This window comes from Rosa rugosa, chromosome 5 (genome assembly GCF_958449725.1).
Source record: "Rosa rugosa chromosome 5, drRosRugo1.1, whole genome shotgun sequence".
Lineage (NCBI taxonomy): Eukaryota > Viridiplantae > Streptophyta > Magnoliopsida > Rosales > Rosaceae > Rosa > Rosa rugosa.
Window position 1 is genome coordinate 28,076,600 of NC_084824.1, and position 121,896 is coordinate 28,198,495.

A 121,896-nucleotide genomic window follows, 5' to 3' on the forward strand; every position below is an offset into this window, starting at 1 on the left:
ACAGAAATGGTGGATACCTATTGCAATATGGTTTATGTGCTCCCTGCTAAGTATGCCTTACCAGTTGCTGCACAGGAATGCGTAGAAGCTGACGCGATTGGAGAACAACAGTTGCAGATCACTTCAGCCGCAACAACGCAGTTGAAAGAAGCAGTGTTCCTTGAGACTGAAGATGCTAACAGCAAGGGTTTCTTCATGAGCTTCACAAGACCCACGCCCGCCATGGTGCAACACATGCGACCTTTGTATATTACAGTGGAAATTAATGGGACTAAGGTCAGCAAGATAATGGTTGATACCGGCGCGGCTGTGAATGTCATTACTACAAGGACCATGCAGCTTTTGGGAATCAAGAAGGAGAAGATCCAGTCTACCTCTCTCACATTGAAGAACTTCGCGGGCACAGTAACCAAGACGTTAGGTTTACTGTTCCTAAAAATCAAGGTGGGTCCCGCGGAAGGCGTTTATGCGTTCTTCGTTACGGATTGTTACGCGGCCTACAGTGCCATCCTGGGAAGAGATTGGATTCATCGGAGCTATTGTGTTCCGTCAACACTCCACCAAGAGTTGATCATGTGGAACAGGGTGACAGATAAGGCTGAGATAATTAAAGCAGACCCTCGCCCTTTCCCTGTTTCCGCGAATTACGTAGATGCCAGGTACTATTTTGAGCCAATTACTCCATTGCAAGTCAGTAACATCGACAACAAGGGCCGCCCCACAGGGGTGACGGCTTCTGAGTTGGCACAGTGGGGGCTCACGCTTGCAAAAGAAGACCTAGCGAGGCCCGGCCATGCTGTGCCCCACGCAATGGATAATTAATGGATTACGACCTTCCAGAGGAAGGGGTAGAGGCCTTCCACTCCTTGTACGATAGGTTATCTTCGTACTTAGTGGAGAAAGAGGCCTATGATCGAGTCGCAACATTAGAAGTGGTTAGCGAAGAAATATCTGGAGCTTTTCATTTATAAAATCTTAGAGAAATGAGCTTTTCATCTCAAGGACCTGGATGGAGTTGTCCATCATAACCCTATCAATGGCAGATACTTGAAGAAATACTTTCCCAATGTCTGGGACTCGGAGGAATCGTAGACAGTTTCTTCGCATAAGACATGGGGGACAATTCTAGTGTTCCTACACTCGTAAAGCCCATTCATGAAGGCCTGTTTTTTAGGCCCATAATCATTTCTTCACTATGCCTAGCAACACTAGGGGGGCAACACTATACAATACTAAGCCCATTTAGCCTAAAAAAAAAAAAAAAAAGATACATATTTTCAACGAGTGATTAGTGCCTTAAATCTCGGAAAAGAAGGAATTATTGGCGCTAAGAGTTTTGAGTTGGGAGCCAGCAAGTGGATCCAAAAGATACATATTTTCTCAAAACCCTCACCGCGAGTCTCTTTTTGACGCGGAGCATATTTTAAAAAAAAAAGTTCATATTATTTTCAATATACAACTATAGGGGCCTATATTTAGGGCCTTGCGAGACACAATTATTGGCTTCTCACGAATATTTGGATATCAGGATAAGAAAATATTATTGTATTCATAAAGTGGCTTTGCGGCCAAAAGCAGTACATTCATTACAAAGCCAAAAGTGGCTAGAATACAAAACAGGAATCTTCGGATTATCTTCTGAATCTTTTCTCAAGTGGAAGCAGCTATGGAATCCAATGTCGGGTTGAGCCGCGCCCCTTTACATGGAAGCGGCAAAGGAATACAACATAGGCTTGGCCAACGCCATTATTCATGAGAAAGGGAGACTCCAGTGAAAGAAAATGGAGCCTCCAAGCCCCCTCAAATGGAAGCAGCTATGGAATCCAACGCCGGGTTGAGCCGCGCCATTATCTCCTGGAGGGGCAGAGAGTGAAGGAACTGAATATCAGCTTGAGTCTCTGCACCCCCTCTAGCCTTGGTAACCACCATTAGTTGGACGTGAAGTATAGGAACAGCCATTCTGTGGCTTGAACCCATTCCTTTAAAGAGTCCAGCCCTTCTCATCCCTCCAAGATTCTATCAAGAAGAGAAAGGGGGAGAAGGAGGTGAGAACCAAAGCCCCTTCCATCTGGAGGGCACAACACGGGCCGGGTCCAGAAGGAAGGAAACAGAGGAGGAAAGACGAACCTCAGAGTGGCCGTCCTCCCTTTCTCCGTTTCGCTCCGTGTGTAGGATTATGATAAAGATGATCTCGCATGATCGTGGATCCCACACTCGGAGCCCCCTCGCGTTTCTAAACCAATCTGAAGCTTGGCATTGTTGTTACAGACTCCAGAAAGGACGAAACAAGGGGTTGCCTAAGATTACGCCATAAGGCCTAACCCAGGCTTAAGATTACGCCATAAAGCCTAAAATTTAGAGGCTAAAGGTCATTTCATGAGGGGAAGATTTGTGAAGAAGGAGAAAAAGAAGCAAGGACTGAAAGGCCATTTCTTGAATATTCCAGAAAAGTTGTTGTGAGTATTCCCTTCCCTAAATACAACTATTTATAGGGACTTCAGGCAAATCCCTACCCTTGGATGAAGCTCAATTTCAAAACCGATGTCGGTAAATCGAGAACGGTTTCCAAGAAGGTAACTATTCTATTCATGAGATTATTTTTTCACGACTGTTGTTTTTCAACGAGTGATTAATGCCTTAAATCTCGGAAAAGAGAGGTAGCATGTGGGGAAACCGAACGGTTTTCGAGGAGGAAAAGAAGGGATTAACAGCATGTGAGGAGACCGAACGGTTTTCGAGGGGGCCTACAGAGATTGGCTCACAAAGCTCAAATTCAAGCCAAATTCCTCCACGCGGAAATTCGCCGCAATGACACCAGATTCGGCCTAAGAGGCCCATTCTCTGACACGGGCCAGGTTGCGGCCCATTTCTTCAGAAGCAGCCAAAGGTTCATCGAGTTGGGCTCCTTCTGCAGCAGTCGCATTCCCAACAGAGAGTTACTATGGCGAAGTTACCACCAAGGAAGAGAAGGATCCTCATTCACAATCAAAAGCAGTCTCCTTCGCATGGGGGGCACGCTAAAGTTCTGATCTTCTACAACCCGCCCAAGTTTCGCAAATTCACTGCATACCAGACATCAGATACATGGGGGGCAATAAAGTTGGCGAAGGAAGCGTCAGTTCATGACAAAGGCAATTCAATAGTGGCATTCAAGCTTTATGGCCTATTTAGAGGCCTATATGGAATCAGTCAAGTATTATCAGTCAAGCCAATACAAGTGGCTTTGGAGCAACAACATTATAAGAGCAGTGCTGATTCAAGACCTCTTCAGTCAAGACGAAGACCTTTGACTTCGAGGTCTGGGGGGCAATGTTTGGACCCAAAATGAGCATTTTGGTTTGACAAAGCGTGTCTTGGAGAAATTGAGCCAATATCAGTGGCTCACATATATATTTTCGATAAGTTCAAAAATATATTATTAAGAGGCTAAATAAGGCCTACCAAACATGGAAATGAAAAATCAACTTTAGCACATTTTCCTACTTCGGCTAGGAGAAAGCGAGCTAGACAAGAAATGAGGGATGGCGGACTAACCATCCAAACTCCAAATTACTTGAAACATTCCAGATTAATTCTAGACATCCCATTGATCATTTCTTATGAAGAGTGCCAAATCTCGTTCGGAGTGGAAAACCTTCAAACAAACAGTCCAATTTTCTGCAGAAGCAAAACTTGGAAACTGGACCTGTAAGAGGTCCAGCAGCATTTCTGGCCCAACCACATGGAAATAAATTCTGAAATTTTACCACAATAATCTACATTCATGGTGGATCATTTCATATGAAGAAATCGAAGGTTGAATCTGAGTTCTTAGTGGAGATAAAAATTGAGGGATAAGGGAGCAGAAAATGACTTAAACCTAACATTCCATTAGTGTTTAAGTGCTTGAACCTAACAATTCCATAAACTCATAAGTGCTCCATTATGATTTGTTTAAATGCCAAATAGTGTTGCTTGGTAGCCTATAAATAGAGGCTACAACATAGAACAATTCACTCATTCACACATCAAAACATCTCTAAGATGATCTAAGTTCTCTCTAGAGCAAACCTCTCTAAGAGCAACTCCTCTCCTTCTCTTTCTCTTACCGGTGATCTCACTCCTAGTCCTAGTCTTCTCAGAAGCCGACTTTCAGTGCCACCAAACCCTCTGTCAACGTGCTTCGGTCCTAGTCTCCTTGGGAGCCGATTGTAGTACCACGACCAAAAACACCACAAAACACTCATTCATACATCAAAACATCTCTAAGATGATCTAAGTTCTCTCTAGAGCAAACCTCTCTAAGAGCAACTCCTTTCCTTCTCTTTCTCTTATAGGTGATCACACTCTAAGTCCTAGTCTCCTCAGGAGCCGACTATCAGTGCCACCAAACCCTCTGTCAAAATGCTTCGGTCCTAGTCTCCTCGGGAGCCGACTGTAGTACCGCGACCACAACGGTTACGGAACCAGCCAAGCAAGGGTAACGCCCTAGCAACCCAGCCAAGCTAAAGTCACGCTTTAGCAAGTTCTCCCCACTTCCCGGTGATTTTCGCTCTGCTCGATCTACGACGTCGAGTATCGATTGTGTGAACAAGAAGAAACTCAACAAAAGTCCTCACCACGAGGCACAAAGAATCCCACGACGAGGTTAGTGCTCTCCTCGTCTACAATCGCTTGATAGAAGTCAGGTCAAGGGACACCCCCGACGACCGCACCCGAACGGTGCTGGCACGCCCGCGCATAAAAGAGACTGTTGACCAGCTGCAACAAAACTGGAGCCAAACAATGTAGGCGACGCCACTGTCTGTTCCGAGCAAGTCGTCCAACATAGACGATGTCCACGACGATGAGTTATCCAATAACGACCACGAATAAGTGAGTGAAGACTGCGAAGATGGCGATGGTGGCGCGAGCTTGTAGTTCTTGTGAACGATGTGGCGATGATTATGGGATTTAGGGTTGAAAATTAGGGTTTTGAGACCCAACTTGAGGTTTTGATGCGTCGAATCTTTTGGGGTTTGCATGGGGCATGTTGACCTCGAACCCCGCAACATAAAGAGAGAGGATATTATGGATTTATAAGCAGTGCAGATAAATAACCTTCCAATCGTGAAATCCATGGTGTGATTTGACCTGCAAGTAATTCATGATCGAAGGAAGATTAGTATGATTTAATTTATAGTGGATCAAAGAGATGTAATTACTGATTGGGTTAGGTTTTATCCAGTGTTCGTAAAAAGGACAAGATCTCTATTCAACTAAAAAAAAAAAAAAGGACAAGATCTAATCTCTGTAGTTGAGAGCTAGCTGGTGGTTTATAGCGGACTATACGTGTGGAGTTATGGTGGAAGAAATAAACAGCTATATTTTGTCTGCTTTCACTGCAACGTTTCATCTATCTGCTTGGATCTTACTTCCTGCTATTAATGATTCAAAATTCTATATTAGATTCTTAGAATGAGGATTAGGTTGCAATATTCTAGCAAGAAACAAAACCTAGAGAAAAAAAAAAAATACACAATCATAGATGTTCTGCAAGAGCATAAATTAAGAGTTAGTGCCATTCATTTCCATAAAGATTTACTTGCCAAAAAAAATCCTTGTTTTCAGAGCATAAATCAAGGTGTCATTCATTTTTCCATACCAAAAAAAAGTATCTCATTATAAATTTGAAACTGAAAAGAGGAAAAAGAATTGTGAGGTGGATGTAATCCCTTGATAATCCCTTGATTATAATGAAGGATAAACAAGACTGTATCGGATCTCTGAAAAAATTTGGATAACAAACTATTCAAGAATTTGACCCCGAGTGGAAAATCTAGGAAACAACTGTTTAACGAAAAACTATTTTCGTTAAAATTAATTTACTTTGTTGACTTTTTGAAAAATTAAACGGTTCGACAAAATGATCAAATCCGTGTTATACTCTTCAAGCTTTCAATCCTAAACTACTTTTGAATAAAATTTTTATGACATTCAAATGTTTGGACAATATATGTCATAAGATTATCAATATGAACCATCGGTCAGGACGGTAAATCCATCTTAATTCAAAATCTAGCAATCAACATATTCTCTTATCATTTTTAGTGAAAAGATAATGTTTTCAATACATATGGTAACAACATCAAAACAAATCAAAGATTAAATTAAAAAAAAAAAAAAAGATGTTGAGTTTTTTTTTTTTTTGGTCCAAAAAGAAAAGGTTGTTTGTGATTTGATAGAAAAGAAGTATTAACACACACCTTCATAATTGTCTTTTTCAGTTTGAATGATGATATATCTCACACGAGATATATGATCACCAAAAATCACAAGAACAAACACATTCAAGATTGGTGAAGAGAAGCATATAATTAACCAAAAATTCAACCACAATTATATGCAAGAAAGGGAAATGAGGAAGAAGGAATGGTTTACTTACTCTAGCTATGTGCATTATATGATCAGTAATGCAACTTCTCTCTCTCGCAGAGAGAGAGAGAGAGCTGACAGAGATTAAGAGAAAAGCATTGCCCAGCTTGCAACCACCTCTGAGTGCTCTGTAAGCCTTAATAGGAGAGAAGCTTAGCACTTAACTGAGTTGAATTACCTAGATTGCCCGTGGTTTCGACCTAAACGACAACTCTGGACGCACACACTTCCCAAGGGCACAGAAGTCATTTCTCGCTCACCCTGAAACGGCTGCTTCTATTCTGGAATCGGCGGAGGGCTGTGTTCATCTGCATTTGGCTTTGGCATCTGATTGTTGTAACCGGCAATAAACGGGGTATCAGAGTCTGACTCCGCTGGGGTTTTATCATGTGATTGGTAGGCCTGATGAAACAGGAGGGGTGAGTTGCACAGGACATCACAGTGATATACAACTACGAACTGAATTTGTCTGGTTTTGTATCTCTGGCTTCCATGTTTGATGCCAGGTCTGTTCTTCACTTCTCCACCAACCACCATATGAGACACGTAGAACCCTTCTTTGGATGTTTATATAGACACACATTTTACTTGCGCATGCATCTCGTCGTGTTCAATGAGATTTGCTTGCACATGACAGGCACACGTACGCTAGTAAAATAGTGTAAAAAGTAAAATTTCTGTGTCTGAAAAGGATTTACGCCTATGGGCGCCGCGGCTGGGATTTATTTTCATGAGTTTAGATTTGGGATTTTGTGTTGGGTTTTGATTTCTGTTTCTTATAGAAATTTGCTTCAGCTTAGGATAGAAACAAGAAGTAGTGATTCCGCCTGTTAAAGTAACCGTTAGGTGAAAAACGTAGGCATGCTGAAGGCTAGTTTTGTTTTTCTTAGAAGTTTGAACAGGTTTTTCTAAGAAAAAAGTGAATTTTGGACCCAAAAGTCAGCATAGGATATATTTGGCACTACCTTAGAAAGGACTACCCTTATGTGTCTTTTCTCCTAGGAATTGTGTAATTGGGCAAAATACCAACTTGGTTGATTGATTGGGCAAAATACCTCATGATTTTGGGTAAACGGGCTTAGGCCTGGCAATTCAGCCCATGACCCGTTAACCGCCTGTTAACCGCCCGCTAAAAACTCATTTATTTCCGCCTGATAACTTAACGTGTTAATGGGCTGCCAACCCGTTAACAACCCGTTAATTAACGGGCGGAAACGGGCAGCCCGACGGAACCCATATAATCCGACTAAAAAGTGAAAAAATCCATTCTCTCTCATTCACACAATCACACAACGTCACACTACTTTCGCATCGCTCAGTCCCGATCTCATCGCTGCACTCTCTGGCGCCTTCACCGGCCGACTGCTCCGGCCTTTTCATCTTTCCGATCTCCGCCTCTCTCATATCTCTCAGGTACCTTTCTTCTGCTACTGCATGACTTCGATTTCTTTTTCAGCTATTCTTAATCAGTTTAGGGATTTTGATGTAAAATTTGGGGTTGATCCTTTGATTTGATGTAAAATTTGGGGTTTTGATGATAAAATTTATATTTGGATTCATGGTAAACCCGATGTTAGCTTGGGGTAAAATGAGGTGTTGTTTCTCTTTGTTTTCGGATTCTTGGGTGAGTTTTCTGAATTGGGTTATGTTTGCCACTGCATTTTATTGCCTCAAAAATTTCAGCTTTTGTGTTATAGGTTGCTGAGCAATTCAAAATGGGTTTTCTTGGATGAGTTTCTGAATTGGGTTCTGTTTGCCTCTACATTTTATTCAGATATAGGCCATATGGAATGGTTTGAATGGTTTAGATCGTGAGGAACTAATTGTAGATGCTCAAGACCCATGTAGAGATATATTGCACCTTTCAAGATACATTGCAGAGCTTTAGAAATATATGTTCATAATCAAGTTGGAGATAAAAACGTTTCGTTCATGTAGAGGAGAAGATGTAATTGCTTTCTGATTTTCTATATTATAGGTATGTCCTTGTTTGGCTCCAATTTTGCTGCAGCTGGTCAACAGTCTCTTTTCTTGCGCGGGCGTGCCAGCACCGTTCGGGTGCGGTCGTCGGGGGTGTCCCTTGACCTGACTTCTATCAAGCGATTGTAGACGAGGAGAGCACCAACCTCGTCGTGGGATTCTTTCTGCCTCGTGGTGAGGACTTTGCTGAAGTTTCTTCTTGTTAACACGATCGATACTCAATATTGTAGATCGAGCAGAGCGACATCACCGGGAAATGTTGAGATCTTGCTAAAGCGTGACTTTAGCTTGGCTGGGTTGCTAGGGCGTTACCCTTGCTTGGCTGGTTCTGTAACCGTTGTGGTCGCGGCACTACCGTCGGCTCCCGAGGAGACTAGGACCGAAGCACGTTGACAGAGGGTTTGGTGGCACTGAAAGTCGGCTTCTGAGAAGACTAGGACTAGGAGTGTGATCACCGCTAAGAGAAAGAGAAGGAGAGGAGTTGCTCTTAGAGAGGTTTGCTCTAGAGAGAACTTAGATCATCTTAGAGATGTTGTTGTTGTATGTGAATGTGTGTCTTAGAATGAGAGGAGAAGGTGTTTATATAGGGAAGAAAAAGAAGAGTGAAATGATGAGTGGAAGAAAAATAATGAAAGTAGATCTAAGTTCACTTGTAAAATATGGAAAAGATAGAGAAAAGATGAAATGAAAGCAAAGCATGAAGGTGCAGCAACATGGAAGTGGTGATGATCTATTAAAGAGATTGTAGAAGAAAAATATATCCAAGGAAAAAGAGAAAAGCATCTAGCTTTCTTCATGTGGATAGGAAACATGAACATGTGAATATTGAGCTGGTTTTAGGTCAGTTTCTGCCCCTTTATTACTTCAATTATTTCTCCAACAAGACTTCATTATATGCCTTCGACTTCTTCATATGAAATGTTCCACTATGAGTATAGATCATCCTGACAAATTTTCAGATTTTTATTCCATGTGGTTGGGCCGAAAATGCTGCTGGACCTCTTACAGGTCCAGTTTTCCAGTTTTGCTTCTGTAGAAAATTGGGCTGATTGTTTGAAGGCCTTCCACTCAAAAAAAGCTCTTGCACTCTTCATAAGAAATGATCCTTGGGCTGTCTAGAATGGATCTGGAAATTTTCAGCACATTTCGATTTCATTTGGTTAGTCTGCCACCCCTCCTTCCTTGTCTAGCTCGGTTTTTCCTAGCCGAAGTAGGAAAATATGCTAAAGTTGACTTGTCATACTTCCATAGTAGGCTTTATTTAGCCTCTAAATATATATTTCGAGCTTGTCGACAATATATAGCTTGAGCCACTGATATTGGCTCAATTTCTCCAAGACGTGCCTTGTCAGGCCAAAATACTTATTTTGGGTCCAAACAGTCCTTTCATGACTGATGAAGATCCTAATTTAGTCAGAGTTCAACAACTTAATGGGGGCTGCTCATAGTTTTGCGCCTCTCTTATCAAGCATTCTAATTCTCAAATAACATGTTACTGTAAACTTCTTTATGCCATTGCCTGTTGTAACTGTTATATATTTTAATCTGCCTCTCTTTCTTTTTGTGTAATTTAGACCAAGACCGAACTGATTTAGAGCAACTCACTGAAGACGTGTTGGATTTGACATTGGACGGACAAAGCCACACCAACTAAAGACCTTTTTAGTTTCATGTAATGATTTGCTTTGAATTTGTAATATTTTAGTTTTACATAACATTGGATTTAACCTATTATGAGAATTGTGAGCCTAATATGTATTAACTTTTGATAGTTCGATTTAATGATTTTCTTTGAATTTGTTGATTTTCAAAGCAACAATGAAAAAGAGTTTTAATGGGTAATGGGTTGGAAGAGGGTTTAAAAAAAATAAAATAAAATTTATTATTTTTTAGAAGAGTTTAATAGATAATGGGTGCGAAAAAGAGTTTTAAAAAAATGCAAACAAAAATAATTTCATTTTTATGTTAGCAGGTCTTAACGGGTTTCAATGGCCAATTTATTGTTAACGGGTATTTAACGGGTTTTAGTGGGTAATTGATTAGAAAAGAATTTTAAAATTTAAAAAAAAAAACATTTGCGGTCTTAACGGGTTCCAACGGGTAACCCGCGAACCCATCGGGCTCAACCCGTTATCTTAACGGGTTATAACGGGTTGAGCCTGTTAAGACCGCCAACCCGTTAAGTCCGCCCGCAACCCGCCCGTGACCGCCCAGTTGCCAGGCCTAGCCGATAGGACTCGTCTAAAACAAGGTTTTATATGGGCTAGGGGACACTACAAATTACCAAATTTCTTAAGTCATGGTCATGATGTTGAAGACAATATCTGAGCTTCTTTTTTGTAAAAATAAAAAAGGAATGGAGGCGTATTCTTTTCCTTTCTTCCAACTTTACAGGCTTATGGAAAATGAAGACTTACGATAAGAGAGAGAGTCATATCTTCAAGTAACTAAATACTAACTTCATTTGAAATTATGGCTGCTATTTGTCAACACAATACTCAAGTCTCAGCCAAAAGGCCGAGAAAGGTAACAGAACAAATATTACAATGCAACAATAGAAAAGGTTTATTTTGAAAATACAAAACTGGGGGATAAATTTGTCCATCCGGAACATCAACACAGAGTTTGTCCATCTGCGGCAAATTACATACGGAACATCAAGCCTGCCTGATTATTATATCAATATGAGTTACATGATGCGTCAGAAATTGCTCTTCTGCAGCCTGAATCTATTTGCAAGCCTGATTATTATATCCATATCATAAAAAAATACAGGGAGCATCCACAGATTCCATGCAAAAAACTCCTCTACCTTCCAAAAGTTTACTGTATCATCCTCGAACCAACAGACCAAAATTTCTTCCCTGAATTTACCCCAACCTATCTTTGCTGTTAATAAAATCTTTGATATGCAAAATTTCACGATGCAGCTTTGGCTTTCGACTTTTGTTTCTTGCCATCAAGTGCTGCTAAGCCTCTGCCCAACCCAACTGGAGGTTGACCTTCCGGCTCCAATGATGGTTGGTTAGTTTTCGCATCTGCTGGGCCATGTGAAGGATGGTTGTTGGCTTCCTTCGCTCCATTGGTTTCTCCATTTTCCACTGAATCTGGGGCCCCACCTGCGGCACTCATGATATTGAGGAGATGAGTCAGTGGAGGCAAAGCTTGGACCGGAACACCGTGTTGACGTATTAAGAGGCCCCTTGCTGCTGCCTTCTTCCTGATTTCGGCTGTTGCTCGTGCAGCCCTCTCATCAACTCCCCTCCCTCGGGGAAGAGTTTCACCCATTATTGCAGCAGCATTAAGAGATTTGTTGACAGAAGTGTTGGAACTCCCAGACCCGCCGGCTATAGCAGCAGATTGGAATGCCTGCATCAAGTCAGGATTGGCCTGACATGCAAAATCAAATATTAACCAGAAGTTCTGATAGGTGTGATGAAAACAACAAAAACATGAAATTCGGGAAGAGCAGAACCGAAAACAATCCACCAAACATCCTTCAATATCAATAAAATGTTCAATCACCATTAAAAAGAAGCTTCCAAAATACCTTTAACATGTCGATTGCCTTTTGAGCTGAAGCGGCATTCAAAGCTTGACCTTTTTGCTTTTGTGCATTCATCTTTCAAAAGAAAAAAGATAAAGTTTAGTAATCAGAAACAACTAGTATTTTGAGAATATGGAACCACCTTCCAGTCTATTCACTTTGCAAGCTGCTCAAGGATACTAAACATGTACCTGTTGCTCGCGCAACTTAAATGTCTTCATCCAGTTTTGAGAGTCACGTGTCCTCGAATCCTCCTCACCCAGTTGTTTGACAAGTATATCATAAGTTTTCTTCTCATGCTGCCATTCCAAGTTCCAAAATCAGTCCATTATATTTTAAAGTTGCCTACAACTAAACAGCAGTGAAATCATCTTTCAATAGTTCAAGAGGGACAAATCTCGGTATGACATCTGAATTTCTGTTCAAGATATCTATTTACTCAAAACTTTTTATTAACCATGACTCCACAGAGCGAAGATGAAACCCATCCCAAACTCCCACAAGTCCAATTGGTTTCAACAGTTGCCATTAACAGGTGATGGCAACTGAATGTTGCTATCAAAACTCACATTTAGAATATACATAATTATGAGGATCGTAATAACAATAAAAGGGTCTCCTATTGCATCTATTAGTGTGATTGTGCAAATTATGATTACTTTCAACATGGACCACTGTCTTAAATTTCAAATCAGGGGTCACTTGAAACTTGTGGAACATGGAACTGTCACTAATTTAATCTTTCCATTAAGAAGCATACCTGGTGGGAGAGCTTGAAGGCGCCCATACAATTAAATGCAATAGCAAGTGCATGATAGCATACAGCAGTTTGGATATGTTCCTCGCCCAGAAGCCTTTCATTCTTTTTCAAAGCCTCTTGCAAATATCGAAGAGCAGTGTCCATCTTCCCAAGATCCTGGTACATCATAGCAACATTAATGAATGTTGCTGCGACATCAGGATGATCTGGGCCAGATGACAAACTTAACAGGAGCAACGCCCGGGACATATGTCGTAAGGCGAGTTCTGTTTGGTTAAGTCCATGATAGAAAAGAGCCATATTCCCATAGCTGCAGTTTCAAAGATGTAGATGAAGGGAGCCAACAATTAGATCCAGAAATAGAGTGGAGATAGAAAGAGTCAGAAAGAACAATGATAGGATGGAGTTGACACTGATCATACTCAATTGGGGGGGGGGGGGACCAAAAGCAAGTAAAAATAGAGCAAAGATAATACACACACACACACAAGTTTGTGACATTACATCCACATTCTGTTTAAATATATTCACTTATGACAACTTTTCTTAGTTACATTCCCACTTTTCGTTTACTGAGACGGAAATAAATAGCAGAAGTTTACCTGTGAGCAGTGTCAGGGTGGTCCAAACCCAGGCAACGCTCATTTATAATTAGCTCCTTGTGCTGTTGCATTATGGCTCCCGCCATGTCTCCAGCATGATATAGAACCATTGCAAGATACCTGAAATTTTGTACAAGGACACTTTAGCTCAATTTCAATCAGAAATAACCTTTAGACAAGGGTTTAAGTGGCGAAATGTACCGACAGCAGTTAGCAACCTCCCGATGCATTGGGCCTGTAACCTGAAATTCAGAAAGAATGAAATAATAGTTTTTTAGTCATTAATACCACAGAAAGTTTATCATAACAACCCAACTGAAGTTGCATACCTGCTGAAGTATGGAAAAGGCCTCGGAAAATAAAGTGTAGGCTTCACTCAACATTCCCTAGCAAAAAATAATTGGAACAAATGATCAATAACAATCCCTGGCAAGAGAATATTTCCATCTGTTTTTATTGTGAATAATTAAACTCCAGAATATTTCTGCATGTTAAAATTAATTGTGAGTGAGATGCAAAGTTGCAGATTTTGAGTGAGATTTTGCCAAACCTAGAGATTCGTGCATGAACAGTTCCACATTATAAAATGATAGAAAGACCTTGATAGTTGAACAGTTCTTTACAATCCAAATAATTCATAACTAAGTACATGTGTTTTTTTTCTTGGTCCTAACCAATTGAATACTGCTCCAAAGTAAATTTTTGGCTATCATTGGAATAGCATTGACATAATGGCACTAACATATTTCTGGTTGAGACCATTTTCTTTACATCCTGACATTACCACATTTCACGACACCACATGTATTCTTGGAAGACTCATTAATAAACCACAAGTTGGGTTAATACCTCAGCCAATTGGATTTTCCCTGTTTCCACAAGATCCTTAGCTTCTGAACAAACAGGAACAGAGTGTTTCACTACAGGTTGAAGATTCAAGATATCTGATATTTCAAAAGGTGCTGCAGATTTCAGATCATATCTGCGAGCTGCAATTGTAATGCCCACCTACAAGTGAAATAAAGCAAGTTGTTGACTACTAAGAAGCCGAGGTGATTTTGGAATCAAACTGCGATGAATTCATAATTACCTTTTGGCAAAGATTACGGATAACCGAATCTTTCTTTACATGCATCCTAGCATCCTTTGGCAACTCAAACTACAGAAAAAGAAAGATTAGGTTAACAAATATTTTAACTCACACCACTCAAACATGTTATATGTGGACTACAAGTCAAGTTTAGGCGACCCAATACAATAAAACATGGAAATGACCCATAAATTATATGTAATTAACATTGCAAAAGCACCCAAGAAATCATGTTTTTAATTAAGCAGGATGGGAGAGGGGGTGAACAGAAGCAAATGAAAACAACAATTTTCCTCATGTCAAAAGGTTGTTTTTCTCAACAAGTTAAAAAGGTTATTCAGGAATTTCCAACTATATCGGAAGAGTGGAATATACCTCATATTTGAGTTTGGCAAATTCTTGAATGTCAGACCATAGAGTCTCTGAGCTAACATGCATATATGAAGATACACTCTTCTTTGTAGAAGCTCCAGCCTTCCATCTTCCTTGTCCCTTTGACCGTTTTCCCGGAGATTGATGACCTGCTTGTTCCTGAAATTAAAAGAATGTAAATGACAAAACCTTCCTCAAACTTTAAATTAGCTCAACCTATTGGTAATAATAAATTATTGATTCACCAATAGAAGTTAAAATTAATAGTCAACTCTACTTGGTTGCATTTTTGATTACTAACAGTACTTGGATAAAGGATCAAAACAATAAAAAACTAGCTGGCAATGGGTTGACTATAAAGATGCACATATAACTAAGAAATACTGCTACTATTAATGTTTTATAGGTCAACATTGAATATAAAACATACTTTTTTGGGGGTTCTAGACTGAGAACTATTAGCAGCGACTTTTGAGCCAACAGCTTGATAGCTTCCGAAAAAACAGTTGAAGAAATGGCAGATTGCAGGCCCAATTTCATGATCCTCCGTATCTCTTAAGACATCCTGCAGAACATAAACGATAGCCAATATATGAACCAATTCACACCAGCAACATAAAACTGTGTTCTTAGACAATCATAACCTATTGAGTGCATGAGCATAACAAGAATCTGATTGATTTTACAGTTACTAGAAAATGTTTGCAGAAGTCAGAAGATGACAATCTTGAGATAATCAATCCAAGGCCACTTATTTCAATCAGGTCCTCTGATCAAAATAATAGGATCAACAGTACAAATTAGCGACATTAACAGAAGGCAACAAACAAATTGATTATTTTTTATGGCCTTTGGTGTTAAAATGAATCCAAATAAAGCATATGTCCTACACTACAACCTGATACAATACTTCAGATACAAACTGCCGGTATCAATCAGTTGAAAGTGGCAGTTCAAGTTCAAAAAGTAGAGAATGGACGGACAATGAACCAAGAGCTAGGGCACAAGTGCCATATTTACTTGGCATCAAAGTTTATTTACATACATTGCAAGGAACTTCTTTATTCCATCTCGTCGTATTGGGGACGATACAGATGATGTAAAAAGAAAACAGTTTGTGTATACATAGGAGGAAAAAGATGATGTAGAAGGCATGTATAACCACTACACTAAATCAAATTCTTGGCCACAAAATAGCATATGACAATGATTAACTGTTGGATATGTTTGCTGGTCCCCACCAACACTACACTTAGCAAGGAATTTCATAACAAGAGGTCAAGCAGAAAGAAAAGCATATCACCTTAAGAATGTGCTTGGCTGATCTAACCACAATCTCATTAGAACAAAGATCCCAAAGATGAGGTAAATGCCTGGTCCCATCAGCCACCTGTTAAAATTTTCCAAGATATGTCAGAAGCAAATTTGACTCAGACATAGCCCTGGCATATTACAAATAAAATAAAGTACCACTTAGAAACCAGAATTCTTACTTTTCCAATATAACGAACATTAATTCCATGAGCATGGAGTGCTTCAGTTAGTGTCTGCCCATCCATGGGTGATACTTCAAGTGTGCAAAGATCTTGTATGAACTTTGGAAGAACAACCTCAGTAAGATACAAACTGGCTTTCCTCACATTTTCTTCATCTGTTGCTATCTCCTGGAAATGCAATGGATAACATATCATATGATATACCTTTGAACTCAGGAGAAAAGTAAAACGGACAATCATATAGTCCGAGATTTACCTCCGCATTTCCAGCCAACTTAAACTCAGTGAAGACATTAGGGTTGAAAAGAGTTTCCTCACGTGATTCAGAGCTTTCAGCTGGTGGTGAGACAATTTCTTGTGCATCAATGGTCTTCTCTTTTTCTGTGATGTCCTGTGAAGAGCACAAAATATTCAACCTCTTAGAGACATTGTCGACCCCATGTAAGATTTAAAGAAACATGCAAAACTGTAGACAAGACTACAGAGATAACAAAACGGCAAACTAGATTTAACAAAATACTCTCATCATAAGCTCACTGCTGCTAATAAAAATAAAGTTAAACAAAATACTGCCATCATCCTCACCTGGTTATCGTTTGGCCCATCAGCGGTGACCTGAGCCTCTCCTTCACATTTAGACTTAGATTTTGATTTCTCTGCATCAAGGACCTTCTCCCCAATAGACAAAAGGCTCATATTAGATATCAATGAAATAACCAAGACATACTACTTGTGTATATATCAGATATCATGAATTCATGATTTACCTGGCAATAGGAAGTAATTAGTTCTGGTCTCAAGATACAAAATCGAGACCCAGATCCAGTGAAGTTTGCATCACGAGGAGTTACTCTCATCAAGTCAAGAAGATAATGCCTGAAAAAGCAGAATTTAGTATTGTTTCAGATTTTCTAAGTGAGTGCTATATGAGCGTACACATCTGCTATTGGGGTGCCCCAACTACATACTTGATAAGAGCAGCACTTTTTGTGTGTAAATCAATTAATAAATCAATAAATTCATAAAATTTTGTGAACAACAAAAGATTTTCTGAACGGAAATTGTCAACAAAGAAGCTATGAGAAGTCAAATATCATATACGAAGAAAAAAGAAAAAGAAAAACTACCTGTCATCACTACCAACAATACCCTTGCATTCCACTGGTGCAGCTAACTTGAAAACATTTCCAGATCCATCAAGGACTGTGTGTTCTTTCAAATGAAGGCGTTTAGCAGCCTCCACCACCTAACACAGTAAACATTAGCATTTGCACGAGAAATTTTAGTATTAAGGAGAGTGTAATAAGGGTTTTCACTTAAAAGGATAAAATAAAACTGGCAGTGGAGAAATAAGCCATGCTTCAGATGCATCCTCACCTTGGAATGAAAATCCTCATTCCAGCATATCTTTTTCCCATTATCAACAGAACCATATAAAAGAGAGTCTGATTTATCCCCTTGAAGAATGCCTGGCAAAACACTCTGCAACAGAATGCATGAAAGATTGGTCAAGAGAAAAAAATCAGACAACAAAATAGTTCTTTTTCAAACATAAAAAATTTAAAAATACAAAGGAGTGGGGCAAAATGGATCCTTTATGTTGCGTACAAAAGACCAGATCTCCAGCTGAGCAATTAAAACCATTACTCAAAGGTAACTTTCCAAAAATCGTGATTTTTGTCACACTGGTGACGACCCCATAAAATAATATACCTCAGACTTACAAGGGGAAAAGGCATATATTGCGATGGAAAGAAGGATAGGAGACACAAACTCGGGCTCTTATGTCATCAAACCATGACCTCTTTTTTTTTTTTTTTTTTTTGGGGGGAGGGGGGGGAGGGCAGCGTTTGTATCAAAACATGACTTTCGTACATAGTTCTGCCACAGGAATATAGAAAATAGAATGAATGATATCAGATTCGTGACACACCTGAGCTACTACTCTATGGCCTCTGTAATCAATTATGGCCATAGCAAGATTATAAAGTCCAGGGACATCAGCTTCCTGGTATGCCTTGGTGCCTTTCAAATCATTATTTGCAGAAGCATACGTAGCCTGCTCAGTCTCACCCAATTGTGTCTCAGCAGTTGATTCCATGGCATCGTGGCATTCCCCTGCGCATGACGCGTCACATTTTTCCCCATTGGGGATTTCACTCTCTCTATGCAACAAACTGCCAGTAGACTTTTCAGAAGAACTGCCTAAAGAGCCGGTGCTCCCCATTTTCGAATTGGAAACTGACATATGGTTCTTGGACAGCTGCTCAAGATCCGCATCAACAGCGAAACTGAAGAAGATGTTATTGTGAACATACCTAGAGCCAAAAAAACAAAAAAAACAAAAATTTAGCTTTAACTCCATCTTTATTGAGTATACTAACATGATTGTACGAAACATTTAACCAGATTTCTTACTAAAAACTGCTTCACCATAAGAATTTAATCTAGAACCAGAAGCATAAGAGTATATTGCATAAAACCTACCAAAATAAAGCAATGCCATACTATGTTAAAGATGGAACAATACTTGGGGTCCATGATAATCACAATATTTAGCATAATTACCTATGAAGAAAAAATAAGGTAAAGGATATTGGCAAATGTCATGAAAAATAGTGTCCCTGTTTCTGATTGACCTACATTGATGACTAAATGATTTCCGTACAGGAGTGCCCAATGATATACTTTATGCAAATAATAAAAGGTAGCAATAATTAGCATATCGAGGAGCTGAGCATTGTCTTAAAATCATCAAATACCAAGATAAATTCAACACCATCAACGCAGGTCAAAATAAAAAAATATATATATTGTTTGCTCTGTTACTAACGGAATTTCTTCATGGGTGCCCAATGATATACTTTATGCAAATAATAAAAGGTAGCAATAATTAGCATATCGAGGAGCTGAGCATTGTCCTAAAATCATCAAATACCAAGATAAATTCAACACCATCAACGCAGGTCAAAATAAAAAAATATATATATTGTTTGCTCTGTTACTAACGGAATTTCTTCATGGAAAACTTGTAGTTAAAAAACAAAGGCCATGTCAGACTAACATGTGGAAGCACTCGGGATCAGTTGGATTTATAGGTGGTATGCATCTGCTGATAACTCCAACAGCACCACTGATTGCTGCATCCACGAAGTCTGATGTCACTTTGTAGAGAGCCCTATCCCGCAAAATTCTGCAAAATATGATATTAAGAAGAGTTAAATATACAAGATACCAAATACCATATTTAAGTGACAGAGTTACTAACAGATGGAAAAATGCTAGGACATTGCATACCTTTCCTGAGGAGTTGTATGTGGAAATTCCCTACAAGATTGCAACTCCTCATTCCAATCCCTTTGCATGCCAATTAGCTCACTACCATAAGAGAGGGTCAGTGCATCCTCTGCTCTGGCTGCATCACGTTTGTGATCTGAAAATAGAAGATCCCTTTAATTGTATTCATGTGTGTAGATAACACAAATCAGAGTTACAGTAACACCCAAAGAACCAAACTGAACTTGTTTGAAGACATGGAGACCATGACATGCGCAACCAGCCAAAAAAAAAGTACTAGGCAGGTGTAATATGAAAGACATTGTCAAACTTGCTCAAGGGAATAAAGTACATGAGAAAAACCTTCTACAGCTCCAAAATCATAATTTTTAAAGTCAAATGAGGTTGAGCTCACCTGGAACTGGATGTAACCCTAACCATGAATTTGGTGGTAACAGAGATTGCACGTTTTCAAAAGGATGTGCAGACGCTCTCCGCTCCAAAATTTCACGAAAAGCTGCAAAATAAGAAAATAGTAGAAGGTAATTGATTAACTGATGTAACTTTGAAAATTAAAGATAAAGACCAGTGCAAATACCTTTTTGGAACTTAGGGCTGATCTTTTGCAAAATCCCGACAAGTGTGGTCGCTTCTGCATAACTTTTGCTTGGCCTGGGATTAAGGGTATTATTTATGGCGCTTGAATTGACATAAAACATTTTTGTAGTCCCCGTAATACAAAGCTTATTACCCTCCAACGTTACGACATCCAGATAAATCAAATCTCCGACCAGCCTAGCAACAAAACACCAACCGGCTGTTTAAAAATTTTAAATAGAAACAAAAAAAATGTATCAAAATATGTGTGGATTTATGCAAGGAAATACAAGCAACTTTCTCGGTTTACCTTCTATAGCTTGGTGGAGGATTGAAGGATGAAAACACAATACTCTCTACGCATTTGATCTCTTTTGAGGGTGATGAGAGCAAATTACTCAATGCACCGGCAACATCCTCCATAAAACCCAAACCATCAAGCTCAGGGACCTCAGTTTTGATGGTATCTACATTGCAGTAAAATAAAAATTTGTCTAGTTACAAGGACTTCGGAGTGTCGATATAAGGTATGATTTTTAATAATAATGATAATAATAAACAAATAAAACGACTGAATTCATATTAAATGATGATGAATCAAATACAGTATCACAAACCTCCAGGAGTTGCTACTTTGTTCTGAGCTGTCTCATATTGTAATGCAAGCGATGTTGATAGTGACGCATGAAGTGTGGAAAGTGAAAGTAATTCTCTGGTACGATGAACATGAGCCCTTATAGATCTATCATCATATAAAGCTGCCAGACCAAGTTTCAAATTAAAATATGCTATAAAATCCTCAATAGAAACACAAAGTTAGCCTCCCAAGAACCATGATCTTATTATACCTGGAACCATTTCCAAGGAGCATCCACCAATAGTAATGTCAGCAACTTCAGAGATTTCATTAAAATCTTCCAAATGATAGGTTGAGCCATCTTTGGTGAGTAGCAACAAGTCATAGCATGTAAAGAAGCATGTCTCAGGAGCATCAAGCAGAAACTGTCTAATATCCATAACAGAATCTCCTGGGTTCAACTGCAAATCACATAAATAAATCAGTAATCTCCATACTATATTGGCAGTATAAAAAGAAAGAGTGGGATTCTGCATTTTGTATCCAACAAAATAACCTACAAGCAAATATATCATCAAAACTAACTCACTTGTAGTTCTAGCTTCTCGCCACTTTGTGTCTTGACAGAGACAGGGTAAAGATGAAGGTCACCTGCACTCTCAGAACAAACCACAATGAGAAGGCAACTTTTCTTTGATCAATGAGACAGACAACTAAAAAGCATTGATAAGTTGGGAGGTTCTGTCGACTTTAGTAGGAAAACAAATCCAAAGATAACAATAGATTCACAGCAAGCATATATATCCATATGTAATCATTTGCTGATATGTTCATGCAGTATTTGTGTCTACTACTATACTCAACGAGGATTTGAAGTGTGGAGCATATGTTAATTTGCATATAGTGCTTGGATCAAATCTTAACTACGTATGGATGTTTACTATTTTGTACCTATCTCAATATATCTACGCAAACATAACTATAGTAAACAACTACATGAAGATTTACAAACACGTGCATATCTATGTAAATGTCAAAAGGTTTATTCATATGGCGGCGTGTACATTGGTTCTCATTGCCGTTACCATCGCCTTAATGTAGTTGGCGTTATGTTTGATTGAAACGGACAAAAGGCATTAATTATACATTAATACTGCGTCAACTAGCAGTAACGGTTTGATATAGTGGAAGACGGCGTATTAATTAGAAGATCTTTACTATGGAACAAATATTATAAAACCCAAGTTAGCAAATTCACCTTGCTTAGGTTGGCCAGCTGAATTTTCTGTTTCTGTTTCAGATTCACCTTGCTTTGGTTCGACGACTGCAACATTAGTTTCAGAATCCTTTACCTCCAGCTTGTCACTAGTTGACTCTTGCACAGTTGGAACACCATTAGCATTGGCCTTGACGGACTCTGAAGCACTCGACTCATCTTTTGAGTTGTCTTTCACAGGAGCATCAGACTGGACCACCGTATCAGACGAACTTGCAGCATTATGTGACCCTCTCCGGTTCCTCCCTTTGTTTGATTTTCCAGCCATTTCCACCTCCTATTCTGCAAACAATTACCGACAATCAACACTCAACTCATTCGCACCAAACATTGGGGGTAAAAAAAAAAAAAAAAACAATGTAGCCATTGCACTTGGTAAGAAATTAACTTCCATAAACACAGCTATTTCATACACAATCAAAGCTAACCCTCGAATCGCTCCTACTGATTTCAAAAAGCATGTTACACTATGAGAGAGAAACATACACCAATTTCTGAAGATAACTATCCAATCACACATAAAAATATCACTTTCAGACTAAAGTTGTGAACAGAAAATTTTGGATAGACAAGAGCTCAGTCTGGCTATCGGAGATGAAACAAAAACAATCCAGGCTGTGTTAAATATTCTTCTTAATTCATTCTGCAAATGATTACAAACCAAAGCTCTTCAATCAATCAATCAAGAGCCCGCTACTGTAACCCTAACCGTTCATGTTCATAATCTTCAACAATCAATTGCAAAACCAAATGAGGAAGAGAGAGAGAGAGAGAGGATAAAATACCTAGAAGAAGGCTGGAAGAAGCTACTGAGGGTTTTAGCGAGGTTAGAAAATGGAGGAGAGTGACGATAAAAAAAAAAACCTAGCAGCACATGTAAAACCAGAGAGAGAGGCGGAAGCGATAAATACCTAGAAGGTAGGAAGGAAGCTGCGGAGTGAGTGAGGTTTTAGAGAAGGAGGGGGGAGCACAGAGAGAGAGAGAGAGAGAGAGAGAGAGACTGGCGGCTTCTTCCCCTTTATTAGAGAGAAGAAACAGTATCTCTCGGCCCCGTTTTGGTATTTTTGAGTTTCCGGGCTAAACCCTGCTGCTTCCTTTTTATCCCTTTGGTTGGGCTCTCAACCCGTAGATCCGGCCTGAAACCCGCCAAAGATAAAACTGTAGCCTTCCCAGAATACCCCCGTCTGATTTCCTAACCGACGCCATCATGTCTTCATTTGTGTGGTTAGTTTGGGGATTGCAAGTTACCTTACACGAAGTCCCAAGCAAAGCTTGTTGAAATGAAGTGGCTTCTTTGTTGAGTTGTGTTCTTGGGTAATGTGGTGTCATCTTATATTTTAATATTTAATCGGTGGAGGAGTCAGATTATTAGGGCATAAAACGCCTGCATAAAATTTCTATCTATTACAATAGTAATTATTCTCGACGATATCTCATATTTTGAGATCGTTTCATGATAGTCACAGCATTTATACTAGGGAAAAATAAAATAGTGGCGGTAGCAATACTAAATTGTGTAATGAGGCTGCGGCAATATTAAATTGTTTAATGATTGGTTGCGACACTAATCTTCACAAAAAAAAAAATGGCCGAGTCATGGAGGATGCGCATAAGCTTGACTATCTAAGTAATCGATGATGGGAAAGCATTGAAAACCTGTATTCTTGTTTACAACCACTAGCGGCGTTAGGGCTTTGAGAGGAACTCTCGCTCATCTCTCCTATACAACCTTTCTTTCAACTTTTTTCTCCTCATCATGTACACAAATTTAATGTCCATATATATAGGGAAAATGTCACAAACAGTACCCCAACTTAAAGTCATTCTACACTTTGGTACCTCATCTTCTAAATATATCACTTTGATACCTCAACTTATTATTTATGCATAAGATTCATACACATCGTTAATAACACCGTTAATTCAAGTGTCATGTAGCTTTCTGTCATGGGTATTTTCATCAATTTATATTTTCTCACCAAAAATCTCAATGTTATTTGCCATTTAATAAAAACTCACTCCGTTAATTCATATTTATTTTTATTAAAAAACAAAAACACAACAAAAACACTTGCTACATCTTTCTTCATTGCCGATGAAACCAAATAACCATGGATCTATATTTAAAGAGTAAGCAAATAACTACAACAACCATAAATACTAAAAGTTTCAAGCAATTTCTACAACTCTACTAGAGACAATATGCTATGACTGGTATTGAAATTGATTATGCATAATGAATTGAACAAGCATTTTTCCTTCTTTGTCTGAAGAGTTTTTCAATTAAAAGGGAAAAGACTCAAACCCTTGACTTGAAAGAAAACTAGTATCTACCCAACAAATTACATTTGAAGAGCTAAAATAAGATGATATAGAATCAACAATTAATAAAGCTAGCAGACAATCTGATCTTATCCAAATCACTCTCTATTTGTGAATTAGCAGGCTGAAAACGATAAATCTCTCACCTCTTCTCATTTTAATTATTATGTTTCCTGGGATCATAACAATAAGTCAAAATTTCCAGTACAATAACTTAAATTGATCTTCCATAAACCCAAATATAATATTTTCCTTGATGACAGATTTATTTTCAGCAAAAAGAAAGGAATTTTAGATCATCTCCCATGGAATTTTTGGTGGGAAAACATAAATTGATGAAAATACCCATAACAAAAAGCTACATAACACTTGAGTTAACGGTGTTATTAACGTCGTGTATGAATCTTATGCATAAATAATAAGTTGAGGTATCAAAGTGATATATTTAGAAGATGAGGTACCAGTGTAGAATGACTTTAAATTTGGGTACTGTTTGTGACTTTTTCCCATATATATATATATATATATATAGTACTATTTAAGGAAAACTGAATTGGGAGAGAATTGAGTTGTACTTTCATTGATAATAGGGGCCTCTTTATATAGAGGATTACAAGCATAGAGATAGAGTTGTACATGGAAACATAATCGTACATTGATTGGATATCTCCTAAGATTCTCCGAAAATATCTCTAATATAAACTCTATTTCAACTAGAGCAAGTAACCTCGAGTTTGGGCCAGACACATATTCTGGATTTACTTGAACACTCCCCCTTGTGTCGCCCAAACGTGGTGCTCCTCTCGTTGCCTCATTAAAAACCTTGCCGAGTAACAAAAACTCAGTGGGACAAAAATAACCTCGGTCGAAGGGGAAAAAGAGCACAACACACCCTTCACGTTTCGAGACCATACATGTAGACACCTCCCCCTGATGTCTGCATCTCCCCCTGACGACTACGGTCATTGGAGTTCGGATAACTTCCGCAAACGATGCTACCAACATGTTTCTCGAAAGTGGAATTTAGGCAATGACTTAGTGAGCAAGCCTGCCGCACTGTCCTCAGATTGAACCTAGTTCACTTTGATCTTGAGGAGAGTTTGTTGTTGCTGATTATACTTGGTGTGGTCGCTTTTGATGTAGCCTTGCTTCAAAACAAGCAGCATTATCCTATATGCCCGTAGGCTCATCTGTGGTAGACTTCAAACCACAATTGTTTCGAACATGCGTAATTATGGATCCAATCCATATACATTCACGAACCACTTTGTGAAGAGCAATAATCTCTACATTGTTCGAAGATATAGCGACTAGGGTCTGTTCTGTAGACCTCCAAGATATCACGGTCTTTACCCATGGTGAACACTTAACCAATTTGGGAATGACCTTTGTATGGGTCAGAGAGATACCCAACATCAGCAAAACCTTCCAAAACACATGTCGTTTTGGGATGGGGATAGTGGACACAGGCCAGTGTTGGCGGCGTTCCTGGTGTGTGATGGGTCTGAACCCATCATCTCTTTGTAGGGATAGAACAAGCCCATATCAATCATACATCTCAAGTATCGAAATATATCTTTTATACCAATCCTAATGGCGTCGCGTTGGCGCAGAGCTATATCTTAGCTAACAAGCTCATGGCAAATGAGATGTCCGGTCTTATGCATTGAGCTAAGTACAATAATGCGCCTATTGTACTCAAGTAAGGCACTCCTGCCTCTAGCACATCTTCATTATCATCCTTCGAACGAAGAGGATCCTTTTCAGGATCAAGACTACGAACGATCATGGGGGTGCTTGAAGGTTTGACCTTGTCAAAATGCGTAAGCATCTATCAACACGATGCTCAAGTTCCAAACCGAGACATAATTGTGTTCTCCAAAAATCCTTCATCTCAAACTCAGATTTCAAGTGTTCAGCGGTTTCCCTTAACTCTTTAAGGGCTTCCAATGAAGATCCCGTGATAGAATCCGAAACTTGTTATGGAAACGCGTGGGCATATCCCTTCCCAATCAAGTAGTCACTTTAGTGAGTGTTTCAATCTTATTGTAAACACGCTCCGTGGTCTAGAGCCACTTGACTTGGGTAGATGAAGTTCACCATGAACCTTCATGTATATTCCGTATCTAGATCCCCATAGAGATACGTAGTGACCACATTTGTAAGCTGCGTGTTCAGTTATTCGAAAACTACCAAACTGACAAGGTAGTGAAGTGCAATGACATCCATTACGAGAGAATATGTCTCATCGTAGTCGATTCCAGGGCGTTTTGTGAGAAGCCTTGCGCCATAAGGCGAGATTGCCATCTTTTTTTCTCATCACGCTTTCTAACGAAGACCCATTAATCAATAGGTTTTATGTTAGGAGGTGTTGGCATCACTGGCTCAAAAACCTCCCTCTTCGTTAGAGAATCCAACTTAACCTGGATCGCATCTTTCCATTTAGGCCAAATCTCTCTACGTTGGCATTCATTCATCAACAGAGTGTGGTTCGATATCATCTGACTCAACAAACTCATACACAACGAAATGCGCAACTACATCATCAGTTATGATGGAATTTCTATCCCACGTCTCATGTACACTAGTGTAAGTTTCATAGAGCTCTATATTCTCAGGAATAGGTTCTGACGTTGAGGCGTCCCCCAACGATAACCATAACCCGGAAGATTCTCATGAGACGGATTTTGAGTGTCGATGATCAAAGGATTGGAGTGTGCCAAAGTGTCCTTCGAACCCACGGGCCTCCCACGCATCCTAGCTGGGGCCATGGCCTGTAACGCAAGAGTGCCACTCTCTTTGGCGTTGGCACCATGCCTACCTCCGTGTAGGGTGGCGCTACGTCCTCTCGTAGGGACGTACTTCCTTGCAGGCATGTTTGCAGCATATTTGTGTGATCTCGTCACTTTAACAGGGATCGAGATGAGACATAGAGGGGACAGGCCACGACAATTCCTGTCGTTCCTGCTGAACATCCGTGTTCTTATCTCCCCCTAACGACGGGAAGACTGTCTCATCAAAGTGACAACCCGCAAATCTAGCGGTAAGGAGATCGCCTTACAAGGGCATTAAGTGCCGGACGATTGTTGGAGTCTCAAATCCAACGTAGTTGCCCATTCGTCTGTACGGACCCATCATAGAGCGCTGTGGCGGCGCAATTGGAACATAAATGGCACACTCAAAGATGCGTAAGTACGATACTTGTACCCAGTCACTAGCTGTAACGCAGAGGTAGATTGAGTGGCGGTGGGTCGTAGACGAATTAGCATAGCTGCATGCGATATTGCATCACCCCAAGCGGATATAAGGAGATTGATGCACATTACCAATGTCTGGACTACCATCGTAGACATTTCCGCGAGACCATTTGGGTGTGTTCATGGGAATGTGATGTCCAACATCAGTCCCAATGCAATAACCATCGAAAGTCTTCGATGTAAACTCTCTAGCATTGTCAAGTCCAACTGACGGAAGAGGATGATCCGGGGAGTGAGCCTGTTGTCATATGATATTTGCTAGGAGTGTAGCATAAGCAGCATTTACAAATGGACAATGGCACAACACGTGACCAGCGTGTTTGCGTGTCAACCAACATCATGAGATATTTAAACGTCCGCAAGTTGGTTGAACTAGTCCACAGAATCCCTACGGATTCTATGTAAGATGTCACGCCCCGAATTTTGAATAATAAATTCAAATCCGAAACATGAATAATTACAATTACAAAATCCAAATCTCGAAACTTCGAGTTCATTATTACAATTCACTCTCACAAGCAATATTGTAAAGCTCAAATGAGCATAACACACCTCACAACGTACAATTGCTGTAAAACTCTAACAATTGCTCTAACCGCACGATCACCGTCCTGGTTCTCCTGTCCTGTAGGATTACCCGCTACACAATTTGAATAGTGTACCGGGAGTTGCAACAACACAAAACCCGGTAAGCTTTTTACAGCCAGTATGAGTAAACAAGAAAGAACTGTTGATTTAATAAAATACATTTCCTTTAACTCAAGTATAGAAATGTAGAAACATCACAATTACAATGATCACCACAAAACCACTTCACTTTCTCACTCTCTTATATATATAAATATATATATATATATAAATATTATACACTTATGAGTCACTCCCCGTTACCCTCATAAGGTCACTCAACATTTGGCAGACAGACTAGAGCTCTAACTGATCGTTTCCACCTACCCGGCGCGAGGGCGTGGTTCACGATTTAATGCTATTAGTTTCCACCTACCCGGTACAAGGGCGTGGTTCACTAATAGATGCCATGGTCACCCCCGTGACCTATTGATCTCCACAGATCAATATATCTCAACAAATCAACAATTTATTGTTTCTCAACAATAAATTTAATACCTCTCACAATATTGTTGCTTTTCAACAATAAACTCAACACAACCATAACAGTACATAATATCTCACAATTTCAACAATACATATTATTTCACATAAATAATATATATATAGATAGACATTCACACAGGAATGCCCATTAATACCAACTATAGTTCACACAATGACGACAAAAAATAAATTAATTAAAAGTACTCGGTTCGTAATATGAACCACGTGAGGTTTACTCACCTCGATAATCCCGCTGCGTCTTCAATTCCGCTCAAAATACGATCCATAATCGTCCACTAACTCAAACCGTCAATCACCTAGTCAGATACGATCTTAACTTAGCAATCATTCATAAACCACACATATACGGAAATCCAACGGTCGGATTCTAATTTAATGATGATCCAACGGCCAGATCGAATTTATATGATGATCCAACGGTCGGATCCTCACGGATCGCCCTTAGGATCATCCTCCAAAATTATCACGAAGATCCAACGGTCAGATCTTCTTGAATCACTCTAACAAACATCTCCTCAAAATTATACGAAAATCCGACGGTTAGATTCTCACGAATCGCCTTCCGAATCACTATTTCACAATTATACGAAGATCCAACGGTCGGATCTTCGCCCATGACCACACAAAGCCACTGGGACAGTCATAAGATCAACATAACAAAACTACAAGTCCATCGGACGGTCCGATCTTCACAGATCACAAATCGAACGATCGAAATCGATCGAAATCGTAAAATTCATAACTTAATCATACGATATCCAAAAATTGCGTATAATATATCGAAATGATCGTATTGAAATATAGAATCTGAAAATGTACAGAAACCATATTTTTGATCCCCGGAGGTGGCCGGAAAGGGCCGCCGGAGTTAGTGGCAGAGCCGCCGCCAACCACCACCAATGGTGTCGGGGCCGGGCTGCTCTTCTTCCTCTCATCATGCTTAACAACTTTCATAACTAGCACGAAGTCTGAAAATGACCGGAAGGGGTCGAAAATTACCTTGAACAGTATGAAGGTGGCCGGAATTTTCCAGAAACCGGCGAGAAACTGCAGAAAACGGCGAGCTCCAATTCGACGTAAAAACGTCAATTTAAGGCTTCGATTCCTTCTGAAGAGTTGTTAAGAAACTCAAGAAGAACTCACTGGTTCAAGAATCACAGAAAAATATGGTCTGTAGCTCGAGATATACCGATCGAAAGCTTCTGTGGTCGGAAAAATTCCAAAATTTTGCAGAATCCGGCAAGGCTCGATTTCGACGTCAAAGCTTCAATTTCAGGCCTCGATGCCTTCTAGAGAGTTGTTAATAACATCAAGGGGAACCCACGAGCTCCGACGAACGTGAAACCGGTCACTCTAGGTGCAATCCTCCTAGTATGATGATCAGCAGGTTGAGGGGAGTTCATGGAGCCAAGGATCGGAAGTTTTGGTGGCCGGAGCTAGGAGAAAACCGGCGTTGACCAAAATCGAGCTTAAATCGGACCGGGCTTGCCGCCGCCGCTACAGGCCGCGCCACCGTGAAAGGCTGCCACAGACAGGTGCGCAAGGACCATACGAAGCCAATGGAAGAAGTTTGGTGAGGATCGGTGGCCGGAGGAGGAAGAAATCGTCGATCGAAGTTTTGGAGGCGATTTCCGGCGGGGAACTAAAATCGCAGCCGATTTTCCAATTTTGGAAAAATCTGTTTTTATTTTTGGAAATTTCCAAAAATAGAAGCTTTATACTAAATTGGAAACTTTTTCAAAAAATCATAACTAATTCATACGAACTCCGATTTTTGCGTTCCGCATATGCACGCGATCGTATCGACGAGCTCTACAACTTTCATGAAGAAAGTTTTCCCAAATTTTGAACGTATAAAAAGTCAACTTTCGCGAGCCCCTAAATAACGTTCGTTTTTTCGAAAATTAATCGTTCGAACTAATTCCACAACTTCTCCGAGCCTCGTACTCGCTCCCACTATCGTGAAATCATTTCTAAAAATCCACGGAATTTAATTTGGATTTTTTTTCGGGGTATTACATAAGAACATAATGAGTATTTTCATATCCTTTGCATAGGACGGTCTCAGTCCTAATTTCCCTAAGGAACGGGCTTTGTAAAACGAGCGAGAGGCTTTAGAAGCAACTAATGAGAATTTTGGTTAGGCCTGAGCGTCTGAAATGCTATTTGAAGCAAGTTGGTGATTGCAGCATCACCTAGGGCGCCATCACCATGATGGATGCCATCCATGGCGTCATGGATAGGGACTGCGCCAGCCCTAGGCTGGTGGTGGACGGAGGCGGTGCCCTAGGCAGCTGCGTCGGTCACACTTAGTCCAGAAATCAACTTTTGATTCATGCTTCGTTTCGCTTGAAAGAAATGATGTCCATGTGAAGTCTTTAGTAGACGGATCATCATATCATGACTAGGATGATCTATCTTGTCGTGACAAAGCCAATATGTGTCTAAATCCAAGAGATCTTCTCTCATAACTTTATTGGATTAATAGCTCGAATAGTGACATAGAATCCACTAGAGAGACACATAAACTTCTCTAAGATGCATGCGCCTTTGTTCGCAATCATTAGAGGTATTGCAAAGGAACTCATTTCCGTTCTCTACATGCGTTTTCGCATGGAATCCGTTGGCTATACATAGGTGCGATTGGCCCTAGGAGCGTAGAGAGTTTTTGTGACAGTAATTAAGGTGCCATTTGGCAAGTGGAACTTGGGCTATTCCATGTCCTTGAATTAATACTGATGGCCCAGCCATCGTAGTCACAAAAGTCATATGCTCAGAATCAAAATGGAGTCATAAAGAACTCGAAATTTTATTCATAAGTCAACGGAGTTACATCATTGTCTCTTTGACTAAACAAAATCTAATCCAAAATGATAGCTAATGCAAAACAATGGTAGTCGTCTAACTTCTTTCGGTAATTCCAAAATAAATGTGACCAGGTGAGTAGAGACATGTCGGTGGAGCAAGGCTCGCTTAAGTACCACTAATCTCAGAACTTTCCTAGACATCACACTTACTTTGAGTGAGCCTACTTTGAAGAAAAACTAAACCATTGGCATTTACTACAAAAATATATGGCAATTGCCTATTACATCTCTTGGAAAAATAAAGACTTAAACAGAATTGGCGATCTATTGATCCCAGCCAGATTTGTAGTCTTCAACCCTTCACTCTCGATCATCTTCTTGATCTTCTTGTTCCATATAGTGAGCTTCTCTTGCTTCACAATATGCTTTGTAGGCGGTGACGATTTCTTCACGAGCTCTACAAATGTGTGCCCAATGATCAGACACTCCACATCGAGAACATACATCTCTTTGCTCAAACTCCATTGATTGAGGCGCTTTGAAAGCGTCATTTAGATGGCTCTTAGTGTTGGTGGCGCCACCAACATGGCCAGAGGCGTTGCCTCCCTCTCTCTTTCCACGTTTACCTCTTCGGTTCCGTGTTCGCCTATTTTGGCGGTTACCTTCCCAAGTAGAGCGATTATATGGACCAGAACGTCCAGAAGTATCCCTAAGATTAGGGTTTCGCTCTTGGCACCTTCTCTTAGGGGCGCGATTATAATTGGATTCCGGAATATGCTCTATTTCCATGGATCTCGAATTATAGTTCTTCACAAGGATGTTGTCATGCTTTTCAGCGACATTCATAGCTCCAATGAGCTCATGAAACCTTGTGATCCGTCCTGCAATAACATCGATTTGATAGTTCTTAGCAACCATCAATGCTGAGACGGGGAAGGTAGAGAGAGTCTTCTCAATCAACATCGCATCTGTGATCTCTTTACCACAGAATTCCATTAAGGATTTAATGCGAAGTGCTTCTGAGTTGTAGTCAAGAACTGACTTGAAATCACAGAAGCGGAGGCTATGCCATCTCACTTCTAGGTCAGGAAGCAGGGAGTCATGGACGTTGCCAAATCTTTCTTCGAGTGAGACCCACAGCCTTCTGGGGTCTTCTTCATTCATACACTCGTACTGGAGCAAATCATCCATATGACGAGTCATTAGGATGATGGTTTTCGCCTTATTTGCCTCTAAGGCTGCTCTATTTGCTTCCAAAGCTTGAGCTTGCTCAACAGTTAGCACGTCCTGGCTAGCCTCGAGAATCATATCCAGGATTCCATCTGCCTTGAGATGCTGGCGAACATCACGAACCCATCTGTGATATCCAGAGCCAGTTGTTCCCAATGGAGCAAAGTCCAATTTGTTCAGGTTACTCATCCTGAAAGAGAACAAGAAAAAGGGTTAGTTTCGGAGCGTAAAAGAGTACCACGAAAACATGTAAAATTCCTGAGCGTAATCGCTTCCAAGAAATTAAGAATTTCTGAGCATAATCACTTCTAAGAAATTAAATTCCAAGAGGTATTGGATTAGATCGAAACAATGACATAAGTGGTCGATCATAAATTCTCTACAAACTCTAAGTTTGGAGATCTCAACAAGCTCCAAGCTTGGAGTGAGCACGAACCCCCACAGTTCGGCTTAATTAGGTCTCCCCTATGATGAAGAAAGGGGGGTAGAAGAAGGGAGTTTGCAAGTCCCCGAAAAATAAGAGAAATTGAATTAAAAACTCTAAAAAAAAACTGGAACGTTTAGTAAAAAATACCTTGAAATAGGTCACCGGAAATTTGGCCGGAAAAAGTGGTCGGAAAAAGTCGCCGGAAAACTGCTGGAAAGTCGCCAAAAAAGTGTCCGGAAAAGTGGCTGGCGGTGGTTGACCGGCGTTGACCGCTGACCGGGTTGACTGTTGACCGGCTCTGACGTGTCAGGATGATGTGGCTGTGTTGTTGACGTGGCGATCTTGCTGACGTGGCAGCGGCTGTGGGTCAGTGGGCCGAGTTGACTTTAGTCTTCTGGGCCGAGGGCTACACTTCAACATTTGGACCGAGGTCTGCTTCTCTTTTTCTGGGCTGGGTCCAGTTATTCTGGGGTTAGGGCTTCTTCTTCTTCTTTCTTATTTTTCCTTCTGGTCTTTCTGATGGAAAGTGGGCTGTGGGGCCCTCTCTTTTCTTTTCCTTCTTCTTCTTCTGCTGGGCATCGTGCCCTCCTTTCTTTTCTTCTTTCTCTTTCTTCTTCTTCTTCTGGGGCCTGCGCCCTTTCTTTTCTCCTCCTCTTTTCTCTTTCTTTTCTTCTGGCCAAGCACGTGGCCGGTTCTCTCACTTTTTTTTTCTTCAGCCTTTGACTAGGACCTTCTTCTTCCTCTGATGGCATTGATCGAGACGTCCTTCTTCCAGTTCCTTGATCCTGGAGTCAAGGTGCCAATGATGACAAAATTTGACTCTAAAAAGGCTGTCTGGAAGGTGACAAACCGGGCAAGAATATTTAGGGTTCGGCTATTAGGTTTTTGGATTAGGGCTTCGTGCTGATAACGTGTTTAAGGAAAACTGAATTGGGAGAGAATTGAGTTGTACTTTCATTGATAATAGGGGCCTCTTTATATAGAGGATTACAAGCATAGAGATAGAGTTGTACATGGAAACATAATCGTACATTGATTGGATATCTCCTAAGATTCTCTGAGAATATCTCTAATATAAACCCTATTTCAACTAAAGCAAGTAACCTCGAGTTTGGGCCAGACACATATTCTGGATTTACTTGAACAAGTACATGTTAATAAAATATTCTTTTTTAATGTTTTCCTTGTTGGGACTTGCATATAACACCATGAGTAAAAAATGCATTGATTAGAATTAATGAATGGGTTCTTGACCAAAAGCACCAAAATAAGCTAAAATGATCTCACTTACCCCAGCAACAAATTTTTGTTCCCACCTACACAATTTAACAGAAAATAACCATTTTGCCCGTAACTTAATTAAGAAACTACAACATGCCACTCTTTATCTCTCTCCTCCTTCCCGATCCGATTTCTCTCTCTCTCTCTCTCTCTCTCTCTAATCTCCGATCTTCATATCCGGCGCAACAATGGCGACCTCCCTCGACCTCGCCGCCCGCTTCTCTCCGGCCACCTTTGAAGTCATCAACACCCGATTCTCTCCGGCGACTAGTTCGACTCGAGTTCGTTTCTAGTCCTTCAGTGTCGCCTCAAAGCCATTAACAGTCACCTCATCTCCGACGCCAAGTCCCGCTCCGTTCTCCGACCCAACGCCACCGCTGGCGATTTCGTCTCCAGTCCTCTCTCTGTCCGGCGAGATTCCGAGGAGCATCCTCAACTAACTCAGCTTCAGCTCATCAACCTGTCGTGCAATCAGTTTTCCAGTCAATTTCTAGCGAGCTTCGGCGCTGGACCACAATTTCTTGGAAGGAACACTGCCGTTGGCGATAGCCAATTACACAGCGCCGGTGCATTTCAGCATCGAAGGGAATACGCTCGGACGGTGTGTGGGTGCCCAAATCTTTTTTTTTTTTTTTTGCAAAATAGGGGCAAAAGCCCAGAAAGAAAGGAAAAAAAGGTTCTATTGAAGGGACGTCTTTTTTTTTTTTTTTTAAGTAATGGGACAGAAGGAAAGAAAAAAAAAAGTTTTGAATGTCTATTGGGGGGCAATAGACGTTTTGAATTGATATAATCTCTTCGTTTTTTTTCTTTAATCAAAGTTTTATTTATCTAATTTTAGGAAGATTAGTTCCCATTCCGGCGACCGAAAGTTTAATTGGGGAAAAATAGACGTCTATTGAGGGGGCAATAGACGTCTATTAGGGGCAATAGGCTATTAGGGCAATAGACGTCTATTGAGGGGCAATTGAGGTTTATTGCCCCTCTATTGGGGGGTAATAGATGTCTATTGGGGACAATAAAACTTTCCAATGAGGTTTTCAGAAAAGTCCAGTGGGCGGCGGCCGGTGACCGGAATCCGGTGACTGGTGACCGGATTCCGGCAACCGGTGACCGGAATCCGGCCACCGGTGACGAGCTCTGGCGAAGTCTCCTATGGTTTCTCTCTCTTCCATTTTTTCTCTCTCTCTCTAAGTAACAAAAGGGTGAGTGTAATGCCCCGTACCTTAAAATTTTTACTAGTTACATTTACCGGTTTTGACCGAGGAGTTGACTTTTTCTTTTGTCTGTTAAGTTGGGAATTTCCTTGTGAATGCCGTAGTATACAAAAGAATAGAGTTCGTGGATACGTAGTTTGTGTTAATCGGAGTTTTTACGGGAAAGTTTTGACCAAAAAAGAAAGTTACTATTCCTATGTTGATGTTTTAAATAAGTTTCTATTTTGGGAATGAGGAGAGAGAAAGTCAAGTAGCCCCAAATCGGGACAGACACGACCCCCCTCCCCTTTTTCTTCTTCCTTTCGCCGCTTCTAGTCTTCCGGCGAATTCGTCGCCGTCCGGCCACCCCAGCGCGCATCGCCCACCATGGCTTGATCCTCTCTCCCTCCTCTTCCTAGTTAGGTAAGTTTTCCACCTTGGATATCATTGGTTTTTGAGTTTCGAAGAGAATTGCAGAAATGGGAAAAAACCGGAGTTTGGCTCCGATCTTTAGTTTCCGGCCGGATTGCTTTGGGGCTTTGGTTGCTGGGGCGACGCTAATCCTCATCCCTAACTTTTTGCAGCTTGGGTTGGCCTGTGGAGGGAGAATCAAAGGTGAAGGAGATCGTGAACAGTAGCATACGAGTTCTTAATTTTGGGAGTGAAATTCCGGCTATTTCTGCTTGAAATTGGTTGTTGTTGCAGGTATAGAAATTGTTGGGCTTGTTGTGGAGATTGTGTAGGTGAGATTTGGTGGCCGGTTATGGGTGTTGGAGTGGAGGCGCGTGAATGCCACGCGCCGCCACTGTTGGTGGCGTGTAGAGGCTCCATCAGTTCATTAGAAATGCTTTATTTTAGCTGTTGAATTATACTTACTGTTGGGAACCCTTGTTTGTCACTGTTTTTGCATATTTTGATGTTGGATGTGGTTTTAAGGGTGTTAAGATTATAATTTTGGATTGAGAACTTGTTGTCTTAATTTTTGTGATGAGTTGAGATCGTTGGGAGATCGGAGAAGTAAAATGGGTTATAGAATATTAAAAGAGGAATTAGAAATTTGAAAGAAATGTATTTAAAAATTTGTTGACTAAGTGTTGGTTGAGAAATGGAATTTTAATTCGGTGGAGTTGTTGAAGAGAATTTGAGGGCATTGAAATTGTAAGGAATTTCCGAAATTCGAGAATTGTAGCCCTAAATTGGAAAATTGGATGGTTAGAGAAATTTATGAATAACAAGTATTAATTTTCGAAGGATTAAGCTTGGTTTCTTAGATTAATTCCTTATTGAGGTTAATTTTATCCTGCCAATTAATACAGGACGTATTGAGCCTTCGAGCGAGGAGGGCACGGGCAGGCAGCAGGATTAGCTGTGAGACTCACCTGTGAGTGGACTTTTATTTTATTTAAATGATGCATGCAGCATGGCATTAAATTATAACTTGATTATTGTTGAAATAACGAGGTTTTCGTGGAAAGAAATGTGTTTAAAGAAACGAGTTGGCAAGGAGGCTATTTTCGGCGCATGCGTATATTACCTAGTCGGCAGTCCCCTCCGGTGAGTCATCTGGTCGGCAGTCCCCTCCAGATGAGGTAGTTAGTCGGCAGTCCCCTCCGGTGAGTCATCTGGTCGGCAGTCCCCTCCAGATGAGGTAGTTAGTCGGCAGTCCCCTCTAACTACCTGTGGTTGGTCGGCAGTCCCCTCTAACCCCCACCTCCTACATTCCGGTCTGCAGTCCCCTCCGATGCGTCATCTGGGCGGCAGTCCCCTCCAGATGGCATGAGATGACTAGACAACAGTCCTCTCTAGTCATCGAACGATGTTTCATGAAAGGATGGTTTTCAAAGGAATGAATTGGAATTGTTTTATAAATCCCGCTGCATGTTGGATTTTTATTAACGAGAAAATGGGAAAGCATTCAAGTATTGGTTTCATAACTTACTTCAGTTTTGTCCACTCACTCTAATGGATTTTAAATGTTTTCCCCTGGGCCCTTCGTTTTCAAATGCCCAGATTTCAGATTTGCCGAGATCGCGTCCGGGAACTCGAGGCATAGGAATCATTGCTTCTGTTTTGTCCGTAGGTTATTATTTAACCTACCTTGTTTGATATCGGCTTAGTTATGTAGAATTGCTCTGATAACCCTTTTAAATTTGGAGAATGCTATTGCCTGAGAATTTGTTATCGTGTTGAAGTTGTGATGGAATTCATACTTTTTGAATGTAACATATACACTTGGAATGTAAATATTGGAATGTGTATCTGAGTAGGAGTTTAACTTTTAATCATGTCCAGGTTTTGTAAATTTTTGAGTAGTCCATTTTAGGGGAGGTTCTGCCGATTTTTCGGTAGGATTTCACTTAGAGTGGACCCCACAGGCTCGTATCCGGGTTTCGGGGTGAAACTTGGGTCGGGTTTTGTCAGTGAGGGTAAAATGGTATTAAAAAAAAAATCTTAATGGGGTATTAGGGAAGATTTCCTTAAAGTGTTTTGGATAAGAGAGAATTAAAAAAACTTAATGGGGTAAGTGGGAAAAAAATCCCTGGAAATAGAGTAAATGGACAAAAACCCTTAATGAATATCAGAAATGTTTTATGTTAGAAGTGCTTTTTTTTGTTTGACCAATTAAGATGAGGTTGTCTTAGGGGCTCTTGTATCTAGTTTTTTTTTTTTTTAGTCGTTTCTTATAATTTTTTTTTAAATTTATTGTCATATCATTCTTAATATTTTTGAGATATATATACATATCTCAAAAATTTTAGTTAGGGCACGAGACCCACCTTGTCTCATGCTCCCTCCGTCACTATATCTATCTATCATTAAATTTCTAAACATTTAAAATTGAACATATTCTTTCAACAACCACATACTAAATCTATCAAACTAGCAAATCTTGGATTTACGTCTAAGGGTGGCGACATCAATTAATTAAAGTCGATCTCATATATTCCAAGCATGTGGGTGGTCATTCGCGTCATCAACGTGGCATAGAGTCCTAGTGATGTTGGTGTGTTAGTTTGTGGTGATTTGCAGCCTTGCGGATAACGACAGATTAAGGCGGCAGCTGATAGGAGTATTTTAATGCGACGTTTTAATTGTTATTTCTTCATATTTGCTTAGTTATTTCCTTAAATAAATCCTTCTTGTTTAGGAAAGTTACTATTTTTAGAAAGTTTCCAATTTTAGTAATAATTTCTATTTTCAGGTCTTTGGAGCAAACAAGCTGAAATAAGCTCAAAAGGGAAAGAAAAATAAAGGAAGTTGACGTTGGAAGAAGATTCCTGGAGGCACTAGGAGACCTTATGGCTTGAAGATGACACATGGAGGCCCAAGAATCTTCTGGATTAATTTGGATTTCGGCAAATGAGAGAAGACCCATTGGATTTTGGGTTGTTGGACGTAATGGAGATATTTTTGGAGGAATTAAATCTGATTTTGCCGTGGGAAATCATGAAGATAATGTGAAAAATCAAGAAGAAATCAAGGAAAAACGTTGGAGATATTCTAGGGAGAGTTTCAAGGGATTGTGCAACAAGAAAAAGCTCAAAACAAGTCCAGATTCGTTCCTAAATCCCCTCAATATATTTTGGACGAAAATAAGGAATAAAATCTGCATTTTGTCATGAAAATCAAGAGAAAATCAAGGGGAGACGTTAAAGGTAGTCCATGGAGAGATTTAAGGAAGAAAAGGTTCAAAAACAAGTCCAGATTCGTTCCTACAATTCCTAAAGGAATTTTGGCCGAAAATATATAAAGAAGAAAATCAGAATTAATTCATGGATATTAGGCAATAATATATTTGGGACTTATTTTGGAGAGTTTTGATTGGTTGGATGACACACCAGGGCTTACATGGCACTACGGGATTGGTCGAAGCTTTGTGGAATTATTAAATAATTCTTTGGGAAAATAATAGAAGATTCATGAAGCTTGGAGGCCAAGTCCAACGTCCCCTATATATACTCCCCCTATGCTAGACGTTTTCCACACCTCATAATTCAGAAAATTCTCTCAAACGTCAAACCTCTCTCTCCATCCTCTAGTGCAATCCACGGTTTTCAAGCAAGGAAGAAGAAGAAGAAGAAGGAGCCGTGAGCATCATCATCCATCTTCCACCTTGAAGACTTGCTTCCAAGATTCAAGAATCCAAATGCCAAGCATCCATCCCCATCTCCATCTCACGGTGTAATTCAACCTCTTTCTTTGTAACCTTGTTTGATTTTCGTGGAATTGTTTCTAGTTGACAATAATATTTGAACAAAGTTTAAATCCGAATTCTTATGATTGAATGAATTTTCGATTCCTATAATTGTGATTCTAAGTTGCTTTTGTGAGATTGTTCAATTAAATTTGCTTTACAGAAAACTTTTATATGTTTATGTTCTTTGGTGGCCAACTTAGGATATATGCATGTAATTGATGCTAGATTTAAGTTTATGATTCACCTGATAGTTTTGTGAACTTGAATCAAAAGTAGTAAAGGTTTGGACAAAAGTCGAATTTAATTGAAAAGGATTGCAAATAGATGAACTTTTTCATACTAGGTTGTGCACTTAAGTTGATAACCTTTCTCTTGTTTATTGCGTTGAACATGTCTTGATTAGCTAGCTTTCTAGACTTTGATTGCATGTTTGATAGGATTGATCTAGGTGCTTTCACTTAGGTTAATTAGTAAAGGAAAGTAAAATATGGGAAATAATTTGCTTCAAATGTTTTACATGATCAACTTCTTTCTCATGACTTGGAAGAACAATTGTAGGGTTCAATCGAATTTGATTATGGAATTGGTTTTGATCTTTGTTTCTTATGTTTCATTCTTGTATATGTGTTTTTGTATTTTCTTTGTTTTGTTTATTTTAATTTTCGGAAACAAATTCTAAAAACCCCCCTTAATTTCGTTACTTGTAAATATTCTTGTAAATATTATATTTTGTTTTATTTTAATTCTTTATTTGTCTTACAATGACAGGTGTACCCTCAATTCCCGGATTAGAACAATCCCTATTTACCGTATACTAACGATGACATTTTCAGGGTTAAATTGGGTGCTTACTTTTAGCGTATCAATTTTTGGCGCCGTTGCCGGGGATTGAAAAATCACTTGTTAAATTGTGAATATTTGTTGTGTATATATTGTGTTCGAAACTTAGTTTAATTTAAAATTAATTAGGTTGTTATTTATATTATTGAACAAGAATTTTAATTGTGAGTTGTAAATTGAAGAGGAATAGGTGAAGTCGCGTTTGTTAATATTGGCCTAAACCCCTTATTGGTACCTAGTTCAGGTCCCTTAAGGTTGAGGGCGGCCTTTATTAACACTTGTTGAACTGTCTTCACACTTAGGACATTTTTCATCTTAGTAAGTATAGCCTATGCGGGATGGTGTCTAGGAAGGGGACAACGTTCATAACGGGTTTTGAATCCAGAAGTGCTTACAAATGGGCCTAAACCACTATGTGGGAGTAGCTCATGCCAAAATGGATTCTGTCTCTTGTGGTCGCCCTCCCCTACCTAGCCATTTCAGTAAGGTTGCCCAAAAGATGTAAGAGGGACTTTGTGTCTAGACGACTATACTTGGGCCGCACGTCCACTTGATTTACCGCTTGGAATTAGATTTGATATCAATGATATTTATAACAAAAGAAAATGTTGTGACACATTAAGGTATATTGGATAAAACATAATCTTGAAAAAGGGTAGCTGTTTCAGTCCCATTGCACATCGAGATTCCCTGTTCCCGTACCTAAGTGTCGAAATTAAAATTGAAAAAAAAAAAAAAAATACTTATGAATATGTTACTTGTGAAAATTGTTGTTTTGTGGTTAATAATGGTTGATAAGAGTGAGAGTTTTATTATGAGTTTTTAACCATAACGGAATAGGTGAAGGACTCTGTCTTTAACGTTAGTCATGCGACTAGTGTTAAGGGTAGAGCCCTTGGACCGCACGTCTAAACCTTGGTTAAGGGCTTATAATAAGATTCAAGCTTTTGTTAATTATTTGGACTCACCCTTTTACTTGTAAAAATTGTGACGTTTTGTACTTGTATCTTTGTGTAAAATTCTGTACAATGTACTTGCTAATTATACTTGTAGTTTGTAATTCGTAGTTACTTGTATATTTTTGTATTTCTTTGTTAATTATAATCACTAACTTTATTTAATGGAGGTACCGTCTGGCTGAAAGACGTTAAACTCAAGCGCTGCTTGGGAGGCAATCCAATTCAGAAGCAACTGTCAAGGAGTCTACAAACACAGATTTGCTTTCTCCTTCCCTATTTCTTTTATTTTTCAATTTTTCTCTTTTGTTTTTGTTTTCGTAAATTCCATCCCTATATGCTTAATTGTTTCATTGCATGCTTATGATTGATTACATTGAGGACAATGCAATATTTAAGTGTGGGGGAAGGGATTTATACTTTTATCTTGAGTCATGTATATTGAAAAATACAAAAAATCAAAAAATGTAAAAAATTAAAAAAAAAATTGTTGCTTTTATTTATTGAGTCATAAGATGCCCTTTCAACTGTCTAGGATAAGCTTATATCTCTGAAATTATGGCTAAAAGAGGATCACAATATTGAGATGATTTTAAAATGGTATTCTTTGGTTAATTGAGAAATATGAAAAATGTGTGCCTGAGTAGTGGATATGGATCTCGTGACCTTGGTACAGAATAAGAGCATGTTAGGACGAGTTTTGATTCATAAAAGCCCATGTCCATTTTCTTGGAGTGAAAAATGAAAAAATATACTCTTATTTTCTTGGCGATGTTTTGATGATCTCATTATTCTTTCATCTTGATTGACTGCTTGCCATAGATTAAGTTTAATGGACTAGAGAATGCTAGAATTCGCTCTTGTGCTTGTTGAGACGTTTTGTCAATACATGACCCTGATTCTGGAATGGATAGAGGCACCCTAGGAATTACCACCATTGCCAAATAAGCTTGTGTCCCTATTTGTGCCTGTCGTGGGACTCCTTTAGATAAACCCCTTTGAGCCTACATTAAGCCTTTTCTTTCATCACCCATAAATCCGTAGTCCTGAACCTTAGTATAGTCACAACTTTACCCTTTATTCTAAAAACTTGGTAGAGCTATCTTTTGAAGACTTACTACATGGATTTGGCGCAAGAATGAAGATTGAGAAGAGGTGAAAGTTTAAGTGTGGGGGTAGACTTGTCCATACAGAAAAAAAATATGTGAAAGCCATGAAAAATGAAAAAGAAAAGAAAAAAAAAAAGTGTACGGCTAAAAAAAAAAAGAGAAGGAAAATATATGTTTATGGATTTTAGTCCCCCATACTTGGTGAGTTTGGAGATTATTTTGAATTGAAGGCCCACTATTGAAGAATTTGGTCTTTGTCCAGTTCACAAGAATCCAAGGGAAGTTTAGAATGAAGGTTGAGCCCAACATGAAGACATTAGGCCCTTTTATTTTGCCTCTTTGGGAGTGACGTTTTGTATGCCTTGGTGGATTTCTAGAAGTCTCTACATCTACGTGAGCTCTACTAGGTTTTTAGGACACTTTGTTAGATTCCTTATCCTTTTGTTTCTTTAAACCTTGAGCCTTGGCCCCATTACAACCCTTTATAAGACCTTCTTGATCCTTAAGATGGGACAACCTTTGATGTGGAGATGAGTTACAAGAGTTGAACCTATGGCTTGGGTCCATTCGTGCAAGTAGTTGATATCCTTCATGAGATCTTTTGAAAAAAAATTATATTCACAAAGTGCTTTTCGTTTCTTATATATGTGAGCTATTTGATTGCCTCAAAATATTTTCTCTCACATATAATTGAGTGATTATAAGCTTTTAAGCATTGCCTTGATCTGAGAGAAGAAAGAGTGGATATACCTTGTGAGGATATGAATCATACTTGTCTAAAACATGCTGAGCTCCACCCCATCACCATTGTTACAACCAAGTCCTACTTGTGTATGTGTGGATTATGTGTTTCAATTAACTCTCGAATGCCTAAATATTGATTCTTGGTTGAGTGTTAATCTTGATGTTGTGAAAATAAGAGATTTCTGAGACAAAATGTTGAAGGGCAATAGAGTCTTTGTATGTTGTAACGTTTGAGTCTTTCCTTCTTTAAATTTCGTTGAGTCTTAGTTGTGTCTTTGTTTTGATTTTGCTAAGGGACTAGCAAAAGCTAAGTGTGGGGGAATTATCATTCGTCCAATGTATTTTAAGGTCAATAGCTTGGTGATCTTGATTGATTTGCTAATCAAAATGGTGTGACTAGTTTGTACAATTGTAGAGTCAATGGTGATTTGTGCCAGTTAGCCATCAAATTCCAGTGATAGACTAATAGGTCAGTAGTAACTACTGAGATTATTAGCATAAGGGAGAGATTATTTAACTTTTGATTTTGGTCGGCAACTTCTTACCAACGGGTTTAGAAGATGAGAACAATAAGTTGTTTACCATATACTAAACGTCAGTTAACTGTTCATCAGTTGTTTTACTATTCATAAGCCGTATGCTATTCATAAGTTGTTGTGGTGTATCAGCTGGAACTGAGCCAAGCCAAATTTATTATGCGCTTCGCCCTCAGTATATACAACAGAAGCCTCTACCTATACTGATATGGAAGCCTCTATCTACACCAACAGAATCCTCTATCCACAGCAACATTCGTTGTTCCAGATTATCGGGTTTAGTGATCGATCAAAGCTTGAAAGAGTTTGGGTTCTTCTTGCAGGCCATAAGCAGCAACCCAATTTGGCCCAAAGGAAAAGATAGAGCCCAAAGCCCAACAGGACTGGCCCAGCCTAGTTCCAACCTCCACCACCCTATGCATAAACATAAGTAGATAGTATTGTTTGGAAAAACACCAACCCCTTGAAGGGATTTTCAGTAATTTGACCATGGATTCCCTCCATTTTCTACTCTCATACTCTCCTACCAAATAAAAAAAAAACTTTTCCAGAAATTGGGAATATGCCACTGAGCAATTGGATTTCACATAAGACAAGTGTACCTAAGTGGGTCCCATCATTTTGCAGCCCCCAAAAACAGAGTCGACTGAGTGAGTAAGCCAACAAAAACCACACCCAGTCCCCAAAACGTCGTCGCCTCGCCTCCCGGAGCTTCAGTTCTTCGACCAAGCCCCAGTATGGATATAAAGTTGGTAAATTTGTAACGGGGAAGAGAGACCAAGAAAAGAAGAGGGCAAAGTAATTTTCATTGCTCAAGCATAACACTTACTTTTACTTCTTAATTTTCATTGTTCTTATACACTGGTTCTATGTAGCTAATAGACTGCCAAGTTGTCACACCCCGAATTTTGAATAAAGAAATTCAAATCTGAAACGCGAAAACTCAAGCAACTTTTTCCATTTAAACTACGCGTCAGAATAACTGAAAACATAATGTCTATAAAGGCTCAAACACTAGAGTCGAATATAACATCAACAAGTGTTTACAAAACTTTAAAGAATGAAATACAAAAGTAAGCGCTCGCTAGGAGCATCCTTCATACAGTAGTATACGATGACAAAAATAGGTCCTGAACCTAACACTGCTGAACTACACGCCGCGATCTCCACCCTGGTGGTCTTGACCTGCAGGAATAACCGCTACACCATGGAATAGTGCACCGGGTTGCAACCAACAAACCCGGTAAGCTTTTGCAAGCTCGTATGAGTAACTCAAACTTAAATGACTCAGACAACACATGCTTATGATTTCTCAACTTAAGCGATAAATTAAAGCAACAACATTTAATTCCACAATACACAACCAAATTTACAATCAAACAAGGTAAAAATCAGTAATCCCTGCTTAGAAAATTAGTTCAGGAAATCACTTAAAATCACACCAAAGAAATCATAGTAATCTTTGCATATAGTTTAGTTCAGGAGATTACTTAAAAATCAATCATAGAATGAAAAAGGAAAATAAATAGGGAAATCAAACAATAGAAATGAAAAAGGAAAATAAATAAAGAAATCAAACCACTCACGCTAAAACCAAGAATCACCCTTCAACTCCAAATAAACGATCTCACAAAATGACTCGTTTTCAAAACTCGACAATTAACCTTATCTCTTAAGGTAACATATATCACTAAAGTGACTAAATCATATTATTTCTAGCTCACAATTTAATATGAATCAAGTCCCTCCTTGGACAATTTAAAAGAAGGAATACACCTCAAACTCTCTTTTAAAAATACGTACTCATGAGTCACAAGTAGCCTACTTGTTACCCCCTATGACATACAATGACAGACAGACTAGAGCTCTAACTGAATCGTAACTATACCCCGGCCAAGGGCATGGTTCCGATAACCCACCCTCGATCACTACCGTGACCCTCGATCCGTAGACCCTCGATCTGTAGACCAAAACATTTAAAAAGTCACTCAAGACCCAAAATGTTATTCTCATCTCAAAATACTCTTCAGCACAATCAAAACGACAATTACATGATATATTGTAAGCTCGTAAGAGTAAATGCTCGAAATAATAAATCAATCAATTCACAATCATTACTGCACCCAATGTCATACCATCCAAATATATATTCCTAATAAATATATATATATATATATATATATATATATATATATATATATACGTAATCATCCACTCAGGAATGCCTGTTAATACAAACTATAGTTCACAATAGCAAAAACTCGAGAAACTCATTTTTATACTTAAAACTCATTTTCCATACCTGTGAACCGCAGTCCTATGAACCGTAGTCGATCGACTTCATATCATTTAAAACAAATATCCATTTCTGAAAAACGATTCACAATTTATCAATTAATTCCGAATAATAAGTAAATCCGTTTGTAAATGAACCACGTGAGATTTACTCACATCTAAATCCTGTAGCGTCTTCTCATATAGCAGAGATAAGGTATCAATGCGCTCCGTCAATCACCTAAGTAATATACGTCACAACTTAGTACACGAATCAAAAGCGATTAAGTTTCGAACCCCCGTTTGAACTGAAACCTTGAAACTAATGTCAATCGAGGCAAAACTTCACCCAAGACCACCCAAGGTCTTCAGAATACTTATATGATCAATATATTAAAACTACAAGTTGATTGAACGGCCGAATCCTCACGGATCGAAAACCGACTAATCGAAAACGCTAAAACCCTAACATGCTGATACGATCTCCAAATATTAAGTGTCGTATATCGAAATGCTCGTATCACCAAGTAGATCGAAATCAGGAACATAAACTGTCCTTGGAGTGGCCAGAAGCAGGTGTACAGCGCCGCCACAGACCGCGGCGGCGCAGCCGTCAACCGTCGAGTTGGGCGGTGAAACCTACATGAAACTCTTGCTCACAATATGCCCAACAACTTTCTCAGCTAGCATCAAGCCTAAATCAAAGCGTAAAGGGTCGAAAACTACCTCGCAAGCCACTGAGATCGGATTTTGCCCCGTTTTCAACGAGCTCCAGTTCTCCCTCCATGCTTCACTTCAGCTCAAGCCACTTCCGGAGCATGATCAGCAACTTCAGGGGATTCCAAAAAGCCAAGTGCTCGAGCTATGGTAGCCGGAGATGGAAGATATCGGCGTTGACTGTTTTTTGGGTTTAAATCGGGCTTTTCCGGCTACACCTTGTAGGGGCGGAGATGGGTTGCAAAGCTGCCACTAGCAGGTGCGTAAGGTTGAGGCAAGCCAACGCACTTGGTTTCACGTCCAACGGTGGCTAGAGGAGGAAGATATCGGCCGACAAAGTTTTGAGGCTATTTCCGGAGAGAGAGAGAGAGAGAGAGAGCTCGGGTTTCCTGTTTTGGAAACCTGGGTATTTTTGCAATTTCTGAATACTTTCGTCCTATTATCAAAAATGGAAATTTTTCCCGAATGCGATAACTTTTTCATATGAACTCCGATTTTTGCGTTCCGCATAAGTATGAACTCGTATCGACGCGTTCTACGACTTTTGTGAAGGAAGTTTTCACAAAACCCTAACGTATAAAAAGTCAACCCTTGAATCGAAACATTCCGAGCGAATAATTGTCTGAAACACTTCCGCTCCACCTTCAAACCACGAAATCGTACTAATAAACACTTTATTAATTCCAGGAAACCATCAGAAATTAATAACGAATTTCCGGGGTACTACACAAGGATTACGAGAAAGCAAAGGAGGCGCTCGAAAAAGCATCAAAAGGACAAGAGTTGATCTCTTCGTATCCTCATTTATATAATTGATTTTTGTTTGATGATCTGTGTGACTGTTCTCTTGCTATATTCCTTTACTATGAATTCAGACCCTGGGATGCTGCAATCTGCTGCTGCTTTAGCAAAGGAGTTAGGCAAGTGGAATGAAGTTGCTGATTTTTCCATGTTTGTTTTTCTCTCATATTGTGCAAACACTTGAGGTATGATTACAGCTTGAGAGGTTTGGCCTCTTTTGTGTTCTGTACGGGTTTGTACATCTTACAATTTATATGTGAATGTGTTTCCTAAACCATTTGAAATGTTGAAATTTACTACAGTGCCCTCGAAGATCCTGTGTCTGAAGAAGGTATTCAACTTTACATTAAGGCATGCACTATTCTTGAAGACGATGGCAAAGAGCAAATGGCCTTTGATCTATATCGAGATGTTACTAGTGCTTATATAAACTTCAAAAGTAAGTTTTGGAATGATATACCATTTGTTGTTTAAGTTATGCAATTATTATTTTAATCGATTAAGAAGATGCAGTACATAATGGTCGTTAGAAAATTAATTATGGTAATTATGATTTTGGTGAACGAGTGAGGTCTTGTTGAATCATGTTGTAGGGTTTTCTAGCAGCAGTGATAATCCAACAATTGAGGCTAAGGTTGTGGGAAATTGGGGTTTTTATAGGTTTTATTTTTTTAGGAAAAGGGAAAAGGGAAAAGGGAATGCTCCGAGGGTTCAAAGTGGTACACAAAAATGTTAGATAGTTGGTATTTTCTAGGAAATTAGGGTCACCTGTCACTAGCTTTCATTATGAGTTTAATCGTAATCCTAGTGATCTACAAATAATTGCTTCCATTATTTACAGGTATACAAATGCTGCGGCTTTCCTGTTGAGATGGGGCTTAGCAGCTGATAAGTGTAATGCTACCCATAGCCAGTGAAAGGATTGCTTTTTGGCTTTTTGCACATTTATCTTTTGGTTTTACACTATTCTTTATCAAAATGATAATGTTTGGAATTGGTTCCCTTGGCACTATTCTTTACCATTTAGTTATATGTAAATGATATAGATTAGTTTGGACTAATTTAGAAGTACTGGTATCTAATGTTTTAAAAGGCTAAGGCGTAGCCGAGGTGTGAGCCCCCGAAAATTTTGTTTAATTTTTAGAAGGTAATTTTTCGTCAATAAGATTTTCGCAAGGTGATTTAAGTGAAGAAATCGATTTTGGAAATTGTTTTGGTGTCGAGACCACCTACTGGGTTGACAATTTAAGTTTGGGCCAAAGTCCTTTCATTTGGGCCTAGAAGGTACTAAAGTTCATTGCAGCAAAAAGATCGCCGAAGCAAATTTGAAAGGAGAACATTTTAACTTCGTACTTTTTCTTGTTATTTTAATTTGTCGCATAACGTATGAAATTACGTATTCGTAATGTACGAATGTATTCGAGATTAGATTAAGATTATGAGGCCATTAAAAGGATTAAGAAATTAGAGAAAATCCAATTTGGGTCTAGAAAAGTATTTTTTAAGTATCGAGGCTTAGGACAAGCCCGGAAAATTTTCCCGAAAGGATTCGGTGAAGTGTCGGAGAAATAAGGATGTTTGAAGATGTAATTTTCGGATTGGGCTTGAGGAAATTAAGAGAAAAAGAAAGTTGGAGCAGCCCAAGCCCACTTGGCCCAAAAGGAGGGGCGAATTAGATCTTTCACAATTAAATTTGGGAGAGGTATTTAAAGAACACATCCCTCTCAAACCCTAGCCACTTCCCTCATTTTCCTTCAGCTCTCTCTCTCTCTACCCGAGACTCTCTCTCTCTAGACTCTCGCCGGAAATCGCCGCCGCCGCCTAGCCGCCGCACCACCGCCGGAATCCGGATTTCAACCAAAATTTCCAGATTTTCTCCTCTTCCTTCCCTCTTTCCATTTCTCCAACCAAAATCATGAAATTTAGCCATTTAATCCCCCAAAAACCCTAGAACCCGAAGCTAAAATTGGGGCTTTTGTGATTTCTTCTTTCCAAGCTCAAATCAAGGTATTTTCCATCCTAATCTAGCCTATATTCCTTCGATCTATACATCTTTCTTCCTAAATCCGAGTTTTTGATTTGGGTTTGTGATTTTGTTTGCATGAACCCGATTTCTCCTTGAACCATCAAGCTAGGCTATGGGTTTGACAAGGATTTGTGGTAAGGATCTATCCATGCAACCTTGTTTCGCAATTTTTGGTTGTGGTATTGATGATGGACGGATTTGTAGGTGAAGAAGGCCATGGAGGAAGCTTAGGCCGTGAGTTTTGAAGAAGAAAGGGTAAGGAATGGGTTTTGGACAAACCCTAGAATTTTTGGAATTTATTTGGTTGATTTTGATTTTGTTGAGATATTGTTGTTGTTGGAAAAATTGTGAAAAATAGAGTTTTGAAGAGAGTTTAATTAGTAGGATTTTATTGATCTAATTTTCAAAGGATTGGAAATTGGTGTTGAAGATTTGGTGATTGTTGTTGTGTTATTTTGGCCAAAAGAAAAAGAAAAGGAAGAAGAAAAGAAATGGCTTTATTTTTGGAAGAAAATAAAGAAAATGAAGAAAAGAGTAAAAGTTGAATTAAATGAGTTTTACCTTGGTAAAGTGGTAAAAAGTGAAGAAGGTAAAAGTAAAGGTAAATTCGGTAAAAAGGAGGTAAAAGGTAAAAGTGAAAGTGTGGAGGTAAAAGTCTTGGTAAAAGTAAAAAGGTGAAAAAGGAGAAGTAAATGGGTAAAAATAAGAGTAAAACATTATTTATAATTATTTACTTATTTATTTTTGATAAATAAGAAATAATGGTAAATAAGGGAATACTTGGTCAAAAGTCAGAAGTCAAAGTCAACGGTCAAAAGTCAACTCCGAGAGTTGACCAGGGTTGACCGACCTCGTAAAACGTGAGGATCGACTCGACTTTGGTCGCTCGGATTGACGATAGTTTAGCGGAGCGATAAGGACGTTTTTCCTTTTCAAGAAAGAAGTTAGTTTCCCAAATTGGTAAAGGTTAAATGAAGTAATTAATGGCCTCATTGAAATAAAAAGGAATACTTAAAGTTGATCATGATGTTTACCTGAATAATTACTTACAAACTAAGTAATGGTTTAGGAAACACGATCGTTAAGGAAGCTTAAGCGGAAAGCACCAGAGTGTGGAATACGCCGGCATTTCCAGGTAGGGTGAGCTGTCCCTTCCTTGTTAGAGGCTTTTCGTTATATGTGGAATGCTCTAGTATAATATTATGTTGCCTGCAAGTACGTTTTTGGTTGTTCATTAGTCGATGCCTCGTGATACATGTGTTTTCAGAACTGATAATTGCAAATTGTGAAAAACCGAGGCTAGACTTGCATGTTGAGATACTGTACCCTTGTATATGTGTACTTGTGACCTGAAAGTGAATGGGACCTAGACGCGTAGATTCCTAGGGATCCCACGGTGTCGATAACCGTGAACCTCCGGAGGGGGCTGTGCTCCTATGTTTGTCGAGGAAAGATAAGTATAGACAGTGAACCAGTCATAGGAGACTCAGAGCCAGGAAATGGACACTTTCGCTACTTGTAGTCGGAAGTACTACAGAGTAGTTGGCCGGTTCTCGTACTCAGGACGAACCAGGTCGGTCACTGATTTATTTTACTTTAGCCGGCAGGTAAGTATCTCGGAGCTCCAAGTGTGTGAAGCATACTGCACATGTTTTATGAAAGAAAACAAATGTTTGTGGTTGCCACTTTTCTTAAAGCATTTTTCGATAAACGTGCACAATATTATGTAGTAAATATTTTCAAGTATATTATTTTTCAAACCTAGCATGGTTGGGTCGGCCCCTACTGGGCATGCGAGGACGAAAGCTCACCCCTACTATAGTGTGCAGGTTTCGAGCATGTGGTCGGGAAGCGTACAGGGGAGGCACATGGCACGGCTTGACGCATTTCTCTTTAGTTTTATCAAAAGAAGGTTTTGGTCCTTAATCGGATTTTGTAGTAGCTTGTTTATTTACTTTTTATTTATTTCCTACTCGTTTACAAAAATTCCGGGAGGCCCGTAACCCTGGGGCGCGTCTCCCATACTTGTCGTTACTTAGAGATGTGTTTTATTTTCCAAATTGGGCTCCGATTGCAAGCCCAAAACCCTTAGCCCATTTCGAATTCCGCTTTTGAAAATGTGTTGTTAGGTTGCTAGAATGATTTGTCCAAGAAAGTGTTTTGTAAACCAACAACCTAAACTCAAAAGGCCTTGCGGTTTCGGGTTGATGAGCTATCGAGATGCCATTCGTGACATGTTGATTCCTCATTGGCTCGGAGTCGCGGCGCTGTGGGACCCCCTCTCGGGTCACCACACGAGGAGTTTTCGGAAGAGCCTCAGTAAGGCGTTCGCCTTGAATTAACGAGATTTATGTAAGTAAAGTTGAATCCAACTAAGTTTCGGAACACAAAGGAGCACACATAAACCATTGAATTACAGAACTCATCAATCGAAAGGGTGATAAAATAGCAAGTCATGCACTAGTACTGATATTCAAAATGCATATACTTAATTACTTATATAAACTTATATCTTAAACAGAACAACCAAGTAGATTGGAACTTCATAGCATAGTTTTTCTATGAGCAGAACAACTAAGTAGATGGAAATTGCTATATCATAAACAGAACAACATTGAATTGAATAGCCTCAGACCTACAGATGATATAGCCTCAGACTAATAGAATTGAATAGCCTCATATTTTGGTCTCTGTATCGGCTTAACAAAGTTGGAAATGAGTGCACACACATATAACCCTCAGAGTTTATAGGAATACAATTAGAATGTAGTTACTAGTTACCTATACATAAATCACCCAAATAACCCACATATATAACCCAAGGTCACAGAACTGTCAACACCACTCTTATTGAAGAAAGCCTCATAGAAACAAACCTCACAGCATCCAAGCCTCCTAAATATGAACCTTCCAGATGCAATTCCACTTCCAAGCCTCACCTCATAAGTTCAACAAAGATAGCATATTAAAAGAAGAATTGTCTTTTGGGGTTAATCCTTAGATGCACCTGTCAACACCACTCTTATTGAAAAAAGTATTGAATGCTAAGAATTTTCAAAATAAACCCGAGTCAAGCGATAAACTTCGATTGGAACACAACATCATTTCAAACTCAAATATACGAATAATCAAAATCAGATAAACTTCAATTGAAACAGAACTACAAAACATCAATTCGAACTCAAGTGAATATAGACCTTAATTCGAAACTAATTCAAAGATTCAGACCATAGAAATCGAATTCAAGACCATAAATGCTCATACCTTAAACTCTTCAAATCGAACTACAACTCTAAAAGTAAGAAAATTTCTTTCTCCAATTATGCAAACAACCTCTTTTACAGCGAAATCCTTGAGAAAACCAATGGGCTCTTGATCATTTTATCAAATTGCTGCTTTCGGAATTGGGATTTGAGAGGGAAGGAGACGGAGTTTTGATGGAGAAGGCCTAAGGAAACCAAAAATGACTTCAGCTCGTGAACCTATAGGAGTTTACTCTACAAAACACCAAAACGACGTCGTTTTGGTGTTTGTAAAAAAAAAAAACAAAAAAAACTGGAGCGTCCGCCTTTAACGCCTCCGGACGAGTTTTCTGCGCTTTCTCCGCCTTGAACAGCGCCTTCGCCGCCTCTGCGCCTCGACAGCAAAACACACTCAATTTCTTAAACGCCTCGCGCCTTTGAAGCTTTTTAAAACATTGCTGGTATCTGATATGAATACAATGTGGAAATGCTCCCTATTGAAGTACCTATGCTACATAGAGTGCTAAAGCCTGAAAAAGTGGACTTGAGTTTTCTGAGAAATAGAATCTTCTGAAAAGGAAAAAAACTTACAACAAGATGTCTTTCTCTCTACTTTCATTTGCTTGTCATTGGACAAAGAGACCGATGCTCTTTTGCATCTTTAGTAATTGATCGAACTTTTATCATTAGAGCTATAGTTAGTCTTCTTTTTCTAATTAATTCTACCATTTGTTGTATAGTATGATAAAAGGCTAAATATATGTACCTTACGTAAAGGACAAAGAAACACTAGGCTAAGTTTTCGTGGACCAGCTTGGATGATTGTTCTAAAACATGTATGATCTCATGAATGTGTTGTAATTTAGAGCGATCCTCACCTCCTTTCTGAATGGGCTGTATAACTTCCATGGGAACAAATACTAGATCCAAAGATTGTAGATTAGAAAGGTACTCAAGGCCCAATGGCACTGTCTTCAACTTCATGCAGTTTTTAACACATAAGTACCAGAGATTTAGCATCACCCCTTTTTCTGTACTTATCTTTTTCACCGAGGAAAACTTGAACAACTCTAATCTCTCCAGCTTTACAAAGCCTCTGCGGAAACACAACTCTTCCCCAACATATGCATTCCAAAGATCAAGCCTTTTGCTTCAATTTGAGGTAGTAAATCCTCTTCAAGACTAGACCAAGGCAGACACATATGTAAGAGGCTCTGCAGTGAAGAAAACCAAGGTAATACGTTTTGCATTCTGCCAATCAAATAAATCGTTCGAAGGGGCGGAAGAGGTGGACATTGTGCTTTCATCTGAAGGATTTCTTCTTCATTACTTGCCATTAAAACCATAGATTGAAGCAAAGTCAACTTTTCAATTGAGACCCACAGGTCAATCTCATCTCTTTCTTTCACATTCAATATGCCGATGCTCTTAAGTTGAGTCATGTTGCTGATAAGTCTACTAGTGTCCCCTTCTGATTCAATCATTGATAAACTTTGCAATTTCTGCAACTTACAATAACAATTTGATGGCACTTTTATCCCACTCACATATTTGAAGTCCATAAACTTTCCAGTGTAGCGATACATAATTAGATGGCACAGGTTCAACAACTTTGCAATTCCTTGTGAAAGTGACTCCATCTTAGCATCCTTGATGTTAAAAAATTGAAGGTTGCAGAGACGCCTTATGGACTTAGCAAGTTCCTTGATTAAAGTGTTCCTCAAATTTAAATATCTCAAGTTGAACAAGTAAACAACGACATCTAGCAGTTTATCAATTTGGACATCCTCCAAGTCTAGAGTCCTCAAAAATTTGAATCGAGCAACCAGTGCATTTGAGAAAGACAATGAGGACATGTCAGTTGCAAAACAAGAAGAGAACGAATCTTTGACATACCCGGCCATGATTTAATGTCACACCTCGAATTACTTAACAAGCACAAGAAAAACACTTAGAAAATTTTCATTTAAACTAAGCAACAGAACCAACCGAGCTCACAATGTCAATACCGACTCATTCTTTAGAGTCACATATGACATTACAAAGGGTTTACAAATTAAACTGAACAACAATTCAATAAATAAACACACCCACCACTCTCACTTCACACCGGAAGACTAAAACCAAAAGTACACTTCTACGTCCAAGATACGACAACAACAAAGTCTCAGATTCGACAACGGTTACTTGTTAGTCTGACCTGCACAATAACCCCTACACCATGGAATAGTGTGTTGAATCATAATTCATATATATGTGTGTGTGTGCCCTAAACCATGGAAATTACTTGTTGTAAAAGTCTAATTTAGTGTTAACTAATCTAATTCCATGTTTTGTAGTAAATCTTGACAAGAGGAGAAAAAGTGAAATTCCGGCGAATTTTACATGCACCACCACTATTGGCGGCATAAGTACTTCGTGAAGCAATCACAGAAAAATAGGAGCCTAAATGGAGCAATGATGCCATCGACCATGAAGTACTGATGCAAAGGACTAAGTTTGATCACTCTGGCCGGAAATTACAAGGGAAGTCCATGAAAATAGTTATGCAAGATAGTTGCTGAAAAACAGGAAACTGCAGTTTTAGAATCAACTTTTTTGGAACAGTTTCGAAGAGCATTTCTTGCATACTTACAACTGCACCTTTACAAAAAGGGCCAGTATTCATTAAATATATGATGTTGTACTTCAACATGAGCTAAAAACTGGTCAGAATCATCAACGGGGCAACAGAAAATCAAGTGCAAATTAGGCTTTGCGATAAGGCGTAAACTGTCAGCTTTTCATGAAGTTTTTTGGGAGATATTTTCCAGTGACTTACTTGGAGTTTTTCTAGAAGTTTATTGATCATTCTTGAAGATATGATGTCATAGATCATGCATAAGTCAAGAACCATCCAGAATCACGGCAATATCAAGTCAATCCTTGTCCAAGAAGGAAGCTTCAGAGAAAGAAAACGTATCTTAGTCAAAACAGAGCAGCTTGGCCTAGAACCTTCTTTGGGCGGATTTCTTGTGCATTTTTAGAAGGTCTGTGATGCTGCAATTATCAAGGAGAGTCCTATAAGAATCCTACAAGACTATGGCAAGATTAATCCATCATATTATCCTTTGGATAATAGGCATCTCTATGCATCTTCTCTCCTTTGGTTGTCACATTGACTTTGGTAACCCAAAACCACCCAAACACTCTTCATTTTCATGTTTCCCATGCACAATAAAGAGAGCTAGCTACTCCTTTCTTCTCCTAAGTCATCATTTTCTACTCTACACTCTCATAGCTCATCAATTTGATCATTTTCACCCTCCATCTCCATTACTTTCAACTCATAATCTCAAATTCCAGGTTAGTAACTTTCAACCCATAAACTCTAAATCTCAATTTCTCTCCTATGTGTGAACTATATGTGAAATTTTATTTATATTTGTTAATGGGTCTTCAATTTTCGTTAATGGCATTGAGAAATCAATCTTGTTCTCTCTTGGTAAGCTAGCCTTCAAAAAGTTTCTGAAATTAAACTATTTGCAGATCTTTGTTGTTGTTATTGGTATTGGAGAAGTTCGACTTTCTATATACTCTATCGTTGAATTGGGGCTTACTAGGTGCCATATGTAACCAGAATTGGTTACAATTGAATGCAATTTGGAATTTGATGTGGCTTCTATTTATCTTTGAAATAGGTTCCCCAGTTCTTGATGTGGGTTTCACTGGTTCTTTGGCTACCTCGCGTCCAAAGCTCAGGTACCGCAGGTACTTATTTGTAGTTCTTGTGTGTAGTAGCTCTCTTTTTGTTTACACATGTATATGGTTGGTCAGAGTGAGGGCACGTCTTTTCTTGTTGCTTCATGGAAGTTGCTGAGCATGGATTATTATAGCATGAGTGAGGGGAACCCTTGTCAGTGGTCACTTTCTGTGCTTTTAACGTTCTTACTATGACAATGTATTTAGAACTTAGTCTAAAACCTATTTGATAAAAAGCAGAGTAATTATTATTTGAAAGCATTAAGTAATAACTAATAACAGTAAAAGCCAAACATGGGTGTAAGTATATTGGACTATTACCATTCAACACATACTTTCCCAAGGCCACTAGGAGATCAGAAGTTGCAAAGGATTAGGAGAGTAATTCTCTTGCTTTTCCGGTGGCTCAAGACGATTGTAGAATCGGATCACTAAGAGAAAATCAAGGAGGATCGTCTCACTGATCTTGAGTTAAAAGTGGTATTCATTCCATATTACCTTGCATGTAGAATTGATATGCATATCAGTTAAATTGATTTAATATGCTTATCTGCATTAAAAGGTTTTTAAGATGCATATCAAATAGCGATTGGTTTTGCTAATAGTTAGGAAGTATTGAGTGTTGATCCAAATCAGTTTTAAAAGCCTTCCTTGTTTATCTTATTTGATATGAAAAAGAGATTTGATTGAGGGGGAGTCTTGCTCCTCTTTAAAATGCTTTGAAACTGATTTCATTCTGTAGAGTTTTTTTTTTTTTTGAACATCTAAGCTTGTTGCATTTGTGCTGCATATGTTTGCTCAATTCATTTTCTGAAAAACTCTCTTTGCATGTTATATGTTTCTTTTCCTTGCATACTCTGTCACTTGCATATTTCATTCTCAAGATCAGTGAGATGTTGAGTGGAAGGAAGATTGGAAGATGGACTCATTTGAATAGGGTGATAATTAAGTTAGGAGTTAGAACAGTTGTAAAACAAGTTAGCTATTTTCTAAGTGAAAGTGATTGTTGTGAACAACACTACTTGTAAACTGTAAACTCATTTGATTTATAGTGGATTGATTTTCTCGTGTTGGCTACGTTAAAAGCCACGCAGTGAAGTTTCCTCAGTGGAGAGGTTTACACTGCGTTAGCAATCTTAGTGTTGATTTGAAAGTGTGTACTACATTTACAAAGCAGTTTTCTTAATCTTTTTGTTCTGTCCGGTATTTACAATTGGCATCAGAGCGGGTTCTAGATTTTTCTAGTAGATCGCAGGGACGATGGAACAATCTTGAGATAGAGCTGCTGGTGGATCTGTTAACGGTCCTCCATGGTTTGATGGAGGATGTGAAAAGTATACTCAATGGAAGATATACATGAAATCATATTTGTACGCTCAAGATGAACATGTATGGAATATTGTGGAAAATGGCTGGAAGACACCTATAGTTCCAGCTAAAGGTGAGGGTTCATCTGCCTCTATTCCTAAACAACGGAAGGATTGGACTGATGTGGAAGTACGTGATCTTCAAGCTGATTTCAAAGCAAAAAATAGCATCTTTACTGCTATCTCTGAACGTGAAAAGCTGAGGATTAGTCATTGTGACACTGCAAAGCAAGCTTGGGATCTGCTACAGACTACATATGAAGGCAACAAAAAGGTACGTGCACAAAAACTACAAGGTCTGATTTATGAATTTGAAACTATGACTATGGGAGATGATGAAACTGTGGATGACTTTCATGGTAGAATTTTGAAAATTACAGGTCAATGTCGTAGTCTAGGTGCTCCTTTTGATGAAGATAAGGTTGTTAAGAAGATTCTTAGGGCCTTGCCTGAGAAGTTTCATTCTAAGGTCACTAGTATTGAGGATTCTTTTGATATTGATGACTATCCACTGGATGAACTTATTGGAAATCTTAAAACGTATGAACTAAGGCTAAACCCTGAAAAGAAATCCAAAGGTGTAGCCTTCAAGGCTGTAAAAGGGACAGAAGAGGAAGATGAACCACTTGACCTTGCTCTTCTGACTAAAGAATTCAAAAAGTTCCTTAGAAATAAATCCTCTTCTCGGAATTTCAATGCTCCCGGAAAAAAACTTTGTAAGTAGTGGTAGCAGTGATAACAATGCTAAAAGTGGGAAAGGAAATTTTAAAGGAAATAATTCTGGAAAAATAAAATGCTATGAATGTGGTGGCTATGGCCATATTTCTACTGATTGTGGTAACAGGAAGCATGGAAATAGCAATAACAAATCTCTTCTCTCGACATGGAGTGATGATGAAACTCAAGAGGTTGACAATGTAGCCTTCGTGTCATCTTTCTCACTCGAATCTGAAAGTGATGAAGGATTCTCGGATGACGAGTGTGGCGACCCGGAGACCGGATTACCACAGCGCCGCCTCCCTAAGGAACCCTACACCCGCAACACTTGGAGTAAGTGTTTTGGGCCTAGAATTCCTCAAAGAGACAAGGCCTTTAGGTTGGAAAACAAGAAATCTATAAGCCCGAAATTTTTGGGCTTGTATAGTGGGCTTGGCTCGTAATCACAAGATTACGAACTAGGCGAATAAGAGGAAAGGAAGGTGGTGTTGAGTTGAGTTTTAGAACCTATGTCAATTTTTAGTTCTTAGCCCCAAGTTTGCATTAAGTTCATTAAATGGTAATTTATGTGAGTCTTCTAGGTCTAGCCCACTAGGACCTAAATTCAAATGGAGGTTCTAACCCTAGGGTTCCACTTTGGTGGTAAGCAAGCACACACATCATCAACCATACATAATGTTACAAAACTTTAGTGAAATCAAGCAAGCCGAAAGGAAATAAACTTTAAATAAAACAAATTGTGGCCTCCAAGGATTATCCTCCGTACCCAAGCTTCGACAACAACAGCCTGCAAAACAAACTAAAGTAGGGGTTAGGCTCCTACATCCAGTCATTGCCCATGCCCGCCCCCATATCTAAGTTTAAAAACATGAGTTATTGTTTTGAATAAAAGAAGTAGATAAAACCGGTTTGCGCTTCCACGTGATCGTCACCACGTAACTACAATCCCACGGCAATTGATCATCTTTCACACTTCCATCACAACCGTCCATCTAGCCAATCACTTTCCGGAATTCATTAATCACAAGGCTAGAGACAAAGGGGAGATAACAAGGGCATGGTGCACACTGCCCACCACCGGTGGCTCAAGGAGGAACTGACCTCTCCTTACATCCCCATCAATTGCCAACACATCAATCCAATCCACGCAAACCATTTCAATTGTAAAACAGATAATTTCCAAAAACCATGCAAGAGGCCTCATATAAAACATAGTATATGCAAGAAAAGCATAGATAGAGTTAAAGGCATCCCCTACCTGGAACTCGAGCTTTCTCTTGCAGCACTTGGCCTCAATGCAACCTTGTAGCAACCACCACTTCACAAGATCCTACCAAGATATCAAGCCTAGACCAAATAAGTGACATTAATAACGATAAACTAGGCTAGCTATTCACTCACATAACTCTCCGAATAAAATATTTCCTTTAACCTAATTACTAACTAATAACCAGACCATTTGGGTTCCAATAAGGGGTTTGTTGTTAGGAAGAGGGGGTAAGAACACTTTTTAAAAGACAAGTTGTCAAAAGCTGGAAACAGAGTTTAAGTAGAAACTGTTAAGGGCCAAGGAAGAGTGTTCAAAGTACTTGAGATAAATTCTTGGGAAAATTTTGGAAAGAAGTTGGTTTAGCAACCAAATCAGTGAGATTGAAACGGTTATAGAACTCTAAGTGAAGCCATTTCAAAGAGTAAGGGTTTTAAAGGCTAAAGTAAAACGATGTGCAGATTCTTTCCAGAAATACTAGCTTCTGTACACCTTTTTCAAAAATTCATAACTAATTCTAGAAAAATGGTTTTGAGGTGATTCAAAATCCGGAATGTTCATATATTTGTCTACTATATTTCTCTAGAAGAAACTGACCCCAAATTCTCAACGGTTTAGCTCCAGTTTTGAAATGAATGCAACTGGGTCAGATTTTACTGAAAACTGAAAATCTGCAGAAACTGGTTCTTTTGTGTAAAGCTCTTTTGGTACCCAAAATGGCTGGTTAAGTAGACTCTAAGACACCTATAGAAAGTATCTAAAGCTTCTAAAAGCTTAAAGTCTCAGTCACCCTTCAATACTATAAGGGGAAGGTCTTGTAGCTCACTAACATGATGTTTTGAAGACATGGTGTTTGGACAACAGTAACACAAATAAACTCTTTGATCAAGCATGATTTCAATGTTCAAAATAACCATGGTTTAGCATACCCCCAACACATCAGAAAGAATGAAAGGTTCTAAGCTAAAACAACAAGGTTCCCACCACAATAGTGACAAGTTGTAATCTGCAAGAGTTTGTAACAACAACCAAAAATACATAGTGTTAAGGAAAGGATGATACTCACCAAAAACTAACAAAAAAAAGATGAGCTTCTCTTGAGGATTTCAACAGGAAAGAGAGCTGAAGGAGCTGATTGGATCGAGTCCAGTCACAGGCCAAGAAGTTTGCTCAGTCTCGAACATGCAAAGTGAAACAGAGACTGCTCAATATGTAAATGAGGTGTTTTGAACGTATTGAGTCTAAAATCGAGGAAACAAAGGGGAACTTGATGGTTTAAGAATCTTACCAACTGTTGGTATCAGTCTCAAGCAAGGTGTTGGGGATTCGGGTAGAGCAAGAGAGGAAGTTTAAGCAGAAATCCGGAACAGGCTTGCTCCGGAACAGCTTCCGCTTCGAGGGGTGTACAGGTCTCAAATCAATTCCGATGGAGCTGAAATTTGGAGGCTAGATAGAGGAGACATAGGCGAACAACTTTGATGAAGAACGTTTTCTGATCGGAGATCTCGAACTAGGTGTTTCGAGGCTCGTAAACGGACTGATGTGTCCAGGGACGAGAGGAAAGGTGAGAAGAGAAGGGTGAATGACGATTTATGGCCTGGGTTCTCTCTTTTGAAGGTCTGAGATGATGTTCTTGGAGGAGTTGCCCTTTGCATGATGGAAACGTGGAGGGGAAGAGCTGAACGAGGCTCCCTTTCTCTCTGTCCAACTCTGACGTGAACAAGGAAAGAGGAAAAGCTGAGTTTTGCGTGTGAAGGAGAAGGCTCAGCTTTGGGCAGATAAATTTGGGGTAAAAGAATAAGGTGGTAAAAACCCAAAATGATGGGGAAAATAAAAGTAAAATAAGTAAATACAAGAAAACTCAAATTAAAATGTTGACAATGCCAAATAAGGATCGGGTCTCACAAAACTTATTTTTAGATAGAAAAAAATGGCAAGGCAAGTTTTGTCGGAGTTTTGCTCGAGTTTGAAAAACATAAGGAGTAAATAAATTGTGCTTTTGAAAGTCGGTGAGATGTTTGACGAGTAAGCTTCGGGCAAGGCGAGCAGAAATTTCGCCAATTATTAAGAAAGGTAAAATAAGAAAATCGTAAACGCACGCACAAGTATATTTCAAAATTATGCAAAGATGTCATTATGAGCTACAAGGACCATATTGGATCAAGGGAGATGTTCGGGTCAAAGGTTAACTAACTTATTGGGCTAGGTTCACTAGCATACCCGTATGTTGGGTGTCCAAAGTAAATTTTGGACTCTAACCTTATGCTATTCTTGGGCCCAAGCCCAAACTATTTCCAAAAGTCTTTGGTCAAACAAAGGTCACGAAAAATTATTCCGTCAAAAAGTGATGTTCGGAATTTCACGGGGTCTACATTCTACCCCCCTTAAAAGAATTTCGCCCTCGAAATTCAAACTAGCATGGCTAGAAAGTGTCATATCGTTGTAACTCCAAAGTGGTCTTGTGGTGGTGCTACAAGTCTCTCCATCAGTCCATCACTTCAAGTTTATTTATTCGGGTGCCATCCATATCCGTTGATTCATACCTTCTCTATAAAAGTATCGATGGGGATCCGCCGGCCGGTCGGGCCATCACTCGTGTAGAGAAGAGGATACCGGAAAGAGGGTATGATACCACTCGTCCAAATGACTGATGAGAGAAAACAAATTTGCCATTTAATCTTTCAATCCATCAAGATATTCAAATATTTGGGTAATGGCCCCCATGAAATGGTTTGCAATTTTTCACAAGAAATTTCTGTCTCCAAAAACAATCGCTTTGAAAAAGTAAGCTAAAGAAGAATTCAGCCCATCACGTGGGTATACCTTCCCATGCACGAAACATATCATGCCAAGATTCTAGGAAGCAAGCACTTCTTTTATTGCCGAGACTTCATAGCAATGTGACTTGTCACCGTCACCTCAAATTGAACAACGAGAAACCCAATCAGTTTGGTTTAACTTACCAATTATCAATCTTGTGATCACAGGCTCAAAGACAGAGTAGGGACTCCATCAAAAGAACTCAATGACAAAGTGGAACATGTCCCATAACAAAGAGAAACTGAACTTGAAGGAAAGAGGTCGCAGAATTTGAACTAGTATCAGAGTTGCAACTATATATATATATATATACCAGTCCAGATTTTCCTTGGACAGTGCGTAATTTTACCTCGATTGAAAGTAATCTAACCGTTTGATTATTGTCAATTTCTAACACAGCATAGTAGACGCAATTCCGAGAAACTTTCATGAAGGAGTCGTACTGGTATGAAGGCTCAAACTCATAGTTATCGGCCATCAAAGTTGCTGACAGAAGCAATTCTTGTAGAGAACAAAATTCCCATTTTCGAAGATGAACTTGCGTTGAAAAACTACTATAGTAGCATTCTCATGCACCATCATCTGAAATCATAATGCACGCTTTTGTTCAAAAACGTAGTTGTCACGGAAAAGGAGAAAGATTGATACCTCAATCAACCCAAAAACTGGTAGGAAATGTCGGTAAGAATTCCCCGAAAAATCTGAATTTGTACGCGTCCATTCTCCATAGCAGCTGGTAGACTCAATGTAATGATTGCACATAAGCGGTAGTATCACGGGGACAAAAATCTCAACACTAAGTTTGAGGTGATCGGTTTTGAACGACATAGATATAGAATGGTGAAATCGGTGGACTATGTGGGTCGGTGAACGACCTATTATCGACATGATCAATCTAGTCTGACTGGTCTTTAGTATAAGCTACTACAAACTAAGTACAAAACTAAGATATGGAAGTGTTTCCAAAACTTCTCAGCTGAAGTACCAAACTAGAATAACTCGGGTTGGAGAACGCATTTCTGAATCGCAGCACTTGTCTTTACACTTTGCTCACTAGAATTCTAACTTCGAAGTAGCACACTTTCGTCGCGCCTTTCGTTACCAATAACATTGGCGAGGAAATCATCTACTCACGTACTATCCTAGAGTATAGAACACGCATTTTTCGCCATTAGCCACGAACAAGTACTAAAGTTGTAGACATAACTATCGAGTACGTAGTAAGCGGTATAGCTGTAACACCGTGTAGTCAAGCGATAACTAGAAGCACGATTTTGGCGCCTAAGACGTAAGTCTTGGAGATCCGTCTATACCTCACATAATGCAATGTGCGATGGCAAATGTAGGCTCCTTACCCAAACGGCTATTGTTTCACGGTCTTCCGTAGTAAGCGGTTAACTTCGCTTCGTCTCGCTAACAATATTTTCTTCTTGAACTTCCCAAAAGTACCCCTCAGCTACAGTGATGCTTCGTATTAGTTGCTTGTGTATTCCCTTGAAGTGGTTAAAAGTGGAGTCTTCATCCTAGAAACAGAGCTATTGGACGAACAATTAACGACGATGACGACTAATGTGGAAGATAGAGTGTGAGGAAGTGATCACAGCAAAGAGTGAAAAGGAAGGAGTGTGTTACTTGTAAAAATTCAGGTCAATTCAACCATCATATAACAATTGAAGCATTGTGAGTACCACGCAGATCCAACCTCATTTATGATCCCAAGTGTCAAAATTCTCCACGAGCCGCGAGAAGTCATAGGTTGATCCTTCGAGTGGGTAACATCAAGACAACCTAAAATTTCATTTCTGATTGCCAAGAGTCCTCCGTAAATAGCCTATAGTTTACCTAATACCAGGTCTAGTACCACCAGCTGAAACCAAGTGACAATAGGCAGCGTAACAATTTGGAAGGGAAGAAGGCATTTAAACTATCAAGGACTATCCTATTCGCCATTAGATCTTCATTGGGTATAGAGTCCATTTTCTACCTCGAAGACACTCCTACTAAGTACGAGAAAGTGTTCCGGGAACAAGAGTTGGAGAAAGAAAGAGTGAGGGAAACCTCAACTATGTGAATGTCCAACAAAAGGGAAGTCGGTCTCGATGGTGTGTTCCCTAAAAGAAATTGAATAAGGCAACATATAACTAAAAGAGTTAGAGGATGGGTATTGTTTGAGCCCGAGAAAGGAAAGAATGGGAAGTATAGGAGAGTGGGTGTCTTTGTTTCAAAATAAGATTCAAATCTCAACAACGTTTCGCGAATTAATGCTGCCAGATTTTTGTCAACTGCAGACTGAACTTTGAAAAATCACCCCGAATTTATTTCACAATAGAAAGAGGTGAAAATTTCCAGATCCATAGCTAACTAACCAAACTGAAACATATCAAAAATTCACAAATTTTGAAGATCAATAGGTTGGGCAAGACAAGGCTCGAAGTGGGTAGTCTAGTAATTGACTCAGGAATTTTCAGTGAGGTTAAATTTTTGCTTTAGAAAACGAACATTGAAGTTCAGACTGAAGAATATTACCAAGAAAATAGAGATGCAAATTAGGAATGCTTATCAAGCAAAGGGAAGCTTAAAGAGTTCGAAAAGCAACTAGAAACTAGGGGTCTAACAAAAGTGACCACAAACGTCCTACTAACAAAAGTCCTAATCCGAATCTTCCGGATCGTAGGGATAAAATACTAGCTCCCTATTATAGTCTATAGGATCGATACGGTCTTTGATTGCTTGAATTTCCGGAGGAAGTGGTCGTCCGTCACCTTCTGCATCGAGCACCGCGTATATCTCATCCAAGAATGCGTCAACTCTCTCGGCCTCCTCAACAACCTCGTGCCATGGTCGGGAGTAGTCCATCGTCATCCGTTCCCGCATCCTGGAATTTAGACCGTGTATGAATCTATAATTACGATCTTCTAAGCTTTCATATATGTCGGGATGTCTAGCTCTAAACGCCAGGAATTCCCGAACATACCCCTGTAAGGTATTGACCTTTTGTCGAGGGTAGACATGTCCTACCATTGCCCTTGTTACACTTTCAAGATCTCTATCAATTTCGGCAATCAAGTTCCTCATCTCCACCACCTTCGGGTTCGGACGCTGAGTGGAGGAAGAAGGAAGAGCACTAGAAGAAAAGGGTCGAGGGACATCGATCCGGGCGGAGGGTTCTAATTCTACTGTCACACAGGATTCGGCTGTGCTGTCGGTGCCGGAGGAGTCCATGGAGGAGTCGGACATTTTTCTTTCAAATCTGAAAAACACATTTTTCAAAACATTTTTAGTATGGTTGATGATAATAATAAGGATTAAAGACAATCCAACAAACTTCACACAACAAAAGGTTTTAAGTTCAAGGTCTGTCAGAACCGTTATGCTCTGATACCATCTTTTCTGTGGCGACCCGGAGACCGGATTACCACAGCGCCGCCTCCCTAAGGAACCCTACACCCGCAACACTTGGAGTAAGTGTTTTGGGCCTAGAATTCCTCAAAGAGACAAGGCCTTTAGGTTGGAAAACAAGAAATCTATAAGCCCGAAATTTTTGGGCTTGTATAGTGGGCTTGGCTCGTAATCACAAGATTACGAACTAGGCGAATAAGAGGAAAGGAAGGTGGTGTTGAGTTGAGTTTTAGAACCTATGTCAATTTTTAGTTCTTAGCCCCAAGTTTGCATTAAGTTCATTAAATGGTAATTTATGTGAGTCTTCTAGGTCTAGCCCACTAGGACCTAAATTCAAATGGAGGTTCTAACCCTAGGGTTCCACTTTGGTGGTAAGCAAGCACACACATCATCAACCATACATAATGTTACAAAACTTTAGTGAAATCAAGCAAGCCGAAAGGAAATAAACTTTAAATAAAACAAATTGTGGCCTCCAAGGATTATCCTCCGTACCCAAGCTTCGACAACAACAGCCTGCAAAACAAACTAAAGTAGGGGTTAGGCTCCTACATCCAGTCATTGCCCATGCCCGCCCCCATATCTAAGTTTAAAAACATGAGTTATTGTTTTGAATAAAAGAAGTAGATAAAACCGGTTTGCGCTTCCACGTGATCGTCACCACGTAACTACAATCCCACGGCAATTGATCATCTTTCACACTTCCATCACAACCGTCCATCTAGCCAATCACTTTCCGGAATTCATTAATCACAAGGCTAGAGACAAAGGGGAGATAACAAGGGCATGGTGCACACTGCCCACCACCGGTGGCTCAAGGAGGAACTGACCTCTCCTTACATCCCCATCAATTGCCAACACATCAATCCAATCCACGCAAACCATTTCAATTGTAAAACAGATAATTTCCAAAAACCATGCAAGAGGCCTCATATAAAACATAGTATATGCAAGAAAAGCATAGATAGAGTTAAAGGCATCCCCTACCTGGAACTCGAGCTTTCTCTTGCAGCACTTGGCCTCAATGCAACCTTGTAGCAACCACCACTTCACAAGATCCTACCAAGATATCAAGCCTAGACCAAATAAGTGACATTAATAACGATAAACTAGGCTAGCTATTCACTCACATAACTCTCCGAATAAAATATTTCCTTTAACCTAATTACTAACTAATAACCAGACCATTTGGGTTCCAATAAGGGGTTTGTTGTTAGGAAGAGGGGGTAAGAACACTTTTTAAAAGACAAGTTGTCAAAAGCTGGAAACAGAGTTTAAGTAGAAACTGTTAAGGGCCAAGGAAGAGTGTTCAAAGTACTTGAGATAAATTCTTGGGAAAATTTTGGAAAGAAGTTGGTTTAGCAACCAAATCAGTGAGATTGAAACGGTTATAGAACTCTAAGTGAAGCCATTTCAAAGAGTAAGGGTTTTAAAGGCTAAAGTAAAACGATGTGCAGATTCTTTCCAGAAATACTAGCTTCTGTACACCTTTTTCAAAAATTCATAACTAATTCTAGAAAAATGGTTTTGAGGTGATTCAAAATCCGGAATGTTCATATATTTGTCTACTATATTTCTCTAGAAGAAACTGACCCCAAATTCTCAACGGTTTAGCTCCAGTTTTGAAATGAATGCAACTGGGTCAGATTTTACTGAAAACTGAAAATCTGCAGAAACTGGTTCTTTTGTGTAAAGCTCTTTTGGTACCCAAAATGGCTGGTTAAGTAGACTCTAAGACACCTATAGAAAGTATCTAAAGCTTCTAAAAGCTTAAAGTCTCAGTCACCCTTCAATACTATAAGGGGAAGGTCTTGTAGCTCACTAACATGATGTTTTGAAGACATGGTGTTTGGACAACAGTAACACAAATAAACTCTTTGATCAAGCATGATTTCAATGTTCAAAATAACCATGGTTTAGCATACCCCCAACACATCAGAAAGAATGAAAGGTTCTAAGCTAAAACAACAAGGTTCCCACCACAATAGTGACAAGTTGTAATCTGCAAGAGTTTGTAACAACAACCAAAAATACATAGTGTTAAGGAAAGGATGATACTCACCAAAAACTAACAAAAAAAAGATGAGCTTCTCTTGAGGATTTCAACAGGAAAGAGAGCTGAAGGAGCTGATTGGATCGAGTCCAGTCACAGGCCAAGAAGTTTGCTCAGTCTCGAACATGCAAAGTGAAACAGAGACTGCTCAATATGTAAATGAGGTGTTTTGAACGTATTGAGTCTAAAATCGAGGAAACAAAGGGGAACTTGATGGTTTAAGAATCTTACCAACTGTTGGTATCAGTCTCAAGCAAGGTGTTGGGGATTCGGGTAGAGCAAGAGAGGAAGTTTAAGCAGAAATCCGGAACAGGCTTGCTCCGGAACAGCTTCCGCTTCGAGGGGTGTACAGGTCTCAAATCAATTCCGATGGAGCTGAAATTTGGAGGCTAGATAGAGGAGACATAGGCGAACAACTTTGATGAAGAACGTTTTCTGATCGGAGATCTCGAACTAGGTGTTTCGAGGCTCGTAAACGGACTGATGTGTCCAGGGACGAGAGGAAAGGTGAGAAGAGAAGGGTGAATGACGATTTATGGCCTGGGTTCTCTCTTTTGAAGGTCTGAGATGATGTTCTTGGAGGAGTTGCCCTTTGCATGATGGAAACGTGGAGGGGAAGAGCTGAACGAGGCTCCCTTTCTCTCTGTCCAACTCTGACGTGAACAAGGAAAGAGGAAAAGCTGAGTTTTGCGTGTGAAGGAGAAGGCTCAGCTTTGGGCAGATAAATTTGGGGTAAAAGAATAAGGTGGTAAAAACCCAAAATGATGGGGAAAATAAAAGTAAAATAAGTAAATACAAGAAAACTCAAATTAAAATGTTGACAATGCCAAATAAGGATCGGGTCTCACAAAACTTATTTTTAGATAGAAAAAAATGGCAAGGCAAGTTTTGTCGGAGTTTTGCTCGAGTTTGAAAAACATAAGGAGTAAATAAATTGTGCTTTTGAAAGTCGGTGAGATGTTTGACGAGTAAGCTTCGGGCAAGGCGAGCAGAAATTTCGCCAATTATTAAGAAAGGTAAAATAAGAAAATCGTAAACGCACGCACAAGTATATTTCAAAATTATGCAAAGATGTCATTATGAGCTACAAGGACCATATTGGATCAAGGGAGATGTTCGGGTCAAAGGTTAACTAACTTATTGGGCTAGGTTCACTAGCATACCCGTATGTTGGGTGTCCAAAGTAAATTTTGGACTCTAACCTTATGCTATTCTTGGGCCCAAGCCCAAACTATTTCCAAAAGTCTTTGGTCAAACAAAGGTCACGAAAAATTATTCCGTCAAAAAGTGATGTTCGGAATTTCACGGGGTCTACATTCTACCCCCCTTAAAAGAATTTCGCCCTCGAAATTCAAACTAGCATGGCTAGAAAGTGTCATATCGTTGTAACTCCAAAGTGGTCTTGTGGTGGTGCTACAAGTCTCTCCATCAGTCCATCACTTCAAGTTTATTTATTCGGGTGCCATCCATATCCGTTGATTCATACCTTCTCTATAAAAGTATCGATGGGGATCCGCCGGCCGGTCGGGCCATCACTCGTGTAGAGAAGAGGATACCGGAAAGAGGGTATGATACCACTCGTCCAAATGACTGATGAGAGAAAACAAATTTGCCATTTAATCTTTCAATCCATCAAGATATTCAAATATTTGGGTAATGGCCCCCATGAAATGGTTTGCAATTTTTCACAAGAAATTTCTGTCTCCAAAAACAATCGCTTTGAAAAAGTAAGCTAAAGAAGAATTCAGCCCATCACGTGGGTATACCTTCCCATGCACGAAACATATCATGCCAAGATTCTAGGAAGCAAGCACTTCTTTTATTGCCGAGACTTCATAGCAATGTGACTTGTCACCGTCACCTCAAATTGAACAACGAGAAACCCAATCAGTTTGGTTTAACTTACCAATTATCAATCTTGTGATCACAGGCTCAAAGACAGAGTAGGGACTCCATCAAAAGAACTCAATGACAAAGTGGAACATGTCCCATAACAAAGAGAAACTGAACTTGAAGGAAAGAGGTCGCAGAATTTGAACTAGTATCAGAGTTGCAACTATATATATATATATATACCAGTCCAGATTTTCCTTGGACAGTGCGTAATTTTACCTCGATTGAAAGTAATCTAACCGTTTGATTATTGTCAATTTCTAACACAGCATAGTAGACGCAATTCCGAGAAACTTTCATGAAGGAGTCGTACTGGTATGAAGGCTCAAACTCATAGTTATCGGCCATCAAAGTTGCTGACAGAAGCAATTCTTGTAGAGAACAAAATTCCCATTTTCGAAGATGAACTTGCGTTGAAAAACTACTATAGTAGCATTCTCATGCACCATCATCTGAAATCATAATGCACGCTTTTGTTCAAAAACGTAGTTGTCACGGAAAAGGAGAAAGATTGATACCTCAATCAACCCAAAAACTGGTAGGAAATGTCGGTAAGAATTCCCCGAAAAATCTGAATTTGTACGCGTCCATTCTCCATAGCAGCTGGTAGACTCAATGTAATGATTGCACATAAGCGGTAGTATCACGGGGACAAAAATCTCAACACTAAGTTTGAGGTGATCGGTTTTGAACGACATAGATATAGAATGGTGAAATCGGTGGACTATGTGGGTCGGTGAACGACCTATTATCGACATGATCAATCTAGTCTGACTGGTCTTTAGTATAAGCTACTACAAACTAAGTACAAAACTAAGATATGGAAGTGTTTCCAAAACTTCTCAGCTGAAGTACCAAACTAGAATAACTCGGGTTGGAGAACGCATTTCTGAATCGCAGCACTTGTCTTTACACTTTGCTCACTAGAATTCTAACTTCGAAGTAGCACACTTTCGTCGCGCCTTTCGTTACCAATAACATTGGCGAGGAAATCATCTACTCACGTACTATCCTAGAGTATAGAACACGCATTTTTCGCCATTAGCCACGAACAAGTACTAAAGTTGTAGACATAACTATCGAGTACGTAGTAAGCGGTATAGCTGTAACACCGTGTAGTCAAGCGATAACTAGAAGCACGATTTTGGCGCCTAAGACGTAAGTCTTGGAGATCCGTCTATACCTCACATAATGCAATGTGCGATGGCAAATGTAGGCTCCTTACCCAAACGGCTATTGTTTCACGGTCTTCCGTAGTAAGCGGTTAACTTCGCTTCGTCTCGCTAACAATATTTTCTTCTTGAACTTCCCAAAAGTACCCCTCAGCTACAGTGATGCTTCGTATTAGTTGCTTGTGTATTCCCTTGAAGTGGTTAAAAGTGGAGTCTTCATCCTAGAAACAGAGCTATTGGACGAACAATTAACGACGATGACGACTAATGTGGAAGATAGAGTGTGAGGAAGTGATCACAGCAAAGAGTGAAAAGGAAGGAGTGTGTTACTTGTAAAAATTCAGGTCAATTCAACCATCATATAACAATTGAAGCATTGTGAGTACCACGCAGATCCAACCTCATTTATGATCCCAAGTGTCAAAATTCTCCACGAGCCGCGAGAAGTCATAGGTTGATCCTTCGAGTGGGTAACATCAAGACAACCTAAAATTTCATTTCTGATTGCCAAGAGTCCTCCGTAAATAGCCTATAGTTTACCTAATACCAGGTCTAGTACCACCAGCTGAAACCAAGTGACAATAGGCAGCGTAACAATTTGGAAGGGAAGAAGGCATTTAAACTATCAAGGACTATCCTATTCGCCATTAGATCTTCATTGGGTATAGAGTCCATTTTCTACCTCGAAGACACTCCTACTAAGTACGAGAAAGTGTTCCGGGAACAAGAGTTGGAGAAAGAAAGAGTGAGGGAAACCTCAACTATGTGAATGTCCAACAAAAGGGAAGTCGGTCTCGATGGTGTGTTCCCTAAAAGAAATTGAATAAGGCAACATATAACTAAAAGAGTTAGAGGATGGGTATTGTTTGAGCCCGAGAAAGGAAAGAATGGGAAGTATAGGAGAGTGGGTGTCTTTGTTTCAAAATAAGATTCAAATCTCAACAACGTTTCGCGAATTAATGCTGCCAGATTTTTGTCAACTGCAGACTGAACTTTGAAAAATCACCCCGAATTTATTTCACAATAGAAAGAGGTGAAAATTTCCAGATCCATAGCTAACTAACCAAACTGAAACATATCAAAAATTCACAAATTTTGAAGATCAATAGGTTGGGCAAGACAAGGCTCGAAGTGGGTAGTCTAGTAATTGACTCAGGAATTTTCAGTGAGGTTAAATTTTTGCTTTAGAAAACGAACATTGAAGTTCAGACTGAAGAATATTACCAAGAAAATAGAGATGCAAATTAGGAATGCTTATCAAGCAAAGGGAAGCTTAAAGAGTTCGAAAAGCAACTAGAAACTAGGGGTCTAACAAAAGTGACCACAAACGTCCTACTAACAAAAGTCCTAATCCGAATCTTCCGGATCGTAGGGATAAAATACTAGCTCCCTATTATAGTCTATAGGATCGATACGGTCTTTGATTGCTTGAATTTCCGGAGGAAGTGGTCGTCCGTCACCTTCTGCATCGAGCACCGCGTATATCTCATCCAAGAATGCGTCAACTCTCTCGGCCTCCTCAACAACCTCGTGCCATGGTCGGGAGTAGTCCATCGTCATCCGTTCCCGCATCCTGGAATTTAGACCGTGTATGAATCTATAATTACGATCTTCTAAGCTTTCATATATGTCGGGATGTCTAGCTCTAAACGCCAGGAATTCCCGAACATACCCCTGTAAGGTATTGACCTTTTGTCGAGGGTAGACATGTCCTACCATTGCCCTTGTTACACTTTCAAGATCTCTATCAATTTCGGCAATCAAGTTCCTCATCTCCACCACCTTCGGGTTCGGACGCTGAGTGGAGGAAGAAGGAAGAGCACTAGAAGAAAAGGGTCGAGGGACATCGATCCGGGCGGAGGGTTCTAATTCTACTGTCACACAGGATTCGGCTGTGCTGTCGGTGCCGGAGGAGTCCACGGAGGAGTCGGACATTTTTCTTTCAAATCTGAAAAACACATTTTTCAAAACATTTTTAGTATGGTTGATGATAATAATAAGGATTAAAGACAATCCAACAAACTTCACACAACAAAAGGTTTTAAGTTCAAGGTCTGTCAGAACCGTTATGCTCTGATACCATCTTTTCTGTGGCGACCCGGAGACCGGATTACCACAGCGCCGCCTCCCTAAGGAACCCTACACCCGCAACACTTGGAGTAAGTGTTTTGGGCCTAGAATTCCTCAAAGAGACAAGGCCTTTAGGTTGGAAAACAAGAAATCTATAAGCCCGAAATTTTTGGGCTTGTATAGTGGGCTTGGCTCGTAATCACAAGATTACGAACTAGGCGAATAAGAGGAAAGGAAGGTGGTGTTGAGTTGAGTTTTAGAACCTATGTCAATTTTTAGTTCTTAGCCCCAAGTTTGCATTAAGTTCATTAAATGGTAATTTATGTGAGTCTTCTAGGTCTAGCCCACTAGGACCTAAATTCAAATGGAGGTTCTAACCCTAGGGTTCCACTTTGGTGGTAAGCAAGCACACACATCATCAACCATACATAATGTTACAAAACTTTAGTGAAATCAAGCAAGCCGAAAGGAAATAAACTTTAAATAAAACAAATTGTGGCCTCCAAGGATTATCCTCCGTACCCAAGCTTCGACAACAACAGCCTGCAAAACAAACTAAAGTAGGGGTTAGGCTCCTACATCCAGTCATTGCCCATGCCCGCCCCCATATCTAAGTTTAAAAACATGAGTTATTGTTTTGAATAAAAGAAGTAGATAAAACCGGTTTGCGCTTCCACGTGATCGTCACCACGTAACTACAATCCCACGGCAATTGATCATCTTTCACACTTCCATCACAACCGTCCATCTAGCCAATCACTTTCCGGAATTCATTAATCACAAGGCTAGAGACAAAGGGGAGATAACAAGGGCATGGTGCACACTGCCCACCACCGGTGGCTCAAGGAGGAACTGACCTCTCCTTACATCCCCATCAATTGCCAACACATCAATCCAATCCACGCAAACCATTTCAATTGTAAAACAGATAATTTCCAAAAACCATGCAAGAGGCCTCATATAAAACATAGTATATGCAAGAAAAGCATAGATAGAGTTAAAGGCATCCCCTACCTGGAACTCGAGCTTTCTCTTGCAGCACTTGGCCTCAATGCAACCTTGTAGCAACCACCACTTCACAAGATCCTACCAAGATATCAAGCCTAGACCAAATAAGTGACATTAATAACGATAAACTAGGCTAGCTATTCACTCACATAACTCTCCGAATAAAATATTTCCTTTAACCTAATTACTAACTAATAACCAGACCATTTGGGTTCCAATAAGGGGTTTGTTGTTAGGAAGAGGGGGTAAGAACACTTTTTAAAAGACAAGTTGTCAAAAGCTGGAAACAGAGTTTAAGTAGAAACTGTTAAGGGCCAAGGAAGAGTGTTCAAAGTACTTGAGATAAATTCTTGGGAAAATTTTGGAAAGAAGTTGGTTTAGCAACCAAATCAGTGAGATTGAAACGGTTATAGAACTCTAAGTGAAGCCATTTCAAAGAGTAAGGGTTTTAAAGGCTAAAGTAAAACGATGTGCAGATTCTTTCCAGAAATACTAGCTTCTGTACACCTTTTTCAAAAATTCATAACTAATTCTAGAAAAATGGTTTTGAGGTGATTCAAAATCCGGAATGTTCATATATTTGTCTACTATATTTCTCTAGAAGAAACTGACCCCAAATTCTCAACGGTTTAGCTCCAGTTTTGAAATGAATGCAACTGGGTCAGATTTTACTGAAAACTGAAAATCTGCAGAAACTGGTTCTTTTGTGTAAAGCTCTTTTGGTACCCAAAATGGCTGGTTAAGTAGACTCTAAGACACCTATAGAAAGTATCTAAAGCTTCTAAAAGCTTAAAGTCTCAGTCACCCTTCAATACTATAAGGGGAAGGTCTTGTAGCTCACTAACATGATGTTTTGAAGACATGGTGTTTGGACAACAGTAACACAAATAAACTCTTTGATCAAGCATGATTTCAATGTTCAAAATAACCATGGTTTAGCATACCCCCAACACATCAGAAAGAATGAAAGGTTCTAAGCTAAAACAACAAGGTTCCCACCACAATAGTGACAAGTTGTAATCTGCAAGAGTTTGTAACAACAACCAAAAATACATAGTGTTAAGGAAAGGATGATACTCACCAAAAACTAACAAAAAAAAGATGAGCTTCTCTTGAGGATTTCAACAGGAAAGAGAGCTGAAGGAGCTGATTGGATCGAGTCCAGTCACAGGCCAAGAAGTTTGCTCAGTCTCGAACATGCAAAGTGAAACAGAGACTGCTCAATATGTAAATGAGGTGTTTTGAACGTATTGAGTCTAAAATCGAGGAAACAAAGGGGAACTTGATGGTTTAAGAATCTTACCAACTGTTGGTATCAGTCTCAAGCAAGGTGTTGGGGATTCGGGTAGAGCAAGAGAGGAAGTTTAAGCAGAAATCCGGAACAGGCTTGCTCCGGAACAGCTTCCGCTTCGAGGGGTGTACAGGTCTCAAATCAATTCCGATGGAGCTGAAATTTGGAGGCTAGATAGAGGAGACATAGGCGAACAACTTTGATGAAGAACGTTTTCTGATCGGAGATCTCGAACTAGGTGTTTCGAGGCTCGTAAACGGACTGATGTGTCCAGGGACGAGAGGAAAGGTGAGAAGAGAAGGGTGAATGACGATTTATGGCCTGGGTTCTCTCTTTTGAAGGTCTGAGATGATGTTCTTGGAGGAGTTGCCCTTTGCATGATGGAAACGTGGAGGGGAAGAGCTGAACGAGGCTCCCTTTCTCTCTGTCCAACTCTGACGTGAACAAGGAAAGAGGAAAAGCTGAGTTTTGCGTGTGAAGGAGAAGGCTCAGCTTTGGGCAGATAAATTTGGGGTAAAAGAATAAGGTGGTAAAAACCCAAAATGATGGGGAAAATAAAAGTAAAATAAGTAAATACAAGAAAACTCAAATTAAAATGTTGACAATGCCAAATAAGGATCGGGTCTCACAAAACTTATTTTTAGATAGAAAAAAATGGCAAGGCAAGTTTTGTCGGAGTTTTGCTCGAGTTTGAAAAACATAAGGAGTAAATAAATTGTGCTTTTGAAAGTCGGTGAGATGTTTGACGAGTAAGCTTCGGGCAAGGCGAGCAGAAATTTCGCCAATTATTAAGAAAGGTAAAATAAGAAAATCGTAAACGCACGCACAAGTATATTTCAAAATTATGCAAAGATGTCATTATGAGCTACAAGGACCATATTGGATCAAGGGAGATGTTCGGGTCAAAGGTTAACTAACTTATTGGGCTAGGTTCACTAGCATACCCGTATGTTGGGTGTCCAAAGTAAATTTTGGACTCTAACCTTATGCTATTCTTGGGCCCAAGCCCAAACTATTTCCAAAAGTCTTTGGTCAAACAAAGGTCACGAAAAATTATTCCGTCAAAAAGTGATGTTCGGAATTTCACGGGGTCTACAACGAGACCACTATCCGCTGCAAACAACTCTATAAAGCTTCAAAAGCCACTTTGCTAAAAAATGCAAGCTTGGAAGAGGAAGTTGAGATATTGAAGGCTGAGAAAGATAAGTTGGAGCGTATGTGGAGGACTTCGCAAATCACATGGGAACAAGAAAAAATCAAGCTTGCAGATGAAATATGCAGCTCACAAAGCGACAAAAATTCTCAGACTTGGAAGAATGAATGTGTTGAGCTCAAGAACCAAGTCAAGATGCTTGAACTCGAGGTAAAAGGACAACATTCTTTAAACTTAAATCTGTTAACTGAAAATGAATTATTGCAGGAAGAACTGAAGTCCACTCAAGAGAAGTTCACAAAGTTTGAGATAAGCTCTGGAACTGCATCAAAATTATTTAGTGCAGGAAAAGCCCATCATGATACATTTGGACTTGGATATTCTGGAGAAGGTTCCAAAAGTACACACTTTGTGAGAGAAATGAATCCAGTAGTGGAGAAAGGTGATCCGATCACTAAGGTCGTCAAGGACACTATCACAAGACCCAAGACAAAAGTTGACAAGGAACCTATATCTCTTCAGAATGTCACTCAGGTAAGAATGGACCAAGGAACTCCAACTGGTCAGAACAGGTACTCAACTGTTAGGCCTTTTATTCCTACATGTCACTACTGTGGTAAATTGGGACATATTAGACCTAGGTGTGATGAGAGACTGAGATTGTCCTCAGCTGAAGAAGAAAAGCTATCTGTAGAGTCATTGCATTGTGAACTCAAAGAACAAAAAGTCCTTATTAATAAACTGACTGACTTGATTACTAAGGCAAGCATACACACTGTAAATAAGCCTGTCTGGATTAGAAAGGATTTGAATAATCACTCTCCTAATCACATTGATTCTTCTCACTCCATTAATGCTAACTGTCTCATGGCATGTGTAAGTACAGATATTTCTTCATCACATATTGAAGCAACCTGTCTGGTAGCACTTACTGCCTTGGCAGACAAGCGAAAGGATTTCTGGTATGTCGACAGTGGTTGCTCAAGACACATGACTGGGGATAAAGCTTGGTTTTCCTCATTTCAAGATGAATGCACTACTGGCTCAGTTACTTTCGGTGATGGGAGGAAAGCTAAAATTCTTGCACGAGGAACTCTCAATACTCCTGGAATTCCTAATCTAAAAAATGTCTTGTACGTTGAAGGTCTAACTGCTAATTTAATAAGTGTTAGTCACTTGGCCGATGATTATGAGGACGTTTGGTTCAATAAGCAAAGATGTGTGGTTCTCGATAAAAAGGGTGAAAATATTATGGGAGGTAAGAGATCATTAGATAACTGTTATCACATTCAAGCTAATGAATCTCTGAATGTACAGGCTTGCCTCTCTGTGAGATTTGCTGAAGAGACCCTTGAAACATGGCACAGAAGATTAGGACATGTGAACTATCAGGATCTGCTCAAACTATCCACCAAACAGTGTGTCTACCAGCTCTAAGTGGTAAGACTGACAAGATATGTGGAGGATGCAAGACTGGGAAGCAAACCAAGTCTCCTCATAAGGCAATAAACTCTGCAACTACCACAAGAGTGTTGGAACTGCTACATATGGATCTTATGGGACCAGCTCAAACAGAGAGCATTGGAGGTAAGAAATACATGCTAGTGGTAGTCGATGATTTTTCCAGGTATACGTGGGTTAATTTTTTAAGAGACAAAGCTGAAACTTTTGAATCATTCAAAGGATTAAGTCAGAGAGTGTTAATTGAAAAACAATCCACAAATATGTGTTTGATAAGAGTAAGGTCCGATAATGGCACTGAATTTAAAAATGCTGCATTTGCTAACTATTTCCATGAGTTAGGTGTTTCTCATGAGTTTTCAGCTCCTATCACTCCACAGCAGAATGGAATAGTTGAACGTAAAAATAGAGTTCTGCTGGACATGGCAAGAGTCATGATACATTCTGCAGGTCTAAGCACAAATTTCTGGGCTGAAGCAATTAGCACTGCATGTTACACTATCAACAGAGTGTACTTAAGACCTGGCACTGAACAAACAACATATGAACTGTGGAAGGGTAAGAAACCAAACATAGGGCACTTCCTTGCTTTTGCAAGTCCATGTTATATCTTGCGAGATCGAGAGCAACTAGGTAAATTTGATGCAAGAAGCGATGATGGTATTTTTCTTGGATACTTTGTTAATAGTCGAGCATATAGAGTTTATAACAAAAGAACTAGAAATGTTATGGAATCTATTAACGTATCTATTGATGATCATTATATTAGACAGGAGGATGTTGATGTAGATACATCTTCCCATTCAAGTTCAGTCCCACAAGACACATCAGCAACTGACGAACAGGAAGAAAATGCTGATAGCATCTTTGAACCAGCTCCTGTAATAAGAAGAGGTTTCAAGCAAGTACAGAAGGATCATTCCAATCAAGATGTCATTGGAAAAATGGCAGACGACCTCAAAACTAGAAGCCAAGCTGCTCCACAGGTAAGTCTGCATGAGGTAAGTCAAGACAATGCATTGCTTTGTTTTATCACTGAAAATCTGATCACTATAAATATTATATCCCAGTGTGGTTTTGTTTCCTTAATTGAACCAAAGAATATCAAGGAAGTTTTGTTGGATGATGACTGGATTAGTGCTATGCAAGAGGAGTTAAATCAATTTACTAGAAATGATGTGTGGTACTTGGTACCTAGACCTAGAAATTGCAATGTCATAGGCACTAAGTGGATCTTCAGAAACAAAAGTGATGAAAAAGGAAATATAATCAGGAACAAAGCTCAGTTAGTGGCTCAGGGTTACTCACAGGTTAAAGGTCTTGATTTTGATGAAACTTTTGCTCCTGTTGCTAGATTAGAATCTGTGCGATTACTCTTGTCTATAGCTTGTCATCTCAGGTTCAAATTATTTCAAATGGATGTCAAAACTGCCTTTCTGAATGGGATATTGCAGGAAGAAGTTTATGTGGAACAACCTCAAGGGTTCAAAGATCCACATAACTTGGATCATGTCTATAGACTTAAGAAAGCCTTGTATGGACTGAAGCAGGCTCCTCGAGCCTGGTATGAGAGGCTTTCCACTCATCTTGTGGGAAAAGGTTATACTCGAGGATCAATTGATAAAACTTTATTTGTCAAACAATTAAAAAATGACATTATCATTGCCCAAGTGTATGTTGATGACATTGTTTTTGGTTCTACATCTAAATATCTAGTCAAAGACTTTCAATCAGTCATGGAAAGTGAATTTGAAATGAGCATGTGTGGGGAGCTAACCTTTTTCCTTTGATTGCAAGTTAAGCAGCTTAATACATGTCTTTTTCTCTCTCAAACCAAATATGCTGAGAATCTCATCAAGAAATTTGGCCTTGAATCCAAGAAGGTGGTAAACAATCCCATGAGCACCACTACAAAACTGAGCGAAGACCAAGATGGCAAACCAGTTGACTCCACACTCTATAGAAGCATGATTGGAATCCTGTTGTATCTCACTGCCAGTAGACCCGATATTTCCTACAGTGTGGGAGTGTGTGCTCAATTTCAAGCTAATCCCAAAGAATCACACTTGGAAGCTGTCAAACGTAACATCAGATACGTTTCAGGTACAGTTAACTGTGGCATTTTCTATACTTTCGACACTAATGTGGAAGTTGCAGGATACTCGGATGCTGACTGGGGAGGAAACTTGAAAGACAGAAAAAGCACCTCTGGAGGCTGTTTCTTTGTTGGGAACAATCTTGTTGCTTGGCACAGCAAGAAACAAAATTGCATCTCGTTGTTTACTGCCGAGGCTGAATATGTTGCTGCTGGCAGCTGTTGCACTCAAATGCTTTGGATGAAGCAAATGCTTAAGGATTACGGGATATCTCAAGGTAAGTTGTCCATCTTCTGTGACAATACTAGTGCCATCAACATCACAAAAAATCTTGTTCAACACTCTAGAACAAAGTACATTGATCTTCGTTATCACTTCATTCGAGAGTTAGTTGAACAGAATATACTTGAATTGAGCTTTGTTCCCATGGACAGTCAACTTGCTGATCTATTCACAAAGCCACTGGACACTACTAGGTTTGAATTATTAAGGAATGCCATTGGAATATGTTCTAAGTATTAAGGTAGCCAAATATTTGTCTTCTATTAGTGAGGAAATCCTGAACTTAGAGTACTTTGCACACTTCTCTTCAATGTTGCTTATATTCTCAGTGTTATGTCATTACCATGTCTTATTCTGGACATTGATTGTGTACTCCCTCTTACTCTCTCAGTCAGTTACTCTCTGCACTCACTCATAGTTATAAGTGGTGGTATGTTATTTGTTTAATGTGTTAAGGTTGTTGTTGACGTATGTGAACTGCTTCAAAATTCAGACAAGCTGCACAATATAAAGTATCTCTCCTCTCAAAGTAATCAGATCTTGGTTGTGGTGAACTTTCCAAGGTTTGTAAGAAACGAGACTAGGGACTCCGTATATCACCTCTCAAAGTAATCAGGTCCTGGTTGTGGTGAACTTTCCAGGGCTTGCAAGAAACGAGATGGTTCGATCTTATACAGTGATATCCACTGTCAATACAAGCAGTAACTCGAGGTCCATCTCGTCGGGCATCCTTGTTATGCTCAGCACCCTGAGATCACCTGGTCTGGGAGTTGTTGAGATGCACCTTGCTACATGAGTTCTACTTGCTCAACGTGATAATATAAAATGTCAATGAATCAGTTCCTGTTCTGCAAGTCTTTAAGTGAAGGTCATTGCTCTCAGTTCACCTACTTCACTGCCCTTCTCGCACTAAACATATATACAGGCCCCATCTATTTTTATGTTCCCATATTTCACCAGTTGCCTCCTTGAGACGTCATTTTGAGTCTCACTTTTCTTTGTTAATGGAATACATCATTGGAGTGTCTTTTCACTGAGATATGTGTCTTTCATTGAAGGTTATGTGTCTCTCTGTACCTCATCTATGCTCGATTTTCTCATTCAACGATGTGACAATTTTATGTTCCTTACTACTTAGCTACATAAATATGCATGGATTTTATAGTTCCTCCTTAAATATTTCTTATCTTATGGTTATTTCCTTCTGACAAAGCATGATTTTAGGGGGAGATTTCGATTTGCATGCGTGTTTCTCGGCAACTTAACCTGTCATAACTCTTCTCCTTCTTGGAGAAGTTATGTTTAACCCGTGTGTCTCTTGGATTCTCTAACCCTAATATCTCTCTCTATAAAGCCTCTCTTGTCTCTGTCAGTTTCTTTTAGGGTTGTTCTCTCAGCGTGTCGATTCAAACCACCACTTCCCGCTTCCTTCTTTCTCGATCATCATGGTTCGAACCAAAGTCACTACTCGCATGGGAGTTCATCAGCGCCGCTCTCCTCTCTCTCTGGAGGAAGAAGGCCGCCAGGTTGCTGCCAGCTCATTAATGATCTGCGTTCCTCTCTTCGTGATGGCATTATGGTGACTGATTGACGGGTCACCTATATGATTGATTACATCTCTGATATGAACTTCTCCCTGATCCGCTGCCACACCGCTTTAAACAATCTTGCTATGGAGGTTTAGAACATTCAAAGTCATCCACCAGGTTTTCCTCGACGAGAGACTGTTCCCCGTGCTTCCTCTCCGGTTCCCAGAGCCTCTACTGGCGGTGATCCAGGACCATCCACACAGCCTGCTTGTGAGGTGGCTTCCCAAGCTGACAGTGATGACTGGCTTGCAGAGGAGACCTATGACCGGATTACCAAACTGAAGGAGGAGCTGTGATGCGCCTTCCCATTCAAAGGGGGAGAAGTTTGAAGCTTTCTTTTTCCTTCTTTTATTCTGCATTCTATTTTTCACTAGACAATTTTTATTTTGGTGTGTAAGTGCATAAGCACAAACTACTTTGGATGCTTATTTTGTTAGTTGTTAATTTGGAGTTTATTTTTTTACTTGGATCTGGAAAAGGATGGAAACTGATTCCTTTGATCCAAGTGAAACTTCTAGGTACATTTGTTGAAGTATTCATGCTTAGTATTTCTGTGTGGAGACTAATCTACAGGACATAACTTGAAAAAGTTAAATGTTGAATGGGAATGCCCAAAGGGGGAGATTGTAAGTATATTGGACTATTACCATTCAACACATACTTTCCCAAGGCCACTAGGAGATCAGAAGTTGCAAAGGATTAGGAGAGTAATTCTCCTGCTTTTCCGGTGGCTCAAGACGATTGCAGAATCGGATCACTAAGAGAAAATCAAGGAGGATCGTCTCACTGATCTTGAGTTAAAAGTGGTATTCATTCCATATTACCTTGCATGTAGAATTGATATGCATATCAGTTAAATTGATTTAATATGCTTATCTGCATTAAAAGGTTTTTAAGATGCATATCAAATAGCGATTGGTTTTGCTAATAGTTAGGAAGTATTGAGTGTTGATCCAAATCAGTTTTAAAAGCCTTCCTTGTTTATCTTATTTGATATGAAAAAGAGATTTGATTGAGGGGGAGTCTTGCTCCTCTTTAAAATGCTTTGAAACTGATTTCATTCTGTAGAGTTTTTTTTTTTTTTGAACATCTAAGCTTGTTGCATTTGTGCTGCATATGTTTGCTCAATTCATTTTCTGAAAAACTCTCTTTGCATGTTATATGTTTCTTTTCCTTGCATACTCTGTCACTTGCATATTTCATTCTCAAGATCAGTGAGATGTTGAGTGGAAGGAAGATTGGAAGATGGACTCATTTGAATAGGGTGATAATTAAGTTAGGAGTTAGAACAGTTGTAAAACAAGTTAGCTATTTTCTAAGTGAAAGTGATTGTTGTGAACAACACTACTTGTAAACTGTAAACTCATTTGATTTATAGTGGATTGATTTTCTCGTGTTGGCTACGTTAAAAGCCACGCAGTGAAGTTTCCTCAGTGGAGAGGTTTACACTGCGTTAGCAATCTTAGTGTTGATTTGAAAGTGTGTACTACATTTACAAAGCAGTTTTCTTAATCTTTTTGTTCTATCCGGTATTTACAATGGGAGTGTGTCTACCTTTCATGATATAATCAAAGGCTGGAAATTGCATTTCAATGTATGTTGTGTTTGATCAAATCCATTTCGTCAATCTCATTGTTTATATGCTTTTTTTTTGTTACAATTGTTCATATGTTTTTGTTTACTGGTTTTCAATATATGTTCAACACGATGTGCCTTTCATAGAAGTCTATGTTTAGGGGTTTGAGATTTTTAGTCTGATTCGGTTCTTGTTCTTGTCTTGATTTGCCAAACTTTTTTTTTTTTTTTTAAAGAAAGAAAGAAAAAGAAAGACATATGGAGCGATTTAATGTTTCAGGGTAGTTGTTCATGTTATTAGTTTGTTCACAATTCTAACTTGCAATCATAAAATACCTCAATTTAAAACTACAGAAAATTGGTACAAGATCTTTTCTGTTACATCCATTTTCATGGGACCGAATTATTAAGCTTGTGGATTGCAATAGTATAATAACTTAAAAGTATTATTTTCAATTTAACATCTAGAATTCTGATTTACTTCTAAGCTGGAAGCAAGACGATAATTGACATCTGCTATTAGATACTTTGGTACATGCTATTAGGCTTGTGTAGATTATGCGTCATCTAAAGTAGCTGAGAAAGTGATTTTGTGTCAATAGAGGCAAATGTTCCAACTATATAGGGTATATAGAGGGAATTAACTTTTCACCTTTACCAATGTGATTAACCAATACTAATCCAGATTCTATAAATTTCTTGTGTTTTTTACTGTCTATGCTGCTGTAGCTGTAATCTAAACAACTTTAAGCTTTCATATTTTAGGTTCAGAAGGCAGATATCAGGAAAAAGAATGGAGATACTTTGTTCACTACCTTGTAAGTTGATCAACTTCTCTCTCCATGCATGTATTAATGAATATTGAACTGCTGGTGCATGTTATAATGACAACATGTAGGTAACCGAAATAGCTTCTGATGAAGATATTAATTGCTGCTTGTTTGTTGTTTGGCAGGGATGGAATAAAAAGTAAGTGTGCTCTATAACTTCTATTCTATTTCTATCCACATAAATCAAGCAATTAATAAGTGTTAGGTGTTACCGGTGAAAAGATATAGGCCTTTTAAGCAATTAATTGTAAAAGTCTCCTACTCCTTTCCATTTAGAACAATATATACTTTCAAGTTACAATTAGCACAAGTTATGTACTATGGTGGCATTTTAGCATTAAGAGAGGCAACTTGTTAGTGATATGTGTAGTCTCTATTCTTTACTTGGACTGTAATAGATATATTGATCTTGTTGTTGTAAGCTCAAGCTCTCAAAAGTCAAAATTACAATTTTCTTTTGTTTTCCCTTTTTTTGGTCTGATATCTTTTTGAGTTTAATTATGCATAGCTTTGCTAACGGACATGATTGTCTTGTAGGGGTAAATATGATATCTGGAATGCTCTATTAGCTCTTCTTCCTCATCAAGTAGGACCTCGATCTAATGATTCATTCATTTGAGTGTACACTTTGGTTGGAGTGTTAGAACTGAGTGGAGACGTTAGCTCTGAACTTATAATTATGTGGCACTTTCTAGTACTGCGCATAAGTAGTTGATTTTATTGTGAAGTTCTAAGTAGTTCATAATATATGCAGCTTATATTATGAATGTGAGTGTAGTTGCAGTTAGTTTTTATTGAATCGTAATCTATCAACAACATGCAGTAAATCTATTTCTTCCCTTTTCATTGCAGTTCTTGAATCACTCCATGTGGCTTTCCATTAGCTACAAGGGGAAGTTACCAATTGTAAAATTTGGAAGGATCTGGTCACAATTTCAAGGTATGTTACATGGTTGTTATATGTTCCTTTTTTACCATTTTGTTTTTGTTTTAGATTGAATTATTAAGTAATATTCGAGATTTTCTACAATCCCTTCTTATTATATTGTGAAATAGTACATTGTTTTTTTGCACCCATTTAGAAACTTAAGAATAAATAAGTAGGCATGTAGTGATTGATCACAACTCTTTTCTTTTTCCCAAGTTACATATAGATTGTTCTTTTCTTGAACATTATTTTAGTTATCCTGCTGTAATTATTATTATTATTATTTTTTTTTTTTGCATGTAACTTATAAATTTTTTCTGCAATTAGTTATCCTGCTGCAATTTTTTCTTTTGCATGTATACTTGTTAAATATAGGACTGAACATGGATGGAAAATGGATAAAAAATCTGAACAAGTTGAGTGATGAGTACAAGCGCGGTGTTCAGTCATTTCTTGAAGTTGCAAGCAAGCATGTGGATGTTAAAGGCAGAACTAGATGTCCTTGCATCAAGTGCCTAAACCATGATCGTCAAACTATACCAGTTGTGAAGATACATTTGAGAAACTATGGCATATCTTCGAGTTATGACATCTGGACATCTCATGGAGAAACAGTAGGACATCGATCACAAATTCTTTCTCCCGGCCCCCAATGGCTAAACAGATTGTTGGAGCCAATGATGTTGTGCATGATATTTTGAATGATGCATTCCCAGTACCTACTGACATGGATGACATGACTCAAGATCTAGAGGAGGATGAGATACAAGGAGGCAATAAAGATGTGATGGATAATCATGGATCTAATGGGATGAGAAGCGATGCTGATCAGTATGAGAAACTAATGGTTGAAGCTGAGCGAGAGTTTTTCCCTGGTTGTGATGGATTTTTAGTTTTAACCGCCATGGTTTTGTTCATGCATATCAAAGTCCTTAATCATTGGACTAACAAGTCCTTTGATATGTTTCTAGAGGCGATGAATCGAGTGTGTCCTAAGCCTAATAACATTCCCTCCTCATTTTATGTTGCGAACAAGACGTTGAAAGGTTTGGGCTTAGGTTATGAGAAGATAGATGCTTGCAAGTTGATTGTGCTCTGTTTTACAAAGAGCATCAGCATAAGGAGTTCTGTCTAGAATGTAGTGAATCAAGGTATAAATCTAGAGGTTCTAATTCTGATCTGGGTAAAAAGAAGAAGATTCCTCAAAAAGTTCTACGGTATTTCCCACTAAAATTGAGGTTGAAAAGACTGTTTATGTCGAACGATACAGCTACTAATATGAGGTGGCATCATGATAAGCGAGTTGATGAAGAATGCAAGATGAGGCATCCAGCTGACTCACCTGCTTGGAAAGATTTTGATAGTAGATATCCCTAATTTTCTCAAGAGCCACAGAATGTAAGGTTAGGCCTTGCAATAGATGAGTTCAATCCATTTGGAAATATAAGCATTTCCTATAGTATGTGGCCGGTCATAGTGGTTCCATATAATCTCCCACCTTGGATATGTATGAAGAAACAGTTCTCGATGATGACTTTGCTGATTCCAAGGCCAATAGCACCAGGCAAGGATCTTGATGTGTATTTATGCCCCTTGATTGATGAATTGAAAGAGTTGTGGGAGTTTGGTGTTCCAACTTATGATAAATCAACTAATTCTTTTTTCAACCTTCGAGCTACTATATTGTGGACAATTAATGACTTTCCAGCGTATGGCAATTTGTCGGGTTGTAGCACGAAGGGATATATGGCATGCCCTGTTTGTAATGAGGATACATCATCTTATGGCTTGAGGAGTAAGATTTGTTTTATGGCAGATCGGCGCAATTTGAGAAGGAATCATCCATAGCATAAAAACAAGGAGCCATTCAACAATGAATTTGAGTTGAGACCTCCTCCTAAACTAACTTTCTGGTGATGACATCTTATACCAAGTTAATCGCCTCAGACCTTATAAGCCTGGTAAACATGATGATAATCCTGATAAGAAAAGGAAGCGAGTAGACTTTGAACTTAACTGGACAAAGAAGAGTATCTTCTTTGAGTTTGAGTATTGGAGTAAGCTGAAAATTAGACATAACCTGGACGTAATGCACATTGAAAAAAACATATGTGACAACGTTGTGGGCACATTATTAGGCATTACTGGAAAGACCAAAGACACAGTCAAGGCAAAATTAGATTTACAGGACATGGGTATAAGAGATGATCTGCATATTGAAAAAGATGGGTCTGATTTTAAGAAGCATACTCCATATTATACAGTAGCACCACAACAACGTCGACCTTTTTGGCAATGGTTCAAAACTGTCAAATTTCCTGAGGGGTTTGCTTCTAATATTTCTCGATGTGTTAAAGATGGAAAGATCTTAGGTCTCAAGACTCATGATTGTTATGTGTTGTTGCAAAGACTTCTTCTGGTGGTAATTCGACCTCACTTATGTAGAGAGGTGTGTGATGCCATTATAGAGTTTTCAAGCTTTTTTCAATAGATTTGTGCAAAAACCTTAATTGTAGAAGATTTGAAAAGGTTGCAGACTGATATTGTGGTGATACTATGTAAACTTGAGCAAATCTTCCCACCTGCTTTTATTTGAGAGGTAAGTATCAATATCTCTTTCTATTTTTTTTTAATCTTGAATGTGATTACTTTTTAAATTAGTACATTATTAATAATATGTCATATCATGTACTTTGTAGAATTAGAAAATCTAAAGGATTATGTACGTAATAAAGCACATTCGGAAGGCTCCATCACTGAAGGATATATTGCAGAAGAATCATTAACCTTCTATTCCATGTATCTCAAAGATGTTGAGACAAGTTTCTCACGACCAGAGGAACTATGATGGGGGTGAAACTAGTGCAACTCTCTGTTTTTTCTTGTAGTGCACGTATGTTGCATGGCCGTAAAACAGCCCAGTAGTAAAAAAACGACGACACAGCTTTTTGGTACATATTGAATAATTGTGATGAAGTTGAACCCTTCAAAGGGTGAGTCACTTAACTATATTGTGTAGTAGAATGACTTACTGCACTCCCCTTTCTTATATTTAAGTTTGAACAGAAGTTGTCATTTTATTATCTATTTGAATATCTAGAAAAGTAATTAGGTCATGAAAAAAAATTAAGAAAGGGGTAGGGGCAGTATCTCTTAATGAAATGTTTGACTTGGTTGATTATTACTTGTGATTTTTGTTTGTGTAGTGAGTATAAAGAAATATTGAAGAGAGAGAGTCATTTGGATTCAGAAGATAGACAGAGAAATTCTTTTCCTACATGGTTTAAGGCTTGTGTTAATGCATTGCATAAGGAAGGTTCAAGTGAAGTGAACGATGAGTTGTATGCATTGTCATTTGGTCCGGTCGATACTGTTAGTACATTCACAGGTTGTATTGTGAATGGGATCCGTTGGCATGTCAAACAAATAGAAGAGACCAAATCTGTTCAGAACAGCGGGATTATGGTGCCAGGTTTACAAGGTGACAGGGCAATTGTGACTTTTACGGTTCTTTGGTCAGCGTTGTTAAAGTAAGCTTTATATGTGGCTATTCAGTTATTCTTTTCAAAGGTCAGTGGTACAATACAAGTCCTAAGAAGAGAAAAGGAGAAGGCATTATTCGAGATTACCATCTCATGTCTTTGAATACTGACATTCAATGGTATAGCGAGGATCCTTATGTCTTAGCAGCACAAGCAAAACAGATTTTTTTATCTTGATGACCCTATGTTGGGTGGTGGTTGGAAAGTGATTCAAGAAAATACTGTGTATTCTAAGCATGTCAATATATTTATGCTACCATTGCTATGTATTACTAGCTTGTTGTGGTAAAGTGTTGCTAATTATAGCTATTGATTTAAAATTAATCTTCATACTATAAATTAGTCACAAAACGATTTGTTCATCACCCAATCCCAAAACTAAAAATTAATAAATTATAAATAGACACGAAATTAATTTGTCACCAACAATATTGCATTTGGCGGGTAAAAAGAATTTTGGCACCAAATTTTGAAAATGATTTAAATAGTGACAAACTTTTTTCGTCACCAATAAGGTCAAATTTGTCGGTAAAAACAAAATTTGGCGCAAAAACAAAAAAATGAAAAGATTTGAAAAGGGATGGGTGACAAAATATCAACAATTGGGTGACAAGCTTATTTCGTCACCTAAACCTATTTTGGTGACGAACTTAGCATTTCGTCACTCAAAAGAATCGGTCACGCACTATAGGTGACGAACCTTTTTCGTCACTCGTGATTTTGGGTGACGAAATTTTAAGAATGGGTGACAAAAGTGGTTCGTCACTGATTGGGTAAATTCTAGTAATGATAGAAAATTAGTTCAGGAAATCACCAAAAAGCACACAATCCAAAACCATAGTAATCTTTGCATATAGTTTAGTTCAGGAGACTACATTAAAATCAATCGATAGAAATCACAGTAATCCCTGCATATAGTTTAGTTGATTAGGAGATTAATTAAAATGAAGGATTAATTTCAATTTACCCCCCTGAGGTTTGGGGGTGTCATCATGTCACCCCCTCTATTCTCAATTTTGAATTTTTACCCCCCAAACTTTCCAATTTCAATCAGCCGTGTCCAATTTCTCCTATTCCGTCCAAATTGGACGTTAATGCTGACGATCGGACCCACTTTGAGGGCTAAAATGATCATTTCAAGACAAAAAAAAAAAAAAAATCCTTTTTTTTTCTTTCTATTTTTTCCTTTTTTTTTTTGTTTTGTTTTGTTTTGTTTTTGTTTTTTTTTTTTTTTTTCTGTTTCTTCGTTTTTTTTTTTTTTTTTTAATTTTGTCTTTAACCTATACACCACAAGTTATAATAGGTTTATAAAAACAAAAAGATACTCTAGGTGATTGAAAGTCGCTTTCTGGTCTACGATATTTGTGATATATCTCTGATAAAGTGAAGAATTTTAGGATATATCCCCAATAAAGTGAAAAAATATCTGTGTCAAATCATTTTTTTACAGATATTTACAGATAAAGTGTAAAATCGTTTTTTACAGATATTTCTTCACTTTATTGGGGATATATCCTAAAATTCTTCACTTTATCGGAGATATATCACAAATATCGTAGACCAGCGAGCGGCTTTCAACCACCTAGAGTATCTTTTTGTTTTTATAAACCTATTATAACTTGTGGTGTATAGGTTGAAGACAAAAAAAAAAAAAACGAAGAAACAGAAAAAAAAAAAAAAAGAAGGAATTTTTTATTTTATAGTTTTTTTGTCTTGAAATGACCATTTTAGCCCTCAAAGTGGGTCCGATCGTCAGCATTAACATCCAATTTGGAACGAATAGGAGAAATTGGACACGGCTGATTGAAATTGGAAAGTTTGGGGGGTAAAAATTCAAAATTGAGAATAGAGGGGGTGACATGATGACACCTCCAAACCTCAGGGGGGTAAACTGAAATTAATCCTAAAATCAATAATTCAAAAGAAAAGGAAAGTAAATAAGAAAATCAACAACTCACGCTGAATTCAAGAAATCACAATGTTCACTCCATTAAAATGATCAAACAACACATGCTTAACAATTTCTCAACTCAAGGGTAAATTAAAGCAACCAAAATCAACTCCACAAATTAGTAAGAACCCACGTCCCTTATGGACAATAAAAGAAAGAAACACCCGAAACTCTCTTTTACAAACATGTACTCTTGAGTGCAATAGCACAAAGTTATCCCCCAATCAGTACATTGGCAGACATACTAGAGCTCTAACTGATTGTAACCACTCACCCGGCTAAAGGCCTGGTTCTCCATTTTCTTGCCTCAATCACTACTGTGACAATAGGTCCTCAGAACGAAGCATTTAAAAAGTCCCACATGACTCAAAATGTTACACTCAACTCAATCACCACTGTGACAATAGGTCCTCAGACCGAAAACATTTAAAAAGTCTCACGTGACTCAAAATGTTACACTCAACTCAATCACCACTGTGACAATAGGTCCTCAGACCGAAAAACATTTAAAAAGTCCCACGTGACTCAAAATGGTTACACTCAACTCAAGGTACTCTTTCAACACAATATAAATCAACAATTGCATGAGCGTTCCCCAAAAGAGTAAATGCTCAAAACAATAACCTAAATAAAATCACAATTATTATACTTCTCACAATGCCGCACCATCAAGATATATATTTCACGTATATATACACACACACCACACACACACACACACACACACACACACACACACACACGTAGTTATCCTCTCAGGAATGCCACTAATACCAACTATAGTCCACAATTGCAAAACTCGAAAAAATCATTTTTATAATAAAACCTCATTTTAATTTACCTATGAACCGTAGACGATCAAGTTCATATAATTTAAAAATAAATATTTATTTCCAGAAAACAATTTCACAATTTAGCGATTAAACTGAACAATAAAGGAAACTCTTTTCATAAAGAACCACATGAGATTTACTCACCTCTAAATTCAGCTGTGTCTTCTCTAGCAGCCGAGATAAAGTACAGAACACCCTCCGTCAATTACCTAAGTAATATAAGGTCTCAACTTAGTACACGATTAAAACGAAAGTGGTTACGGGTCGAACCGAGCACTTGAACCAAAAACCAAATATTCTGATAATCGAGACAAAACTTTCTCCAAGACCTCCCAAGCTCTCCGGAACACTTCTAGGATCAATTTATCAAAATTATACGACGATCCCACGGTCGGATCCTCACATATCGCAAACTTAGAAAACCTAAACTACGTTAAACCTAGCATGCTTCAAATGATCACAACATGATCCCATAACATATCAACATGCTCGTATCGGCGAGTAGAAGACAATAACGAAAACAGAAACTCAAAAGCTAGCCGGATGCGCCACCGGTAACCCCCAAATTAGGTCATGAAACCTATGCCAAAATGTACATCTCAACAAGCACAAAGAATCTAAGCCAATTGGCCAGAATTTACCTCAGAAATTAATAAATCGGAGAAACCCTAAAATCCCAATATGTTCGATTCTCCTTCTCACTGCAAATTGGTTCAAGATACTTGGAGGGATTGATCAGCATCTCATGGGCTTCAAAAGCCCCCAAGAATTGGAGATGGAGGTGGTCGAAACACGGAGAAATCACGACGGGTCCAAAATCGCGCCTCCACTGCCTTCTCTGCCTTGCTGCACCTTCTACGGTCCAAATCGAGCTACCAAACCACCACAAACTTAAAGAAGAGGAAGAGAGCTTTCTAATGGTATCGGTGGTGCCCCAATCCGTGGCCGGACGATGAAGATATCATCGGAAAACCCAATTTAGGTCGAGTCGGTGCTAAGAGAGAGAAAGGATCGGGGGTTTCCGAAAATGGAAACCTTAATTTTTCTGAAATTTTTTGTTTTTTTTTTTCCTATTTATCCAAATTTAGAAACTTTTTCCATTGACCATAACTTCTTTGTACGAACTTCGATTTTCATGTTCCACATGTTCACGATAACTCGTATCGACGCACTCTACAACTTTTGTGAAGGAAGTTTTCCGGGAAACTCAATGAATAAAAAGTCAACCCTTTGATCCCTTGAAAATAAAACATTTTGAGTAATTATTCGTCCAAAACACTTTCGCTCCACCCTCAAACCATGAAATTGTACTAGCGACCAACTCAATAATTTCGGGAAAATCATCAGAAATTAATAACGAATTTCCGGGGTATTACATCTAATTTCTCCATCCAATTTGTGAATTGACAAGCGACGGGTTGAGATCTCTTCTATTACTTATTTCCCATCATAGACATGCAAGACCAAACTTTTCCTTCTCGGCTGTAGACAAAAGCAAGCTCTCGCATCAGATCATGCATCTTAACTTGTTTCTGTTGAAGAATATTTGACTTTAGTGTGCCTATTGTCAAACTAGGATTACTTTCTATAGTTGTAATTAATAGGAGAGAATGTTCTAGATTCCTAGTTCTAGTTTGAATATGATTCCTTGTACTCCAAGACTATGTACTTGTACTTCCTATATATAGGGGCTCCTATTATCAATGAAAGACACAACTATTCTCCCAATTCGATCTCTCTACAATTCTCTTTTCCTTAAACACGTTATCATCACGAGCCCTAACCTTGAATCAGAAGCCAAATTTCCTCCACTTTTCTCTTCTTGCCGTGATACCCTAGAACCCTGCACTAGGAATACCTCGAGCACACCCCAGTGCTGCGCCACCACATCCTATGATCCTACACGCCTGCACCAATACGCGCGTGTATCAAGCTTTACAAGCTCTGAAATCTCCAAGTAAGTTTTTAATAAAAGTTCTCGCTTTCTGTATTTTATTTTTTTGTTTTCTTTTTCTCGAGGACTTTTAAAATCCCTTCTCCTACATCTCACCTTTCTTGTAACGTGGGTTCGATTCATAAAAAGCGGAACCATGAGGGTGAGCTAAACTACGAACTAAGAGCGTTCATAAGCTATGGACTAAGAGCATTCGTGAGCATTGAAAAATTGACCATTCAAACATCATTGTTTCGGTCTAATCCAAACTTCTTGGAAATTGATTTCTTGGTACAAAGAGGCTCGAAATCTTATATTAGTTCTCATGGAAGTTTTTATTCTGAAACTAATTTGTTCTCTTTCGTTTTTGAATGTCGGATGCAAACCTGCAAAAACTCGACTTCACTAAACTGGATTCGAGTGACATTGGTTATCACCGATGGGTGAATAATGTCAAGAATAACCTCACTACTAATGGGATTCTGTGGAGCAAAGCTCACAGAACAGGAATTAATTGAGAAAACTTTCTCAACCTTCCCCGTTTCAGCATAAGAGTAGCAAAGTAATATAGGCCTGTGTACAATGCTAAACAAATCATGAGGTTTCATCAGCTTATCACTGCTATGTCAGTTACTAAGAAACATGACAATATACTCGTGAAAAACTATAATTCAAGACCCTTTGGAACTAAGAGTGTTCACTAGGAGAATTATAATAGCACACCTAAAGGAAGGTGCAAGGAACGGAACCCTAAAGTTGAGGGACAACAAAATGGATGTGTGGGTCCATACAACCGCCTTACAAATGAAGGAAACCACCGAATTGATGTGCCGACACGTGGTAACGTTGGCTAGTGTGGGAGAGGCAAAGCCAGCGGCGCCGGTCGTGGTGGAGCAACCACTAACGTCCCTAGGGGAAGTCCAAATGCACAAGGTGCGTCTCAGCTAATGGGTGATGAGGTATGCTATAGATGTGGATCTTCAGAGCATTGGTTTAAAGCTATAATGCGAGTGAAAAACAAGCTGCATAATACAAGGTGTATAAAGATATGAGAGAGCATAAGGCTTATCTCGCACATGAAGGAGATGATGGAGATGACAATGACGTCAATCTCACTATTGCAGACTTCAAATCTGACGAGGGAAACAACAATGTTGATGCCGCAGATTTGGATTAAATAGTCTTCTATTTCTAAGAATATATGTAATGGCATTTTGCCTTGGACATTATCAATAAATCTAGGCTCATCCAATTAATTGTGATGTCTAGGAAAGGTTTGATATGAGAGAATGGTTTTTAAAGTGAGCATTGCTTCACCAAAATCTTGCCTTACGTACCTTACGTGGTCACTACCAAATTGGAGTTACCAAAAGGATTGAGTAACTACTATTTGTCTAAATTTGATTATAGTCATTTTGGATTAGATTTTGGTCAGAAACTTTGATGTAATCGTTGACTATTTTTAATATAGTGTCGATTCTTTTATTCCATGTCTTGGACATATCTTAATTCGAACTTTATTATAAAAGGTATTAGAGCCAACGGTTTCCATGTGGAAACACCTGGTGAGAATGGACATAAGTTCCTTTGCATTGTCTCTAATAACTGCGGATGAAAACGAGTATTAGAGAAGCTTATGTGTCGCTCTAGTGGGTTATATGTAACCACCATGTTAGTAATTAAGTCCAACAATGTCATAAGAGATGACCTTCGGGACACCGACACATATGGGCTTTGGCATGACCGTTTGGGACATCCAGGTCATGATATGATGATCCGTATATTAAATGTTTCAGTGGTAGAAACAGGGTTGTCGTGAGAGCTTCCACCTCCAAGATCCGTACCTGCCAACTATGAACAAAGGTAAGAGGGAAGACCAGGCTAGTTGGCCTTCGACCCTCCGATGCCTAAGTCAGATACATGTAAGAATGTAGACTAGGGAAGAGTAAATGAAGAGTGGTAGCTTACCTTGAATGAGTGGAGAGACATGTATTTATAGTGTGGGGATGGGCTTGTCACCCCTTTGTTTCCAATGTGGGACTAGTTGTGATCCACCCAATACCACAAGTGTATGGTATCGGCATCATGTCTGGGCTTTATTGGCGTTACTTTAAGTGGCTAATGAGCCTTGTGCTTCCGATACTTGTGCCTGAGAGGTATCTATACCAACAAGTCCCCCAAGTCCCCGGTCAAGATTTCTATTGGGTGGGGAGTTTGTCTTTGGTAGAAGTATCGAAAGGGCAAGGCGAATATCCTTGCCACGTGGCTTCCGTACAACCATTACCCCCAAGTCCCCAGCTAAGAGGAGTCTTGACTGGGGTGGTGAATTCATTTTCCAAGTAAAAACGCGCACGCATTCATTGGACATTTGGCGAGAGTGTCTTCCTTGGGGTAACCAGTCCCCCAAGCCCTAGGTAAAAGGGTTTGGACTAGGGTTTGCTATCATATGGCATCAGGTGTGCTCGATATAAGGTGTACTTGTGGAGAGAACTCATGGCGATATCGTGTCGTGTAATGGAGAGATGAGACATGGCGATATTGTATAATGGAGAGAACACATGGCGATATCGTGTCGTGTAATGGAGAGATGAGACATGATGATATCATGTAATGGAGATAAAACATGGTAATGTATAATAGAGAGATAAAACATGGCGATATCGCGTGTTGGAGAGAGATAACCCATGTCGATATCATATAATGGAGAGAACACATGGTGATATTGTATAATTGAGAGAAGATTTAGCGATATCGTATCGTAATAGAGATAAAACATGGCGATATCGTGCAATGGAGATAGAACATGACAATGTCATATAATAGAGATAAAACATGGCAATACCGCGTATTGGAGAAAGATAACCCATGCCAATATCATATAATGGAGAGAACGCATGGCAATATCAAATAAAGGAGCGTGTCGTAATTATGCCTGTGGTGATATTGGATGTTTTCTAGGATAGTGTTAGGCTATTTTACCACAACCATGCTTGTAGTTATTTCATCTTGATCATGTGATTAGCCATTTTAGCTTGATCGCATTTAGACATTTCATCTTGATCGTATTTCATTTAGCCATTTGATTTTGGTCGCATTTAGGCATTTCACCTTGATCGCATTTCATTTAGATATTTCGCCTTGATCGCTTTTCATTTAGGCATTTTGCCTTGGTCGCCTTTCATTTAGGCATTTCGCCTTGATCGCATTTAGCCATTTCACTTTGATCGCATTTAGCCATTTCGGCTTGATCGTATTTAGCCATTTCTTTTAGGCATTTTGCCTTGATCGCCTTTCATTTAGGCATCTCGCCTTAATCGCCTTTCATTTAGGCATTTCACCTTGATCGCCTTGGCAATACGAGGGTTTGTGATTTTCAGTTTTTGCAGCCCTACCCCTAAATATATAGAAGAGCAAATAAAAAGTACAAAGGAAAACGATAATTTGGGAGACCACTTCTACGAAAGTTTATATTTGGGTTTACATCATTTAAATTTAATAATTAAGAATTTTGTGATCACTCACCCTTAAATTTAAGTTCAAGAGTTAAGAGTTGAGATTTAAAACACTTAAAATTCAATATTTTAATCTTAATTCTTGATATTAAAGTAAAAAATATAGTTGTGTATTTGGTATTGGCGGGGAAGCGAACCCATAATCTAGCACCTAATTCTAATACACTCCTCACAATTTGGAAATCGATCGAATCTCTGAATCTAGCATGAAGGTTATGATTAATGTAAAGAAATATGGTTAGGATTTGATAACATGAGTTCTGAATATTCAATGTAGAGAGTTATGAAGAAAGAAAATGACGGCAAGTCTACAAGACAACTCACAAGGACAATGATTCAATTCAACTTCATTCATCTAAATTCGTACCGGAACAGAGTTCCAACAGCTACATAAATCAGCTTTCACATTCAGTGGAAAGAATACTAAAAACCACCTCGTCTATAGTTCTACCTTTCACAATATAATTCTTTCTCAAAACGCCTTCCCTTTGAAACCCAGCCTTCTCCATCACCCTCTGTGATCCCACATTCTCCACATCAACGAAAGCTTCCAGTCTCTCCAAATGTGTCCACTCCTTGAAAATAGTATCAACCACCATCTTCACTGCCCTTGTAGCTATCCCTTTGCCCCAGTACTTGGACCCCAAGACATAGCCGATTTCAGCTCTACACCGATCATTTCCCGAATTCGGGGTCACTAGAATGGCACCAACCGGCCTGCCATCCAGACATATTGCCCTATACCAGGGGTGTGGGAGGATCTTATCCTTGATGTAGTTGAGCCCCTCTTCTTTGCTAGCATAAGGCTCCCAAGTGCAGAAACGAGACACTTTCTCATCTGTGCCCCAAACCATGAAATCATCAATGTCAGAAAGACCCAAATGCCTGAGGGTTATGGTAAAGACCTCATCACCGCCTTCTCTTCCATTTGATATCCCAGAATTTCCCTCCATTCCTACACCAACGACAACTTAGAGCTCAAATAATGTTTCTAGCAGGAAAGGATAAGAACATTGAAAGAGATTTTGGGTTTATGTAGTGCACTAGTGCCATCGAAGATATAAAGAAAAAAGTTGTGGGAGACAAGGAGGGTATGAACTATGAAGGGTCAAGTCGGAGTGGCTTCGTCTTGTCAATGACTTGAGAGTTAAAGAGTGGTGACCAAGAAAGGAATGAGTATAGATAAGGGAGATGTCAATGTATTAGTGGCCGCCAGGGTGGACCAGTTTACATTGGCTGCTAGGCAATTAATTTCCTTTGAGAATAAACCAAGTCAGGAAAGTGGACATCATCCTTCCTTTCAGTGTTGTTTCTCTGTTGACAAAGACTTAAAATTAGTGCAATGTTGTGACTTGTGAGGCGTGTCGGCATGATTTTAAAAACATCTATGATCCTCTTAATTAATTTGGAGAACCAACCCTCTAAAGATCACCTAAATATGATAATTTCCGAGCCTTTTTTTTTTTTTTTTAATTTCTAGTTGGAAGTTGGATAAATGGAGTTTCCCAAACTTTCTCTCAAACCCCCAACTGTCATATTTGAGTCCTTGGAAAAGAAAAAAGAAAAATGTCTAATTTGTTTGAAAGTATAAAATTTGTCATCCTTCCAATTTCACTAGAGGTGTCCTTATAAAAGGTTAATACACTTGCAGAAGAATCTTTTGGTGACAAAAGCAAGACTCTTAAAACTGGTGTTTGTGAGAAAGATAAGAAAATTCTTCTATGCACTGGCGGTGTAAGTGAACTAACAGATTTAGCGAATCTCAATATTTAATATTTATAGATAATTTTTTTAATAACAAAAAAATATACTTAATGTTATTCAACTGTCTATTTCTGTTGGTGTAAGTGCACACTGGTGCACTGAATACTCTGTCAGATAGATGGGGCATCTTTTGCAGTGAAGTAATGTGAACTTTTGTAGTGGTTTTGAAAGGATACGATACAATACTAAATGAAGGACTACAACAAAAACCATACATCATATCCAATGCATGTTGCACCAAAATCATAAGAAAAACCAGAACAATATGTGTATATATTTTTCAGTTGTTGCATAATTTTTTTTTTTAATCTTAATGATATGTTCTATCAAAGCGTAATAGAAAGCTTCCTATAATTTTGCAGTTTGAAGAATGGGATGTTGTCTGAGGATATATAATTTGGTTAACGCTGTTCTAGTTCAATGTTTATGTTTTCCTTTATTTCATTTTCATTTCTCTTCCCTAGTACTGTATCAGATTGATTTTCAATTATATATGGCAACCAAATAATTTTATTGGAATACCCTAGTATCCACATGCATGATCTTCAAAACACATAAGTTTACAGCAAATACATCAAGTTTGACATCGATCTGTAGAAAGAAGACTATACATCACTATATCCCAAGTTCTTCCCTTCAAAACTTCATATTTTCTGAGAACACCTTCCTTCAGGAACCCGGCCTTCTCCAGAACCCTCTGCGATCGCACATTGTTCACATCAACAAGAGCTTCAAGTCTCTCCAAATGAGTCCATTCTTTAAATATAGTATCAGCCACCATTTTCACAGCTTGTGTTGCAATCCCTTTCCCCCAGTACTTGGACCCCAAAACATAGCCGAGTTCACCTCTACAACGATCATTCCCCGATTTTGAGGACACCGAAATGGCGCCAATTGGCTTGTTGTCTAGGCAGATTGCCCTGAACCAGGGGTGTGGGAGAACCTGTTCCTTGATGAATTTAATGCCATCTTCTTTGCTGGTGTAAGGCTCCCAAGTGCAGAAGCGAGGCACTTTTTCATCAGTGGCCCAGACCATGAAATCATCGATGTCCGAAAGAGCCAATGGCCTCAGGCTGATTTTGGACAACTCATCACTGCTAGAACTTCCCTCCATGTGTGATTATCACAATGATTAGTTAGAATGCTAAGCCTTTCTGACTGGTAAACAATTAGAGAAAGCTGCAAGAGATCGAATGTGTTTATGTGTATGCAGCTAGAAAAGAGGGAGACCATAAGAAATTGCCAAGAAATAAGGTGTATGAAAGTGATGGAGTCGAGTCAGCTTGGCGTCATTGACTTGGTCAATTACTTGGACGTGAGCAAGAAAAAACTTATGGCCGCCTTGTTTTACCGGTGTAACACTAGGCAGGTTCCTTTTGGTCTTTGGTTCTCTTTTGAAAGAGACATGCATTTACAAATAATGAAATAAAAACCTACCAAATTTTATGATGCTAACCACAATCGGTACTTATATAGTTTTTCAGTCACCATCTAATACCAAAGCCTAATATTAATTTACTACAAAATTGAAAAAGCTTTTCTTATACACACACACACACACACGGTGTGTGGATAATTTAATTGACAAAATCTCCAATTTAGTTCATATGTTGTGTGAGAATCAAGTCTTGTTTTCTGTAATGTCAACAAGCATAAATTGCTAACATTATTACATGCAAGACCAAAATTGCAAGATTTCAAAAACACGGACTTACTCAAACCACCACGATAAATGCAATTGTCCTAGCCTTTGTTTATATATACTAGCCTTCCTGCACGCGCTTGCGCGCGTGCGGAAGTGCGGCGATTAATTTATGTTTGATTTATTATGATTATTTTATATTGTAACAAATCTTGTAAATGAAAAAGGATTTTATTGTATATACAGAAGATATTACAAATGGAAGTGAAAACACAAACTGATCTTTCATTACAAATGGAGATATTCTTTCATTTACAATTCAGCAGGAGTAGAAGCACTGACAGGGAAGATAATCTTGCATGTACAATTCAGCAGGAGTAGAAGCACTGACAGAGATCATTGCAAATTAGTAAGGCAAAAGTCGGCCAATATTACTCTGGTTAAACTTATCAAATAATTTCTCAAATAGATGCTGTTGTAATGAAACAGTAAAGAGGTAAATATCATTTATCAAGAACATGAGGAAATGATAAACTGAACCTATTTCATGGGAATGTGCAATAAAACATATTTATAATTCAATTCAAAAGCACTGCCATAATTAATAGTGTGTTTTTACTTTAGCCTTTGTAATCCATTTTGGTTAGATAAAGGTGTTATAAGTTTTCTACTTCTCAATTCCCCTGATTCCTCTCTAAATCAAAAATAGGAAAAAGCATTGTGATTATATGTTACTGCAATAATTGCTTTCATACCTTAATCTTCCTATCGAGGTTGTTGAGACCACTATTTCCTTGCAGATATTTAGCAGCATAAACTCGTCCTACAATCTATGCTGCAGAGATAGCTATTGGACCAACTCCACAGAAGACATAACCTGTCAATAACAAAGAAATAACACTGCACTAAGCAGCTCAAACAGATGCTTTAAAATTATAGGAGATGAGGAAGCAAAATTCAATTCTTTGTGATAGCAGTACCCTAATTAACATAGTATATTACCAACTGACTTTCATGTCATAATCTTGAATGTCTGCATCGTTGTTTCTGCAAATAGAAGATAAACTAATTTAACAAAAACTCCAAGGTTTCATTTTTTTCTGCGTTCACTTGTGCATCCTACCTACCCTTCTAAAACATAAAGTAAAAAACTGGTCATGATTTTGGACAATAGAAGAGATCTCAATATTAAATTGTCAAAAAAGTTCATGTAACAGAGAAGTTTTTGCATCAAGTAAGGTACCAAACCAATCATCAGCAATCATCTTCTCAAGCACAACTGAATTTAAAAGCAGAAACCTGATGAGTGCTAGTTCAGCTTTCATGCCGGAAATGTCGCTTACTTTGACAACTCGCAGTTGGTCGAATGCACAATTGTGGGTATCATCTAACCAAGAGCTTACTTTTGTCCTAATAGCTCCATCTTGTTGCCGTTCTACACAAAGGTGAAAGCTTCTACAGCATCAGAATCTAAAATTTCAGAAGAAATAAAAAGTTACCAAATATAAAGTAGGTTAAAATCTTCACTTTAAATTGCTTTATAACCGCAACAGAACAAAATGAAAACTGATAGGGAAAAAGGACGGTTTAATTTGCAGGAACTTTAAGAAGAAGGTCAGAAACATGATTAATCAAAAAGCTGTAAACCAAAAATATGAACAAAAACAAAAGGTCCTTGTTTTATGCATAAGCTGATTCATATTATTAAACAGGCAAACAAAAAAGGCACGTAATGGTCCAACAATAAACCCGGATCAAATAAAAGAATTGAGTTAACAGCCACTAATAGCAAAATAGAGATATACCCAAAGGAAAAGTTAAAACAACAATACAGAGAGCCAAAAATCACTTCAAGCTTAAGGATAAATCTAATAATGATCTAAATGTTGCTGTTATTTACACGAAGTCAATAGCAAAAGCAACTATAAACTAATGCAACATGCAATTCCAATTCTAAACTAAATTAACCACATCCTTGCTTGTACCTTATAGAGTGAATCATAGCAAACTCGAAATTCAGCAACCCAATAAACAGAATGAACAAAAGCTGGGAACTTCTTGAAACAACCTTAATTAGTAAGAAATTAGAACTCAAATATACTGGAATCTGACTACTTGGATTGGTTCTTCAACAGGAAAAAATCAAAACGGCCGGTGATTTATACTGCTTTATCTGAGATTGTTTTTTTTTTTTTTTTTATGGATATAAACTGATCCCAGATAGTGGAGAGGCTGAGAGACTGACAAAGAATAAATGAAATAAATTAGAAGCCATGGTAGATTACCTGGGATGATCAGTTTACTCGATTTCTGTTCAAATCGACCATCATGCACCTGTGCTGACTTCCCGTCTCCCTCTTCTTCTTCTTTTCTTCTGTTTTCTTGCTTTCTTCCTTGTTCTCTTCTCTCTCATTTTTTCTCGGTGTCGGCAGAAGCCAGGCGTCCGTCTCTTCTCTTGCTCTCTCCATGATCTTCCACCTCACCATTCTTTCTGCATTTACGTTCCTAACCCTCCTTGTTGTCTGCCACCTCACCCACAACATGGGCAATTTGGGAAGTTCAAAAATTTGACCAAGCAATGAACAGTAACAGGCGCTTCGCTTTATATATAGAGATACTAGCATTTCTCCACGCAAGTATATTTTTTTTTTTTTTTTTTTGCAGAAAATAATAAAGAAAACGGTTATTGCATACATAAGACCATGGGAGAGAAAAGTGGATTGTGGTTTTTTTTTTGTTTTTTTTTTAATAAAAATATATTTTGTAAATGTCATAATTGACCTCGTGATTTAATTAATTCTCAAAATTTTTTAATCTTTTAGGGTCATTTCCGTCAAAATTTTTGATTTTGGCTAACAAACCCTCTTCTCTTAATAATAGTATAGATATATATATTTTTTATTTTTTTATTTTATTTTTTTTAAAATAATGCAATTGTCCTTTTTGTATCTCTTATGTGTAACTTGATTCTAAACTAACTAGTGTAAACTGAGATTCAGAATCAGAACCATACCAATCACAGAGGAAATGGATAACACCGATAACAATTCATTGGCGATCACACTCCGTCCTTACAGACTCTCAGATGCTGAGGATTTCTTGATGTATGCTGGTGATGAAAGGGTGACACAATTCACTCGTTGGAACTCATTCACTTCTGAAGAACAAGCACTCACCTACATTAAGGACTTCTGCATTCCTCACTCTTACTGCAAATCCATCTGCATCAATGACCGTTCGATTGGATTTGTCTTCATCAAGCCACACGGAGATAATGACGAGTGCAGAGCAGAGATTGGGTACGCGTTAGCTGCCGAGTATTGGGGACAAGGCATAGCAACCAGAGCTGTGAAGATGGCCATCATTGATGTGTTCAAAGAATTCACCGATTTGGTTAGACTTCAAGCTATGGTTTTGGTAGAGAACAAGGGTTCCCAGCGAGTGTTGGAAAAACTTGGGTTTCACAAAGAAGGTCTGTTGAGGAAGTACACGATTCATAAAGGCACAGCTAGTGATATTTTCATGTATAGTCTTCTGTCCACTGATCCCATGCCTTGAAATGACAAATTGCTTAATGTTAAGTTTGAATTTGAAACGATTGATAGTAGCAGAACGTTTGAAATGTTCTCTTACATGATAACCATGTCATTTTGTCAAGCTATCCCCTGAATGTTCTTAAAAGTTTTCTACATGTGTTATGTCAAGTTGCTAGACTGTCAATCGATCTCACTCGGATTGTGTTCTTAGAAGTGGCAGAGACTACTTCTAAGTGGGATTCAAAATTGATATGTTGGATGATTTTCCTTTTAGCTAGCATCTTTTAAGACAGAATTTAAACCTCTTCAAATAAAATTGTGACTTCTATTCTTCCTGCTTTATCAAATGTTCGTAGCTCCGCTGCTATTGTTTTAGATTAACAGTATGATAGTGTGGCTCTCACATTGCTGATCAAGTTACACACCCCATCACTAGTGGGTTAATGTCACAGCTTGTGATGGTAATGACCCATTTGTCTTCTAGTACAGGAAAGTTCTGGCAACCACCATCATAATTTGACTGGTCCTCCATGGGTAGTCAACTCAACTCATAAAATTCATTGCATTACAAAGTGCCGATACTTATTCCATTTGAGCCTGGAACCATCTCAAATTTCCTTCATCCATGGATTCCTCCAGAATTTCACTTCGTCCTTTCAAACTCTCCGATGCTGATGACTTCCTGAAATGGGCAAGTGATGACAGAGTAACACGCTATCTGAGATGGAACACCATAACCTCTGGAGAAGAAGCCTTGACATATATTGAGAAGGTTTGTATTTCTCACCCATGGCGTCAGTCCATATGTTTGGATGACCATTGCATAGGATATGTTTCTGTCAAGCCCGAACGGGGCGATGATTCGTGCAGGGCACATGTTAGCTATGCTTTGTCTGCAGACTTCTGGGGGCAAGGGATTGTCACATTGGCATTGAAGATGACCATCTCTAGGGTCTTCAAAGAGTTCCTATTTCTGGTGAGGATTGAGGCTTTGGTTGAGGTTGAGAATAAGGGATCTCAAAGGGTTTTAGAGAAGGTTGGGTTTGTGAAAGAAGGGTTGTTAAGGAAGTATGGGTATTGCAAAGGTGAGATTAGAGATATGATTATGTATAGTTTCTTATCCACAGATAAGATTATGTGACTTGTGGTTCTTGGTGTTTTGGTCGATGCATAGTGTCATATTTCAACAGATATGATTCTCTTTCTCCTTTTTACATAATTTTCAGCAATTATGTTTATGAGGAAATGTAATATTGAAAAACAGTAATCTAATAATGTAATAAAATATGGGAGGATCGAATCTACTCTACATCTGTGTTGCAATTGCCCTCTCACTAGGGCGGTCCTTGGTTCATGCTTTACCAGTGAGTCAAACGATATGGGAGTGTTGGAATGGATTCAGTTTTGCTCCAGCAGGTTAGCTCCTTCTCATTTTGATCTGTACGTTGATGTTCTTATTATGGGTGTGTGGAAAGAAAGGAACACCAGGGTTTGGGAAAATAAGTCAAAGAGGGTTAGTGATATAGTTTTGATGGCTACCTCTAGACTCCAAGAAAACATTTACCATGACAAATGTTGTCAAACATCCTGACACACACGAGGATGAAAATATGTTGTCAACCTTGAATATGGGCTTGATCGCTAGGCTAGGACGAGCATCATGATCGACAACAATACTAGTGATGGGATATGAAGCTCGTGTTGACTCTATTATTTATATTATATTTATGATTGTCAATTATAATTGATTTATTTTTATTTTTTTACCATATAACCCTTAATAGTATTTGGACCTCTTTGGATACTTTTCACCATCAAACATCCAATTTTGCCCCTCTATCATTTCTCTCTACACCTCCTCTCATTTGTGAAAATGATTTGGTTGCAAACAAAGAAGATGATACCCAATTTCAAATAGTTGCAGAAAGACATCAACTTGACAAAGATAAATATGGGGTCATTAAGGATTTTGCAACCAAGATTTTGCAACAAAGGATAACACCAGTTCAGACGAATGGGATAATATTGAAGACTGAGTTGATTAAAATGGCTTGCTTAATTGATCTTTTCCATATGATTGCTGGAGCGGTGGAGCCTCATAAAGTTGTTCGGGTGGCCCTTTTAGAAATTGGGTGTTGTGCATAATGTCTAGTATTTGATTAAATATATTATTTGTGTATATGTGTTTTTTTTTCTTCTTTTGTTATGCTTCTGATTTTAGTGAATAAAAAGAAAGAGAGGTAAGATAGAGAGAGAGGAGGGTAGAGACGATCTGGGGATGTAGAGAAACTAGACCAGACGCATGGATGAAAGAAATTGGATATGAGAGATGCAAAATAAGATTTTAATTTTTTTTTTTATCTTAAGAGGGGCAAAATAGGATTTGTAAATGTTCAAAAATAGATGAGGTTTGATATGAATAGAAGCACTCTTAAAGATTAAGGAATTATTTTAATCATAACGGAAAAAATGTAAAAAAAAAAAAAGGATTAATTCCTGTTTACCTACTTGAACTTTTGGTCATTCTTCATGTTGGTCCTTAAAGTTCCAATTTCATCAAGATTACCCCTGAACTCCCAATTTTAATCAGCCGAGTCCAATTCTTCAAATTCCATACAAAATTTCTGTCAAGTGATGACGTGGCAGGAGACAGAAGGGACAAATTCCGATACTACCCTTGTGAACGTTTTTCCACTTTTTTTTAACCAAAAAAATATAATACATAAATGAATATATCTATACTCTCTTCACTTGTTCTCTGCCCAATACTAATAACACAGGCTTGAAAGAGCAAAAGTTTTGAATCAGCAAACAGCCTCCAACATCTTAGAAAGGGAAAATGCTCATACACCCCTAATCCATCAATATACTTCCCATACACCCCACCAACTTATTTTTATTTCCTTTCACACAAAATTTTTCCTTTTTTTTTTTCTCACCTACGCATCTTACCTACTTTTATACCATTAGTACCCATTTTCCCTTTCTTTCTCCGACCTTTGCAATTTTACTATTACTATGAACAGTTTTTTTTCTTTCCTTTTGATGAAACGTGGTGAGCCCATCTTGAAAATAATAATTATAGTTAGAATTCATCCTCTATATTCGAAGGTAAACAGTTAATTTTCACTATTCATAATTTCGATGAATTAATTGTTATTTGCAAAATAACCAGTAAAGAGTTAGCTGAAGAAAAAGAAAAGTTGAGAAAGTTAAAAGATTACAGGTCAAAGCTTAAAAGAGAAACTCCCGATTATTGAGATATTATCTTCATAGTTCAAAAAAGAATTTACAAAGTTGCGAAAACTGTCGGAGATCTCGAATATACTCTCCGAGAGGAACAAAAACCTCTTGATTATTCGAGCATTGGTTAGATCCGCAATTCACTGGTATCAGAGCCTGCTGAAAAAGCTCAAGGGGAATCTCCAATGGGGACAATGTCTGAATTGATATTAGAGAAGTTAAATATTCTCTACTAAAATCTTCTGATGATAAACATCAGAATCTGATACAAGAAGTATCTAGATGTCAAGATCATCTAGAAAAACTACCAGATATAATCTACCAATTAGAAAAATTAGAAAATAAAATAGATTATACCAAAGAACTTCCTAACCGGGAAGAAGAACAGCTAACAAATGTTAGTAGAAAAATCAATGAACATCGAGAAATGCTGGATTCTATGAAAAATATATTGAAGGATAAGAAAAAGCCTCCAGTAAAATCATAGAAAGCTAATGGATTCACACCATTAGAAAAACTTGAGAAGAATTCTGTTCCAAACATGATTTTTCTAGAACCTTCTACTCGTCTCACTAGTATCAAATATGAAAAGCCAAAACACTTGGTAGCAAGAGATGTCAAAATGATGATCATCTTTGGAAAAAAGAAAGGAGTACAACTCCTAAATGCAGAAGAATTCGAATACAATGAAATAGAACAAGAGGTAAACAACTCCGCAATTCCAAAATTAGATTTCAAACAAATCTATAAAAGAGAAAAGTTTGAATTGATGGACAACCATCATTTCAAATTATTGGAATTCACAACTCCTTCTACAACAGGAAAAACATATCTGTTAATGATCACTCCTCAAGAAGTTGCCAGAGCGGCAAAGAATTATCAATTTATGCACATTGGAGCAGTCCAAGTAAGCATAAAACTTCTTGCCTGGGAAGGCATAAACTGTTTAGTTCTATGTGTCTTACAAGACAATAGACTAACAGATTTTCAAGCTAGTCTATTGGGAACACTTGAAGCATCTTTATGCAAACAAGTAGCATATTTCAACTGTTTCCCAAACTTCTCAACAAGCTTGAAACTCTCAATCTCAGACAGTGAGCAACATCTTTCAAGACAATAGACTAACAGATTTTCAATCTAGTCTATTGGGAACACTTGAAGCATCTTTATGCAATCAAGTAGCATATTTCAACTGTTTCCCAAACTTCTCAACAAGCTTGAAAGATGTTGCTCACTGTCTGAGATTGAGAGTCAAGACAGATGGCATATCAATGAAAGAAAATATGCAAGAACTTGTATATTTATACTATAAACTAATGAGTACCATAGTAGAACCAAAGACAAGGATATCAAATATCCCAAGTCTTACTACTGGATTTCTCACCAGTCAGAAAAAGCATTCACAAAGAATTCACAAGGTTACTTGGAATGAAGTAACTTTCCCCATTGAATGGAAATTATCTGGTCCAAAGAAAACACCAGAAAGTGCGAAAGCAGCAATCTATGAAAGTAGAAAGAGTGGAGATATCAGTCTAAAATTTGATGATCACAGAAAAAGTGATGTTGGTCTTGAGAATATCAAGATAAACAGAAATTTCAGAAGATGCAACAATACTAGAGAGGCAAGTACTAGTGGCACTAAATTTGATGTAGAAGAACCAACAGATCCTATTACTGAAGAAGAACTAGAAACTGATCTAAATAGATCAATAAATATGCTTAGAGCAAAAAAGCTCTATGAACTCTATGATGAAGCAGAATCCTGTATTGAACAATTAGAACAACTAATCGAAGAAATGAAAAATTTCAAAGTAAGAAAGGTAAGAAAAGTCCTTCCTTATCAAGATATAGAAATGGAAGACGGAGAAGGCTCCAATTCCAAAACTTTCATCATTAGAGAAAAGGAAAAACTGAAACTCCCTATACAGAAAGCCCCTACAGGCAAAAAAGAAGAAAGAAATTCTCAAAGATTTGTCCTAGAGGACAATATGCCTAGGGTGCCAATCACAAATTATGGTACATGGCTAAATCTAGACAAAGCTCTAGATAAAAGAAAAGCTATTGACCAATGGGTAGATAGCCTCGTGATGGCTTCTGCTCTTACCATTGGAAAGTTTGAAGCACCAGATCTTCAGGTATACTATGAAACTACTCTCACTGGAGTAGCCAAAAAATACTATTTATCTTTCAAAGAGACTGCCAAAGAAAGAGACTGGCTAGAAGAAATAAAAAATTCAAAATCTCCGTATGATTTTGCAGTATCCCTGTATGATTAATTCTGTGGAAATCTTTCAAATTTGAGTGAAAAGGCTAAAGAAGCGGCCAAATCAAATATCTATGCTCTCAAAATTTGTGACATGAGATATTTTGAAGAATATCTAAATGAATTCCAGGAATACTACTGTACAATAGGTGAACTACAGAACACTGATCTAGTAAACCTGTTACACAGGAAACTTCCCGAACCATGGAGAACAGCTGTGAGAGAAAGCATAGCTGAAAAACCAATTGAAAGATTTTCAGTTGGAGGAATTGCTGACAGAATTAGGCAATTACTAAAAGAACAATGTAAAGCAAATCTTAGAGCCAAAATGGCTAAGAAACAGCTCAAAGGAGTGAAAAACTTCTGTTATGGAATACTGGACATGCCTACCAACTGGGGTTGTCATGAATCCAAGTTTCGAAAAGAAAAGTATTACTCAAAGCGGTTCAGAAAGAATGAAAACAAAAAAGATTGGAAGTTTAAGAAAAACTCCAACTTCAAGAAACAGGATGAAAATCCAAAGAAGAAATTCTTCAAGAAAAAGAAGAATCACCAAACCAACTATCAAAATAAACAACCAGGCAAGAAATCTTGTAGATGCTGGTTATGCAAAGCTGAAGGGCATTATGCTAATGAATGTCCAGAAAAAAATAAAAGATCTACAAAAGCTCTATTTGAAGAATATGAGCCTATAGTAGAAACAGCAAACATGAAAGGCTATGAAATAGCTTATTCTGATGATGAAGACGATGACAGGACAATATATTCTGCCTGGTCTGAAGAAGAATCCTCATCTGATTCTGAATTAGATTTTGAAATAGAATCTAGACCGATGAATGTTCTTAAAGTAAAAAACTGGGAAGAAAGTAAGACAGAAGCAATAATGTCTTCATATCAGGTTAACCCTGGTACATTTATTTGTGACTACTGCCTATGTCATGAAAAGAATGGACTTCCCATGTTCTGTGACGAATCGAAAAAGACTTATCACAAAGAATGCTTCATAGCTGAAGCAAGAAGAAAAACCAAGAATGGCCTTATCAGCCAACTGGTGGAACAAGAATATGAGGAATATCTCAGTGAACAAAAAGAGAAAAAGATAGAAACTTTGTTCCAAGAAATTACTGAATCTTCCTCAGAAATAAAGGAAGAAAAGATCGATGAAAATATAGAACTGGTTGAACCAGAAAACATTCCAGAAGAATGTAAACCATTTGTACCGCAGGAACAAGCTCAAGACGAGCTTCAACAATCGAAAGTCATCTCTACTAGTAGATATAGCAACTACATAGAGATTGGATTAAAATTCCCTGATCATAGAAAATATCATCTACATGCATTTGTAGATAATGGATCAAGATTCACAGTTGCAAACAGATTTGCAATTCTAGAAGAACTCTGGAAAGAAGACAATAAAAAATAGCTACTAGCGTGCAATTTGATGGAAGCCACCGAACCATGAAAAAGGTAGCTAAAGATGTTCACATCACCATTGGTAGAGGAACATTTTTCATCAACACTCTTTGGCAATCAGAAGGCCAAGGATCAGATTTTTTGTTGGGAAATGATTTCCTTCTCCAACAGAGATTTGTTCAAGATGAAGAAGCTATGGGCTTTAGAAAAGAAGACAGAATGTTTTGGGCTGAGAGACTGACCCAAGCAAAAAGTGTAGTAGGTCCAAACTTTACTACTCAATATCAGAGATCGCAACGAAATAGTGGTGATCATAAGCCCTATACGCCCAGATTTGAACCTGTGCTTCAAATTAAGCAACAAAAAGAATTGCTTATCGAAGATTCTTCTTCTTCTGAAGAAGAAGAATAAGGAACTAGCGAAGATGAAGAATCTAGTTTCATCCATGAGCATAACCTCAAGCATTTCCAAAACAAGCTTGAATCTCAGAAAATCCCTACTCTTGATAAAATCAAGAAAATGCTCGAATAGAATATAGATGTCGACCTTCAGAAATTTTGGAAAAAAGACCCAGTGGTCTGTGAATTAAGATTACATGATATGAATGCCATATGTCATGTCAAAGCTATTCCTCAGTATAAAGAGGAAGATAAAAAAGAATTCAGAAAAGACATAGAAGATCTCCTGAATAAGAGATTAATTCGACCATCTACTAGCCCTCATCATGCTCCAGCTTTCTACGTGAGAAACCATGCAGAAAATGTTAGAGGAAAGCTAGAATGGTGATTGACTACAGAGATGTCAATAAGAAGACCGTTAAAGACGGTTATCAAATAGCTCAAGCGAGAGTCTTGATCAATCAGCTCAAAGGAGCTAAAGTCTTTTCAAAATTCTATGCAAAGTCGGGTTTTTGGCAAGTTAAGATGCATCCAGATAGTGTTCCTCTCACTACATTTGGAACACCACAAGGTCATTACGAATGGTTAGTAATGCCCTTTGTCCTAAAATAAGCCCCTTCAATCTTCCAAAGAAAGATGGATGACATCTTCAAACATGTTGCTTAATTATATGTCGTCTATATCGATGACATTCTTGTCTTCTCCAAAACCAGAGAAGAACACATGAAACACCTTTACGAGGTTGTTAAGTTGATAATTCAGCATGGGATCATCCTAGGAGAAAAGAAATCTTTTTTATCCTAGATGAAGTTGATTTTCTTGATATAAATATCAAGAATGGAGTGATAAAACTCCAACCCCATATCCTTGAGAAAATTTGGAAATTCCCAGATAAAATTCCTGATGCTAAGAGTCTAGAAAGATTCTTAGGAGTCATCAACTATGGAAGGGATTTCATTCCCAAAATCTCAAGACTAACAGCAATGTTATCTCCTAAAACAAGTTCCAAAAGAAAATGGAGCTTCACAGAAGATGATGAAAAAATCGTGAAGCAGATAAAAGCCCTCTGCAAGAATCTCCCTCCTTTACAACAACTAGAAGAGAATAATGAAATCATACTCCAAACTTATGCTAGTGATTATTACTGGTCAAATGTTGTTCTGCCAAAAACACCCGGAACTAACATTGAAAAGATTTGTAAATTTTGTAGTGGCAAGTTCAGCCCTACAGAACAAAATTATCCTACAGGAGAAAGAAATCTTGGCTGTCAAGAAAACAATTTTAAATTCTCCAGCTTTTCTAGGAAAACCCTTTACTGTACGCACCGATTGTGCTAGAGTAAAGAATTTTAAAAATTTTAAACTTGATAAAGCTGCTAATAGAGGAAGATTAGCAAACTTGCAATTATTTCTTAACCAATATGATTATAATGTTGAATTAATTGCAGGAAATAGAATTATCTTCCAGACACCCTATCCAGAGAAATGGCGATGTTCAATCGAAGAGAAGGCGATGAAGGTTGCAATCCCAGAAACAGAAGAACAGGAAAAGAGCCTGAAAATGTTGAGGAAACCAAAGAAAAAATCCTCAAAAGATATTTGCTAAATCCAAAAGGATTAGCCACAACTGATCAATCTCAAGGTAAAGGATTGGCTAGCCCGTTTCAAATGGTAGACGGTAAAGGATCATCAAGACCGTTTAAGGCTGTTGCTATGTTTTCAATTATGAATTAAAAACTTTTGATGAACTTGTGTCACGAACTGGCAGAAGATTAGCATATCACCAGAAAGCTATTTTAGATGACCTTTTATATGCTTTTCAGGAAAGAAACAGTGGTCTCATGTTCCTAGCTTTGTTTGCCCTAGCAGAAGAACTCCATGAAAATGCCAGGCCACAGTTTGAAAAAGTTTATGAAAATACACAGCAAAGTGTTGTCCAGAATGAAAAAATTCAGTATCTTGAAGATCCTGAAAGTGCTAAAGTTCCTGTTTTAGCACTAAAAGAATCAGATTGGTTCGACTTCCATAACCTTATTGGAAGTCATAATTCTGACTCATGTCTTCCTCCAACTCTCATCATTGTCCCTGGACATGTGGCAGTGTCGTAAATTGTGGTGAAACTAGAGCATTTTGGTCATTTTCTATTAAAATTGGGAATCAGGCTTGCATCATTTGACTTTTGGGTCTGGGCTCATGTCCTTATTTGTATAAATCTTTTAGTAAGTGGGTTTTCTGTGTTTACATCTTTGGTCATGTGCTACTATGTAATTTTCTATTATAAAAAAACATATTAAACCCGAAAGATACTTTCCTAGATCAAACACTCTTTGACACACGGGATTGACTCAAACCGACTCAAACTGACTCGGATGACTTCTTTAGAGCATTGTATAGGGATGCCAACACACACACAAGAAACTTGTACCTACATATGGCTAATGACCTGATGCTCTGTGAATGGGAAATGGCAAGAAGATATCCGGCAATAGGAAGGAAGCTAGGTGGAGAAGAATGCAAAGACCAAGAATATATAAAAGCTACCAAATGTTAAGAAATAATATGCACAGATAGTTTTTTCACTGATCATTGGCTAAATGGCAAAGACAAGCTGTCTGAAATTAAACCATTCTGTTTCCACATTAATTTGAGTGTAAATAGAAAGAAAGCGCTTGACCTTCGAGGGATTAATTATAAATATTTGTATAAAGAGAACAAGTCTCATTACCTGAATGACCAAGAATCTGGTGGCACTTTGATCATCATCACATATGAACCAGTCGCACGGGGATGAATGTGTTGAGTTTAAATCATCTGCAACAGCCTGCTTTAATTACTTCTTCCTTTGCAGCAACCACAGAAGTTACTAAGTCTGTGGTTGCCATCAAAGAAGCCATGTCTGACTACTCAACACCACTCTTATTGAAAAAAGTATTGAATGCTAAGAATTTTCAAATTTCAAAATAAACCTGAGTCAAGCGATAAACTTCGATTGGAACACAACATCATTTCAAACTCAAATATACGAAGAATCAAAATCAGAAAAACTTAAATTGAAACAGAACTACAAAACATCAATTCGAACTCAAGTGAATATAGACCTTAATTCAAAACTAATTCAAAGATTCAGACCATAGAAATCGAATTCAAGACCATAAATGCTCATACCTTAAACTCTTCAAATCGAACTACAACTCTGAAAGTAAGAAAATTTCTTTCTTCAATTCTGCAAACAGCCTCCTTTATAGTGAAATCCTTAAGAAAATCAATGGGCTCTTGATCATTTTATCAAATTGCTGCTTTGGGAATTGGGATTTGAGAGGAAAGGAGACGGAGTTTTGATGGAGAAGGCTAAAACCAAAAATGACTTCAGCTCGTGAATCTGTAAGAGTTTTAATCCACAAAACACCAAAACGACATCGTTTTGGTGTTGTAAAAAAAAAAAAAAAACTGAAGCGCCCGCCTTTAACGCCTCCGGACGCGTTTTCTACGCTTTCTCCGCCTTGAACAACACCTTTGCCGCCTCTGCGCCTCGACAGTAAACACACTCAATTTCTTAGACGCCTCGAGCCTTTGAATCAGGCGCGCTTTTTAATACACTGATTAGGATCATAAATGTTTATCAATCCTCAGGGACTTTACAAGTCATGAGTGACGTCTTGCAACATATCATGACTACCCTAGTTAATATAGAATTACAAATAACATATTCAATTGGAATTACAATACAATACGGTCATTCTCTAACACAATGTTCTAAATCACATCATTGGGGAATGGAATTGATATGCCAATCCCCTAATGTGATTTCCATTCTTATGTGATTCTTAGAATGTGATTAGAAACTCCTTTTTAATTTCATTCAATGCTTTGGCCAAAGACTTATCGAATCACATCTTTGAACATACACCTTATTTACTTAAAGATAGAGATTTCTTATTTACACTCACATGTCTTTATGACCGAATTGATTATACCAATGAATGCATCAATCATATCTATTAAGGGACATAATATTATTGCATCATCAACTCATCAAGAGTTAATCGACTCACTCATAAGACAACCATGGTGTCTCAGGTCAAATGACTAATTTGTATTATTGCAATTTAGAGTTCAAGTTTGACATGTAAGTAAAACTCCATACAAGAACTCTAATGATCGCATTCAGTGTACTCTTTAAGATAAGAGCACCCACATACTTGTATTAGTGTCTCTACACGAATGACAAGAGACATATCATCCTCCATATTGAGCATACATAGTATATGCTAGTCTCTCCGGATCATCAATGTCCAAATGATAATCCTATGACTAGGAACCTTTTTAGGATAATATATAGTGTAAAAGAGTAAAGGTCTCACACATCTAACTCTAGATTACTTTCTCTTTAACTCATATTCCTTTGACCTTGTTCAATCAAATATTAAATATAAGCAATGAACAATAAACTTGCCCTTTTTTATTAATAATAATTACATCAAAATGATTGTTTTAGAACACAACTCCTTCACAGACCTTGTTCCAGGCCACTGGTGATGACTTGGAGGCTGTTCCCCAAAAAAATTCTCTCGCAAGCTTGTCAATATGATTTGTGACCTTATTAGAGCATTTGAAACAAGACATTACATGATTTGGCATACCTGCCATATTTGCCTTGATTAAAGTTAATCTACTTGCTTTGGAGAGTGTTTCCTTTTTCCAACCTGCAAGCTTGTTTGTAATCTTGAGTAGGAGTTCTTTTGTATTGAGAGGATCCTTCCAGAAGATCACATTATGAATGCCTAAGTATTTCCCAATAGTGGCTTTCTGCTGTATATTAAGAATGTTAACAATGTCCCTTTTTAAACTAGCTGGAGAATTAGGTGAAAAGTAAAGGGAAGACTTGTGAAAGTTAATTTTCTGACCAGAAGCTAAAGAGAAAGAAGAAAGAGTGGTGTAAATCTGTCTAGCAGCCTTCTTTGTGGCTTTGCCAAAGATAAGGCAGTCATCCGCAAACATTAAGTTTGAAATTCTAAATCCCAGAGGAGAAGAGAGTAGACCTTTATGAGTTTCAGCCAGTATGTTGAGATGTCTTATTAGTGGTTCCATAGCCAGGATGAACAGATAAGGGGAGAGAGGATCACCTTGTCTAATTCCCCTTGTGGGGCAAAAGTGGCCTTGCGGGATTCCATTAACAAGAATGGAGAAAGACACTGAAGAGATGCAATTCATAACTTGCTCAATCCATTTTTGATGAAAACCAAGATTTTGCAAGCATTGCAAAAGGTAATTCCAATTTAGATAGTCATAGGCTTTTTCTAAATCTAGCTTAACAGCCATAGCACCCCTTGTTCCTTTTTTCTTCTGGAAATCTGAGAAGAGTTCATGGGCATTCTAATAATGTTGTCATGTATAACTCTTCCTGGAGCAAAAGCTCCTTGGTTTTTTGAAATACATTTTTGTAGCAAGGGTCTCAATCTTTTAATCATAATTTTTGTAATTATTTTGTATGAGACATTGCAAAGGCTAATTGGTCTAAAATCCGAGACCTTTTCAGGTTTTTCAATTTTTGGGATAAGTGCAATGTTTGTGTGATTCAATAAATTGAGTGGAATATTATTTGAAAATAAAGCTTGAACCATAGGAATAACAGTATCCTTAACCTTAGTCCAACATTGTTGATAGAAGCTTGCATGTAAGCCATCCAGTCCAGGGGCTTTGAGAGGACCAATAGATTTGACAGTTTCCTAAATTTCCCCTTTAGAAGCAGGCTGCAAGAGAGAGCCATTGTCAGTACTGTAATGCAAGGTTTAATGATATTAGTGAAGTGCTGCATATGAGTTGTAGCTGAGGTTGTATCAAGATAAAAACGTTTCTTAAAGTCATGGACAAAAGTCCGTATGATTTCCTGTTCATTGTCAATCCAGTTTCCTGTTGAGTCTTGGATCCTGGTAATTATGTTTGTTCTTTTCCTTATGTTGGCCTTAGTTTGAAAAAACCTTGTACTTTTATCACCTAGATTCAACCAGTTTGCCTTCGCTTTTTGAGCCCAATAGATTTCCTCCTCTTTGTAGCATTGTAGCAGCTCTTTTGTCACTTCAGTATGTTGCTCCTGCAAATAGACGGAGGACAGAGAGAAAATTAGTTGGTTTTGGATATCACTACATCTCTCATTTAGGGTTTCAATTTTCCTAAAAATATTTCCAAAAACATTTTTGTTTCAAATTTTGGCCTGGTGGCAAAATTGATTACTAATAGTTAGAAAGTTTAAGAGGGGGCAAGTTTCCTTCCTTTGATTCTAGATTTGATGTACCAAGGGTTTAAAACCCTTGTGGGAGAGCCACATTGCCTCAAATTTGAAGGCTTTAGCCTTCTTTGAACTATTATTCCTTATTGTCAAACAGATGGGTCCATGATCCGATCCAATAATTGGAAGATTTTCTAGCTGAATATTTGGGAAGTTAATCAAGAACTCAGCATTAGCACAAACTCTATCTAATCTTCCATAAATTTAAATATCATCCTTATGGTTGTTTGTCCAAGAAAAGGGAAGTCCCTGAGCATCTAGAGAGATAAGGCCTGCTCTATGTAGGAAATCTGAAAAATTCAGCATGTAATTCGTAACCATTTGGTTTCCCCCCAGTTTCTCATCTAACGTGAGAATATTGTTTAAATCACCCATCAGTAACCAGCACTCATCGTTTTTCGGTTGCAAGGTTAACAGTACCGACCAGAGGTCAGCCTGTTTTTCCTTTTGAGGAAAGGCATAGATAAAAGTTGAGAACCAAGACCTGTTTGTAGTAATGTTAGTGATCAAGCAATGTATGTATCTATCATGGGGTTTGATTAGATCAACTTCAACAGTTCTAGTCTTCCAGAATAAAATCAAACCACCACATTGACCATGGGCAGGAATTAAAATAAAATCATCATAAGGAAACTTCCTCAATTTATTTAATAAAGTACTTGCTGCCCTAGTATCTAGAAGGCAAAAAACATCAAGATCTAGAGAGGAAGAGTAGAAGAGACACTGCGCCACAAAACCAGGCCAAGCGCTGCGTCAACAGTCCCAACAGAGCATTTTCATGGTTTGGCCATCTTGGAGGAAGAGGCGTTGTCCTCCTCATCCTGTGCCTCAGCCATAGTCTGATCCTCAGTCATTTCCCTAGTCCTTTTCTTTGAGCCTGAGCTCATTGCAGAGTCACTCTCAGCCAACATAATCACCCTTTTGCCATTGATCATCTTAACTTCATACTCATTCAAATTCTCACTGCTATCTTTCAAAAGGTCAGAGGCCTTAGCATCACTAAAGTTCTCAAACACCTCCTCACTGGAGGAGCCGTTGTGTGATTTTTTCTCAGGAGAAGCATGTGGATTGCCAATGACAATGGTGCCCTGGCCAGTAGTAGCATCTTTGAATGAGATTCCCGGTTTGACTAAAGCTTTCTTGCTAAGAGTAGTGTCTCCTTTTTTGGTGTAAATTGTACTTGATTCCTTAATAGTAGTGGTAGCTGCCCTTTTTGCTTTTGTTTGCATAGGAATCCAACCAGGGGAGGGGGGTTTATGTCCCTCCTTGGACATATTCTGAAGATCAGCATCGAAGTCTAATTTGGCTGGTTGAGGAAAGCAAACCATCACATTTCCTGTCGCCAGCTCCTTGATTTCAAGGTCCACCTCCATATCCTTTAGCACAATATCATCATCACCCTCTTCTTTGTCAACCATCACAAAATGTTGTTCTTTTTTTCGCAGAGGACAATTCCTAATCCTATGCCTATAACTTCCACATTCAAAGCATACCTCAAAAATGGCTTCATAAGAGAGAAAAAGCCTTGCAGGTTCACTTACAAGATCAAAAGGAAGGTCACCTTCGTCTTCCTCGTGTACTATGAGGGTCCTTTTCAGAGGAGAGCGGAGATCAATTTCCATGCAGACATGAGCAAAGATGTAGTTCTCACTGAACTCAGTCCTCTCATCCAATTTGATGAAGCGCCCCAAGACTTTGGTAATCAGTTGGATAGCATTCTTGTTCCAGTATTGTAGAGGAACATTTGGAAGTCTAACCCAGAGGATCAAAGTCTCAATTTTAGCAGTGCAAGGATCAAAGTTGGGTGACCAACCCCTAATGTGAAAGATTTTGCCTTTCACGAACCATGGTCTATTGTCCAGGACAAAGTCCACATCTTGGAGGTAGGTGAACTCCAGGGAGTACCAACCATTAACAAGTTGGCACATACGCACAGAACCTTGAAGATTTGCCCAGTGTTGGTTGTACTTTCGAACAATCTTCCTTGGGGAGACCCGCTTACCAAAGATCTTGCCAAGAAGGACATAGTTGTTCAGATGCTCCTTACTTGTAAGAGCATGTTGAGGGACAAACACAGTGGTATCATTCTGATCAACCACAATTTTGGTGCCACCAATATGAGTGTGTTGATACCCGAAAAATCATACAGTAAATTAGTACGTTTTTATGACATAAATTAGTATAAACGCACAATCCGGATAAAGTTCTACGGTATTCAGGAATTTTATATTCATTTCCCGATTTTAATCTGCCAAGCAAAACGCATCCTAGATGTGGACCCAAGCCACATCCACGCAGTCTTGGGGCTTGCAGACGTGGGTATGGTGTGGAAGGTTACGGAAACACATGATGTTCGTCTACTGATTTAATGTCATTGGTGATTTCGGTCTTGGGTCCGAAATCTAAGCCCAAAAAGCTTAAATCAAAGACGAAATGGTGAAACAAGAAGATTGGGCTAGTCCCTCCTTTAAAACCCAAAGCCCATGCCATAAAAAGTCCAACTTCCTTTTTTCTTCTTCGTTATTCCTTTCCCTGCAGCAATCAGTATCTCACATTTTTCCCTGCAGCAATCAGTATCTCACTTTTTTCCCTGCAGCGATCTATATCGCACCTTTTGTCCCCGCAACAACCCAATACATGAATAGATAAACCAGGATAAACTTCTTTTCTCCGGAAAAGCTATATGAATGGAAGGATAATCATTCTTTACCCCAAGTGCTGACACCATAACATCCAATTGATCATTCTTTACCCCAAGTGCTGACACCATAACATCCTAATTAATCATTCTTTACCCCAAGTGCTGCCACCATAACATCCCAATTGAGCTTATAAAATGAGATTTGAAGCAGAGGGGAAAGGAAGGCAAAAAAACCCAGAGAAATAAGCCTTTCTTTCAAGCATAATCCCAGTCTTCAGCTACTATTTTCCAAACTGTCCTTCAAACCTTCCCAGAAACTCCCAAATCCAAGAAAACCCAAGATTCTTTCACCGCAGTGTGTTTCTAGCTCCCACACCATCCTCACGCTGTCAAGCTTCACATGATATCTGAATCACGCACAAAATTCCCTCATTAACACCAGGTTATTGAGTTAATTTTGGCCTAGTTCTGCATAATTAAAAAAGAACCCTCACATTTTGGCGACTCCACTGGGGAACTAGGTTGTGATTCAGGTCATGGCTCCATCTCGCACAAGCAAGAAAAACAAGAGCACGCGCTCTCAAGAAACAGTCAGTGAGTCTGCTGCAAGGTCTCAATCCCAGCAAGAACATGAAGAGCAGCAGCAGCAAGAACAAGAAGAGGCAACAGAAGAGTTAACCATGATGGACCTTGTCCGTATCCTCACTAAGTTTGGAGACACGCAAAGAAAACTCATACAAGCTATTAAAGAATTGAAGAATCCAGTCCCCGCACCGAAACCAGTCACTGAGCCAAACGATACAAGGGAGAAGGTTTCGCAACAAAAATCAGCAGCCAAGGGGTCTGAGCAGAAGGGACCATCTTTTGTTACACAGGAGGATGTGGTTGCAATACTAGAAAAAGAGTTTCACCACCGCAACTCACCACCACTGCGACCGTGCTCACAGGCCTCCGACGAGTCAAACTTGGTCTCTGCGTCATCCAGTGACGGCCGGAAGCCATTACCGCTAGCCACCACCGATGGCCCAAAGCTCCGCTGAGTAGCACCCCCTACTGGCCAAGGCTCCGCCAGCCCGCTAGCCAAGCTCCTTCAAATCTGCAATCTGCAATTGCAGCAGTCACCAGAGTAAAGCAACCACAACCCAAATCTGATTTGGAAACCCAGCTG

General features: G+C 38.6%; 5 protein-coding genes and 3 long non-coding RNA genes across 11 annotated transcripts; 3 read left to right on the plus strand and 5 right to left on the minus strand.

Annotated features, from left to right (window-relative positions):
- Nucleotides 1-10,871: 10,871 nt before the first annotated feature.
- LOC133708060 (clustered mitochondria protein) lies at nt 10,872-23,024 on the minus strand. 2 transcript variants are annotated; one of them, XM_062133509.1, is made up of 29 exons: nt 22,878-23,024; nt 21,949-22,248; nt 21,280-21,341; nt 20,962-21,151; nt 20,731-20,871; nt 20,424-20,580; nt 20,115-20,311; nt 19,932-20,033; nt 19,538-19,673; nt 19,305-19,433; nt 18,174-18,558; nt 17,618-17,722; nt 17,368-17,486; nt 17,008-17,116; nt 16,826-16,909; nt 16,497-16,631; nt 16,238-16,408; nt 16,048-16,134; nt 15,175-15,309; nt 14,748-14,903; nt 14,373-14,441; nt 14,132-14,290; nt 13,612-13,668; nt 13,484-13,524; nt 13,283-13,402; nt 12,681-12,990; nt 12,112-12,219; nt 11,924-11,995; nt 10,872-11,763 (listed from the first exon to the last, which is right to left on the minus strand). In XM_062133509.1, exons 2-29 carry the CDS (start codon nt 22,232-22,234, stop codon nt 11,293-11,295), a joined length of 4,293 nt encoding a protein of 1,430 aa, XP_061989493.1. In that variant the 5' UTR covers nt 22,235-22,248; nt 22,878-23,024; the 3' UTR covers nt 10,872-11,292. The 2 variants fall into 2 exon arrangements, with proteins under 2 accessions (XP_061989493.1, XP_061989492.1); XM_062133508.1 differs by having other exon boundaries at nt 22,752-23,010.
- A 26,519-nt stretch (nt 23,025-49,543) lies between these two features.
- Nucleotides 49,544-50,879, plus strand: LOC133710980 (uncharacterized). The gene is made up of 3 exons (XR_009846988.1): nt 49,544-49,799; nt 49,924-49,952; nt 50,023-50,879. It is a non-coding gene; the product is annotated as an uncharacterized LOC133710980 (long non-coding RNA).
- Nucleotides 50,880-59,170: 8,291 nt separating this feature from the next.
- LOC133712603 (uncharacterized) lies at nt 59,171-76,447 on the minus strand. 3 transcript variants are annotated; one of them, XR_009847502.1, is made up of 6 exons: nt 75,871-76,447; nt 75,649-75,783; nt 74,574-74,662; nt 74,139-74,421; nt 66,924-67,358; nt 59,171-60,143 (listed from the first exon to the last, which is right to left on the minus strand). It is a non-coding gene; the product is annotated as an uncharacterized LOC133712603 (long non-coding RNA). The 3 variants fall into 3 exon arrangements; XR_009847501.1 differs by having other exon boundaries at nt 59,172-60,143; nt 74,574-74,645; nt 75,871-76,446; XR_009847500.1 differs by lacking the exons at nt 74,574-74,662; nt 75,649-75,783; nt 75,871-76,447 and having other exon boundaries at nt 59,174-60,143; nt 74,139-74,567.
- A 21,428-nt stretch (nt 76,448-97,875) lies between these two features.
- Nucleotides 97,876-98,693, minus strand: LOC133710330 (uncharacterized). The gene has a single exon (XM_062136374.1). It carries the CDS (start codon nt 98,494-98,496, stop codon nt 97,939-97,941), a length of 558 nt encoding a protein of 185 aa, XP_061992358.1. The 5' UTR covers nt 98,497-98,693; the 3' UTR covers nt 97,876-97,938.
- A 1,038-nt stretch (nt 98,694-99,731) lies between these two features.
- Nucleotides 99,732-100,546, minus strand: LOC133710494 (uncharacterized). The gene has a single exon (XM_062136579.1). The coding sequence runs from the start codon at nt 100,419-100,421 to the stop codon at nt 99,882-99,884; it is 540 nt and encodes a 179-aa protein (XP_061992563.1). The 5' UTR covers nt 100,422-100,546; the 3' UTR covers nt 99,732-99,881.
- A 528-nt stretch (nt 100,547-101,074) lies between these two features.
- LOC133710495 (uncharacterized) lies at nt 101,075-103,543 on the minus strand. The gene is made up of 4 exons (XR_009846711.1): nt 103,235-103,543; nt 102,249-102,404; nt 101,705-101,996; nt 101,075-101,335 (listed from the first exon to the last, which is right to left on the minus strand). It is a non-coding gene; the product is annotated as an uncharacterized LOC133710495 (long non-coding RNA).
- A 327-nt stretch (nt 103,544-103,870) lies between these two features.
- LOC133710738 (uncharacterized) lies at nt 103,871-104,690 on the plus strand. The gene has a single exon (XM_062136875.1). It carries the CDS (start codon nt 103,977-103,979, stop codon nt 104,505-104,507), a length of 531 nt encoding a protein of 176 aa, XP_061992859.1. The 5' UTR covers nt 103,871-103,976; the 3' UTR covers nt 104,508-104,690.
- Nucleotides 104,691-104,979: 289 nt separating this feature from the next.
- On the plus strand, nt 104,980-105,650 carry LOC133710739 (uncharacterized). The gene has a single exon (XM_062136876.1). The coding sequence runs from the start codon at nt 105,111-105,113 to the stop codon at nt 105,624-105,626; it is 516 nt and encodes a 171-aa protein (XP_061992860.1). The 5' UTR covers nt 104,980-105,110; the 3' UTR covers nt 105,627-105,650.
- Nucleotides 105,651-121,896: the final 16,246 nt, after the last annotated feature.

Bases quoted from the DNA above. Each gene is read 5' to 3' on its own strand.
- LOC133708060 (XM_062133509.1), bottom strand. From the start codon at position 22,234: ATGGCTGGAAAATCAAACAAAGGGAGGAACCGGAGAGGGTCACATAAT. The intron at 16,135-16,237 runs GTAAGAATTCTG...AAATTTTAACAG, and splicing joins ATGTTCGTTATATTGGAAAA to GTGGCTGATGGGACCAGGCA. The intron at 13,525-13,611 runs GTATGCAACTTC...TCTGAATTTCAG, and splicing joins CCTTTTCCATACTTCAGCAG to GTTACAGGCCCAATGCATCG.
- LOC133710330 (XM_062136374.1), bottom strand. From the start codon at position 98,496: ATGGAGGGAAATTCTGGGATATCAAATGGAAGAGAAGGCGGTGATGAG.
- LOC133710494 (XM_062136579.1), bottom strand. From the start codon at position 100,421: ATGGAGGGAAGTTCTAGCAGTGATGAGTTGTCCAAAATCAGCCTGAGG.
- LOC133710738 (XM_062136875.1), top strand. From the start codon at position 103,977: ATGGATAACACCGATAACAATTCATTGGCGATCACACTCCGTCCTTAC.
- LOC133710739 (XM_062136876.1), top strand. From the start codon at position 105,111: ATGGATTCCTCCAGAATTTCACTTCGTCCTTTCAAACTCTCCGATGCT.